The 133,756-nt window shown below is 39.9% G+C and overlaps 5 protein-coding genes and 2 long non-coding RNA genes across 8 annotated transcripts in view; 6 read left to right on the top strand and 1 right to left on the bottom strand.

Moving 5' to 3' along the window:
• The window catches only part of LOC145447364 (NACHT, LRR and PYD domains-containing protein 6-like), a 6,317-nt gene extending 5,071 nt beyond the window's left edge, over positions 1 to 1,246 (top strand). The window contains exon 1 of the mRNA XM_080325782.1: positions 1 to 1,246. This exon is cut by the window's left edge and continues 5,071 nt beyond it. Within this exon, the coding sequence (XP_080181908.1) occupies positions 1 to 768 (768 nt within the window). The 3' untranslated portion in view covers positions 769 to 1,246.
• A 14,871-nt stretch (positions 1,247 to 16,117) lies between these two features.
• Positions 16,118 to 26,386, top strand: LOC145446970 (uncharacterized). 2 transcript variants are annotated; one of them, XM_080325375.1, is made up of 6 exons: positions 16,118 to 16,255; positions 16,672 to 16,791; positions 16,858 to 17,019; positions 23,740 to 24,074; positions 25,540 to 25,641; positions 25,717 to 26,386. In XM_080325375.1, exons 1-4 carry the CDS (start codon positions 16,166 to 16,168, stop codon positions 23,884 to 23,886), a joined length of 519 nt encoding a protein of 172 aa, XP_080181501.1. In that variant the 5' UTR covers positions 16,118 to 16,165; the 3' UTR covers positions 23,887 to 24,074; positions 25,540 to 25,641; positions 25,717 to 26,386. The 2 variants fall into 2 exon arrangements, with proteins under 2 accessions (XP_080181501.1, XP_080181500.1); XM_080325374.1 differs by having other exon boundaries at positions 25,540 to 26,386.
• Positions 26,387 to 30,316: 3,930 nt separating this feature from the next.
• Positions 30,317 to 38,857, top strand: LOC145447174 (uncharacterized). Its single transcript, XM_080325585.1, has 6 exons — positions 30,317 to 30,519; positions 30,583 to 30,735; positions 35,603 to 35,755; positions 35,832 to 35,897; positions 36,571 to 36,735; positions 38,513 to 38,857. The coding sequence occupies exons 1-6, from the start codon at positions 30,460 to 30,462 to the stop codon at positions 38,702 to 38,704; spliced, it is 789 nt and encodes a 262-aa protein (XP_080181711.1). The 5' UTR covers positions 30,317 to 30,459; the 3' UTR covers positions 38,705 to 38,857.
• Positions 38,858 to 47,281: 8,424 nt separating this feature from the next.
• Positions 47,282 to 101,220, bottom strand: LOC145446857 (uncharacterized). Its single transcript, XM_080325230.1, has 4 exons — positions 100,500 to 101,220; positions 52,547 to 52,680; positions 51,542 to 51,621; positions 47,282 to 47,800 (listed from the first exon to the last, which is right to left on the bottom strand). Exons 1-4 carry the CDS (start codon positions 100,585 to 100,587, stop codon positions 47,617 to 47,619), a joined length of 486 nt encoding a protein of 161 aa, XP_080181356.1. The 5' UTR covers positions 100,588 to 101,220; the 3' UTR covers positions 47,282 to 47,616.
• On the top strand, positions 83,584 to 84,991 carry LOC145447178 (uncharacterized). The gene is made up of 3 exons (XR_013917484.1): positions 83,584 to 83,661; positions 84,045 to 84,163; positions 84,704 to 84,991. It is a non-coding gene; the product is annotated as an uncharacterized LOC145447178 (long non-coding RNA).
• Positions 85,385 to 86,237, top strand: LOC145447179 (uncharacterized). The gene is made up of 2 exons (XR_013917485.1): positions 85,385 to 85,554; positions 85,923 to 86,237. It is a non-coding gene; the product is annotated as an uncharacterized LOC145447179 (long non-coding RNA).
• A 991-nt stretch (positions 101,221 to 102,211) lies between the features above and the next one.
• On the top strand, positions 102,212 to 118,827 carry LOC145447006 (zinc metalloproteinase nas-13-like). The gene is made up of 9 exons (XM_080325431.1): positions 102,212 to 102,353; positions 105,341 to 105,490; positions 107,509 to 107,703; positions 108,940 to 109,106; positions 109,169 to 109,304; positions 109,774 to 109,931; positions 112,455 to 112,512; positions 116,310 to 116,600; positions 118,412 to 118,827. Exons 1-9 carry the CDS (start codon positions 102,314 to 102,316, stop codon positions 118,597 to 118,599), a joined length of 1,383 nt encoding a protein of 460 aa, XP_080181557.1. The 5' UTR covers positions 102,212 to 102,313; the 3' UTR covers positions 118,600 to 118,827.
• Positions 118,828 to 133,756: the final 14,929 nt, after the last annotated feature.

Here is a 133,756-nt window from a genome sequence, read left to right as displayed (position 1 = left end):
GCTAAAATATTTGCAAACATCATGACGGGTCATCTTCTCCCAGATGTTCCTATCGTGATATCATCAAGGGAACATTCTGTTGCTCTCTTATCTCAAGACCTGAGACCGTCATTTGTTGCCGCCTTGGTGGGCTTCAGCGAGAAAGATGGAAGAAGTATGTATAGTCAGGTAATGGGTGAAAACTCTGAACAGGAATGGAACCAAATTCGCAAATGTAATCCCGGGTTGCACTACATGTGTCTCACCCCATTATTCATGATCTTCTATATGCTGATAAAGAAGGTTGATCCCGATAACACTCCGGATTGCGCCACAGGAGTGATGATCAGATTGATTGCTATTCTTGTAGAAAGTGAGCATACACGACGGATTGTCAGGATGGCCGATGTGCAGGAATTCATAAAAAACCTGAAAAAGATGGCTTTTCATGGTATGAAGGAACAACGCGTCGTGTTTACCAAAGAAGACCTTGACAATTTCAATATTAGCTACATCAATGTCAGCGACATTATAATCAAAGTTCCTAGAATCTCGATTGTAGGTCAGAAAGTGCTTGAGGGAGCTCACAAATTTTTCTTCAGTCACCAAACGTTTCAGGAAGTTTTGGCTGCTCTATACGCGGCTGAAATGGACCTCGAAAACTTCAAAGTTCTCGTTGACAACGAATTCAAACTGCCTTATTGGTCAGTGGTTCGTAGTTTCACGACTGGAATTTTAAATAACAATCAGATCGACATCAGCTCTTTAATCCTTGAACCAGGTCAGTAACCTTTTAGTTTGAATGCAAATTAATGATTTTCTTTAATTTGTTAATTTACAGACAGAAAGCGGGAGAAGGGTGAATATCTTATCAAGAGATTAGAAATGCAACTCCAGTCGGAGCTTACTCCTGCAGGAAAACTAGATATATTTGTTGCTCTTAAGGAAGCGAATGTTTTAAAAGCGTATCAACCGCGTACGTCGGATTTCGACTTTTCAAACTCACCTCTTACTTCTGCAAACGTGAATATTCTGTGTTCTGTTCTGAAACATTTCGACAATGTCAAAAATCTTTCAATGGTCAACTGCGGCTTGGATGACGAGCTTTTAGAAGAGTTTGCAAATAACACAGACGATCTTGGACTAAAAGTATGATATTGCTTATTCCCAATGGCACTGAAATGTACTTTTTCGGTCGTTTTACAAATCGGTAGGATTGTGTAATAAATCGATTGTGTATCGTAGCTATGATGTGCGTATTTCCAGTATTATGTTAAATTGAAATTAATTTCGAGCGAATTATTTAAATCCCGTTTTTATGATATCGTTTTAGATGATAATGTTATTTAAAGTTGAATTTTCGAAGATTTTGCATATTTCATTTCAAAGATTCAAAATATGGACGTACGAGGCAACTGCAACTGGAACACCGTTGAATATTGGGAAAGAATATTCGAAAATATCAGAATATCTCACTGCAGTATCGAAATACCTTCTGACGAAGAGGTGAAATCAGCATATTTACTGATTTTAGGAAATATTGGCTATGATATTGTAAATGGTCAACTCGTACATACTATTTGGTATTATTGTAAGCTACTTATCACAATAACCGCAATGTAGATTAGGATAAAGTGCTTTCATTTTACGACGAGAGCTTTAAAATCTCTACTTGCACGAATCCTATTTACTGGATTTACATCACTGTTCTTTTGTTGACTTGACTAGGCTCGACTCGATTCACCGCCCTAAAATGACTTGAGTTGTACTTGACATGAATGACAGCCGACGTTGAGCAAATTTTCAAGTCTTCAAATATTCGGCTTCGCGTAGTATTCTGAATCTCGCAGTTGGACTCGGACTTGCCTCCACAGAACGTACCTCACCGTGTACAGTAAAACGTCAGTATGTGCTATCTCGGGCACAAATGATCTAACCCACAGTTTGCTGGTCAACAATTCTACATTATATACGCATTGAACCAATGTGTCAAATTCTGGAACTGACAATAATGTATGAATTGTGAAGTTGCGACGGCGAACGTACAGTGCAGAACATACGATATCTCTTACTAATGTTACTGCTTGGTAGTCTTTATGTAATCGCAGTCAATGTCGACCCAACGGTTCCATGTATTTTCCGAAGCTGCCATCAATTGTGAATATGCATTGCGTTCAGTCTAATAAGCATACAGATGAGATATGGAAATTGCATAAACTACCCTTTGTGGATTATATGTTTGTATATCTGATTCTGCAAGCATCAGTGCCGCACCAACCATGAAACACCACACGTCACCGCCATCAAAACATCATTATAGCCAGCATGCATATATTTATTCAATTAGTATCGATGTATGTAACTAGCTACGGGTGCGGGATGTTGAATATCTGTGTAACACACGTCTGAATCCATTTACCGCGACATGCGAATGGCAAATAACTAAATTGCGATTTGTTTTGACTATGGAAGTACTTTGATAAATCGTTGTATTAGATTTCACACCGAAAACCCGTGTGTTTCGATAGATTACATAAAATCACCAAGGTACAAATACTCTGTTGAGCTGTTGCTGATTAGAAAGTTTTATTTACCTAGAACTAAACATTATTTTTCAAACATTATTTTGTCACTGCACATATGTGTTCGGAGCTTCGTATATAACCTTTATACATCATTTTAGTCAGCAAACGTCGCTTACATTCAATTTTATAGTCGTATAGTGTTAATCAAGTATGCAGTGAGAAGCACTTTCAGCGACTTACTTAAACTCATATAGTCGTATTGTTTAAAATGTCATGGAACAAAGTTGGGCGAGGTCTGGGCATAACGCACAGACATTTCCGTCTGCGCATGAACGAAACGACAAAAACGAAGTTGGTTAATGACTTTAAATAGGCCCAAAATCGGCAATTTTGAATTCAACTGATTTCTGACTCTAGTCACTTGAAAAATTTATATGTGACTTGACTTGAAATATGATGACTTGACTCAACGCGAGTCCAAAATTCTGGCGACTCGAAATGATATGTGCCTAGAAGGTACTGACTATTTCCTAAGGCAGATCAGTAAATATGCGATGAGATGTTTTTCCGAGATCTTGGCTTTAGAATAAAATTGAACCTGTCCTAGCCGCCTTACCAAATGCGTTATTTATTTCGCTATTATCACGGGATGCCTCGACATAGAAGAGGACATGGGTTCTATATTATGTACCATGAGTACCATAATGGCCGATAAATTATGGGTTTTCGGCTTTAAAAGGCACTATGTGACGCAATGAAAAGATGGATCAGTCTATCATTGTAAGCATTTCAACATATCTATTGGTAATATTATGACCCGACATCACTATTACATTGCTGGTCTTCATGATTTCTGTCCTTAGATCCCAGAATCCCGAATTGCCAAACCGCGAAATTCGGGATAGAAAAACGGTCACTACTCTCGGCATGTTTCCAGCCATGATGACTACTATTATAAGCCCATCAACACTAACCTCACCCACGAAATCAGTCGTACTCTGCACGTGGACCTTTGACGAATAAGGTTGGAAGAGAATATCAAAAAATGAGCATATATCTCCTGATTGTTGCGTATTGATAAACAGAAAGTCATAACTTCATTCAATTAAAATATTATTCTATCCTAAGGTGACTTTGTAAATTAGTATGAATATTTCCTGGCTATTTGCGGCTTTTACAAATACCCAGTCACGTTAATGATTCAAAAAGCAGTCTCGAGCTCAAATCTTTCGATCCACCGTTGATTATAAAGTTGCATGTGCTCTTGACACCTTATAGCCATTGCGTGATGCTGGTTGCAGTTCTGATTGACAACCCCAAAACTCAATGAGTCAGCTTTCAGGATTGGATGGCGTGTTTCTGCACAGATGCCGTGTGATTTATTTTAACTTATATTGCGTCTTGAAAGTAGCTAATCTTGATTGGAAGGAAAGTCACGGCAATAATTCTACTGGAGAAAACCCAATGACTTCTTTGATCTGCTGTCCTATGGTTTCCTAACGAACAGCATTTCCCAGACGATACCTGCGACCATTGCTATACTAAAATACTAATAGGACTAGGCTACTATTGATAGTGATATGCATTCGATTTAGAACGGAACGGATTCGTATCTGTTCATGGAGACTGTGCGGGCGGCGAAACAAAATGAAATAACCTTGCATGTGGAGAAAGTAGGGATGATAAGTTTAGATATCGAGGAAATTTCGGACCTCCAAGTTTATGACTGTCGATGTGAGGTAAGCAGTGGCGGCTCGTGACAATATCGGGTGGTGGGGCAAGGGCTGCAAGCGACTTTTTATTAAGATGACGTCACAATGGCGTTTTCCAACGTAAACAAGTAACTTGGTGGTACGGTAACACGAACTTCCCGACAACAGTGATTTTAACGTATGTGCCGCGAGAGGTCTGCCGGTCAACTCTGACTTGAAGTGTGGTAACTGCGTAAACGGCGTACGGAACAAAGATTCGACACGGTTCATGTTCGCACTATAGCTGACTAATTATATGCAGAAATGGAAATGACTATAACTCGAGAGATTGCGTAAGCCTAACTGGAAAGGTCAACGAGTTCGGACACATACGCAATTGTTATCTCATAGATTGGGCTTGTCATGTTGAATCCAAAACATCATTCTGAAGAACTACGGATAGCAGCCTCGGAAATTCGGTCCCGGTACAGCATAGGAGATTTGGCCTTGAGGCTGGAGACTGTCACACGACACATACGGCTTACGAGTGTCTAACTGTCTATGTGTCTGCTGCAAAATCGCCTTTGGAGAATATATTACCGAATAAATACGTGGATGAAAGCCGAAAACTTGGTACACTGTTACATGAAATCATCGAGAAGTAGCCTCATGACCGTTTTCGGTATGGTACACTGTCAAAATTAATACGAACAGACCAACACCGAATTTTGCGTAAAATTTACTGAGGAATAGGCTGATCAAGCGATCTGCTGTTAGCCGCCATCGAAAACGAAACAGCTATCGCGCTTGACAGGGGTTGTAATTGTGAGCAAATGGCCCGAAGGCCACCATTCCACGGTGAAATTGACATTGGAGAATATAAAATAAAACTAAATATTTGAATGCAAACCGAGGATGTTAGTAAACTGTTTCATGATATCATCATCTCATCACCTATCTCAGTATGGAACACAGATACACCGGCTTTTGCGTGAAATCCGCAATGCGTTAGGTAGGCCAAGTGTCAGATCAGCGCACATCTCTACCATACTCGAACTTAATAACGAAATTGCTGCCCTAATCATTGAGTGTCAACCTTGAGACTTGGCACAGCGTTCGATACTAAAATCAAGACATACCATGTAAAAGTTCATGACGGATCTAGCTAAGGAGCATCGTTAAAATCAATGGAGACCAATACCGGCTTTGCGTGAAATATGTTTGCGATACATGACCGATCAGCACACACTCGACTTTGGAAACGGAATTACTACCCTAAACTTTGAGTAGAAACCCTGAAACTTAGGACAGTGTTAAATACCACCATCACGACATGACATACCAAGTTTCAAGAATTATCATGGTGTGAAACACCATCAAAATCAACCTGTACCAGCAACGGTCGACTCAACGCATATCACGGTATCCGAGTTCAGATATAGATACGATTGTTACATCACACCTTAGGGGCGAGCAAGCATATTTGCCCCGGTTGCTCGGCCATTTTACGAATAGGAGAGAGTAAAGCAACGTTTCTTAATTGTGCGCAGCTTTGAGAGAATAGATAGTGAAAGCTTGTTATGATCGCTACCGGGGCAAGCCCCGGCTAGGCATTCACAAAGCGAAAACACAGAAGAGAATTCGATTTTCGCGGAGACTTCGCTATGTATGGGCATTTGCAAGCGAAAGCACAAGAAGAACGCGGGTTTCGCTGTGATCTCGATATATATTGAGCGCTGTGCGTTTATAAATGGTTAAATTGTTATTGAACAGAATTTTAGGTGGGGCAATGCCCCAGTTGCCCTATAGGACGAGCCGCCACTGGAGGTAAGTATCAGGATAGTATACTTTTGACATTATTTGATCAGGTTCCAATCATAGTTCACGATTAGCTTATTGGCCCATGTCATCGCCAATTTTATTTTGAGAAAAAAAATGATGACCTTTTTTATTTTGAGCTTGATGTCGGCTCCTTTCAGTGAGCGGATTCCAGAAATGTCCATAGTTTTCCTCATGTCGAGTCCACAGCATACTGCAAAATATGCAACTTTTCTCATATTTCTGTCCATAGGAATGCACGCGCTACTCATTAAATATGTTATATACTCAAAGCTCAATTGAATGATTATGGCAAAAGTAAGCTATAGTTATCGCTATAGCCCGGGGTTTTCCTCCATTGTTTGGTTGGACAATGCAATCATGCAATTAAACTTAGGACAAAGACTTGGTGCGAGCTGCAGGATGTAGCAAGAAAAATAAACATGAGGGTTACTATCAGCTATACGACCAATTCCTCATTCAGTAGAGACAGTGCTCCTTCGAAGTATTACGCATTCTACAACTACGTGAATATCGTAGCTGTAGAAGGCCTAATGATGTAGATTTTGAAATTGGAACCGTTTGATGACTGCCAGTATGGAGGTTGAGCGGCTTTGATTGCCGGCCGGGTCAGACAAGGACCTGGTTATATCACTAGTATCCTTAATTCCCTGCTTGGCATTCAGCATTGCAGGAATAGCATGGAGTGGTGGTGCAAGACTTAGAAAGCCTAACAAGGCTATTTCTGCGTCTACATCAGAGGTGGTCAAAGTAGTCAAGAAAGCTACTCAAGTAGAAGTAGAAGTAGCGTTAAAAAATTTACTCAAGTACGAGTAGAAGTACTTCTTCCATATGCAACCTAAAACTACTTGAAGTAGAAGTAGAATTGACCGACTTTAAATCTACTCAAGTAAGTAAGTACTTGTGAAAATGATCCTAATTTGTCCACATGGATTGTCAAAAGGTGCAAATTGAGCTATGCGAAACGTGCCGAGCTCGATTCATATTGATGCATACCAAGAGGTATCCACTTTGCGACAGCATAAGCATTCGTCCGCATTATCGTATGAAAATGATCGTATTGATATTGAAATGCGATACCAATCCTGTGTTTTCTCGAACAACACGTTTTAGAAAATATCACGGTATGGCGCCCTCCCCCATATTAAAAGGCCCGTAGTTTAGTCGAAGAGCAATACGGATAAATTGTATGGGATACGGTGTAAACACTTTGAGCGATTATTATTATTATTATTTATTAATAAAAGCATGTTATGGTGCTTATAACAGCATGGTCTTTTGCACCACGTGACAACATAACTTGCAAATACAGTACATGAAACTCTCAGTCAGAAGTCAAATGTAAATAATTATATACGGCGTCCCGATGATGTTACAAAATCGATTACGTGTTGTAATATATTGGTGTCTGTCAATAAGTTTCCCAAGTCGAATGGTATTCTCTTTCGATGCGCACGGTTTCTTAGTATTTGTCTGCGTTGTTCTAGTGTCGGACAATCCATCAAAAAATGGCGCACGTCTTCGATGACTCCACAATGGGCACACAAAGGTGTCAAAGACACCCCTATTCTGTGGATATGTCCATTTAATCCGCAGTGTCCCGTTCGTAACCGGAATAACGTAGATTCATTTTTTCTCGATGCTTGTCTTGGAATTGTCGTGTCGATTGTCGGCTGGTATTGTCGATACGTTGCTCCCTGGTCAGTACTTTGGTATTGTCCATTCCAGATCGACTTGCAATGGCGGAACATTGACGTTGTCGCGTCTGTTAGTGGTAAATCGTAGGTCGTGATTTCATTTGCGATGTTTGCGGCATCTCTTGCAAGTCGATCTGCAATTTCGTTGCCTCTGACGCCGGAATGTCCGGGTATCCAGGCAATTGTAGTTGACATGCTTCTATTCTTCAAGCGATGTCCTATTTCCACGATTTCATTGATTATGAAGTGTCGAGCTGAACGGAAATTGTGTACGGACTGCAGAGCACTTAGGCAATCTGTTAAAATGATGGAGTCAGTAATGTTGTTTTGGTCAATCCAATTCAAGGCACATTTAATGGCACATAATTCTGCTGTGAATGACGAGAAATTGCGGTGAGCAGCGTGAGCAATTCTCAGGTCAATACTTGGCACATATACCGAGTATCCGGATCCATTCGCGGTCTTCGACCCATCTGTGAATATAGTCACCGAGTTAGTGTAGTAAGCATCTAGAAACTCCCTGACTTCGATGGCTATCATGTAGCAAGGTGACTCGCGGGATAACGATCTCGACAGGGTTGAATCAATTACGGGAGGATGAATAGTCCAAGGGGAAATTAATAACGTCTCGTTTCCTCGGATGGTCGCATTTTGGTCGAGTGTCGAGCTTCTAGTAAAGGAATTGAAAGTTCTGAATCGGTTATTCAATAGCGTGTACATATCTTCCCAGCTGTTCTCTGTCAAGCCGTGGTTTGGATGATCTCGTTGGTGCAATAGATTCAATCGGTATTTTAGGCACAGATACAGGTGCCTTACGTCGAGTGGCATTTCATTGCAGGTTGCCTCAATTGCACATATAGGCGTACTCACCATACCCCCACTGCACAGTCGTAATGCCTTGTTGTTGATTGTCTAGATCTTTTTCAGATACGTCTGCGGAGCGAAAAAGTATGCCTCCATTCCGTAATCAATTACAGATCTAATCAGTGTCCTGTAGAATATTAGTAGAGTGTGAGTTGATGCACCCCAATCCGTCCCTGTTAATAGTTTGAGAAGGTTCATGCGTTTGTCGCATTTGCCTGATATATAGTCAATATGAGATTTGTAGTTGAGTCGTCCGTCAAAAATAACTCCCAGGTACTTGTATGTGCGTTCATAGGAAATCTTGTTTTTTCCTAAAAGTAGATCAGGATAAACTATTTTTCGTTTTCTCGTGAAAAGCAAAGCCACTGTTTTTTCCTTGGAGATGGTAAATCCCCAAGTATCGCACCATCGACTTATTGCGTCTAGTGCCGTTTGTAGTTCAGAGGAAATCTTTTCAATATCCATCCCCGATTCCCATATAGCAATATCATCAGCAAATAATCCAATATTCGTGGACACCATCTGCGGAAGATCGTTAGTCATTATTGTAAAGAGAAGAGGGCTCAAAACGCTCCCCTGTTGAATACCATTTTGCAATTCTAATTTGTCGGACAAAGCTGCTCCAATGCGTACTTGAAATGTTCGATCATTTAAGAAATTTTGCAACCAATGCAACATTTTACCCTTGACACCCAGGTTTGACAATTTGTGGATAACCGCTCCTCTCCACACGGTATCGTATGCTTTTTTGATATCAAGGAATACTGCAAACGCTGATCGCCCATTGTGTATTGCTTTGTTGACGGAGTCATGCAAACCCAAAACATGATCAAGTGCACGTCTACCACGGCGAAAGCCGCATTGTGATGTATCAAGAAGTTTCTTACTTTCGAGATGCCAGGATAGTCGACTAGATATCATAGTTTCCATGACCTTGCAGAAATGACTTGTTAGTGCGATTGGGCGATAGGAATTCGGATCACTTGGCTCTTTACAATTCTTTAGTATTGGTACGACAATGGCGTGTTTCCAGGTCTCGGGTATTTGTCCTGATAACCAAGAGAAATTAATTATTTCCAACATTTTGCACTTACTATCGGGATCCAGGTGCTTGAACATGGCGTAGTTCATCATATCGCCACCTGGCGAGGAGTTTTTCTTAGTGGCCAGTGCTACATTGAGTTCTGAAATTGTGAATGGGACATTTATCTCCAGATTATCATATCTATCAGCATTTTCCAACAGTATTGTATTCAGCTGAGGTCTATTAAACATAGCCGCATTCGAATACTGCAATGTACTACTCGCTTGTTGAAACTTAGTAGCTATCACATTTGCTTTGTCGGTATCGTCGGTGATTATGCGATCAGACACCGACAAATTCGGCATTTTGAAGTTGGTATGTTTACCAGACATGGAGTGGACGACATTCCATACTTTTTTCAAGTTCGATCTATGATTCAAAGAGTCGCAGAATGATCTCCAAGATTCTCGTTTTGTAGCTAGGATCGTTTTTCTGCATTCCGATCTTCGACGTTTAAATTCCATGATATCTTCAATGTCGAATGTGTGTTTCATTTTGAGAAATGCAGCTTTCTTTCTCCTTACAGCGCGTGCACAGTCTTCGTTCCACCAGCGGATCGCATTCTTTGCGTGATTTCGTTTCATAGGTATTGCTCTGCTTGCAGCGTTTATAACACACTGGTTAAATTCGTTGAATACGTCATTTATATCTCCTTCGACTACAGTGCCATCTAATGACATACCTGCAGATCGTGCAAATTCAGTCCAATCGGCTGTATTAAGATTCCATCGCAGCGGGAGTTCTCCTGATGTCCTCGGGACTTGATTGTTACAGTGCGTGAAGATGACGGTGTGATCACTGCCTAGTAGATCCATCGTCACTTGCGTAGAGCATTTCGACGCGATGTCTGCCGAAGCTATTGAGTGATCAATCAAGGACCATCTTGTTACTGCGTTACTAGAAATATTCAAGTGGGTAGGATGAGTTAAATTCAAAGATACCAAGTGAAATCTGTCCATAACATCATGCAATCGTAGTCCTCTTCCATTCGTCGTGTTGGCTCCCCAAGCCCAGTGGTGAGCGTTGAGGTCACCTAAGATCACCGCTTTACTCCGCAGATTCCCTATGAAATCAAAGTAATTTGGAGTGATAGTAGAATCTGGGTGGCAGTAAATATTACAGATGGTAATTTCTCCCACTTTAACGCATAACGTTTCGACACCCGATGGGCTATCAAGTTTTATCTCTCTGTACGATAGTTTATCACTAATTATCACTGCCAGTCCTCCACTGCGAACTGTGTTGTCTCGTCTGATTACACGATAACTATTAAATTTTGGTACGTATTCGGGTATTAGATGAGTCTCTTGAAGTAGCATAATGTCTGGTTGCTTCCGAAGTTTTGATAAATAGTGCTTGAACTCTGGAATTTTCCGATAAATACCGCGACAGTTCCATTGTAATATACACAGTCCTTTATTGACTGCCATCGCTAACAACGTTAATGAAGGATGTCAGCGATTCACTGTCAATTGGTAAGCCGAGCCATTTTTGAGCCGCACATGAAATTAAATGAGATATGTCGATCTCCTCTTTGGATTGGCAAGATATAATTGTAACTCTGATTATCTCAGATATGAATGCAAGCATTACCAATGGGTGGAGGGAAGTCATCAGTGATAATATCGATTCTTCTGGGATCTGCGATCCATTGCTAGGCGGGACAGTACTTTTTTCGGCTTGCGTTAAATTGCATGCGTTTGGAATTGGATAGGTGGGCGGTTTAGGTTTCAGAGCATTCGGTTTTGGGGATAGGTCTTGGACCGTATTTGGCACTGGAGTTATATCGCTGTACAAAGGACTTTCAGGGGTAGTAGTGGGTCTACTGTCGACTTGTACTTTGGCTCTCGCTGTTTCGTAATCAATTTTCTCTCTTTCTTTCAGTTTCTGTATCTGCCGTTCTCTTTCGTATGCTGGACATCCACTATATGCAGAACTATGATTACCTGAACAGTTGACACATTTCATATCTCGCGTGCAGTTTAAATATTCGTGATCTCGCCCACCACATCTCGAACAGGTGGTTTTGGAACCGCAATTCTTTTTTGTGTGTCCGAATCGGTTGCAATTGTGGCATCTCAATGGTTGGGGATTATATGGTCTTGTCTTGAATTTCAAATAGCCGATTGCTACAGCATCTGGGGGAGATTCTACGTTAAACCCAAGCAGTACGGTGAGACTTTCTACGTATCCATCATCTGTTTTATGCTTAAGACGTTTTGCAAATGTCACTCCATAATTTGATAACGCTTGGACGACTTCATATTCAGACAGATCAGTTGGAACGCCGTTAAGAACGGCTCTGGAAGCATGCGTCCTATTTAGGTAGCGTGAAACTTTCACAGGGATGCGGGTTTTCGACTCTTTAGTAATTATCTCGTCAGTATCAAGAAGAATCTTTACCTGCTTTTCGTTGTGGCATTTGATCATAATATCACCTGATGGCAAAACCTTGATGTCCTTATAGTCGCCTACTATAGATACAATCCCATCATGAACTGCAATCGGATTCCAGTGCTTCATTTTGCGTGTGGTACCAGTAATGATAACTTTATGTTCGCTTACGGAGTTACTTCTGGACATACCTTTTCGAGTATTTAGTTCTTGATTCATGCAGAGTCTACTCTTCGGCGGTGGTTTGGTTGCCGTATCCTCATCTTCGTCAGTTGATAGAGATAGTTTGCGTTTTGCCGTATCCTCAATAGCAACCATGTCTTCCGAGTCGTTTTCCGCCATTGCGCGAAGGCAAAGGGCGTATTCCAGTCTCTTTCTTGATTACCACTGATCACTGCAATCTAGATGCGTCCGCACTCGACGTCCTATCGAAATGCTATGGCGACTTTGAGCGATTAGTAAACGTAATTAAAAGATATGGTGGACCGTAAAAATGCCATATTGCGTAGCTTTGTTTCTGGAAATTAAAGGTATTGCTACACTTGCTTTTATACTTCAACACGTATGTTATCCAGACTAAAGAACTGATATTAATTAGAACTCAAACTATATATGATGCTGGGAATTGAAAGTGCAATATAAATACTACTTCTAAAAGCGGAACATGTATTTCATGTCTATAGTCCAGAAGGTTTTAAAGGTGGTATGCTGAAACAGCTCCAAAACTAAAAAAAGTCAGAGTCCACTTTTTCCAGATTAGGACACGCCATGGACATGGACATTAGGGCTGTTCAAAAATAACCTTTTTTCCTGAATCTTCCTGGTTACTTGATTAAATCGTTAGGTTGCCTTAAAAAACGACGCACACCAAATTTTAATTCATTCCAACCAATATTCGCGGGTTTCGTAGAGTTTGAAAATTTTGAATTTGCCTAAAAATGCAAAAAAATTTTTTTTCAAATTTTTCTGCCAACCCCATGAAATTGTTGCGCTGTCTTCAAAACCGATGCAAAACAAATTTGACTCAATTCGAAGCCGTAGAAGTGGAGTTATTTCAGTTTTTCTTTGATAATTTTGGGATTATCCTTGATTGGTGGATCATCCCAGAATTATCATCAAAAAACTTGAATAACTCCGCTTCTGCAGCTTGGAATTGAGTCAAATTTGTTTTCCATCGTTTTTCAAGACAGCGCAACAATTTCATAGGGTTGGAAGGAAAATTTGAAAAAAATTTTTTTTTGCATTTTTAGACAAATTCAAAATTTTCAAACTCTACGAAATCCGCGAATATTGGTTGGAATGAATTCAAATTTGATGTGCGTCGTTTTTTAAGGCAACCTAACGATTTAATCAAGTAACCAGCAAGATTCATGAAAAAAGGTTATTTTTGAAGAGCCCTAATGGACATGCTAGATTACGTTATGATAAGTAAATGCTAGATTGCTAGTTTCAAACGCTGTGATGAGCCATATATACTGTAATGAAATATTTCATATTTCAACCGAACCACGCCTACCCGCAACCTAAATACTTTCTGTTATCATACCGGTCACTCCGTATCCACTGCGCGCGAAGCGCGACGAAAATTCTGAGCTTTACTCAACTTTTATGAAAAATAAATGTTAATACTCCGTGAAAACAGCCCCGAAATTCCTCAGGCTATCTCCGTGATTGGAGGATTGAGGTACTTCTACTTGACAAACTGAAAATAGCGAAAAGTAAGTAAGTAGATCACAAAATATTACGAAGTAGAATTAGAAGTACTGAAAATCAGATCTACTTGAGTAAGTACCAGAAGTAGATGAAAACTACTTGGGTACTTCGAAAAAGTGGAAGTACTTCGTTACCGACCAGTGACCACCTCTGACCTTGTCCACTGGCATTCGCTCAGCACAACATGGGTAGGCTATATAATTACGTAGGCCGCAAAACATCAAGGACACGGGGCTGCAGCAATTGCACATTCAGTTGTTCTTAGTGACGCGATTACGAAAACAAGACCATTGCTGTCTAGCACCACGAGAACCCCTGTACAGACATAGACATTGCACATCAACCGCGATATCATATTCATCATATGTGTCAACTTGTCAACATCATGTTTACATCATGCTGAAGATAATTTGAAGAGTTCAATCGGAAGGATGTATTGCTGTCGTCGACAGCATATTATCAATGATGTTGTATTAACGTACTTAAGGTCGGTGCACTTTGGATCAAGCCCGACCCGAACGTCTTTAGCGCCGATGCGTGGAAGTGGATATTCGGAATAATGCCAATTTCAGTGAATTGTTGTTTCGTCGAGCCCCCACTATCAGCAGCGGTAGGTGCACTATTAATCTGTATTTTTTTCTTTCTGAAAATTCTTCGACCAAAAATGCCTGTTTTCAAATAAGGGACACGTCGACCTTCTAATATGGACCAGAGTTGGATCAATTGTAATTTGTAATTGTAATTGAATGTAATTAATTACATTTTTCAATGTAATTGTAATGTAATTGTAATTGAAGCATTTTTATTTTGTGTAATTGTAATTGTAATTGTAATTTGACAAAAATTTTGCTCAATTACAATTTCAATTACATTAAATTGCTATTATGACCTGACAAGCACAACATAAAACAATTGACTTATAATGCATTCTCTTTAAATGTCGAGAAGGAATTTGGTGGATCCATTCGCGGAAGCCCTTGACTGCGCCCTTGCGGGCGAAGTTTTTTTAAATTTTTACCGCTATGCTGGCCTCGGCTGCCATTGTATACAATTTTTAGATTACTAACCAACGGATGGATTCGCAACACGTGACTCACGATTGAATACGCCGAGAAGCGAACTGCTGAGCCGGCTAAAAGCAGCAGAATTGATATTCCCATAGCTGGCGATCCAAGCGTCGAAATTTGATATGTATGGTCCTAATCGAAAGCTAGTGTCGCACTGATTCCGCAATAAAAGTATATTTCGAGGCAATGGTACCATCCCAATATAGTCGTGAAAGTCTGGGAATCGGCATTGTTCTGAACAATCGCTGGTCGTAATTGGTATAATTGTTGTGGTCATGCTGCTGCAGCGCTCTCACTTTTCAGAACAGTCGGCCTTAAACGGCTATTTTGGGGCAGTTACATTGCCCTGACGAGATTTCATTTTGTATTTTCGGAATTAGTACATCAATAGCTTACGATAAATACCAGATGCATCAAATTTGGACGCATGGATCGCCAGCTCTAGGACTACAAAGTTTGCGGCTTTTAGCCGGCTCTGCAGTATGTTTGTAGTTGCATTCATCCGTGACTCACATCTTGCGCATCTATCAGTGGGTTGGCAATCTACCATACGATTTCAGATCACGATGCTGCATCGTTATTTCGTCTGGCTAACTAACCAGACCACTGGATATTATATAACGTCTTATCTGACAAAGCACGGTTTTGTTTTCACTCCTCATCCTAATTCCTACGTCCCTCGATAAAAATAATATTATTACTTTAATTATATACTATAGACGCAAATCCAACACGTGCATATATTATAATACTTTTTCAACGACATACTGCACCCTATCCTTAATCCTAACCCATAGGAGATTAGGTAAATAACATTTTACATTTCCAATTACGTGAGCCATAATTACCGAGCATTCAAAACACGCTTATATTACGCCACAATGACATCTCACATAGCATACTATGTACTTGTACGCACATGAACGCATTTATTACTACACAATCTGAACTAGACTTGAATTGTTGTTAAATACGACGCTACGGTTGTCAAGGAGCACGGTTGAATTTATGATTATTAAATTATATGTTCAACAGCAGCAATTGTAATTGTAATTGCAATGTAATTGAAGCATGCAAGGAGTAATTGTAATTGTAATTGTAATGTAATTGAAGCATGCAAGGAGTAATTGTAATTGTAATTGTAATTTGATATTTTTAGCTTGGAGTAATTGTAATTGTAATGTAATTGAAACATTCATGAAAGTAATTGTAATTGTAATGTAATTGAACTGAAAATAATGTAATTGATCCAACTCTGATATGGACAAAGGCAGCACACTACTCGAAATCGAAAAACGTTAAAGACACAATAATGCGTTATAGAAAGAACCATCCGATAAAAGCTCGGTCCGACGACATCGGAGATATAAAATTGCTGAACACGTTAAAATTTGATGGAGAGGTAAATCCTGTTACATCGCTGTCCCAATGATAGGTGTAAAGTAACATTGTGCACTTTCATATTTGATATCGACAATAGCCAATAGGCATATACGTCACAAATATTGCTCCCAGATTTATACACGTTCTAGATGTGTGAATCTTGAGCGGTGATTCGGTAAACGGTATGTTATCAATTTTCCACCCTTAACTTGAGGTTTGCATTTTGTTGTTCGTGTAAGTGGATTCTGATGATCTATAATTGGGAGACGTATTTCAAATGCGACAGTTTCCAACCCCCCGCTTTTGTTTTGCGAATATCATTTCGCTCCTTTCTCCATTTTTTTCCTGAAATGGGTATATAGGACACAGGAAGTATAATTACGAATTTGGTAAATGCTATCAATATATTAATCACTTTCGATTGTTGTCCTTTAGATCGATGAACTTTGGATTAAGCCTGACTCGAAATCGTTTGATGCCGATAAGTGGAAGCAGATTTTTGAAGTGATGTCAATTTCATTAAACTGTTGTTTTATCGAGCCCCCAATATCAGCAGTAGGTGTACTTTTATTTGAATTTTCCCAAAATTCATCGATCGAGCAATAGCTGTTTTCCATAAAGGGGCACATCGACTTACGTGTCTGGACAAAAGCAGCAGACCACTCTAAATCGAAGAACGTCAAGGAAAGATCAATCCGTTGTTGGAAGGACGATCCAATAAACGATCTGAACGTCGACATCCATGATATTAAATTGATGACTGGCCTAGGATTTCGTGGACGGGTATAACTTGCTTGTTACCTAGATGTACTTCCTAGCCTAGCGATACACACCGAACACTTCCATAACTGTTGTCGTCAATCTCAATAAAGGCGAAGAAGAAATTTCCCCTGATGTATTGACACTTTTACCTGTGCAAATGTTTAGGGTCGCGTCTTGTTATGTCATTAACTTCAAATCCTTGCCTTGAGGTTTCTATTTTTGCGTTCGTTTTACCAAGTTTGCTGATGATCTCGAAATGGGTGAGATATTTCGAATATAATGGTCCGCATCCCTGCTTCCCTCTATTCTGAGCCTTTCGACTTACGGAAGGGAAATAACCGGGACCTTAACACTAGTGCGGTAATATAGTTTTCAGTTAATCAATAACTAATTCGAGACTGTTACTGCTTAGGGTGATTTGTTTTATGTCATTCACTATAGTCTGTTTACTTGCATGTTAATGATTACACGTTAAGGCCGTAAGGTACTGCTAAACTAACAACATTTTCCAAATCTTTTTTATTGCAGAATCCTAAAGTATGAAACTAGTTCTTTTCAAAAATGTATTGCTCTTGTCTGATTTCGAATTAGAAGTATGTTAAAATACGATTTGAAATCACCCATTTTCGTAGAAATTCACCCCCCATACAAGTTCATTTATTTAAACTCACTCAAAACTGTCTATAATCCCTCTGCCGTGCTGATATTATACAATGAATAGACGAGCCATATCTGTAATCGATGAAGCGTGACTTTCAAAACATTCAGCAGGCCAGCAGCCGTTCGTTCACCTGGGAATAGATGAAAGCTGTCAATATTATGAATGTTGTTTATCATATTGTGTATTTTTCAAGATTTCCTTGGTATATTTTGATAGCTAATGGTTTAATTGACCAGTGGGACAAAGACATACACTACGAATGCATTTGGCGATAGTAAAAGATAGAACCATGGTAGAAAGGTATACCAATGGTTCCTGAACAGCTGAACTGAACAATCTAAGAAATCTTTTGAGAAAGATTAGAGCTTTCACCGCATTCAACATCTGAAAATGGTGGTTTGGATTAGGGGGAATCATTTTCCTCACAATTTCTACATGTTTGATGCAGTCGTTCGAAAGATTGTGAATTATCTGACTGTGGCTCACCTGGCAAAGGATATTGGAACTGCATACAGGCTACTGCATAAGGGTTATGCTACTCAAATTCGTATTGGAGTGTCATGATGAAATTGATGCTAAAAATTGTATGTTTGAAAGGTCTCGGGGGGAAATATGGATGTAGTATCTTCACCCATACCACCTGAAATGGGTATTTTGACAATGTCGCAGTATTCTTGATATGTTGTTTCATCTTTACAACATCTAACTGATGTCCAATTCAAGGTTTGCAAATTTTTCGAATATGGTATAGCAGTTTTGAGTAAAAAATCATCAAATCACTCATACTTTATATGACTGATTTTGCACTTGGGCACATTCAATCGTCTTCAAATTTGGCTATGTACTGAATACAGCATGCCTGCACCATTTAAAAGCAACAGATTTCAAATACCTTCTCAACTTTTTCACAAAAATATTTTTCAATTTTCAAAGTGGATTTTCTCCCAGTTCTAGTTTTTGGTAATATGGTGTCACGGGGACAAGAAATTTTGATATCAGAATACCTTCAATCCTGATAAAACTTGGCTCAGTACAAGCAGTAGGACTGTTCTACCTGCTAAGACTATTGCTTTTGCTATAGGAGTTATGGTGTACTTACTATGGTACTTATTATCTGAATTTTATGAAAAAATATCGAAAATTCGGCACCGTACTAGTACCAAACAAATATTTCGTAAAATTTTTCTTAAAATCGGAAGTTTCACACATTTCAGCAGGTACTTAGAGGCCTCAGGACACTTTATAAAGCATTGCTTAGAATCTCTTAGCATCCATAAATGAGACAGGCGTTTCCTCGTGCCAACCGTCCGATTCACCAATCTCCCCCCCAATTTGGGCCCAAGGAATCAATGTTAAATGCTGAAATTTATACAGCATATGAAGTTGAGTATGAATAGCTTACACGCCAATTTTTGGGAATCTAGCATTTACTGTTTATAAAATATCGCAATTTGAAAATTTTGTGAGTCTAGCAGTACCTTACGGCCTTAAATTCAAAAGTCCTAACATCTATGTTCCGTATTTGGTCATATACAGAGGTAGCTTGCTAACAATATTCAGCCGAAAACCTTGAAGTAGAATACATTTGTCCGTACGGATATATTGCAAGCTTCACAGCCGAAACATGACTGTGACCAGGGTGGCATTTCAAACACTTTGCTTAAAACATGTTTTGAACAGTATTTAAAACAAAGACCTTCAAAAATAATTGTGTTTTGTAAGTTGTAAAATTATGCTATAATTGTGTATATACTTACTAAAAAACATGATGTATGAGCCGACGGACAAGATTCACCCGGTTTTATCCGACGTGGGATGGTTGCAACTCTCAAAATAGTCGGTTCAACAGTTATAGTACAGATATTTCGTCAAAGGAGCTATATTTCCATCCATTATGACGTAACAATTGTATATTCATGACGTCGTGGCTTCAAAAAAAGCAGCAAAAAAATGTGATTTAAATGCGACCGTAACTGTGACGTACTGGTTATGCGCTAGCAGAGGTCTCAAACTCAAATGTGCTCGCGGGCCAGTTCTCCCGTTTTGACGACGCTGCGGGCCGCAGCACTTATAGGGGTTTGTTTATTTGTTTTTTGGGGTATTCATGGTGTTTGTCGACTACTATGGTCATTTGCACCAGGACAATATTCTTCTTATTTTCCGTAACTGCCGACATATAGCATGGCCCACCTCTAGGCTTTAATAAGACACCACTGACGCGGATGCTCTTATAGGGGTATTATATGTCTTTCCAAGTAGACCGTATTTGGCGGGAATGAATTGTCCTATTGAAAGTGAGCCGATCCAGCAGACTAACAGTAAACACACATCGTCAAAATGTGATTTGCTCTTGTCTCAATTTAGGCCTGGCACGAAAAGAATCATCACATTTATAACTATTTGAATAGAATTGTTGTTGTACTGGATATATATTAATTATAAGATATAGACACCATATGGGCGGACAAATGTATGATGTCATCATAAAAGCTATCGGGTTATAATTTTGCAGCTTCTATGAATATTTTGAATTTAACAGATTGATAATAGAGACTGATTTGATATCGAAACATTTTTGGGTTGAGCATTGTAATTCCAATCCAGGATTCGGGTGTTCTTCTGATATGTAGGCTATTAATCTCATCGCCAAATATCTTCAATTAATGGAGCAGAAAAAAAATATAAATATGATATAAATATATTATTGAATGTGTCTTAGTGGTTGAAATGTCGGAACGCCGAACGGCCCATTGTTGTTACATCGCTGGAGCGTACCATTACGGTACTCGGTACCTTGAAGTGGCCTTAATAACATGGTTTAGCGACCAAAGATTTAACTAACAGATTGCCCATGGTTGCCATAACTACTTGCTTGGTTAGCGAAGTACCGAGCTGCAACCTGCGATCTATTACTATTCCCCTGATACGCGATTAGTTTGTTGCGTCCATGATTCTAACAAATTCACGGCATTCCGAGACACTCCGAGTCAACTCGAGTCATTTTCATTTTGCCATCGAGTTAGCCCGAGTCTAAGTAATTCTAAGAAAGGTCGCGTTCAATTCCAACTCACAAATTTCAGTCACGAATCGTTTAAGGGTCAGGTTTTGTCATCAGGAATTGGAAATGAGGCGAAATAGTGAATCTTCCCCTGCATGGTAGCGTTTGCAATGAATGTGATAGTGAAGTTTGACGAATAGTTTCAGGCTTTCGGAACAATTTAAGAGGGGATTTTGACTTTTTAACCTGAAAAGATTTATGTGACACGTATATATTGTCAAATTATTAAAAATGTAAAATGTCGTCGCGGGCTGCACAAAATGCTCTGGCGGGCCGCGTGTTTGAGACCTCTGCGCTAATGGACATTGGTTGAAAGATAGTCATGAAATGTACATTATGCCTTCTAGTGATATTTCGTAATGCTTTGAATATTAACCCCAAGTACAAAAGGCTTCCTGTTGGCTGACTGATAAAAACCGTGTGTTCCAGACATGGGGTAATCGCGATTAGTAATCGTAATCGATTACGACGATTACAGCATTTTCAAGTAATCGTAATCATAATCGATTACATTCGAAAAAAATCCAAAGTAATCGTAATCGTAATCGACAACTTCGCATATCTAATCGATTTCTTTGTGAAAGAACGATTACTTTTTATTTGTACTATGAAAATGACATAACCGAACATTCGCGAACAAGAAAGAGATATTATACCAGGTTATTGAGAGCGCAAGCGGTTGATTTTCAAACGCCACTGCTCATTATTACGTCAGAAATATTAGCTTTGCTCGTCCTTGTGTAAGACGTATCCACACGAAGTAAATATATATTCGATGTACAGTGTAGGCCTACATTGTTGTGTGATTGTTAGAGCAGTGTAAGCCATGCTGTATATCAGGTTATCAATACACTCCAGACGCCACTACCTCGCAGCAAGATAATAATCAGCACTCTGCCTAGTTTCAAATAGCAACTTATGTATTGATGTTTGGTTATGCTTTTAGTTAAACGCAGTTTGACCGTTGCTGATTGGCGAGCAGTAGGCCTATCTATGTAGTATACGTATGTATTGTACGTAAACCGGACAAAGATTTGAAGTTTTGTACTCGTCAAATAAAACGTTACGATGGTTTAAATCAACAGCTGCGTTTATCTATCATAACCGAGCCGTTCTTTGCCGTTTCTCGTAACGGCATAACGGCAGCTTGCAGTATCTGTATATGTAAAGGTAGAATTTTAAGTTCACTTTTTCATTTTCTCATACGACTACTTAAAACGGGCGCCAATCGTTATTTCACAATTCTTCACTCGACATTTATACCTGTCGTCATAGCCATCCGCTTATACACCATGTTAACGTGAGTTGTAGGTACAATCAGGACCAAAACAGCAATTCGTCCCACACTCCAAACGATGGTATTGGTAAGGTTGTAACCAAGTTACAATGTTCCGAGTCGCAAGTCAATCTCACTTTTATAGTTTTGACTCGAGTCAAGTCGATTCATTTTCAATTCACCCTCGAGTCAAGTCCGAGTCCAAGTCAGCTAGTATAGGGTCGAGTCATATTTTTGGACTCGATTACGAGTCCAAGTCATAATGTTCACAGATCAGTTTTCTGATCAATCCGGTTCAACCCACTTTTTTCAACTCTGCTCGAGTGATATAGAATGGCTCGTATTAATAATATAGTAATTTTCATCAGTTTTCGGCCCCATTTCCAAGTATCAGGACTGATAGACGAAATACAAATAATGTGGTAACTTTACTATTCTTCGAAGTTACATGGTCTTTGCCGTTCTAGTCTCGAGTCATATGACTTGGTTCGAGTCATGCAAAATGAATCCAGTACAAGTCGAGTCAATACAAAAAATGACTCGAGTCAAGTCTAGTCACCAAAAAATCGCGACTCGAATCGAGTGATGACTCGACTCATTACAACCCTGGGTATTGGGGCCCCATAGGGTGGTCAGTTTTCAAGTTGATGACTATATTTCGTCAATAATATTGGTAATTGCATTATCTTGCTATTCATTCAGATTTACCGGTAGAGCTGGGGGCAAGTAATTCATCATTATAGCATCTAGTATGTTGTTGTAATTTCATTATTGTATGTTGTTAATTCGTGACCTCCCGCCTTTTATATAATCAAAAGATACTGTAGTCGCCCAAACGTAGTAGACTAAAAGAAAAACTTTCGCGAGACGCACACACAAATTGCCATGTCTTCATTCCTCTGTGAGTGCCCCGGGTTGTTAGGGCTCACATTGGAAGGACCTGACTATTCGTCACGCCCACAGAGCGCGGCTACTGACAATGAACACATACCCAACTTTTTGGCCAAAGTCATTCTTTGGTAGCACACTTTGTGGAGTTGCATGTTGGCCGAAATTGCATACGTCTTTTGGTGTGTCGTGGCGGGGTAATGACCGCCACCGAAATGCCTATTCCTATAAATTATGCATGCTTTTTTTCTTGAGGGGGAGATGTATGCATTTCAAAATCAAGTTATTTAGAGACATTAAATCCCGAAGCTCGGAGAAAATTTTCAAGTTAATTAACTCTCTAGAAAATATGTTGATTTACGAAATACTTTGGAGTCCCCTTAGAGCTCGCTCCCGGTCCTAGTGGGGAGTTTGGGGTGTGGCAGTTACGGACCTGGCAAGAATGCAAATCGTTGGGTGCGACGAATAGTCCTGCATAGCGGTGGGCTATGGGTGCATTATGACGTAACAAGCAAATGACGTATGATTTATAAAGAAAGTTGTTATCTCATTAGACCTTTTCATCGCAAGCCATATTTATATTGTCTTCCAATATCTCTTCTGAAATTAGTTCTAAGAAGCAAAACAAATGTAATCGTGAGTAATCGTGATTACTTTTGAAAAGTAATCGTAATCGCAATCGACTACTTCCTGATTTGGCTGTAATCGTAATCGTAATCGCGGGATTCACAAGTAATCGTAATCGCAATCGATTACATTCGTGAAGTAATCACCCCATGTCTGGTGTGTTCTCCCTTTTTATTTCATTGGTATTTAGAGAATCATGCGATATTTCATTTGACATTGCATGTTTGCTAGATAAAACATCTCAAAGTCAAGTCAGTATCGTTATCATTTGAAAGTAACAGATGGCGAACAGTTTTCGAACAACTGTCATTTACCGTCGACCAGTGTAAAATTGAGCCGCCACAAAACGAGGCAAGTATAGGCACACAATTATCGTGACTAACATATGAACCCTACCATATTTCATTTTGATTGTTAAGGAATACGTTGATTCAAAGATGTGGGTTGATGTGGCGAATAAAGCGCATGTCAAGAGCGTGAGTCAAGTATTGCTGCATTCAACAGAGCCCATTTGCATGGAGTTGGAAGGCATCAAAATTCTGAATGCATCGAGATTATCGGGACATGTAGACATAAGAACTGTGTATGCGCCGATTCCAACATGAAATAAGCTTGCTTCCACAAGCTTAAAACATGCTCCGAGTAAATAAACTGTTGCAGAGCATGATATCGCCTACAAATACAATTAGCATTGTAATCTGACCATGGTATTTAGGCATGGTGCAAACGTTCTATTCCCGTTTGCAAACCAAGTTTGGTTTGTGCAGTGCCATCATGAAGCTGAATAATATCTTCCGATCATGAATTGTTTATATCCGTCAATCGATGTTTAATCAATGAGCTGTTCTTATTCTGCTGAAAGACCGCATGGATGATTCATTGCATTGAAATGGACGACCAGCCGATCCAAAATTGTTACCAGAAAATCCTAGGGAGAAATGATGCAGTGCAAGCTGAATTGCAAAAAATGCAGTCAGGATTTGTCCTAATGACATAATTTGCTTCATCGTCGAGGACATATATATACATAATTTATCAACTACATCAAATATATCAGATACATTGATATCAAATTTAATATATAATAAAGTAATATAAATTGATATCAAATATATCAGATATTCCTAAGTCGTATATGGTTCTTTGGTTGCGTTATTTTAAATATTTATTCCGGTAAAACTGATTACATGAGCAGAGAGGACAAGAATTTGATAGCAATATTTATCCAATTCTCAATCTTATTGACCGATTTTATCATGAATTATGGAAAAAAGCGCTGGCTCACTAAACAGTGCAACAGTAATTTCGTGACAAAAGCGAACAACGTGATGGATGGGGGGTCGGTTTATCACCCTATGCGAGCCCAAGACGCAACTTTGTTTTAGGCCTGACGAAGTGCTGTTTTGTTCTTGCCAACGGGTATACACCCGGAGCTGTTTAATTGTTATTGAGGGGTCCTATCTTTTTAAACACACCTCGCTCATCTCTACCGGTTAATCAGATTACGTGAGCAGAGAGAGGATAAAAATTAATAGCAATAAATGTACAATTCCCGATCATATTGACCGATTCAGTCATGGATTATGGAAATTTCGCGCGCTTAAGCTAGAAAAGCCGACTCACTAAACGGACGCGCGCCACGTAGATGATGAGTAGCGGTAAGAGCGTATAGCCTGAGGGGGTCTGGGGGGGGCGAAGCCCCCAAGAAGTTAGAATTATCACCGTATGGGGGGGGGGCGAGATCAACGTTTTGGGGGGGAGCTGACGAAGTACTGTTAAGGCCCCTGGATATAGGTTGCATACCTTACTGACCTTCATTCTATCTGAAATGAGATTACAAGAATGGTCCTGTATAGGATATGCATAAGTCCTATTGGAGACGTTAAAGTTCTTTTGGCAGAGTAAATGAATACAAAATTCAATGGTTCCAATTTGACTGATCATCTGCTTTTACTAGTTGGTATATTATACATACTGAACTTTACCACGTAGCATTGGAATGCATAGTGTAAACTATTACCGACACTTCAGATCGACAAACTTACTATTAAAGCCGAAACAAAACTTCATTGGCAGCGCGCTTTCCAGCATTTATCGTTGAAAATTCATCGTTGTCTAAAAGAGCCACCAAAGGTTTGTATTTTGTGAATATATAGTATGAAGCGTAGCCTACTCAGTAATACTACCGCGGCAACCGTTACAACGTAGGAGACGGTCGACACGAATGTTTGGATTTCGGCGGCACAATATGCCAGCGTGAAAAATGTGAACGAAGTGATGATGAATGTCGATAGACGGTCACCACTAAATATTCTGGACATGCTATCTCTGAATAGGCATTTATTTCAAGGAGAGGTAAGAAAACCCTATTATATAAAGTGGTCTTTCTATGATGATATTTTGCCCGTTCGTGACTATATTTACATTGCTTCCAATCCGATATAGCCATGGTACATATCATATGTAGCCGACATTTAAGTATTGAATAGTATATTTTTATTTATATTGTAATGGATCCGGCTTACAGCTTTCGGCTTACACGTGTCAGGGGTAATCGTCAGCAACTATTAGAGAATCAAAAGATATTACGTCACCGGCATGAAATTTCGAACAAGGAAGCGTTCAATGTACTATTATAGGTGGTGCACGAACTCCATTTGTTGACACAGCCTTCGTTGGCGTATTTTCATAGAAGTCGACTCAAAGGCACACAAATGAAAGTGTAAACGGCCCCTTCCGACTACGCGAAATCTGTCGCGTCGATAATTTTTCGCACTAACTGGATTATCCAGCAAATGTTTGCGACTGCTACTGGGATTGTGTCTACGAGAGGAGATGGTCAGAACGTTCTCAGGAACGCATAAAACAGCATGTCGTTAGAATTAGGTGAAAAGCGCACCCTTGAATCACCCATTCCCCATGCAGAGCAGTCAAAGGCCATAAACTCTGCCATTAGCAAACATTTGCTGGATAATCCTGTTTCTGCGAAAAATTATCGATACGACAGACCGGAGCCGTTCACACTTTCAATTGCGTGCCTCGGTCTTGGTGTCGACTTTTATCAAAATACGCCAATCAAGGCTGTATCAACAAAAGGCGTTCAGGTACAATCTAAAACAGAGGTCTCAAACTGAAATGTGCTTGCGGGGCAATTTCCTACGTTTTGATGGCGCCGCGGACCGCAACACCAATAATAGAGGAATTCAATGTATTTCAAAGTAGGTCTTATTTGACGGGAACTTGCATACTGACATTCCTCACGCACCGTGAAAAAGTTTTTTACTATTGTTAATTCACGCCTGTCACGAACAAAACATATTTTAATATATTCAAATAACATTGTTGCTGTATTTCGCATAGTTGCTGCATATTTAGTTGTAGACACCAATAAACAGTACAAATGCATCAGGATATCTTAAAAGCTGTCGTGTTAAAATGTTGCAGTTAGCGGACATTTGTCGTGTCACAATTATAGGTAGAATATTTTAGAATCCTACAAAGATTATTCAATTTTATATCAGGGCATTGGAGCAGTACAGTTTCGGTCCTGCATGCTCCTGATAACTAGGCTATTGATCGTGTTATTAGCAAAGTCAAATTAGATCAGCGTTAGATTTACCTGCGAATATTGGAACAGATCTATAACGACTTGAATAAAAATGATTACTGTGCCATATAGCAATAGAAATGTCAAGAAGAATCCATTGGTGTTACAGCTGTGAAGCGTAGGCTACGATTAATTTATAATACTCACCTCATTTAATTGGCGATGTGACAAGGATATAGATACCCTAGCCAGATGACCGAGGATGTACCTAACTAAACATCAAGAGGACAACATAATTCCAATGGTTACCATACCGAGCTGATTAGATATCTAAATAAGCTACGCAACACAAGCCAACACCTTTTGATATATTACCATTCCCCATACCATGCAGTTTCATAGTTTGTTGTATGCCTGGTTGCACCAAGTGACGGCGTTCCGAGTCACAATAAGACCTTCTCTGATTGTAACATCTGACGCGACTCAACTCGCGTCATTTTTATCTTATCAGGCAATGAGTCTGAGTTCGAATAATTCTACAAAAAGTTGCGCCGAAGTCCAAATAAAAATGTTCAGTCACCAATCATCATCGGGTCATGTTTTACCATCATAAACAAGTAATGGGACGTAATAGCTGATCTTCCACTGCGTGGTAAATTTTGAAATTGATGTAATAGTGAAGTTTGATGAGTAGTTTCAGGCTTATGCAGTAGTTTCCAGTTCTCAAATAATAAAAAAGATATTTGGGGGTTAAATATTGCCAAATACTTCGAAATCCAAAATACCGTCGCGGGCCGCACAAAATGGTCTCGAGGTCGACATCTGAATTCCGGTACCTAAGTGTTGGAGGTTTACCTAGGCTCCTCCTCGCGACCTCATCCGCGTAAGCGGTGTCGTACAAAAAGCCTAGAGGTGGGCCGTGCTATAAGTCGGCAGTTACGGAAAATAAGAAGAACATCGGCCTGGTGTAAATGATCATAGTAGTCGACAAACACCCTGAATACCGCAAAAAAATGAGCTCGCTACCTTATGATACGTTGCTCCAACTTCTGTCCCATGAGTATATGAGAAGAGCAAATAAACCCACGATACTGTGTGTTCTGCTCTTTAGCTCAATCTAACTTGTGACTTCATAACAGTTCAATAACGGAAAAGCAGCTTTTAGACTACCACCAAAATTTGGGTTTTTGTCGCATCTCGCGACCAGAGCCTCACCTGTGAAAAGGAATCCATTTTAAATATAACAGCTGTATGCGTATGTTACGATTTTACGGACATGTATGACATACAGAACGCGCACACAACATTCCTACCCAACACAGCTCTGCAAAACAGGTCTGACGCATGCGATTTCAAATTAGGGCAAAATAAATTCCTTTGCGTGTCGCAGTTGTACTACTACAGTAGTTCCCAAACGGTGGGGAATTCAATCGTTTCTGGTGAGGAATAGCCCCATTTGATAACATCACATACAGACCTATTTACGGAGACACATGGGCAATTACCGTTACCGGTTAACTGCTCTGGAATGTATTTATCGAAAATTATATTGCGTGTTGTTCACAAGAACTAATTTGTAACTCCGGATAACCAATGATGGCGTCACACACACATCCAGCACGACCAGTATGACGTGAAATACCGCTTTCGCTAAATTTTCAGGGTTACCGGTATCGGTTCACAATGCGTTTTATGTATAGATAACTATAACCTACGTATGGATACGCGATTCCCGTCGTCACGCTTGCTTGCCCAGATTAATTCACTGATGGTCGATCTAAAAGCAATATAATCGATAATCCTGTAACTAGCGACCCGAGCGTTCAAATGAAATAAATATGATCTTATTCGAAAGCTACTGTCGCGCAGATTGCAAAAATATACATTAAAGTAGGATCAGGGCAATGAACCACCCCAAAATAGCCGATAAAGTATGAATCTTATCATGAATTATCACGATAAAGCCGCATGTTCTGCGTGTCACGCGCTTACTGGCCAAAATACCCAACACAGTGATCTTGGATATCGCAGGATTTTCTGCAATAAATTCAACAAATATCACATACATATCAACAGATAGCTCTGTCACCGTGTCTACCCAATATCATACCCTTTGCGGTCCATACTTTAATAACCCTTGAAGAGGTAAAAATTTGCGTTACAGTAACCTGCAAATGTGAGTCTGTACCAATGGTATTTACTACTATCCTCGCGCCTCGCGCCAATCGAACAGTTATTACGAAAATATGATGATTCTTTAGCGAAAGAAATCAGAAAGTCAATTTGACCTCATTTTACCAGACTGTCACAGGCTCAGACGAGTGATATACTGTATGTCTGCCAATACACCAGCTTCCAAACCAGCAGGCTTCTGGTTACGCAATATTTATAGTGCTAAAATATTAATTGCCTACGCCTTGTGAAAGCTACGATTCGTGGTGCGTAGTAAGTACAAGTTTTTACAATTGCGTCGCCACTACAAAAGTTACACTGACCGTAAATTTACTATCAGGTTTCTTTGAAGTATTCCAAGTCCAAAAAATAAACATATATTTACGCAGGGTTGTAATTTCGGATGACTCGACTCGACTCGAGTCATTTTCTCAAAATACGGAAATGACGCGACTAGACTCGAGTCAATCTGTGTATTGACTCGACTTGGACTCGAGTCATTGCGCATGACTCGAAGCAAGTCATTGACTTGAGATTCAGACGGCCAAGACCTACATTTCATTGTAATTTCGAAGCCAACACATTATTGGGATTTCGTTTGTTGGTACTGGTGCTTGAAAATGCGACCAGAAACTGCTAAAAGCGAGGAAAATTGATATATTAAAAATGCGAACCATTCAATATCACCAAACTTAGGTAAAAAGTGGGTTTAAGAAGACTTTAACTGGAAACTGAGCAGTCAACACAATGACTTGGACTCGGACTCGAGTCATTATACCATGACCCGGACTCGATCCTCTGTTCGCTGACTTGGACTCGGACTCGGTGGGAATTGAAAATGACTCGACTTGACTCGAGTCAAAATATAAAAGTGAGATTGACTTGTGACTCGAAGCCTTGTGACTTGGTTACAACCCTGTATTTACGAGTTTTCTTTCGCACTATTCGCACCACCTTCGCACTGCTATATTTTTCATTCGAACAAGTGCGATCCGTCACACAGGTTGAAAAGCACTGGCCTGTGTTTTGGTTCACACATTGGTACTCAAAATTAGGTTTTATATTTCAAATTCCAGGCTACTTTTCGCGGGCCAGTCAGAATCGCATCGCCGACCACATCTGGCCCGCGGGCCGCACTTTGCCCGCGTCTGATCAAGATCCAAGATTTTTACATAAGACCGTCATCAGCGTATACTCATTCCGACGAGACTTGGCGCCGGGCATTCGACAATATGACATATTCCGTTGACCGTTGCTGGATTGTGCCTCCACGATCATCAAGATCATCAACGGTAGGTCAATATCACATTCGTTTTTACTAATTTTATTATACTCTATCGAATATGTAATGTTAGAACGTTGCTGATATCGATACATGGCTGGAAGCGGCTGGGCAAGCAAAGCGACACTCGTCAAAAGTTGGAATAGTACTTTTGAGCTCGCATCATAAGATCCCACTTTCGATGGATGGTGTCAAGATGTTGAACGAAAGCGGCTTTATCGGAAGAGTAATTCAAATATATAAAGTTTTTTTTATCATAGTTATGGCGTCATAGATTTTAGTTCTATAGGCCGTTCCTTTTATACACTCCCAATAATTACTATTTTGTACTGTATCGTACTTATACCACATACCAAAATTATATTATTCATTCATAGTAAAACTGGTAAAGACACACATAATCCGGGGAGCATCCTCCCCCTAAGCAAAATGGCGTTACTGAAGTAAAATTTTATTCAAATTTACATTCCTATGCAGTACATGAAGAGATCAGATTACAGAATTGCGGCAAGGCAATTCTGTAATCTGACCTCTTATGTATTGCATAGGAATAACAATTTGAATCTAGTACTGAAATTGAAGAAAATTTCAATTAAATTAACTTAATAATTATGTATAATAACAGCGGGCAGGGTGGCGCTCATAACTTCTAAGCTTGTGAACGCGGACCGAGATATTGCAACGCGAACGCACAGGCATAGCGTACAGCGCTGAAATTGCCGGCGTCGAATAGTCCTTTTCGTTCAATCTGAGCCCTGCGGTAGAAATGCGACCTGTAGATGAAAATATGCAATGTAAATTGGGGATGTCATGCGTCTCACCAAATGAGTTTTCCGTTGAGTTTGGGTTTGACCGATTGGTATATTTAGGTTAGTGACAGTCTTTACAATAAATGTCACGAAATAACAGTATACTCCAACAAAGTAACTAATCCACGATAAACTCATGAATAGGCCCAACTTAATCAGGACCGAAGATCAATAATGACGTTACCTGAATTATAAAAAACACTCGAGTAGCCTATGTTCCATATACTTATAATGCATGCTGAATATTACTTTTATAAGTGAAATTGGTATAACACGGGTCGAAATTACTCCTGTGTGATGCCAAGCGAATATATCTCAACCGGATTCCTACCTTTTTGGATCGGGCCGTATCCGGATCGGAACCGGTTATGCACATTTTATACTGCAGGAGTATTAGGGAGTAGTGTACAGGATTTGGATATAGCTATTTATTTAGCTAACTTTGAAAAATAAGTACACAGGCCTTTATTCATTAATATATAGGATTTTGTTGCCTCAAGCAAAATCAACCAAAACAAATCTATCTTACGTTCACCGTTACCTCATCGGCCTCGTTCGTGGATAGCAATACCGGACTTATTTCGTTACGAAACACGTGTGTGAGTGTGTGTGTCTGTCAATGAATTTTATATAACGATGAAATGTAAGGCGGAAGCCCTCAGAAGCTGTGCTGATCATACAACGGGACCCCAAGACCGTCGTTCTCATTTATTTTATTCATTTTTCAAATTTTTATGTCTTGTAGGGTTGGTTTCCCAGAAAAAACAATAAGCTACACCACTGCGTGATCAGTAGGGCCATTTAAAGTCATTAAAATCTTTTTTTTTTCTATGCATCAGTAAGTCGTGAAATCAATTTTAACGCAAAAACCGCATCCCTATGAGGTATATTAAGAAAGTTATAAAGTCATATAAAGTCATATTTCGTCAACCCACATCAGCGTATTCGGAGCGCTTATTTTCCTTACTAAAGTCATTTTTACGTCCAAATCGTAACTACAAAGACTAACATTCCACACTACATGAATATGTACTACAACAGTGGTTTAAAATATAGAAATTTATATGTAGTACTTTTATGATGCGTATGTTTTACTCTTTAGTTCCGTGAGTGACGTTGTTCGCATGTAAAAATACACGATTTTCATATAAAGTCATATTTTCCAAAAAACAAAGTCATATCATTGATTTTTAAGGTCATATAAAAATGGCCCTAGTGATCAGGCATTTACAATATGTAATGAAAATGGCACACTACCTAGGAGTATTGGGACAAAGTCACCACCTTCGAGTCACAAGTCCCCTCGAGTCATTTCCCATTTTGACTCCAGTCAAGTGAGGTCGATCGATATTCGAAGGTGACACAATTCAAGCCTGCTACTTTTGACGTGTAATATAAACACATAAACTATGTTCGATTTAAATCATGGAAGAGGGTTGATTGTGTGACCAATCAATAGAACAGAGATGCATTGGTATTAGATCAATTTACCAGGGTACGACAACATAAGCTGTGAGCTATGATCACTTCGATTGCGGTCACTTTATTTGTGATAATCGTGCTTCAGTTTAATGGACCATCATTGAAAGGCCGGTGTTCTAACAGGTCACAACAATGATCGCTTACGATCCGAACAGATTTAAGATACAGAGATTTAGTCAATACTGATTACCTGATGGCTTAAAATTGACTCGAGTCAAGTCATTAATCCAGTCATCTCAGCACTGCTACATAGGTGTTTGAAACACTGTAAATAAGTACTATATGGTTCTACCCTCGATCAAATATATTCAACTACATATTGTGAGTTTCAGCTGATTGGTAACTAGACAATACACATCGATGTATTTATTCTTCGCTTCTACTGCATGGCGTCGTAAGAACTCTCTTTTTTATATCGGTAGGTTAGTATCACTGCATCGACGACATTGTTAATGCATCTTTATTCCGCACAACGCTATTTGCTGATGATACTCACCTCTTCATAACCTCCAACACTGTCGATGATTTGCATGCATCTGTGAATAGGGAACTCCCAAAAGTGTCGAGATGGCTGCAAGCAAACAAACTAAGTTTGAATGCAGATAAGACCGAGATGCTCGTTTTAAATAATGCCAGTCATAATTTCACTGTGAACATCAATCATAAACAAATCTCAATATGTGACTCAGCAAAATATCTCGGCGTCACCATTGATTCCAAATTGTCTTGGAAGCAGCATATTGAATGCACAATATCAAAACTAGCTCGGTGTGTGGGAATAATGACCCGTCTCCAATCTTTGGTTTCCAAATCAGTACTACGAACCATCTACTTCTCTCTTTTCCACTCGCATCTGCAATATGGAATCGTAGTATGGGGAAATGCATGTACAACATTTTTGTGCAGAATTCGAACCCTGCAAAACCGTGCGATACGGCTGATCTCATCTGTACCTTTACGTACCAATTTATCGCCTTACTACCGTAAGCATCGAATTTTGCGAGTTGATGAACTATATCGCTTCGAAGTATCAAAAGTTGTTCACAAATATTTTTCCAATAGTCTCCCTCCTGTGTTTGATGACTTTTTCATACCTGCTAAACATGTCCATTCCCATTACACGAGATCTTCGTCTAAAGGAAACGTCTACTTACCCCAACCCAATAGCAACCTAACTAAGAGATCTATCGACTACTCGGGACCTATCATCTGGAATGCATTACCATCACATATCCGTGAATTGCCTTATAATAGATTCAAAAAAGCCCTACTTGATCACCTCTTGTCGTTACACTAACACTGTTGCCCTACCTCGCCCAGACATTGCTTCATTGATCATTTGCTACCATTGTTTAATTTTTTTTCTATTTTCCTTTCGTAACTAAACATTTTTTTACAGCCAGACTGTTCTGAGTCAAGTGTACCTGTTTGATGCTGGTGTGATCAGACTAGATGACCTTCACGGTCTTATCGATCATTCCTATCTAATACCGAATACTGTGCACGCATATTTTCTGTACCACCATCACTGCCGTTTGTTATGTATTTTGGTTCGATGAAAATAAAGACTCTCTCTCTCTCTCTCTCTCATCTGATCTATGGTTCGGATTGAAATTTAGTCTAGAAGGCGTCCTTCTTAACCACACACAAATTGAGTTTCTAGACATTGTTTCCATTTCAGTCTTTCGTGGAAGTTCGTTTTAATAGTCGTAGTTTTTGTATGTGCTCTAAGTAGTTTCGCTGCTCTTTGCGTACCTTTGAAGATTATCAAATAATCTTTTTACTTAAGCTCGCTTATTTGACGAAAATATATCGACTTTCGTCCTACAAGATTCATTCATTGCAGTTAGATCACAAGAAGAGGTAGCTACTCAAGAATGTTTCATCTGCTTACAATACTTACTGCATATTATTTTTTGAGTGAAATTGTTATAGCACGGGTCGAAATCACTCCTGTATGATGGCAAGTGAATATATTTGAACCAGATTCATAATTTTCCCGATCAGGCCGTATCCGGATCGGAACCGGTTATGTACATTTTTATAATGTCGGAGTAGGCGTACTATAGGAAGTAGTGTACAGAATTTTGCAAGATCTGCGTGAATATTGGCAGGTTTTTGTATATTGCGACGGGGCCGGATTTATACTTTTTCTCATACGTCTGGATACGGATCGGGGCCGGCTTGCATTTTGAAGAAACAGGATCGCAGTCGTACTAGGGAAGTTGTTGATTTACCCCGAGCTACTACAAACGCTGTCTATTTTGACAAGCACATGTGTGCACATTAGGGCTGTTCAAAAATAACTTTTTTCCCGGATTCCATCCATTAAATCCATTAAATTGTCAGTGCACCCTAAAAACGCTGCACACCAAATTTGGTTCAATTCTAGCAGGTATAGAACTCCACAGATCCAATGACAATTTTGAATTTATTAGGGACAATTAAAAAAAATTCAATTTTTTCTGTCAACCCCATGAAATTGTTTAGCTGTCTTAAGAGACGATGCAAAACAAATTTGACTCAATTCTAACCGGTAGAAGCGGAGATATTTCAGTTTTTTGTTGATAATTCAACAATAGTCAACCGCATCAAATTACACGACGCCAAATAGTGATATGGTGTGACAGGATAAACGAGTATCCACGTACGTAACGTTCTGGTATTAATCGTTACGGGTTACCTCTGAAAAGTTTACGAAGGAGAGTTATGCTCACGGGGTCAGTGAGTACAGAACTTCTCCCTTAGTTTAAATAATTGAACGCTTTAGTGACTTAGTTATTAGACATATGTTAAACTCAGATTGACACCGCAAAGATCACAGATGGCCAAGGAAATTGGAAAGATATCGGGCTCATGATTCGCAAGTTCAACGTAAACAACTTACGACAATCAACTCAATCGCGGCTTCCAGACCTTGCCGCACTGCAAGGAGGTTATGGTGATGGCTTGAAGGTCAGAAAAGTACATGCCACAATGCACGTTAATTGGACGTTTTGATCGAACTATATGGTAATTACCACTTTTCCAGATACAGCGTCTTAGGATTGGCAATCGTTTTCGTCTGCACTTTCATCATTCGACCACACCCGGATGTGTAAGTTTATCTCATAAGCTGGCATATAAAGACAAATTGCTCAAAATCCAGCTATAGATTCGTGTCCAAAAGAACTTGTGAAGATGAAATGGTATATTCGATCACGGTTCACACTCAATAATTTCCTGGTAATGAACTTCCACAAATTCACAAAATCCTGAGAGATGTGCCATTGTGTATTAACGGTAAGATTGTCAATAGACAGTTCGCAGAAATTTAAATATGTATATATAATATCATGACATCTTATATAGATAAGAAAACAATGTAGGTCTCTCGAACTTTTATCTACGTGTAATAACTTCTCGCTCAATGGGAATACCTTGATTTCTGCAAATAAAAATATGTTACAAGGGAAGATTTGCGTTCAATAGCATTTTCAAAATTCAAACATTCTTTTCTTCAAATTCATCAAATTTAGGATTTCAAAATACGCAAATATCCCTGTATATATTCGAGATTCATGGGACGAGATAGGCCCAGCAAATTGTATTCATTTGCTATGAATATGTCGCAATGGTGAAGAATTAAATATTTCAATACTGAATAATAAGTGGTAGCGAAAACATGGTCACAGAATCAGCACGTATTCGAGTTTGCTTAGCCTGGTATATATAAGTTACATAAATTAAAATACATTTCCTAGATGTTAAACCGCGATAACTTCCTTCAGGACGACCAACTGGAAGTACGGCTCGACAAAAAATTTCTACGTCAGCACCCACGTTCTGTAGGACTTTTCATCGAAAAGTATAAATTCGAAGAAGTGGTGTATGATCAGAAGTCATATGAGAATGTGGACTTTTTTCAGTTTGAAAAGGGACTGGCCGGGCACAAGGTAAGCGTGACGCCGATGCAATGGCCTGGCCTTGATATACACACACCACCAAAGTGTAATATATATATACCGTTTGGAGTGCAGTTGTATTACTGTGTGCTGGCATTGGAAACATTTTGTGGCCATATGATACATGACAAATACTACAAAATGAAATGCCTAAATGAAATTCCATTACGTGAGCGAGTCGGGATAGTCATTTCAAGAGGTGGCAAAAGTAGTCACCGCGGTTACCCGAGTAGAAGTAGACGTAACACCGTCAATTTGTACTCTCATAAACAAAAGTGGCGATTTCCAAAGACATGTCAAAAGTAGGGTACTTCAAGTGAAGGTAGGAAATAAATTCAAATTTTAAAGACTATTCCTGTAAATAGTTTGAAAGTAAATTTGGCCGAGGGTTGCAAACTTTTTGTAGCAAAATAGACGCTGCTACGTACGAAATTGCAAGATGTACCTTGGCTATTAACGCAAAATCGCTGGAATGTTCGGAATATATATGGTTACTGCGATGCACGGAAAATTTCGTCAAGTTGTTATGGCAGTTTAAATCGCATTACTCATGACAACATGTCATTATCACTAATTACTTTCCGATAACTATATACTATGCTTTACGAATGTACTTGCACTTACAATCACCATACTATAATTGGTATCATCATTGAGATCAATTATGAGAAAAACTATATGCGAATAAAATTTCTAATGTCTTTGTTCAAGTAAAATCATCTTATTTGCAAAATTTATAAATACCCCGAGTAATCCACAAATGTGGGCAGTTAAATATCACTGCATGTATATGTTACGATGAGCATTTACGTTTTAAGGGGTCTAGCAAGTCAAAAACCTAACTTGCGGATGGCCATCCCATCACCATGAAATTTTCACAGTCGCATGTCGCTATGCAATATATAAAAAATGGTTCTACTCCGCATATTGTGGTATATTGTGGATTTGAAGGAGAAAAAATGCACTGATACCGGGAATCCAAAATCTTTAGATTGTGAAGTCTTTTTCCGATCCAAAACCTTCTTTAGGAAGTACTAGGAGAGTGCTGTGCTGTGCTAAAATTTGAAGTATTATGTGCAACCCATCTCGGAGAAATTTCATTTCGAAAATAATAAATTCAAACGTTCGTCCTTAATTTTCTGTGAAGTTCTGTAACTCTTAGCTTCGTAGACCCTGACCTATGTAAAAAAAACCTTCTATCATAGCACAGGGTTGAATGTCATATTTCCGAAAAACCTTTAGTGAATCATTTAGGACAAATATTTCATACGAATTTTGGGTTTACCGTGATACGACGTTACAAAATTTTATAACTGAGAAAAACGAACGTTTGTTACCAATGTAATGATAAGAATGAGTGCCAGAATGCTTGAATGACAACAATCTAAACCCGGAAATAATATAGATAGATATATTTTCTAACGGTCAAGCCATATATTTCATAGAGTTATCGGACGAAACCTGAGATCTTTTTGTTAGACGTTGAAATAAAGCACCCCCTCCCTATTGTCAAAAAATATATAATTGAAATTTTGCAGTTTTATTTATAGTTTGGGTTAAATAAGGCCGTGAGTTGCGAAGAGCAAAGATACAATGTTAATATTTCCTACCAGAATTTTTTTTTTTTGATTTTTTTGATTTTTTTAAACTTGCTATTCCTCTTAAAATGCAATGTGTACTGCGTAGCTTATCAATTTTATACTACTACAAAATAGATTTTTATGAATCTAATTTCGCAATTCATATCGAAATCAATTATTTTCATCAGGTTGACCGAATGGCTGTGCTTGAGCTGACGCTTCAACTGCTCCGAATTGCGATGTGCTTTCAAGTGAGAAATCTTTATGTTCGGGACTATGTAGAACCGGGACTGTTACAGAATGTGGTACCAAGATACAACCGACCACCGAAAGTGGGAAAAATTCCCCGAGAGGAATGGAATGAACGATTTTTGAAATAAATATTACTGATATATTGGAATATTCAATTATAGATAACGGAAAATGTTTTAGCTGTTGTTGGTAGATGTGGTAGCGATAGATCAAAAATTCGAAAATGATCTCTGGTCACAAAATGTTCAGCCGATAACAGCAGATTTTTTTGCTAGCTCAACACTTTGATACAAGCTCTACCTGTTGCGCATATATACATGAATATCCGTATTTTCAAATAATATTTATGAACGTTTAGAATTTGTTGCTCGAACGTATCATCGATCCCCGCCCGGTGGGTCCAAAAGCACACGACCCGGGGAGCTATGAGACACACTCTTAAAAACTCGGATGTTACAACTTTTCTTGCTGTGTAATATAATATAATCTAAGCTACAGCAAGCCAAAGGAGAATGTTTGCTCGCAACCGTCAAAAAATATAATTAATAATAACTCAAACGTTGCCATAAAATCATGTTTCGATTTACGCTCGAACTTAAAAATTTGAGGGTATGTATACATATTGCCCGTAAATCGACATTGTGACTTCCACATACCTTGTTATAGTGATAAAATATCGCAGGCAATTATTAAATAAAGAGATTCGGTATATAGGCATATTTGAGTTGTTGCATGATTAGTTACTTTGCTTGATTTGGATTTGTATCATCGGTCCCCACCCTATGAATTTTCTAAATGAATCGGAAAAATTCCACTCAAATAAGGTATTGAATATAAGAATATGTGCGATTATATAGCCTGATGCAAGTCCTACAATTCACATTAAAATGATTTCTAGTTTGTTCGTGTTGTAGGTTACAAAGATAAATGTATGCGTCGATCGAAATTTATTTTACACCCCCCAAAACAGAAAACATCTGTCAGAGACTCCATAACTCGCACAAGTCAAATTTTTTTGTATGTGAGGAAATATTCTTCCAGCATGCAACTGTATACAAATTCACGGAGTGTGATCATGAAATTATCATGGAGAATTTTTCAAGTATTTTCGGTCCCAGTGATTCACCGGTACCACATCTCCCCCGGGACGATACAACTCCGTACTCACTTTCTCAATACTTCGTATACGGTCGATAGTTGGCATGCTGCAAATGCTAGATTATGAAAACGTTTGGTTTACAAATGATGATTATCTCGGTTATTCAGCAGAGAGGTTGTTGATAACGAAGCATGTCTGCTTTTTCTGAGTGCTGAAATAGTCTTCCGTATGTCCAGTACCTACTCACGTGGCTATAATTTTATAATACTTCCATTTTGACTTGAAAGTGTTTTGAGCAAAAACGCCTACCTTTCACGATTGAGCTTATGTAAATAGAAAATAATTTAAAAATTGGTTGCATCAGTTTATGATATTAATAATCATAACAAACGAGCAAAACCTCTCCTGTATCCGAGTAATATAACGTCTGTAGGAATGAGTGTCATATGTAGTGTCATCAGTCATTTCGCTCATCATCATTTCATCAGTAGCTAGCCTCTGATTTACTATTACTATTACAGACAGCGATTGTATCTTCAACTAATCTTCAACTAATTTCAGTGGCCTATTTCCAGGCCTTTAATGTTATACTTCCATGCTGGAAGCAGTTTGGGCTTGTATTGAAAATCGGTACACCTATTTGTATTTGAGTAGAAATGTACGGCATGTCTTGTACGTCTATACTGGATCAGCAATGTTTACTACTTCGACCATCTCTTGTAATCAGTACACGTTCGATAGTAAAGATTTGTATGCTGATTTCAATGGTGATTCATGACAAGATCCATAAGTTTTGTCGTATAGCCTAACCACTGTCGCTTCTAATCCGACGTCAAGCGAATCGTAAATTGAGGCTATAAACATAATGCTGCTATTCATGTATGTATGTGTATATGTATGTGTTAGTTGTGAAAGCAATACTCAAGTTTAGTACCGCCAACCATATTTTCAAGTATATGCTACGTGTTTATGCATATATATTATATATGTATGTTACGGGTTTGATGTGATTTTAACTATAGCATTCCGGTGGTTGCGCTGACTTACATAATAGAGAGTGTAATTGAAAGAATCCCAATGTGATATCTACCCAGTAGCCATTTCATTGAAACGTGCAGTCAAGGGAGGCAGGTAAGAAAGTCAGTACCTCAGCTGTCTTCAGGTAAAAGTAAACTGTGAAAATCCTAAATGATTTAGTATTAACATGACTGAAACAGTACTTTGTCACGCCCACCACAAAAACGTTGGTTTTGAGTCCCAGCATTGCTTCATCAACCAGATTTTTGGGGCTCTACCCCTCCCGAACCCATATCTCCTGCTTTCATCAGTGCTCTTCAGACCAGTTCTTTCCAACCTTTTTCATTTCGTGACCCACTTTTAATGCAAGTTTCATTATGTGAACCAGCATAAAAAAATTGCGTGACAATTCAGGAATACGAGTGTATCAAGCGGACAAGAATACACGCAATACATTATTACAAACTAGAAAGCGCGTATTCAAGCAGAAATTCGTCTTTTAAATACAACACAAAGGGTTTCCGGGCATAGCTTGCATCTCGTCAATTGGTTGCTTATTATAATGACATAAGAGTGCATTTTACGATAAACCTTCGAAAAAACTCTCGAGTAAGGAATTGAATCATATTGGATATCCAAACTATCGCTGTTCGATTTCGCGCTTCAATCAAAATGAAAATATGGCTCATGAATTGGACACATTCCCATCCACCGTCAAACACCAGAGGCCCACAAGTTAAATCTTTTTCCATCACTGAGATACAGGAAAGCGTGTAACAGCGTGTACGCAAAGGTGGTGTGGACAATGGAATAAAAATTATCTTCGTGACGCTTTAATTAGGTAGTCAACATTGTTATTGTCGATTCATCTTCAGGACTGATTCAACGCAAAGTCCGGAATTGGTATATTTTGATTTTGACGATGTTGAATGTCGAGATGGGTGTCAAGAGTTCGTATGGTACATTTCGATTATGTCGTCTGATACTGTACCAAGATGCAAGTTTGCCAATCAATGATTAGGGTAGTAATTTCGCTGTCGAAATCGAGTACGTTATTGTCGATCCGTCCTAAGCGGTGATTTAACGCAAAAGTCAGTATCTGTATGTATAGATTTTAACGATATTTTGAACCGAGATGGTCATCTTGACGATGTTATCGAACACTGTGTCAAGATGCAAGTTTGTCACTCAATGGTTATTGAGGCAAGTTTTTGCATTTTTTACATCTTCCAGTAGCTTCCTAAATACTCAAATTTATATGGTATTATGCAGTAGGGGTTTACAGCTTTTCCGTGTTCACTCTGTGGACGGCGAGAAACATCTCATTGCCGGCCGCCAGCTCACGACCATTTACGCACATCTAGAAGGATTTGTTTAAAACACTGTTTGTTTCAAATTGAACCCCAATGGCCTTTGTATCAAACGATTTTGTAAGTTGCGTAGGCCGATGGTATGTGTAACCGCAATGGATTTGCCGTCACCTGGTGATATTACTGTCATGATCTCCGCTATTCAGGGTGTAAAACAGTTCCAACCGAAATGACACATACGCTAGGGTTACCATATCTCAGCAACCCAAATTCCGGACACTCTTTAGCGCCCACTAATGGACATCAAAATGAGTTATGACGTCACACTAGCCAAGCTTTGCTCATAGACCAGAGGTGGTCACGGTCCGGTTCAGGAGTATGTGGCTGTGTGTTGTGTAACCGGGACCGAAAGCACATGTTTTCAGCCTCCTCCCGCCCAAATAAACAATGATTTTGAGCCCACACTATGGGGTAATCGATGCAACTTCATGGGGGGGGGGTGCTTACTATATGAATCTGGTTTCTATATGCATCTGGTCGTTAAATTATGTGAATAAATTCTGTCAATAATATTGGTCGTTCCATATATTACTATATAGATAAGCCTATACTACTATCCGCCCTCATGATCAGAGTTAGCGGTAGTGCTGGTGGAGGATGATGAGTTCGAAAATACAGGGAGCGTAATTGTACATCGTTAAGTCATGTTAATGTTCTACCTAGAAGATTGTTCATCAGCCTTATGCCGGTGCGCACCACGGAGCTTTATAAACACCGCACATCCACTGGTTTCCAACCTTTATGGTCGCGACTCCATCTCAAATTTGAGAATGTTCCGTGGCCCAGATCAAAATTTTACAAGCTGATTACTAAAAGAAGTCAGCACCTTTGCCCAGACTTACTCACAGGCTATTTTGGAAGCTTATTTGGAAACATATTTGCAAACCCCAGAATAAAGGCAAAAGACCCCGCCTCCGTTTGGAACCACTATCTTTGAATAAAGCATTTGAACGTCCTTAACGATCTCTAGGAATATACCGTTCTCCTATCATTGTGATTACAATTAGGCTTATTCCAGTAAATGAAGATCGTGTCTATTTATATTTTATGGCCGTTTTTGCGAGGGTGGTAGTCTCCATATTAAAATCAATAAATGTGATAGTAAATCGCGCGCAGCGCGAAGAAAAATATCATACATCAGCATAAATATTCCCAAAAAATATTGTTTTTATGCTGATTTAAGAAAAAAATTATGAGCCTACGTCAAAATTCCGGACATTTGGCATATTTTAGAAATTCCTCCCGGACGCTAGTTTGAACAGTGAAATTCCGGACATGTCCGGGAAATTCCGGACGTATGGCAACCCTAACATACGCACCCCCAATCATGCAGGAGATTATATTCTGCGTCCATGTATGCGTCTGCAGTCTACTTATCAATTTGAAGTAACGCAAACGCCCCTAACTTTTTACGATCTCTAAACGGCCTGAACTCCAAATATTTCTGTCAGGTCGCAATCACGAAGAATTTTTATTTGAATGGCGGATAAATTATGCGGTCCATATTCGATACATCGAATTTGATAAACTTGCGTTCACTGGTATCGTTATTTCGTATCGTTCCGTGAACAAATGGTCGCGTAACGGTAACAATTACGCCCCTAATTGTCACAAAACTTCGTCGTAGTCCGTATGGGGTGTTTCATTTTCATATATCCATGGCGCCGATCCAATTTCTTTGTATATACTGCTCTCCGCGTTCAGCTCATACTCTGGGTATGACTATCATAAGTAAGATGGTAACTCATTAATTGAAATAAATTTACATACCAGTGTAAACTCTATCACAAGTATCCTCAGTTTTGTCAGTATTGCAACAAAACACTGGTATTACGTCTCCATAGCATTTTTCTAATGCAGATATATTTATAATTTGACCTTCGCAGTTATTTTTTCTTCTTCGTAAAATAGCAACTAAACTAACGCCCATCGCGTAGACCACTGCGACGCTAGCGACGCAGAATATGAATTCTTTCGACAAAATCGATCGTTCCGTAGGGTCTGGAAGTAAGCCGCAAAATTATATTATTATTTAGTAAAACATATTCTCAACATATTGGCTACCGTGGTTCCCGGTAGCAAGCTCTCATGATTTGTTGCAAGTTGGTAGGGTTTTGATTTAACCGGGACACAGTTTGACTACGGTCGCCTGATTTAAAGTTGAATCAAAGTTTTACAACAAATGGTCGAATAAAACTAACATTAGGACTAGCCCATATGTATATAAGTAGACTGATATGGAAGCCAGTTTCATAAGTAAACAGTGATATGAAGGTTCATACAAGAATTCTATTCGCTGACGATTCCCACATCAGAGCTCAGTATAATTTCCCCATTCACAATGCCCATCGGTGATTTTACCAGGCATAAAGATTTCATATACGCCGACACACAGTGCACAGCTTAGCATTGAATTACCGCCATACATATGTGGTAAATCACGCAGTGTAGAGCAGGGCTCTTCAATCGGGTGTATCGCACATCCTAGGGCAGGGGTCGCCTACTCAAAGGGGGTAGCGGGCCACTTTTTAAAATTCGTGGAGGACGCGGGTCACATGATTTCAATATCGAGATAGATATTGGCAACGCAGTTTAACAACCACGCTGCGTCAGTTCCACGCTGTGCTCTCTAACATGGGCGACGTTACTGGTTACCACAAAAGAACTAATTGTTGTTCTCAAGGTTTTTGTCTTCGCGGACCCCTTTTGGACCGTCTCGAACCCCTCACCTTTTGGTCCAAAGTTAATTCAATTATCCAGTAACCGTAACCTGTCATGTGCAAATATTAACTGTAGGCTAGAAACCAAAAGCAACAAAAGGATTTTTCCTGAAAATATCATAATAATATTTATATAGAAATTGGGTGGACTTTTAATATTTCAAAACGAATGCTGGAACTGCATTTCCTTAAATACGTTGTCGTGTCTTGAAAATTCGCGTCGTCGATTTGATATGAACGAGTGTCTTCCATTCATTTCCACAAATATAGGTGGTGGTGAATGTGATAATAATATTTTGTTATGATCGAAACAAATATGGCATCAAAATTGAGAAACAGAGTTTTTGATGAACATAAAACGTCCAGCCTGGCCATTTTTATCTACCAGCTCATCTTGATGTTATTATCACAATCCTCAACCTTATTATTATTATACTATTTATTCACAGTAAAACTGTGAATACACACATAATCCGGGGAGCTACCTGCCCCCAAAGGAAAATGGCGAGATTTGGGTGAATTTTCGACATTTCAGTAATACAGTCAAATTGGTTTTCCTATGAAATACATGAAGAGGTCAGATTACAGAATTGTGGTAGATGAAGAATTGCAAGAGTTGCAGAGCAGAAGTAGAGATGATTGAAAATGAAGAATCAAAATCACAGAAATTATGCTGTGATTCATGCGCACAAGTGTATTACTAATAATATTATTCGGAGTTTTAAGTGTTGCCTGTTGCCGTTTCCGACCTTGTGCGGCACGGAAATGTGCGATCTAGGATTGAGCTTTTACTGTACGTAAGGTTGCATTTCAAACAAATGGTTGCCTAAAACACGTTGTTTAAAACATGTCTAAAACAGCGTTTTAAACAAAACCCTTTGAAAAAAAAAACAAATTGTGTTTTTTTAATTTGTAAAATTATGCCATATTTGTGTAAATACTTTCCATAAAAACATGTTGTATGAGCCTACAGACAATTACCAGCCTATAGAGCCATTTAGAACGAATGGTTGTTTAAAACACGTTGTTTAAAACATGTGTTTCAAACAAAAGCCTTCTAAAAAACAAATTGTGTTTTTTTAAGTTGTAAAACTATGCCATAGTTGTGTGAATACTTCCCAGAAAACATGTTGTATGACCCTACGGACAATTACCACCCTATATAGCCGTCCTGTAGAGCCGACGTATACGATATGGGATGGTTCGAACCCTCAAAATAGTCGGTTTAACAGCTATAGTACGTAGATATTTTGTCAAATTCGCTGTAGTTACCCTATATTTTCAATTGTCAACTATGACGTCACAATCGAATATTTGCGACGTCATGGCTTGGAAAAAAAATTAAAAACATGTTTTAAACAAGGGCCTTGTTTTAAACTATACGTGTCAAAATTAAAGCAATCTATCACACGATACCACAAACTCGGCAACAAGGGTTAATAGCTCAGATAGGACTAAGAGGTCTTGGACAGTTGAGAAAAAAATGGTCGACGGTTTCGGTGATATTGCAATGATTAGAGCGGAGTATCTGAATATTCTATTTTAAATAAAATAGCTTTAAGCCTGTAGTGACCGGAGCGCAGACGGAACATTATGGCCTTAATCCCCAACAAAACATCTCCAACCAGCAAAATGTTAATATCAGTTGACTATCGACAATTCAGCAATAAAATCAGTTTGCACAGCAGGATATTTCATCTCAGACGACCATTCTGTTGAAGTGAGTCCTGGGGTTTTTACCAGTAATGAAGCGAATCTCCCGCGTGATTTTCATAATTTGAAAAAATACAAATTAGGTAACAGCCATTCAGTAAATTTAGAAGTTTCGTAGAGCCCCTAAAAATGCTTCGCGGACACCCAGCAGTTGAGAACCACTCGCCTGGACAAACTAGGTGACATCAGTGCGTACTCAAAGGTGGTGTAGACATTGCGTAAAATGACGCGCATCGCGCTTCAATTAGGCATTATACCTTGTTATTGTCCGTAAGCAGCACCTATCCATGCAAAAGCCGGTATTGGTCTATGTAAGTGGTTCCCAACGTTTTTCCACCTACGTACCATTTCTAGGTTTTATGCAGTGCTCGCGTACCATCTATACATAATACGCGCGCCAAAGGCAGTCAAACATATTTTTACCGAATGATATCTTTAGTGGTTTCATTTAGAATCCTTGTGGTCAAATATATTAAAACGGAATTTGGTTAGGTAAGAATCCCAATGCTTTACGAATATATCTCTTTCCCGTAGGCCGTCCTTGGTGGGATTGCCCCTACCCACGACAACGACATTACCACGACGACGACGGCTTCAAAGAACTCAAAATCAACCCTACCTGAATTAAAAAACAGAATCTACTCGTGTACCACCTGGAAGACCTTTGGGTACCACTAGTGGTACGCGTACCAGACGTTGGGAACCACTATAGTCTATTTGTCGACAGTTTCTCTGCCGAGATGGTTGAAAAGATTTGGTATGCTTTATCTTGACGATGCCGTCTAACACTGCAGCGCCAAGCTAGAAGTTTGTCAGTCAATGATTAGCGTAGTAATTAAGTTATCCAGCAAATCGAATATGTACAATTGTACATTGTACACGTGTGCGCTAACCTGAAACTAGCCCAACAGACTTTACGAAAAAAGTCGCTATTAATCCGTGTTGATTTTGATAGTGTTCTATACGGAGTTGATGGGAGACGTGATGTCGCATGTTATATCTTGTTGGTGTCATCTGACTATGTGCCTACACGAATAAAAGACATTTACAAAGCGAAACAAGTAAATTCTGTACGGTTTTTGGGTGTGACCGAAAGGGAAAGTTTCGAAAAAACCACGAATTTATCCGATTAAGAACATTTCAACAACATACTCACCCGTAACAGCCACATGTCCAAATGCCACTTCGATAGAGTGGACAGAAGTGTTCACCACTATCATCAAATTAAATCCGCCGATATATTCTATCGACAAGTATTCGAAAAAGCATGTCACCAGTCTGGTATCATTACCAAGATCCTCGACGCTGCAATTATATATAACATGCCTTCAAGCACTAATGGATGTGACTTGAAAATGATCAGAGAGGATCAGAATAACCAGCGTTGCTACTCAAGTAGAACTAGAAGTATCGCGGTAAATTTATAGTCGGTTACTATTAAAAGTTACAATGAAGAGCATACCATATACGTCATGTTTTAAGAAGATTTGTTGAAAAGTGAATGGTCCTCGGAGGACGTTCAAAATGCCCAAATATCCTCTTTTTCGTAATTTGAGCTGGATTCTTATATTTCAAATATGACTTTCGAATATCCATAATATTTCTGTAGCGATGTAACATGCTGAGTTGATGGTTTAATAAAGGTTTTTCACCAAACATCCCGATATTTCTGACTGTTATTGCAAACATTGTTCGGCGTTATCTATAACATCTGAGCCATTTTACCTGCGAGGATCCTTCGCAATTTTTCTGACGAGAGTTTCAACTCAACAGATCGATTGGTTGGATCAGTCTCGAGTATATTGACGGTTTAATATAATTTCAATGATATTTAGTGTAAATACTTTAACGAACTTGTTAAAAATGATCATTATTTTAGCAAAAGATAAGGGAACCGCAAAATATTCATGGGATGAATCTGAAAAATAAATTTGATTTGTGGCTATTATGTCTGCATTTGTAGCTTTTGATTTGCCTTTGCTTGAAACTACTACGGAACTGTAGAACATCATCAAACTCAAACGTAGCAATTCGTTTTACTTGCCGGCTAAATGCCCTATTTTTCGGGGCTGAAAATACGGTCGGCCTACTAGAAATTGAAGATCAAAAAGTAGACAAGTAAGTAGCTCCAAAAGTAAATTTGTTCGATTGATCGCATACTTTCCGCGGTTAGTAAAAATTGACCGTTCTCAAGATTGCGCGATTCATCTTCGTGACTAACGCAAAAGGAACAATGATACTACAAAGAGTTGCAACATTGCTGTTGCCGTGATGCAATGGTTATTTCACAGTTTTCGTGATCATTTCGATTATAAAATTGATGCAGTCATATCCTAAAACAACATCTTTCTACTCTAAATCATCAAAAAGTCGGAGAGTATATGTTGTCTTACCGTACAATTCCCAAGTAAAATTGAGAGTGCTCCAACACGGTAACCACTTGAGCATGGTTACCCTATTTTCGGAATCGGGGAAGAAGGACACTTTAAAACCAGGAAAGTTAGTTTACCGAAATTGAAAATAGCTGATTATGAAATACGCAATTTATTTACTCGGAGATCTTCAACTGACACTCATCGGGAGCGGCAGTAAATACGGAGGTTGCAATTCGAAATATAAAGATGAAATAGGTAGTGTGACGTGAGAATGGTATGAAAACAACTACGAGAGGATTCACAAACCGAAAGCGTTTAGCAAAAATGCAATTAGTGCAATACAAATTGGCGATAATATATAGCCAGAGTCTCAACACTAATGAAATACACGAAGAGAATAGAGCCTGTCCTTTTGTCGACAAAGAATCGGTTGCTCGAGTTTTATTATAGTCGATTCGATAACCTTTAAATTGAACCGAGTGCGTTCGCCAGCAAGAATTGAAAATCCGTTATCGTTATTTTGCACACTCTGGATGCGGAAGAAGGTGCTGACCTATTGCAGAGTTGCATGCCATGGTCTGGTCATAGTCTCGCAAGAAAGGGTTATTTGTCTGCAATTGGCTGTCTGATATAGCATTGACGTCAGGTTTTCTAATCTGCGTTGGCACATGTCGGTCAATTCTTTGTTGCAATCGAAGCAATTGAAGTGATGTACGACCCACTGAGCGAATGTCGCAGCGGCATGTATAAATGAAGCAACACGGTGTGTCACCAGTTATGGCTCTCAACAACTTCTGCTGTTGAACGTTGTTTTTCCATTCTTGACAAGCTACTTGGTGAGGATGAAGGACAGACACTTTCTACCTTGAATGTAGGAAAGTATCTTTCGTTGCACTACAACAAATTTTAATTATTTCTACCATAATGTGTGATGTAACTACTGTGATTCTTCGTAGGTCCAGATTTTGTTGAAATATTTTTTTGTCAGTTTTTAAGTCAAAAAAGTTTTTTCAGACCCAACTACTTCGTAAGGACAGACAGTTCCAACCAGAAATGAAGATAAGTAGTACAATTCTAACATTATGTGCGGAAACACCTAATTTACACACATGAGGTCAAAATTGGCCAAAATTCAGTTTCTTAGGGTCAGAAAATGTCAAAATTTTGATATGTTTTAGGTCAGAAATTTTCGTTTTTAGGTTAAAAAATCCTCCTAGTCATAACTAAGATTCGACTCCCAAATGAGCCACTCGAACGTCCGCATTACCTATTTCCCGTCATTTATGTCGTTTTCAGTGGACTCTGTCGATTAGCCTATAAGCTGTAAAAGCTGTAAAAGGATTACGTATTGCCAAAAAGGGGGAAATTTAGGCGTCCTCGGAGAACGTTTTCAATTTCCTGAAAATAGAGGTCAAATTCTCCTAAAGGAGGACGTATGGTAACACTACACTTTGAGCAAGTACTAAACCACATACTTCAGTATTCGGCGATAGTAGAAGTACCTCTCCACCAATGTTCCCTCTAAGCTGCGCACGTGCGCAAATGCGCAGTGCTGAAAAGGTCTCTGCGCACAGAAAATCTAAGTTGCGCACAAAAAATGCGAAGTGCTGACCTTTTTTTAGTCGTTACGCACTGTTTTCCAAGGGTCTGCGCAGTAAATTGGTGAGTGTGCGCAGTCTTGTCAAAAATTAGAGGGAACATTGCTCTCCACTGACATTCACTGAATATGAAATAATGTTACCCAGAAATGCATATGTTAAAGGCAGAAAGGGTAGAGAGAAAGACCGAGCCTACGACCATCAATTACGAAGTGGCCATTGTGGATAGTAACGAAATTTACGTACGATCGGTTGTGTTGATACTCCATTATGTAAGGGGAGCAAGAGTCTGTGGAACAGTTAGTGCTTCTGTATGTGAGATATCGACACCCAAGACAAAAGTATTTGACGCTGCACAAGCTAACCGGATACAATTGGAATTGAAAAATATTCTCACTGACCCAAAATATTAGATCAGTGGTCTCCAACCTGTTTCGACTTGACTCTCTCGACTTGACAACATTTCTCCGACTTGACTCCAACATCGCCGTTTAACGCGTCATCCCCCCCCCCTCAGACCGCCAAATCGCCTACGTTGGGAACCACTGTATTAAATAATGGAGTTGAATCTGTAATATCGTCGGGAAAATTTTTAAAGCATAGGTAATAGCTGTGTGTAGATATCTATGTACACGTTCGTAGCGGCGACATTAAGGTATCGTAGGTAGTAATGGCCCCTCTGATTTTTCATGAGTCTGCGCGCACTCACTGCGCGGTCCCGTGGACAACAGTGCGTATTGACTAAAAAGGTCATCAATTTGATTGGACTACCGAATTACCCACATTTCCCCCGTTAATATCGTGGTGTTGACTAAAAAAATGTCATCACTTCGGCTTTTTGTGCGCGGGGACCGTGTCCACACTGCACAATTGCGAACGCGTGCAGCTTAGAAGGAACAGTGGTAGGTAGGCTAAATCCATATATCTCATGTATACGTCCATGTCACTAAGACTAAACGATGTCTATATATTTATTTGAATCGAAAATATTTGTTGTAACTAAAAATTCGGTATTTTTCGGTTTTTTGATTTAAAGCGATAATCGGCCGCTGGAATTATATTTAAAGACTTACCTGACATGGAAGTGCGGAAAAGTCCGAATGTCAGACACCGCCGATTCCTCTGTGCAGCCTTGATAGCTGATAGATTCACGCTGAGAAAATTGCCTATATCAGGAGTGTGCATTGCAATAAATTACTTTCTCGATCAAATAATGCTAATAAATGCAACCCACGCCACCTAATACCAGGGCTACTACGGAATAACATGGAAGATTACATTTTAAGAGAGCATTTAAGAGAGCACCGATATTGCAAGAACTGGATTAAGAGATATATTGTGTTGAGATAATGGTCGAATTATAACTTCTACGTTGAATGCATTTCTTGCTATCCTCGAGTCTGTGGCTCGCTTCGTACGTTTCTAATATTTTAGGCAGTGGTTTCCAGCCAGAATCTCCAGATTCCAATATAGTTGATTGCATTCAGAGATGATGGATAAAAATTCCAAAGAGTATCGTTCTCAACCCTTTTATCTTGCAAACCAGTATCATTTCAAAACAAACGTGCTGACCAGTGCACCTCCAGATTTTAAAATTAGCAAAAATTGCAACTACGACAGATCTGTGCAACTCAAAACTAAATATTGGAAACTTCAATTCATCGACCTTCTGCTACAGTTGTGATGTTGCACCTGTGATACTTGGTTTTATTGATGATCCTACAAGGCGAAGTCAAGTAGAAAAGCAGTAACTTGCTGATTTTTTTTTCGGAATTTAGCTGTCTGCTATAGTAAATAGAAATATGCGATACATGAGTCAAAAAGCCGCGGATAACAGCTATCCTTCATCTGTAACACATGAGTTCTCTGCTAATAAACAGAAAGCATTGTTGCTTTTTCATATCAAATGTTCGAATGGCTGATTCTTCAAGTCCTTGTGCCCGATAATATTATTTTCTACATTGTACATTAAGGAAATGGTTGGGAACCACTGATGTGATTGAATCAATAATTTCCACAGCAAAGTTGTGCACTCGTTTCATACAGTACGATTCGGCAGCACTACAATTGTAACCGACCTTGAAGGGCTGCCACTTTGTTAAGGTAATTCTCATGTCTTCGCAGGTAAGCGTGAAATTAGCTACAAATGTTACGTTAGCGCCAATGGAGCGAGGTCCTTCATCAATCTGGTGCATATGGATGGCAGAAGTCTCTGTCAACAATAGTTTGTACGAAACCATGAACGGCGAATTTTGAAATAACCAGATTACCCATCTAAAATTGACATTTTCACTATTTTATTTTGTATCACTACTTTCGCGATTTGAAAAAGTTTTGTAGGACTTTTCCTGACGATACCTTTGCATTCGAGCTCCCATTATTGAGTCAGCATGGATAGACGGACTTGCAATACGGCTAAACCAGGGGTCTGTAACCCCTGGCAAGCGTGTCAGTTGTGGCACGGGAGATGATTTTTCATGGCACGCCAAATGAATTCACACACACGGCATGTTTTATTCATGTTTGTGCCCAAAAGTCATATAGAAATGTTGAAAATGGGATAAGCTCGAATGTGACAAAAATTATTTTGTAAGTCAATTAAAGTAGGGTCATTAGAGAAGGATTCTATATAATATTGTACATTTTCTCCGGGCTTCGTGCGATTAAGTTAGACCTGATTTCATTTTAATGTAGATACCCAAAAAAATACATCAACAAAATGCCAAATATGCTTAATATAAAGAAATGACTCCGAACGTATTAGTAACTGTGAGATAACGGCATGCTAATATCGCATGCGGCCGTTGGGATGCTTGAGTCTAAGGGTGCGCTCTATGCAGCCTGTGGGGTCGCGACTATTAGACAGGGAATGTTACGGTATGGTATGGAAGTATGGTATGGTATGGAACGAAATTTCGGTATGGAATATGAACGAGTGCAAGTAAGGTATGGTATGGAAATTTCCCAAGTATGGTATGGAACGTGTTTTCCATACTTCCATACTTTTCCCATACTTTGACAGTTTTGCCAGAACCATGGCAATAATCCTACTTTCGATATGTCAAATTGATTGCATACCACAGGAAATCGCTCACTTTCTATGTTCATATCTCAAATTGTCATTCGTGACTCACCCATTACGGTCAACATCTATTTCAGTGGTCCCCAACCTTTTTCGACTCATCGCCCCCCTTTGAAGCTCCACACTGATCATCGCCCCCCAAATATTGGGAAAATAAAAACAGCACTTCGTCAGCCCCCCAAACATTGGTATTTGGCCCCATAGGGTGATAAACCAAACCCCAGACCCCCCTCAGCCAGTTGGCCTTCTGTCGCTACATATCAGCTATACCCTATTTCATGTACTGTTTGGTGAGTCACCGTATTTCGCCTAAACGCGCGAAGCGCGACTAATTTAAATAATTCATGTTGGAATCGGTCAATACGGTCGGGAATTGCATATATATTGCTATCAATTTTTTATTCTCTTCTAGCTCGCGTAATCAGATTTACCGGTAGAGCTGAGTGTGGTGTGCTGGAAAAGGTAGGACCCCTAAATAATAATTAAATATCTTAGGGCGGAATCGCTGTTATATTGACTTCGTTACTTGATGCTATTTTGTGACCTCCTATATCTTTTGTGTCAGAAGATATGGAAATCGTCAAAACGTACCAAACTAAAAGACGCACATGATTTCAAATTGGTATTTCTGTACTGGCAAATAATATTTTCCTTGCGGGATGGCATTTGTCCTGTAGGGTTAAGGTCGCCAGAACAGGAACATTCGACGCCAGCCATTGAGGCGCCTATGGACAATTAAAAATATATGTATATATATCGAAATTTTCGGTCAGCACAAGGGCATTCCTTTTCGGCCAAGGCTTTCTCGCTGCTGATCGTTCTGGCACACTTCTCGGAGTCTCATGATACATGGCCTCTAACTTCATATGTGTTGGTGCGTCATGGCGCAGTAATGGCCGACCGACGCCGAAGTCTCGCATTTCCATAAATCATGCGTATTTTTGTTGGGTGACGGGTACCCCAAAATCAAGACATATGATAGTATTAAATCGCGCGCAGCGCGAAAAATTTCTAAAAAAGTTGCATAAATTTCTAAAAGATTACTCTATAATTATTGCTAATTCACGAAATAATTGTGGGCCCCCACCCCCAATCGGGGAGTTTGGGATGCGGTAGTTACGGTCCCGACTCCAATATAGCCGTTTTAACGCGCCATCGCCCCCTATTGCCCCCTGCGTCCATTTTCGCCCCCTATCGCCCCCTTCGTTATTTCCGCCCCCTAGACCGCCAAATCGTCCCCTGGGGGGCGATATGGCCCACGTTGGGAACCATTGATCTATTTGAAAACAACAAAGCTTCGCGATGCCCATATGAATGAAAATAATAATATTATGATAATTATTCCGATTTCAATATCATAAAAATGAATGACATTCGACCGCTATCGCGTTCAATTGCATAAAGCTTATCGTAACTTCCACTACGTAAATAACCAATGTAGTTTTAAAATCGTAGATTCTGAAAATGTAGAGGTAACATGAAAATTTTATTCAATTTGTTGAATTTGGAAGTAATTTTCTTCGCTTGGGAAGGACGACCATCACGCAATATCCATTTGACATAATCATCGTTGTAATTCAAAAATATGTAGCTTGTCTTGGAGCGACGTTACGATATGCCGGCCTATAACACGCATTGTAACTTCATGAAATCTTGTTATTTCTGATATAATGGACAGCGGACACCTTGATGTTGGCTAATAAAGCTAACGAGTGAGACCCACAGATTGGCGGAGAAAATTGACATTTGATATGCTGTCGCAAGCTTATTGTAGTGATGTAAAATTATATTAGATATAATCTATTGCAGGTGTTTCCAACCGGTGGGGAATACCCCAATCGTGGGGAATTTAGGCCCCTCTGGTTGGGAATATACTCACTTGGAAAACATACTCTTTACATTGTTACCTTCGTTTATTATACGTCTGTATGAAATGCCGATCGTATATATCTCTAATATTTCTTCGCTCATTTGCAATTCAGCAATTCGTATTATCACTGCCTCCAATTGGCGAGAATCGATCGATTTGGAGAAATTTCGGAAGAACGCATAGTAAAGTATTTTGAAATGATGAAATTGATTGTAGTTTAAACATATTGTTGTTGTTGTTCAAAGTAAGCCATTCCACTGTGGCCAATATCACTATTCCTCACGAGCTGATTGGCTTCGGCATGGTAATATCATTCCATGGAGGAATAATTTGCTTATATGAATGGGCAAAGGGCACTGCCAAGACTGAGATGTTTAAAAAACGACTTCGGGCTCTCTAAGAGACCATGCTTTGCGAGGATAAGTTTTCCAGCAAGTAGGCCTATAGGCTACCGTGTCTAGCTAACCCCAATATATATTCTTTAATCGAGGGGTGGCCTAGCCAATCTGCGGCAGTAGAAGGGAAATTATGCGGCTGTCAACACTGAATTTAGTAGGATGTGTTGGCGGCCTTCAATATGGAAATTGAATTTACGAATTGCCTCCCTAATTAATGACAGGTTTGATTTATTCTTGAAATTTTTTCCGCACTAGTCAGAATTTAATGCAAGTTGATTTTCGATTTTAATATAGTAGTGACCTTTGTTATCTGAGTCCCGCAGTACAGATGCGAACAGCAGAGGAAAATGATGCATCGCCCCATAACGAAATACAGTGTTATCATCACGAATGAAATATTTTTTCTGATAGGCCTGAGTTTGGGCGAATCAAATATCTCTGCACTATACCGATAAATCTGATGGGAGTGGGAGGTCAAGAAATAACTACATGCAACAAAGGGGACTATAATAAGAATTGTCACTAATAAGAATTGGCACACCCAAAGATGCATCACAGCATTAATAACGTCCCTTACTAAGACACGCCCTGCATCAACACTGCCGGTGAATCTGATCACATGGACCGAGAAATGATAAATACATGATATTAGTATGTGAAACTCTACTTATATTTAATGACGAAATTCACTACTGAACATGTAAAAATTTTCCAACCCTTGCGCGAATACGGAACGAATGCCTGTGACTCTTCATAACATGACTACTCACGATTACGGTGTGCATAGTCAGCCGATATGAGTAAATAGATTATTCCGGAGTGTACACCGGCAATGGACTTGGACAGTTTAACGTGAGTATTTGGCCCCAGTTAGTTCATTACGACTATGCACCGGAATGCGGTCGCAAGCTACATGTGTAATCGAAATGAGGCCGTGAATGGCTAAAAGGTTGGCCAACCCTGTGGTAGTTTCTACCGAGTGTTGTCAGGTATTGTGCGCAGCTCATAGTTCAAAATATAATGAAATTGGTGATCATGATATTTTTTGTTGTAGTTGTGTTTTTTGAATAAAATAATATTTCTTTTGAGGTGACTATGACCGTCGCCAATGTTAGAGAGCACAGCATTGTATTAACGTAGAGTTATCAAACGTGGTTGTTAAAATGCGTGGCCTATTTTAAGCTCGATATTGAAGTCGTGCGGCCCGCGGCCTCTAGGAATTTTGAAAAGTGGCCCGCGACCCATTTTGAGTTGGCGACCCCTGGTGTACAGTGTAATTTATGGTGGCTTATATCTACCATACGCTTAAAAGTTCGTCAACACCAGGAAGTTTATCTGACCCATGCAATCTATTCGCCATTTACACATGCAAATTGATGCTACCTTGGTACATTTGAAAAAATTTCAAACCCTTCCTATTTTGATGTCAGCTTACCTCACATATCCATTTTACGGAGGCGCAACATTGCGTGTACGGTTACCAGTTCACTGCTCATTAATTCTATTGCGTGCTGTTCCACTCTGGGGTCTTAACTTTTGCCAATAGCAAGTCTTTACCAAAGAAAGCCTTACCTAATTTTATTGGAAGGGCAATTCTAAAGTGTATAAAGGCTGGGAACCTATCTTATAATTTGACAATACCTTTGTGTTATGTAATTCTGTAGATGAGGTTACTTCTAGGAGTACGTTACCACAATAGATTTACATGTCGTGAGATTCTGTTGTGATTTCCAAATAATCCCGTGTGTATAGGCCCATATACGTTCCTACATCGATCATGACATATGATAAAAAGAAACTGGGGATATCATTGGTGCATCGGGGCTGTGTACATGGTTAATCCCGGGGTGGGCAAACTTTTGAGCTCGCGGGCCGCATTCAACATTTGAATCCATTCGCGGGCCGCACTATATAGAATTGGGATTATAAACCAAAACGCAATATTGATATTTGATTATATAGTGAGGACATGGAGATAATTTATATGCTTATTTAAAACAAGTCAAACATTGCTTTGATGATATCGTACTCGCGTCAGAAACATATAGTGGCGAGATTTCATAGGCTGGCGGACCTCAATAACCAATTTGTCAAAACTATAGAGATGAAGTCGGTTGGCCCCATTCTTAGAACATGATTGAAATTGAAATTTGTGAGCAGCGATATGTTCATAGATTTAGTAATTCCACTTTTGGTTCAGTTCCAGGACACACAATGCTGACAGCACCATAACCATGTTAGCTTCAAACACGCTTTTACTATATGTAGATAAAATATAAATACCGCAATGCTACCCATACAGACAACAAATCTACCTAAGTCACGCCCGAATCGTTTTTATAAGCACATCACTGAAATAATTAAAAATGGAGTGGCCAATCTGAAATCCCACTCGTGATCCAAATTATGTCAATCTCGTTGCAGCTATCCCGCTGTGATATTAAGTATTTATACCTTAGATCAGGTGTTCTCAGACTTTTTAAGACATGCCCCCCCCCCCTTATGATGGTGAAAGGTTTCGTGCTCCCTTATCGTCATGTCACAAAAGGCGCCCAGGATGCAAGCAAACCTCACGGGTAGTTTGATGGCACGGAAGGTTACGACTGTGGTGGAGAGAATTTTTAACACGTTATTCAGACTAAATACAGAGCAATAACTATGAATTGGATGTAAATCGCGCGGAGCGCGAAAATTATTTCACTTGTGCTCAGCTTCGCGCCCCCTTCAGATGCTTTCACGCCCCCGAGGGGGGGGGGCGCCCATCAGTTTGAGAACCACTGTCTTAGAATTATTATAGTGAAATATACTAAGTAAAAGTTAAAGATTTTTAGTACGCATTTCAATGATATTTTTAAAAAGTTTCTTTAGACTCTCGCGGGCCGCATAGAACGGTGTTGCGGGCCGTATGCGGCCCGCGGGCCGTAGTTTGCCCACCCCTGGGTTAATCTCATCCACAATAATTAGAATGTATACACCGGAACATTTCCACACATCAAAAATAGAATATCCGCTGAGAGATTGGTCAAGTTGCGAAAGTATGGAAAAAGCATCAAATATGGTATGGAAGAATGTTGCTATGGTATGGAAATTTGTCAAGTATGGTATCGAACGATTGGGGGGCGGGTATGGAGTAGGATTGGGACTTCGGGATCAAATTTGAAATCCCGGGATCGGGATTTCCTGGGATTTTCACTTCTCAATCCCTGGATTTCCCGGGATTAGCAAAGTAGTAAAATACGCATACAAGATACACAAACAACCTTTATTCCTGGTAATATTGACGCAAAAACATGCTACCGATACGAATGAAACCCAGCGATCGAAAGCCACCCGGATAATGACCGTTTAAATTCCTCTACTGCTTGTTTCCTGTAGAAGTTGATTCGTCCAACCTCCAACGTGATCGAAAAACATCCATTATTCCGTTTCATTACAATAAGCTCTTCTTCAATACATTTGCGGGTTGTTTGCTGTGCTCGAGGGCCAATTCCCGAACCCCTTTGTCACATATTTGCAAGTCATAGCCGTAAGCCTTGAAGGGCTGACGAATTCACTCACTTTGCGCAATTTGATTAAATGTTAGCACGGCAACAACAGTTAACTAGCTAAGAATTTCGTCGAGACGAAGCTTATGCGATGTATATAGGATTCGATCTTCCTCATCTTTATTCTTGGCGGATTTTTCTTCAAAGTGTCCGATTGAGTCATGCAAGATTTAATTATACTCCCATATGTGTACGGACCTTAAATTCGTTATCATTCCCTTTTTGCTAGACCAACTTATTCGGTCGGCAGGCCTGATATTGGAAAATCAAGTAGCCTGCGTGGCAGGCCGGATTGCAGAGTGGATACATTATAGTCGCTCATTTATCCACCTATATACAAGGAATAAATCGTATTTTATGTAAATTTTAGCTTTAAAGCATAAGAGTCCAAAACAGTAATTAATTTATTAATCCCGTACACTTCAATAGTTGTTGAAGTCAATCAAATATCTGCGGTCGATCAAATTTGTCAGCAAGTTCTTTTTAACGCTAGTTGCATGTCATATGTAGAAACCCGTAGTAAAGAATGCACATGAATATTCAGTTCGATTGGTAACGCAGCTTTGTGTTGTTAATTTGCATGGTCGAAAATGTTTGCTCGCAAATGGTCATGGTCGAAAATGTTTGCTCGCAAATGTACTGTACATGTATGGACCCGAACTCAACAAGTAGTTTCATGACCATCTTTCTCAGGTTGGCAAACTTGGATTCATTCTGTGACGCATAAAATTTGTCAATACTTTCAGATTAGAATTTTACTTTCAGAGTATAGAAACTCTCTGCGGGCCGCTCGAAATCCCGTCGCGGCCGGATCCAGCTCGCGGGCCGTATGTTGCCCGCTCTTGTGCTATACTCTGAAGCTTTCAAAACGTCTTGATGCAAGTTACATTAGGATTTTTCTGTAGATTTACAAAACAAAAAGTTTTGCCACACATCTGATTTTCTCTTCGCACTGACATCTTCGAAGTTCGCAATTATCCCGACCAGTATTTCACCTCCACAGCATCATATATCCAACACTCAGATACTCCAATTCACTCTGCTACGGTACGTAGACTAGACGGGAGTGATTGTATAGCTAATTGTTATGCCATAGTTAGTTTTTTTATCACATAATTGGGAATCGCTTTAGGCCAGTGGTCAGTGGTTTGCTAAATATGTTTTCATAGATGTAGTGGATTATTATAATTCATGTAAAACGGATTGCGCGTACTTTTAGATCGCCAATTTCCAGTTAAAACACTGTCGTCACGCTAGCTAGGGTTATTTTCAATAAAACGTCTCGAATTAGGTATTATATCCCGCCGCGCATATCGTGTGAAAATCGAAAAAGGTAGGCCTATATAACTTTTGAGAGTGAGGGCCCCTTGCACATAGAATAAGTTTTGAAGCTTTGTGCACGAAATGAATAACTAAATATACTTGTATTTGAGAGCTACAAAATTAAATCGTCGGAATATTTCTTCATCGTATCAAAAAGGATGATACTATCTGGTGTTGTGGTTCACAGCCTCACATGAACGTTATATAATATGAGTTGCTTTGTTTGGAATACATTCATGTCAAAATTAATAACTGAGTACAGTACTAAATTCAATGTGAGCAGATACCTGCACACCATTCTCAGTTTACTTAGTTATAGTTACACAAGCACTAAGACAAAGTCCAATACCAATAATTTCCCGGTATTGCCAATCGCAGATGTGAGTTCGGGATGGTTCGAACCACAGTGTATGAGACCCGATTGTTGTTATAACAACCTTGATTTGACCGTGAATATACCACACACAATTATTATATGGTTTATTGTAGTCGAATGGTCCTCGAGCGCGATTAAAGCGCGAAATATTTCTGATATCAAAGTCCCGAAAAGACCGACTGGACTTTGACCTCTTACCAGCACCGAAACTGCTGCAACTCAAACCTCCAATCGGTGAGTTCGAAGGGTGCCCTAAATTATTTCAGTGAATGAACATCAATTACACATCATGTTTTGACGATTCCCCCACGGAAGTATACGCATAATTATAGAAAATAGAAATTGGCCTTTCGGTATCGGCCATTATCACGCCACGATGCACGAAGACATATGAAGTTCTGGTCAATATGGGACTCCGAGAAGTGTGTCAAAAAGATCGTCAGCGAGAAAATCTTAGCCGAAGAGGATTGCCCTTATGTTGACCGTAAACTTCGTTGTATATAAGTCTAATTGTCCTGAATTATCATGTCGTCGCAATCTGAACCCCGCAGGACAAATAACATCGATCAGAGAAAATTATTTGCGAGCGAAGAAGTACCAATTTTGAATTGTGTGCTTACTTTAGTTTAATACGTTTATGCGTTTCAATATCTTTTGACTATATAGCGGACGAGAGGTAACAAAATAACAACATGCAATGAATTAATTGTAGTAACGGGCACGCCCGAAAATGTTCAATTATTAATTACGGGGCCTTCATCAATACAACAGCTCACTCAGCGCTACTGGTAAATCTGATAACGTGGGCTGAGAGGATGTAAAGTTTATAGCGACATATATATGCCAATACCACCTATTCATTCATGCATTATAGAAAATTTTGACTCGTAGGGCGACCAGTTCACACAAACTTTGCTGACCATCGAAATCCCGCGACGGGGTTATTCGGGGTTAATCCCCCGTGGGATGATATCTATATATGTGTGGACGACAGTTTCTATTCACAAATTATAAATTTACACCACCCTATTGCCATTGAACTGACTTGTAACCAGTACAATAATGAAAATTATAGGAACCACACAAGGATCTACAGTGACGGCTCTAAAAGCGACCACGGATGTGGCGCAGGATTCTTTGTCGAGAATGTTAAGTATTCTTTTAATGTCGCTCTCCCACAACAAGTGTCCGTATTTACTGCGGAGCTTGTCGGGATATTAAAGAGTCTTTTATGCGCTGAAAACAATCTTCGCCCACAGTGTGAATTGGCTATTTTTTCAGACAGTCTGAGTGCCATTTGGGACATCGCCAATCGTCAGTACGAGAATTTTTTAATCACTGAAATTATTCTGTCTTGCAGAAATCTGTCGCGAAGCAACATAATTACCATATAATATGGATCCCTGGGCACAGGGGAGTGGGTCAAAACGAGCAGGTTGATCAGCTAGCCAGAAGCGCAGCGTGCCCAACGCCAGCTCGTGAGGTCGAACAAATCTCACTGTCAATCAAGGAAGTACGATCGCAAATCGCCAAACACTGTGAGCAAAGGTGGAATGATGAATTCAAGGAATCAGATGATTATTCGCAATATCGCGAAATATTTGCTTCGCAAACAATCATGCCAAGCTGCAGCATATCCTCACGAAAAGTATCATCAATTCTGATAAGATTGCAAACGGGCCACTGTAGACTAAACTGGCACCTTCGCAGAATTGAATGTCACGAGACGGATTTATGCGATACGTGCGGTATCGACGAGACGGTCGAACACTTTAAGATTGCTGACCATCGAAATCATGCGACGGGGTTCTTGGGGGCGATGCCCTCAAAAGTTTGTTTTATCACGCTATGGTTGCGCAAGAATATCGTTCTTTAGGGGGGCTGACGAATTGCTGTTACGGCCCTCCCTCTTACCCATTGTCTTTAGTACAGTCCTTACAATATGAGGCGGGGGGCGCTGGAGCACGATAAGTTTTGGAAGGGGGCGCTTGAGGGAAAAAGGTTTAGAGCCACTGCTTTAGGCAATCAGTTTTGACACTGCTTTATTACCAAAATAAGAGATATGGCGCTACGTAAGCCTGGGTAAATGTTGTTTACAAATCCCGGGATTTCATTGGGATTAATCCCGGGATAGGGATTGCATCAAATCTCGGGATCCCGGGATTGGGATTTCCCGGGGTCCCAACGCTAGTATGGAGTATGGAAGATTCTTATTCCATGCCATACCATAACATGCCCTGTTATTATGAACTGGCATTTGTACATTGTGTGTGAGTCTTGGGCAGACGAAAATATCATCTGACGATTGTTGATTTTGGAAATGGATGTTTCTAAGCTAGGGGACACCAACACATATAACGCTTCCGGAAACTTGCGACTCCCTTAATTGCACTCCTAAAATGATTGGCGGCGATAAAACCTTTCGATTAAATAACCGGCGCGTGCTGGCCAAAACTTTCGATATTGATATGTCTGGGCGTCGAAATGAGCGTGGACGAGAAGTCCCGTGCCCGCAGTCCGATTCGCACGGTGCAAATGAGACCCACGATAAAAATAACGAGCCCCGCAACAAAATGCGAAATGCGCGTTCGTCTCATGAAAAGAAGTTTTATTCCATAGTTTCGTCTGATACGTGTAAGTGATTCCAATATATTTTGAACAGCGACAGTGTTTACCATGGTCTTCAGAGTTTTGCCGACAAACCTGTGTGTCAAACCGACTTGTATGATACAGCGTGGGTAGATTTTTCATGATCAAGCCATACCGTCCAACAACGTTGATGCGAGTTTCGTTTATTATTGGCTATGGTACCGCACGTAGATACTACAAAAGCAACCACAGTAGATAGCCCTTAACGCGAATAATTTTTCTGCCATAAATTAACCAAAAAATGTGTGTATCACTAAGTGATAGCTCTGGTGCGGTCGCGACCAGAACTCACTATTTGTTTTAGTATTGGCTCAAAAATCGGATAACGGCAGAGCTCTTCCAAGTATTCATATCTCAAGTAACACAGCCCAACATAGCAACGTTCTGTGGGTATAGAGATAGTGAAGTTTGTGGAGTCGTAATGAGTTCAATATGCGATGAAAGTTACAAGTTTCAATAACGGCAATAATGCTAATTATATTGCGATTGTAGATTTCATAGTAGCGTCGTACTATTCACACACCGATGCCTTATTCTAACGGATACCGGACCTAGCGCTGATCAGAAAATGTCTCTGAATCAGGATTAGCTGGTGAATGTGTATAGAGGTGTTAGCTTATGCTTTTATGATCTGTCTGTCAATCATCTGTGCAGAGTTCGTATAGAAAGACTCAAAGTTATGAAGAAATAAGTTCATTTAATATGCCATGTACAATATGCCTTTTGAATCTAAGCAACAAGGATTTAAATCGAAGGGGCCTGGAACGTGGAAGTAAGCCACTCCGAGTACACTCAATCAGGGCACATTTTTTAGAATGCCACTCTTAAAGGGGCACTGCACTCAAAAAATGATGTGGTCTCAAATTGAAGGGCAAAACGAAAAAACATTTTTGGCCGCAGCCGTTTTCTTCAGAACGCCACCGTAATGGAGCTGCAATTTATTGAAATTTCCAGAGTTGCACCCGGCTGCAGCAGTCGCGGCTCCGGGTAATCTCTTAACCCGTTACATGGCAGGATGACTTCATCGTCGCACTTGCTCGACGCGATTACGCAGAGGACGAACTTTAGATAGTTGTCAGTCGATGTTATGAAGGATTCATGTCTTGCACACCAAGGCGGCGCTCAACGTACGGTATTAGGTCAGGAGGATTTGTGTCTGGAGCTTGTCATGACTCTATGGTATTTGCCAGTTGAATGATACTGAGATGCCGTTACAGTTGTATATTGATGCAGATGCAGCTGTCATTTTCAAGATGTATTAATGACTGCACAGTGCACAACCTTTGGAGTAGTGGTCTTGCGGAAGAGACAGACACAGGATATTTTGCATCATTTACCCATGGCATAGCAACAATCTTGATACGGTCCAGTTTATTTGTTCAAGACACAGATGTATAGATAATCAACACGAAAATATCATTATTTCATTCTCATCAAAGTTCCAATATTGTTGTGGAAATTTTTATCGTAACATTGTTGTTCTCAGTTTCACAAACGAATCTTCTGTCTCCATCAGTTCATTCATGCAATTCCTTTGACACGTAGATAACGTAAAATTTGTTAAAATTATTAATGGTATGGAAGAAGATCTTGTTGATGAATTAACTTCTGACGAAGATACAGATGTAGAAGATTTCGATGATATCACGATATTTGGTGAGAGCCTGCCGTATCAATTCGAGCCACAATATTCAGAGGAGGAATTCGCCCATCTTGTTGCAACTCTAGAAGCACAAACTCATGTCTCTGTAAGTATTGTACCTGTGTTTCTTGAATGCAATTTATCAATCTCATTGTATTGGTCAAAGGCATCGTCAGAAAACCAGAGTCAACTTCGGACACTTGACAACAATGAATGGTGCAGTTGCTTGAACTGGGCATCAATGACAAACCAGAATGAGCGCGTCTGCTGCAGGGAAATACAACAAATAATGAAGCTTCTGGGGAATGGAGGGTCGACTTGCATAACAGAACATGACGATTTTCTCCTACATATACATCCCTCTATTCTTGAAACGTTTTTCAAAAGTGAACAGAAAAATTGGAATAATAACAATCAACCACATGGTCCTGGCAGAAGGCTTTCTAACAAGTGGGTTTTTCAGTCCTGAGAAACGGTTAGTAAGGCAAAAGAAGATTCAAATAATAACAGTATTCAGTTACCTTTGCAGACATGCCACACATCAAACTGGTCATTGATTGATGGATATTTAGGACCAAAAGTCAATCCAACATGTCTTAGGGAAAAGCAAATGCAGCCTTACTTGACAAGATTCCTCCAAAGATTGATCTTCCTTCAAAACTATAGTCAATTTGTGATCTGTTACGTTCTTGGTTTTATAGAACTTCTTTGTAAGATCCAACGAAGGTACAGATTTTGTCAATAAGTAAAAAGGAACATTTTATAAATATACACAAGAGTTTGCTAGAGATGATTGCCACCAACCCTTTTTGAGTCGTCGACGCTTGTTATTTCCTTTACGATGACGAATAAAATCGCATTTCTTGAAATGCTCACTGCATACAAAAGTATTTTTCTGCTCTATCTTGGTCGACGAGATTCCTATGGCACTAAACCACTGTCGTCTTAGTGCAGCGCTTCTCAACCGGGGGTCCGTGAAGCATTTTCAGGGGGTCGGCGAAGCCTGAAAATATTTGACAACCTAATTTGTATTTTTTTAACACGGAGAATCACGAATCCGAGTCGCTTCATTACTAGTAAAACTCCAGAGCTCACATCGACAGAATGGCCGTCTTGGACGAAATGTCCTACTGTGCAGACTCATTTTAATTGCTAAATTGCCAATAGCCCACCGATACAAACATTTCGGTGCTGGAAATGTTTTATTGGGGATTGTGGGAAAGAAAAATTGTGAAGGAGTAAGGTCAATCACGGTGACTTCGAAATGTTCACATAAATTCGTTTTCTCCTGTGATAGATAATCAGTTTTTCCATAACTTAAAGATAAGCTAGATAAAAAAAAGACCAGGCTTGTTTGTCAATTTGTTGCGATCGTACCCAAATGTGCCATTGGAAGCGTTTCGCGTTATTATTACATCGTCACTATCTATATTCGTGGAAATGGATTTTTGACACTCGTTCATATCAAATCGAAGGCGCAGATCTTCACGACACGGCCACTTATTTCAAGAAATGCAGTTGCGGAATTCGCTTTGAAATAATAGAAGTCAACCCAATTTCTACTGATTAGTATAGTCTTATTTTTCAAGAAGTCATTTCGATTTGTTCCGTTGTTTATTGTATCTATTATGATGATGGTTCCCTGTTGAGTAGTAAGGTATGACGTTATGTATTACCTAATTGTGCATGACCAATTGACCATATCACTCGTTCTTGACCGCTTTTTCTCTTATCTCATCTCTGGTTGATGGCACAGGGATGCCATAATAAATGTACAGCCAGAAACATTCATCACTAAGACTACAGGTATCATTTGAACAAGTCAGATGAAGATCGCACGATAATTGAGCTAAATTTGAACTAAAACTTCGTGGGGGTCCGCGGGGTCCGTGACGGTCCGCGAAGACAAAAAGGTTGAGAACCACTGTCTTAGTGCAATTTCAGAAGGAATTTTATGAAGAGTATGCGATTCGTCATTCCTTTTGACATCACACGATGTAACAGCACAACTTCTCCATGTCATTGCAGCTTGCTATAATGTCTATGTATATTCTATATACTATTACGAAGACTCTGAGTAGAGCAAGACAATACCGTAGACCAGTGCTTTTCAACTTTTTCGAGCTCCATTCGTACTTTTTTTTAAAAACAATTTAATTCGCACCAGCCAGCTGGAATTTATTACACAAAAAGAAAATGAAAAGCTTATCACTTTTTGTATTTGTAGACCTTCCTGTATGTACAGAGCGTCATTATTTCACATTTAGTGTATCGCATTGCTGATTAATCAAATACTAAAATCACTGCAGTAGAAAAATCACAGATATCACACTTCCGCTGTTCTCAAGGTCTTTGTTGCTTTTTCTGCGGGTATCGTGCAGTGATTTCTTTCGTAGCTTAAAGGGCGAACCCATGACCAATATTCATTCGCAACAATATCACTTTTCCACTAAATCGACGTATTATGTCAACGCTATATGAATGTGTGCCAAAATTCCAATAGTGGATCAAGTAGAATCCTGAAAAATGGTAAATTTTTCAGACTCCGTGGTCGGTCGACTAAAAAAAGAATAACTTTCCAGCTAAACTCCAGAAATACAGTTTTTCTTTCACACTTAACATTGGTTGACTATTTGGTTGAAATTCTTTTCATTCGCACAAGTACGAACCGTCACACAGGTTGAAAAGCACTTTATGCTGTAGCCGTTTTTCAGGGTAACAGTAATTTCTTATCCACAACACGAATACCACCAGTAAGGGTTCCCCATGAACATGACAAAATTCATGACATTCAAAATTGGTGGTTCGGGTACTGTAGGAAATTCATCATCCCTAACCAAAATCTAACGGTACGCAAACCTAACCTGAACCCACAACTCCGCAGCTGACCCTAAAGCATATATATTCATTATATTGTAATCTTACTAATCCCCAAGCCATAATTTTAAGATACTCTCAAACCCTCATCTTATGGTTCTCCTACCTGAATGCGAAACCAATTATGACCGCTCTGAATTTTGAAATGTTCAGAGGGCACACTGATTGGTGATGGTAATGTTTTATACATAACATAAGAATAGGACATGATCTATTCCTGCCCTCAAGAAATAGAATACACTAGGCCCGACTAAGAGAAAATCTACTGACTGAATATCGTCCGTGGAACGCCGTATCTACACCACCTTGGCGTGTAAGACATATTTGCTTCATAACATCGGCTGACAACTATCTGAAGTTCGTCCTCTGCGTGACTGCGTAATCGCGTCGAGCAAGTGCGACGATGAAGTCATCGTGCCATGTAACGGGTTAAGAAATTACCCGGAGCCGCGACTGCTGCAGCCGGGTGCAACTCTGGAAATTTCAATAAATTGCAGCTCCATTACGGTGGCGTTCTGAAGAAAACGGCTGCGGCCAAAAATTTTCTTTCGTTTTGCCCTTCAATTTGAGACCACATCATTTTTTGAGTGCAGTGCCCCTTTAAGATGGAAGCGCCTTTTATGGCACAATAAAAATGATCACTTCAAGGATTCTCTTGTCAAAAACCTGCAACCCGAAGAGAACGATTGCTTGTCCCGTTAAGAAGTGCCAAGTTTGAATGGCGTGCGCCAGTGCCATTTTTTATTTTTTATTTAGCTTATGGTCAGATAAGATTGAACCGGCCAAATCGAAGTCACGAATTAAAAGGGATTAAGCACCAAAATCGCTAAGATATGCCGTATGTTACCATCAGGACAGGAACATTCGGCGCCGGCCATTTAGCGCCTATGGACAAATGTTGAATATATATCGAAGTTTTCGATAGGCATAAAAACAGTCCATTTCGACCGAAGTTTTCTCGCTGCCGATCGTTCTGGCACACTTCTTGGAGTCGTATGTTACACGGCCTGAAACTGCATATGTATTGGTACGTGGTGGCGCGGTAATGGCCATAGTCGACGCCGAAATGCCCATTTCTATGATCATGCGTATGTTGTCTTGGGAAGGGGAGTCACTACTCGGTAATCAAGATGTCGGACAACAATAAATCGCGCACGGCGCGAACATTATTCGACAAAGTTGCGTAAATATCCGGAAAAATACTCCATAATTCATGGTAATCCATGAAATAATTTTGGGCCTCCTTCGAGTTCGCCCCCCCTAATTTGGGGGTTTGGAGCGCGGAAGTTACGGTCCTGGGTACCATTGCAAATGATTATTCTTCACAAAATAATCAACTATCAGTATGTGATACGCTACTCTTCTCCGTGAGTTGTTTTATTTGCAAGTGGGCACCGTGCTCGATTACGACGTTGAAAGTATGGTATATTCGTAGCGACCGGTATGTATTCGTATGCCTTAAATACGTAATTACACCATTTTCACTCGTATTTTGAATAAACGACCAATCGCTTCTCCGTGATTATTCAGTCGTTATCTTTGCAAGTGACACGAGCAGCCCTCTCCCCTATACCCGTCAAAACGAAAGACAGCAGCAACACATTTTTTCGTGCGAAGGTTCGCAATAAGCACATAACAATCACACAGCTTTCTGCAAGAATATAACTGCTTACATGTACATTGTACAATGTACAATGTACACTATACAGCAGTTTTCTAACATGCGATAACAACAGATTGTTATTGTATCGTTCGAAAATATAAAATCCGAGTAATGACCGCTCTCTACGCTCGCTAACTCACCCTGACTATAGTGACTTCATTCTTGCGTCGATTTTATATATTTACTAATGGATGTGCGATTCCAAAATACATATGCAAGATTGATAGATATCAGTCCATAGTGGATCTCAAAGTGGACGATATCGTGAAGCGAATGTTCGCATAATCCCTTTTACTTTTCTTTCTCATTTATTATCATATTGTTACGCCACGCTACAACCTCCAACTAGTGATCTAGGTAATAATCAGAAGTCGTTCATAATGCAGTAACATTTTATTCACGAGACATTCATCAGACACATCATCAACGACTGTTAATTAGAAATAGTAAATGAAATATGTCGAATATGGAATTACGTTTATCTAATTTGACATTCCTGCCACTGGAACAGCCTACGTAAACAATTTCAACAGCGGGTAGTAGCATTACACATTACACATGCAGTCGACAGGAATAACATGCAACAAATCAAGGCAGACCTTATATTGATAACAATAGAGCAGCCAACAAACTGGATAGTATATATCAACGATACAGCGTGACAGTAATCCTAACGCACCACTGCCCTAGGCCTGAGTTTTAACTAAACTGATAGATATTTTTATAACGACTCCATCCTAGCCTGCAGCGACTGTCACAATATACAACGCAATAATGATATACGCCATGATGGGTCATGGGCCACAAAAGCTGGACGGTTTTGAGTACCAACGGTGTAGGTCTAACAGGGGCGGTCAGTCTAACAAGTAATTCCACTTTGTCAGAATATTCAAGTATGGGCAACTCTATAGCCTACCTCCACGAATCCAAGCGTTGATGTTTCGAATTTCCTTCGGGAGTAGAAAAATCTATTCGGGTACCTCCAAGACGTGATAGGCCTATTCCGTCACTGCGTGGTCGCATCCGGTCGAATCGAGGCTATTGATCAGCTCGGTCAACAGGTTCGTCATCACCAGCCCCATCTGCCTCAGCTTCTGTGAATTGAGTGTTAACTGCTTTATTTTCTCCCTTCCGGAGGCCACCTCTTTGGCCAAGTCCCGTGTCATCGACATCAAGGCCGCTATCTGTTCGTCCTGGGCGGCATTGTCGTGATGCAGCTTTTTGTCCTCCGCCCCCACCACATTAGAATGATGCCCGGCCTGTTTCACTGATATCTCCAGAGAGTCAACCCGCGTTTTCAGATTCTTGACTTCGTCTTCAAGGTCGTGAATCTTGGCTTGTTGATCGACCCACTGCTTCAGAGACTGCAATTTTTCGTCATCCAGCTGTTCCAGCGGGGACACGCCTTTGTCGACATGGACCTTCAGCTTCTCGTTGTGGCTTCGGGACGTGTCGTGCATTTCTAGTAACGTTTCAAACTCTTGCTTTTGCTTCGTCGAGTCTCTTTCTTGCATTTCGATCAGGTAAGGCTTGTCTTCGAAATGAACGTGCAGCGATTCGTATTTTATCTCTATCTGCTGCAATTCGGGAATCCCCGCAAACGTCGATTCCGAATTCTCATCGGTTTCTTGTGGACTTTCGTCGCTCGACTGCATTTCGGGATGCAGATGTACGCGTTTTGTCTCCGACTCAGGCGGTATTTGCGTTGATTTCTTCGTCGACTCCTCCATAGTTGCGATTGTCGATATCTGTGTCCATCGATCGCTCGATCCGCTTGAGATAACGTGAGTGATTTTGCGTCGAGCAGTATTCAAGGAGACTGCGTTTGATTTGCAACGATGCTACTTGTTGCTCGTACACGTCGATTGAGATTAAACTAATGATTAGATGTGTGATCTCGATTCTCCGACTGGATCCTCGCGGTCACGTGATGAACAGAACGGACGCGAAGGCGATGTTTGCTCGAATTATTCAGCTTTCAGCTATAGATAGCGACTCTCTGCTGTGAGCTTAATCCCCAATCACACAGCACTTAAACGAAACACACTACATGTCAGTCAGTACCACCACAGTCAGCGAATTAAGCTTATTCCTACTCCACAAATAAGTTATTGAGATCAGCGAAATTGATAAAAAGAATGCATCGCTGTCTAATGTAAAAAGCATAGCACACACAAGCATTCCGCAAGCATTTCGGAGCCGGCCATCTAAGGGCTAGGACACACGACACACCAAAACTTTTATCCCACATCCGACTTCTAGAAATGTCCTCCCAGGAAGAGTAACGGCAATAAAACCTTGTTTGTTCAAAAATATATTTGGCTCTTCAAATTTTACTGGCGATTGGATAAAGTTGTTAGTAGGTTGGCTGAATGCCGCTGCACGACAAATTTGGCTCGATTCCAAGATGTAGAAGCGACGTTAGAGTGGGAATACTTTGAAATGAAAGAACTGACCACTGTGAATGCTATTATTTGAAATCCAAAATTCTGAATATCAATAACTGCGCTTCTACCGATTGGAATAGGGCCAAATTTGATATACGTGGTTGTTCTACAAAACTGAATATACCATGGTGCTGACTGTAACATTTGGAGGGAAAGGAAAGTAGGTCGTTTGCTATTGTGCTTGATGTTTTTGATGCATAGTGCATACTGCACGCACACCAACTCATGGTAGACATACCTACGATCTGTGCATGGGGGTACCATGGGTGCCCGATGTTCATACGCCGCTGGACAAGGACGTTGCAGATATAGCGTTGTAGGGTTTTATAAGTCTTGCACTACCCCTCCACGCTATCCCAGTGATTCATGAGCGCCAAGCAGGGAACACATGAATACCAGTGTTACTAATCAGGTCTTTGGTCTGACCCGACGGGGATCGGACCCACGACCTACCGATCAAAAAGCCGGACACTTCACCATTACATTATCTTGATCAGCATTTGCCATTTGAAGAAAAGAAGCACACACAACAGTATAGATCAGGGGTGGGCAAACTTTTGAGCTCGCGGGCCGCATTCAACATCTGAATCCTTTCGCGAGCCGCACTATATAACATTAGGATTATAAACCAAAACGCTATACTGATATTTGATTATAAAGTGACGACATGGAGATATATAATATATGTGTTTATTTAAAAAAGCCAAACATTGTTTTGATGATATCGTACATGCGTCAGAAACATATAGTGGCGAGATTTCATAGGCTGGCGGACCACAATAACCAATTTGTCAAAACTATACAAATGAAAGTCGGTTGGCCCGATTCTTAAAACAGGATTGAAATTTAAATGTGTGAGCAGCGATCTGTTCATAGATTTACCAATTCCACTTTTAATTCAATCCCGGGACACACAATGCTGACAGCATCATAGCCATGTTAGCTTTTTAAACACGCTTCTACTATGTGTAGATAAAATATAAATACCCCATTCTCTGCATACAGACAACGAATCTACCTAAGGCACGCCCGAATCGTTTTTTATAAGCACATCACTGAAATAATTAAAAATGAAGTGGCCAATCTGAAATCCCACTGGTGATCCAAATTATGTCAATTTTGTTCCAGCTATGCCGCTGTGATATTAAGTATGTGCCTCAGATCAGTGGTTCTCAAACTTTTTAAGACACGCCCCCCCCCCCCCCCCCCCCCCCTTATGATGGTGAAAGATTTCGCGCCCCCTTATCGTAATATCACAAAACGCAACCAGGATGGTAGCAAACCTAACTGGTAGTTTGATGGCATGGAAGGTTACGACTGTAGATGAGAGATGTTTTAATATGTCATTCAGAGTAAATACAGAGCAATAAGAAGCCTATAAAGTGGACATCAATCGCGCCGTGCGCGAAAAATTTTCTTAGTCGAGCTCAGCTTCGCGCGCCTCTTCAGAAGCACTGTCTTAGAATTATCATGGTGAAATACACTAAGAAAAAGTTGATCAAGTCCCTGCATTAATTCGATTTTTAGTACGCATTTTATCAATATTTTTAAAAAGTTTATTTAGACTCTCGCGGGCCGCATGCGGCCCGCGGGCCGTAGTTTGTTCACCCCTGGTATAGATAGTAAATATAATAGGGTTACCATATTTTGGAAATCGGAAAAGAGGACACTTTTTCAGAATTTTCAGACTTGCAAAACCGGAGACGAATTCTCAAAAAAACGGTAAATTTTTCCCACTTTTTGGTCGGTTGACTGAAAAAATAAAAAAAATTAAACTTATCGCCCAGCTTCCGATATACCCGCCGTAGCGTCACTTCGGTGCTGATTTACGGCATAGGCTATCAGTCGCATTTTGCTATAAATATGACCTAAATTATCAAAAAAGAGGCAAAAATCTCAAAAAAGAGGACAGAAGGGCGTCCTCCGAGGACACTTTCAAAAAAGTCAAAGAAGAGGACAAATCCTCTTAAAAGAGGACGTATGGTAAACCTAAGATAGAAGGAATCAACATGCCAATTCTCAAGAATCAGCATGCCCAATTTGCCCGTTCTTAAGTCATGCGCGATTTGCGCACCAATATTCACGACCATCGATCTAATCTACTCAAACTATAATCAACGAGCAATCAATCAGCGGAACGTGACATGCTCGTGGTTGTCGAGATGACAGACGGTCTACGAAATCACGCAAGTCAGTCCTCAAGAATACGGGACCACAATCTGACATATTGATCGCGCCTTCCAACACATGCCGCATTTTTTTCCTCGGTTCCTTTAATGTTATCCTTTCTTATATCCAGTGTGAATGCTTCTTATTTACATTTTAGATGCTATAGGCCAGTGGTTCTCAACCTTGGATTCAGCGACCACGAGGGTGCGATTTGTATTTTGAAGAGGCGGAAACGCTCAGGGGGCATTATGGAGGTGCTTGGCTCGGGGCCGTTGGGTGGCACTGAAGAATAACGATACAATTATATTATAATGATCAATCGCCGGGGTGAATCCATCGTGCTCGAACCAACGTGAAAACGTGATTAAATGTGTAGCAATTCACGCCTGGAACGAACAAGATCACAGTTTTAAATACTCGAGTTGAATATTTTGCACTTGCTTTAAACGTGGGACTCACGAAATGTTCGCAAGTGGTCCGCGCGCCTTAATACAGGATGTGATTAAGAACCACTGTGGTAGGCCGAGGTGGGTGTCTGAAAAGAATCTTTTCATTTTATCGCAATCTTGTGGTGCTTTGATTTATGAAATAAAATTATTAAAATGATCTCAATTAGAAAAAAAAACAAAAGACTAGGTAATACAAGGAAAATAGAAATCTGGTGGAAAAAAACCGGAAGTGGGATTTTGATTGCTTTACTCAATAACATAGACGAGCAATTCAATGGAATAACAATCGAATCGGTTCCGTTTGACCTCGCTACAGCGAAGGAGTATAGCGTATTTTTAGTTCGGTTTATTATCAATTTTTATCAGTTTCAACGGTTTATCGTCTCAACTAACAAGTGAACTTGGCCCGGCGCCGAAGTCAAATTGAGATTTGAAACGGATTTAATACCGTCAAAACCTGGCGACACAGGCCATTCATCGACTGGGCTTAAGCCTAGTATAAATTAGGACAACTGTTGGTGGGTGGGGAACGTGGCCCCTCAATCCTTCACGGTTGGATAATAATTCATCGAGCAAATTGGCGCCAGTTGCGAAACCATAATGGTAACTTTGGTATGGCGAGACCTTGGCATTCAGAAAGTTTTGGTTGTTTGCTGGGATCAAGTGTAGCATTTGACCTTCGATCTATATGTTTCGCAGAACTATACTTCTACATTCTTTGGTAGAAAGTATATCCTGAGATATCATATGTACATCTGCACGTTTGATATAATCTAAACTGGAATCAACTTGATGGAATTACCAGACTCGGCGTTGCCATCGATTTACTGTATTTTGTTGCAGTCAGGGCTATGGAGTCGGAGTCGGGGTCGTCGGAGACGGAGTAGGAGTTTCGCTCATTTTACCTTGATGGAGTCGGAGTCAGACCCATTTTAGCACGCCATGGAGTCGGAGTCGTGAAAAATATACCGAGTGGAGTGGTAGTCGGAGTTTGTGAAAATGCTCTCGACTCCGACTCCAACTTCTTTGTTAATAAAACCAGTGCTTTCAAAGTTCTCTTAAAATTGCTGAAAATACATAAAGTATGGTTTGTATGTAGGCTACTAACAATCACATCTTTTAGCTATTAGTAACTAACTATATTAATAAAAATAAATATTTATTGAAAATTGCAAATCAATTGGTTAGAGGAAAATGTTCAACCAAATCCCGACCAACACAAAATTATAGATGTAGTCACAAATTGGTTCTGTTTTTGGAAATATACCATGATATTATGAAACAGTAAATACATCGTCTGGTTTTGTAAGTGACAACATCACTTTGTAAGATTGATATAAATATAACTTAACAATGCTTCCCACTTTAAAAACTCAAAAATATTTCTATTAAGTAGCTCATCCACATGGGTCGAGCAGATGTTTAAGAAAGGGTGCAATAGTACTAGTCTATGAATACTTGACTAAGTGCGTGTTGACCAGTGATTCTTTTCCGCGGCTCCAAGGTAGCCTTCTTGCGGCTCTGATTGACCTCTAAATATGCCACAAAATATAATAAACGACAGTTGCTGTCTGTTTCTATGAAAAGTTTTAGTCAATTTCTGTATATGAATGCTAAGAGGAGGGATATTAATTATGTCTAAAACCGTCCAAGTCCGCTTCTGAAACAGGAAATGAGAATTCTTGCAGACTAGAGTCAAACACATGGCTGAATGAATACCCGTCAGACAGGGATATATCTTGGGCTCTGCTGGCCATATACCTTTATAAATCGTCTCTGTGTAGACTGATAGTAAATTCCATGAAGATCTTACTGACATCAAAATAACAGCCCATATAGTTTAGTGTAAATTGCAATAAGTCCAACATTAATCCCGCACAAACTTGTGCATTCAGTGCTGGAATGTATGAAGACGAGCTATCATATAACGACATAATAGTATGTTGTAGTAATGATATGCATTTTCAGTTTATTTCAATGTATAGCACTCGCCAATCCGCGTCTACCGATGCTAAAATAACAAAAATACAATCTATAAAAGTCTATGTGCATTGTGCAATGTGCATATGCTTTTGAATTAGCTGGATTAGAGGATTTGTCCTCTTTTTTGAAAGTGTCCTCGGTGAACGCCCTTTTGTCCTCTTTTTTGAGATTTTGTCCTCTTCTTTGATAATTTAGGTCACATTTAGAGCAAAATGCGAGTGATATGCCTAAAATTAGCACAGAAGTGACGCTCCGGCGGGTATTTCGGAGTGAAAAACGGCGATTTGAGCTCTGAGCGAAAGTAGGCCTTTTTTTTAATCATCCACCTAGCAATGTGGTGAAAAAAACGGTATTTTGAGCTCTGAGCGGAAAGTTGACCTTATTTTTAGTCAACCGATGACAAAGTCGGAAAAATTCACCGATTTTTGAGAATTCTTCTCCGGTTTTGCAACTCTCAAATTTCTGAAAAAGTGTCTTCTTTTTAGATTTCCAAAATATGGTAAACCTACATTTCTACGAATAATTAAACAACCCGTAGCATTGTCACAAGGTAAGGTCCAGTACATTGATACGATCTAGGATGAACTAAGTTATCTTTAATATTATCCACAACTGCCATATTTTCTTTGTTGTCGGAAAAGAGCACATATTGAATATTACGCATCATCCATACTCTTGCGTGATATTCGTAGTTACTAATCCAGTGCTTACCAAACGATGGGTCGGAAGCTGTTTCAAGTGGGTAGGAAGTATTTCTAAATATTACAGTGTTCCAATAAATTTGCCAAATATTACCTAACATTTTATTTTCACAATACTAGACGAGCAAATACACGTTCTCCTTCACATAACATTGCGCCATTAGTGCGACAAGCTACGTCCCGTGCTCACAATAATTCGTGAATTTTAGTAACAGTCATTTTGATTGGATAGTGTAATGGTTGTGCGTCCGGCTTCTCGATCGGTAGGTCGTGGGTTCGATCCCCGGCCGGGTCAGACCAAAGACTCAAAAACTGGTATCAGCGGCTATCCTGCTAGGTGCTCAGCAATCACGGATAGCATGGAGGAGAAAAAACCGGGGGTGCAGAGTGCAGACTAGATGACCTTACTATGAAGGCCGTATCGCATCTCCGTCGTCAAAGCATCTCGATGGTGCAGGCGAAAAAGAATACCATCTCAGTAGTTAGTATGATCGGTCGCGAATCGCCATTGGCTCTTATGGGTGCGGCGGTGATGTGCCTGAAAACCCGGGGTGATGATGGTACCCTTTTTGACCCCCCTTGTGGTGGTGATGTGCCATGTGTTCTTATGGATGCGGTGATGATGGTACCCTTTCTGGTATAGGCTGCGGCGATGATGTGCCGTGAAAACTCGTGGTGATGATGGTACCCTTTCAGACCCCCCATGTGGTGATGATGTGCCTATGTGGTGATGATGGTACACTTTCAGATATATGCTGTGGCGATGATGTGCCCGCGGATTCTTGTGTCGTAGTGAACTAACGTTGTGGATATAGGCCGCGGCGATGATGTGCCTGTCATGTATTCTTACGGGATCTTTGGTGATTCGCCATGTGTTCTTATGGGCGTGGCGGTGATTCGTACTTTCGAGTATAGGGATCACTCAACCGGTGCTAGTATAGCCATCTCTAGATCGGTAACCGTTTTCGGTATAGGGATCACTCGACCGGTGCCGCGAAAACTCGTCTTGAACCGGTGACCCTTTTCGGTATATGCATCGCTCAACCGGTGTTGAATATGTATCAAGTAAATAGTCATGTGAATGAATCTTTGTTAATGTGTATATCGCGAAAACTCGTGGTCGTGACTCGCCTTTTTTACTATAGGTGGTGACGGTGATTCGCCTGCCGTGTATTCTTACGGGATCTGTGGTGACTCGCCATGTGTTCTTATGGGTGCGGTCGCATGCGGCTATTGTGTCTTATGGGTGCGGCCGTGAATCGCCATTTCCCTTTCGGTACAGGCATCTCTCGCATGTCGTACTTTCGCATGTCGTGCTTTCGCGTATAGGTTGTGTTGGTGATTCGCCTGTCATGTATTCTTACAGGGTCTCTGCTGATTCACCATGTGTTCTTATGGGTGCGGCGTGAATCGTACTTTTAGGTATAGACATCTCTCGCATATCATACTTTCGGGTATAGGCATCACTAAACAGGAAATTCACTAATCCGCAGTGCATTGCGCGATTTTGAAAACCAGATGTTGGCGGTTGTATTTTGGATCTGTGTGACCCACTAAATACGTCCGTTTTGGAAATTCGGAGCGCGCACTATCGTATCGATTATTCCACTAATCCAGTCGGTGCTATTACATTCAGCAGTATTCAGTATTCAGCAGCGACACGAAAAGCGAGCAACAAATAACCGCGCTCGTAAATTAACACTTCAAAAAGTGTAAAATAGATTGCAAATCCCGCGATCGCTAACAAGATAATGTCTCGGACATAACCATTTTTAGTGACTCGGTGTTAAAGACATACCGATCACTCACAAGGTAATATTTCGGTAATTAGTTTACCACAGAGCCGGCGTAGACGGTGATCCGAAAACCAACAATTTGACACTTTCTGGTGGTCGCTATATGTTTTGACACTTCGAACAGTGGCTGACTTTAGTTGCGCGATAAGAATTATGAGAATAATCAACCAATGTATCAATTTGCCAACTCGAAATGAAACTTACTACACAAACCAAGTTGATTCGTATCTGAATGTGTTAATTCGGTACAATTCTAATTATTTTGAGAAATCTTTTCGTGATCTTTTGACTCGACCATAACCCAAATATTACTGACGCCGACTTTCAGCCACATCGAATTATTCGCACATTCCGAGCCGCTGTTTTCACACTTATAGAATCAATACCAACTATAATTCTACAAGAATCAAGAATCACAAGTATGTGCATTATACAGTTATTATCTTTATCAACATGAAATCAAACTCTTAACAAAAACACGCATCTTATCACTCGTCAACTCTATCATGAAAATCCTCGAGTCCTTATCATCAAAAATGTTATAGCGCGGCGTCGGAATCCATTCGTGGGATGTACTAAAGGTAAATCCAGATAATCCAAAATGAAATAATTGGACTTTGACATAGTCTGAATTGAAATATATTGACAAACATGACTACCAACTTTGATCCAGTCACATTTCAAGATCATACTTTGAAACAATCCTTGAAACCTACAACTCTATTCACGACTGAGTTTTCCGTTTATCAGTTTCAGTAAATACTATCGCGATATTTTAATGTGTTACTACACACAATAGAATCAATCAATGAAATAACACCTGTTGTAAATATTTCTAACTTGACAACCACTTGTGCATACCGCGATCGACTTGTGACGCGATGAGTTAAATCGGAATATTTCAATCTATTTGTCGAAACCTTGAACAAACTATCAGGTTATTTTTTGTTGCAATCGAGTGAACGGAAATAGTATTACGTCTCAACATTTCAACATCTTCCCATACACAAAAGAGTAAAATACAAAAAACCTTGTCAAGTCAATCCGTTTGTAACTTACCCAACCAAAACAAAAAGTATCCTTACGAAAAGTAGACAAGACTACGCAAGTAATCACTACAACCAACAAACATATCAAGTTCGGTTTTAGGCATATACCACCAACTCGTCTTATTGGAATGTCAGCAACTCTTTACGGTCATAGTTACAACCACATAAACTAATTTACCCTGCCCACACGTCATGATCATTCCTGAAATCAACACAAACTCGACCACTGACTTGAGTTAACCACAAAACGGCATCAAGTTTTTAATCCACTTGTAGCTGACAGATTATTCGAATACATCGATGGAGAATATTATTGAACTCGTCGGTATTGTTACTTCAACAAATTACACCGACTGCGAAAGTTAATATCGAATGGTAAGACTTGATCGCGTATTTGTTGAACACAGACATGACAAAGAACATGATCGGGATTTTATAAACTAGTCATATTACTTTTCACATCTATCAATATCAGAATACAAGTCATCAAACTTTTTGTTAAATGTAACATAGCACTTTTGGAATCGGATTCGTTATAGTCATACAAATTGTATTAAACCCAACAACAAAACAAAAGGACTTTCAAGTTCATCGAAATCAAATCATTCGTCTTCGAGTTGCGCTTTATTACACTGTAAATCCGCAAGGTCGTATTGAACACTTCATAACACTTTTTTCTGCGTATAGACACACTTTTTGGGCATATAAACGCATTGGGCCATTATCGTCGCAACGCTTATGCGTATTTCTCCGTTTACATGTAACACTTCGCCACTGCGGCTTATTCTCAAGAAAATTTATACTTAGTAATTTATCATCAATTTCGCATTCATGAACTATCGGTACGTTTGGAGATCACATTAAATCATGGTATATGTAAAATAATATTACTCACTTGACCCAACACTAAGGTTAAGGGTAATATTTCAATATACATATTTCCCTGTGACGCAGAGGGGTCACCACCTTCGTTACGGTAGAGCGCGCTCGATTTCAGTTTGGATTTGAATTGGTGGTTCGTCAGGCTTCAGCTTCAGGCAGAGAGTAGGGTACACGAAAAAACTTGGTGAAATGGATATATTGAAGCAGTTTCTGCTACCTGATGGCGTAAAGGATCATAACATCCATGTACTGTAAGGTATGGAAATGCGGTAAATGTTATTGAATATATGTAATGTGAGAATAGTCATAAAATGAACTCGTTTTGACATTGCAGTAAGGTCGTTTGTTTTAGATGATTTAGTAGGCTACTGATATCCCTTATTCATATGAATGTTCTATAGATCTTTTGTAGTATATGATTCGTCTGATCTTATTGCTGGATGATCGAGCTTCGAATCTGATAATATACCAGGCTGCGACCAGGTCCAGTACTACGGTACTGATGGGAAGCTGCTATAGAAGTAACTTTTTTGACATATGGATAAAGGGATGTTCTCTCTGTCCACACAGAAATATCCCTATGTAGGCGATATTGTGGTCCATTGTGGACAAGTACTGCAACGTCAGCAATCGAATGCCCGTATGACAGTCATGCAACGGTTTTCATTGTTTTTCAACTACAACACATTTTACACTGTACTGTTTATTCCAAGTGGTAAGCTGTTTAAAATGAAGCGATTTTTTTTTGACATGTCAAAATAGGTCAAAATTTTGTCAAAATTGTACCGTTAGGTCAAAAATTGCCAAAATTCTTCACAAAATCAAAATTTTGTGGGCAACTTGCATTTCGTTTGTATCATAGATGATTGCACTGTCGGTGAACTTATCATTTTACAATTTACATCTTGTAGCCTACTTTATAGTCCTACCGTTGCAGGCGGACCATCGTCTGCTCATTGTGAATCATAAACTGTCAAATGAAACAAATACTCAACGTAGCCTATTGCACTATCCTAACTGAAGCAAGACTGCGTGGGCATTGGATCTTCTATTAGAAACCGTATGATGAAAAATTGCGATGTAGACAACTTTGTCATAATGAGAGAGAGAGTGCAGTGTGTGCACAACTTCAGTGTTGCCGGCCAACAACTGCAGCTGGTGAACGTTCTTTCTTCATTCTTGCCAAGCTACTTAGTTAGGACAGACACTTTCTACCCGAAAATGTAGGAAAGTATCTTTCGTTGTACTACAACAAATTTTTAATTATTTCTACCATAATACGAGATGTAACTAATACTAGAATTATTCATGGGTCCAGATGTCGATAAAATAAGTTCTTTTTCATGTAAAAATTTGTCAATTTTCATGCTAAAACATTTTTTTAGGTCAAATTACTTCGGAAGAACAGACAGCTCCATCCAGAAATAAAGATAAGTTCCGGTAATACAATTCTAACACTATGTGCGAAACACCTAATTTAAGTACATGGGGTCAAAATTAAGTTTTTCATCATCAAAATATGTGTGAATTTGAATTTTTTAGTCAAAATCTTACCTTTTTAGGTCCAAAAAATCGCTCCAATAATAGCACAGCCAAACAAACAATCTTTTCAACAAACCATGGATCACAAGGGGTAGTATTTGTTTTGCCCAATCCCCAAATTTGACTTTTCTGAGTATATTGTGATACGATGACTGAACTAAACTCTATTTTGCAGGTAGTATGTATTGAATTTGGCACCTTTTTGAAATGCATTTGCTGTATGGAATACTGGTAAGCATCACGGTGTTTTGTAAGTGAACTGGTATATCCTTAGAGAATGAATTTGATTCTGTTGCAATCGGTTATCTTTGTGATAAAAATTTTTATGAATGTTTGCTGATAAAATTTCACAAAAATTGTTAACAATCCAGGAAGTATACTAACTGTGCCAGAGTAAAATTGGTGGTAACGTCATGTGCAACTTTCCATTCCATTACCTAATTATTCTATGAAAGACACCCTTCTGTCACACACAACTTTTTGCAGAAAAAAAAAACAACTGTATCCAGTATGATATCTGCGTGATTACTAAGCAGTTCATTTGTATTGCGAATTTTGGCAACAAATATTTCTTTTCAATAGTCTTGGATTGATCCTCAAATTCGTTCAACTGATGTCCACTCTTTAAAAAGAGCCCCCTGGGTCTACCGTGCCTGCGCTATCAGACAATGGTAACGGGTTTTGTGCCGGCACAGTCATCTTATGTGATACGGACCTTTGTCTCAAGAACCCATGGATACATGTGATTATGTAAGCGCATTTATTCATTTTATATATCACCATTGATTATGTAATTTGCTGGTTTTTGCAGTCCTACTTTTCTTACGAACTATCTCGCAGAGTAGCTTACGGGCTATTCGACATGAGCTGAAAAAGGCTTCATCTGTGCACACTGTACTGTACAGTCTACCCTGAACTGTGTACACTGAACAGAGATGTAGTTGAACGTAATGAGCTCGTGTAACTTGTACTTTAACTATTGCCTACTGAACTATAATGGGCTAGGTCAGTGGTTCTCAACCTGGGGGGCTGAGCACCTCTCCTGCGCTTCTGTAACCTACCTGTGTGAAATATTTATATTTACTTCTGTATCAAATTTACAATTTTCCTTTGGTATGTGTCGTATTCTCTAGGAGCAGCATTTGGATTTGACCAGTAAAAAAAGAGCCGCCATGGCACGTCACGAATCAGGGACTCATCAAGCCTGGGTTGCGGCTGATGGAAAGAATATAAAAAATGCCCTAATGTGCAGGTAGTATGTATTGCAATTGGCACCTTTTTGAAATGCATTTGTTTAAAATACTGGTAAGCATCACGGTGTTTCGTAAGTAAACTGGTATATCCTTAGATAATGAATTTGATTCTGCTGCATTCGGTTATTTTTATGAATGTTTGCTGGTAAAATTCCACTAAAATGATTAACAATCCAGGAAAGTATGCTACTCGTGCTGGAGTAAAATTGGTGGTAAGGTCACATGCAACTTTCCATTACAATAATTATTTGTTCTATGAAAGACACCCTTTTGTCACATACAAATGTATCCAGTCTGATATCTGCGTAGTACTGAATGCCGGTGACGTCATATTTTGTGAGACGATTTTTGATGTACAACGTTCTTTCGAGTTCTCTACTAGTTGCTGACGAGTCTCAGCCGAAAATATTCGGGCTCATTTCAATATGCATATACTATTCAATTTTATAATGAAGTTTTGCACCTCGAAGAAGCTGTTCGAATATTGAATAGTTCCCTTGTATTGCAAATTTTTGTAACAAGCATTTTCTTTTCAACAGTCTTGAATTGATCTTCAAATTCATCCAACTGGTGTCGACTCTTCGAAAAGACCCCCCGGTTCTACCGTGCCTGTGCTAACAGACAATGTTGATGGTGACGTGAGGAGTCATCTGAACGGATTTTGTGCGGGTGCAGTCATCTTTTGCGATAATACTTTTGCCTCAAGAACCCATGGAAACATGTGCTTATGTAAGTCTATTTATTCATTTAATATATCACCATTGATTATGTAATGTGCTGGTTTTTGCAGTCCTAATTTTCTCAATAACTATCTATATATGCGATATGAGCTGAAGAGAGGCTTGATCCGTGTACATTGAACAAAGGTGTTCTTGTATGTAAAGAGCTGGGGTAACTTCCATTTAAACGACTGCTTACTGAACTATGCTTGGTACATCAAATTGAGATCATTTCCCATGTCGTGCTAATTCCAAATAATTTCGTTAATTAAATTTAATCAGAAAGGAAGGATTTTGAAAGATTGAGAACAATTACAATTACTGCAATGAAGGAAAAGTATTCAACACCTTCGATAAGATGTCACAAAATTTTTTGTACTAAAGACAATCAATGTGTCCTTTGTCTGGTATATTTTCTCGTCTCAATTCAAAGCAGCTACAAAATCTTAGAATCGAAGTTTTATGTAAAGCCTACCGTATGTCAATTATTGTAATGGAAATCCAAACCCATAGGAATAACGATTCTACTATATTTATTTTCGGATCCTGTTTGCAATCAATTACATTTTCAGCAAAACGAGGTTGATGAAGTCAACTGTCTTCTTCTCCAAGCCAGATTGAGAGACAAGCTAATATAATCCAAGACCCAAGCGCATGTCTTATTGAAACAGGTATCGTAATCTTTCTGTTTTGTGGACCATACAAATTTACATAGACCGTTCGTAGACGTACATAGACGTTCTGCTATAAATTTCATTCTGAGTTACAGTTCTGCATTTTCACTGTTGCCTGTGCGTCTGAATGTCAATGTAAATGTCAAAATGGCCGAAATGAAGAAAACGCAGACCTAATTCTAGATATTTTTATTAGTCGTTATGCGAATTTTAGTCCTTCTCAGTGATAGGATTTCACATGTACCCGATCGCCTTTCCTGCGCTTGTGTAACCTGCATGTGTGAAATATTTATATACATTTCTGCATAAAATTTAGAATTTTCATTGACATATTCAAAACTTTAGAATTTAATCACATTTTCAAGGAGCGCAACTTGGAGTCGACCAGTAAAAAGAAGCAAACACTATGGCACGCCACGAATCAGAGATTGACCGATCCTGGATCGCAGCTGATGCCAAGAATATAGAACTGCTTCAGTGAAAATGGAGTATTCAGAAACATTGTTGACGTTTTGAGCTACTATGCATTGGATTGTCATACCCTGAAGGAGTGGTTCTCAAACAGGAGAAAGCATTTGAAGGGGCGTGAAGCCGCTGACAACTAAAATCTTTTTCGCACATGGCAGCTTCTACTTATTTCTCTGTGTATGGTCAGAATTTAATATTTGAATATTCTCTCATCAACAACTATTACCGTCACTGCCATCCAACTATCAGTTGGGATTTCTAGCGTTCTGGTTGCTTTTTTTAATTTCATGATACGACGATAAGGGATGTGTGAAATTTTTTTGCTATCATAACGGGGCGTGTCCAGAAATGCTCAAGAACCAGTGCCCTAATGACTTCCAGATTTCATATTTTGCAGCAGACTGGTAAATAACAACAAAATCTTTTCTGTGAATCTGCAAAATTTGTATGGACTCAAAGAAACGATTTCTTTGTTATTTAAACAAAAGTGATTGGCATTAACCTGATATAAATACTTGTAATGCAAGTCCTAGAATATTTTTGATGCCTGGTTAGCAGGCCCAATTTCATTAAGAGTAGAAAAATACTTATGGTTGGTTATTGTGGTAGTGGTAGTGAAACTGATACATTCATTGTTTGTTTATTTACAATAAAATTAGAAATTTACAAGCCATAATTTGATCAATTTTAAATAAGTTTTATTGATTTGTGTTGATCATGTTTTCCGTTAACGGACGTAACCAATGAATTTGATTCCATGCCATTGTCACGAAAGTTAAAGATACTAAATTATATCACGATCCCTAATTCTCCATGCATTCATTTTCATGATTGAGCGAGTTGCATGATATTTGTAGTGAGTTTGCTCTTGATCATTTGTGATGTTCGTGATTTCATGGACTATTCCGGAAACGGTTTCAACTGCTGATCTGAATTTATGAAACCCTGTCACAGCAGCTATTGGAAATTTCATTGTTTGCACGCATTTAATCACCCAGGTTGGGTATTATAAGCGTCATCTATTCATGAGTCAATAAAATCTGATTTTAATTTGAGCCCTGCGTTCCGGTGACTAGTCAACCAGCCACTTTGAGGCTGAACACTTTTTAGGTAAACACTTTTAATTTAAACACTTCGCAACACTTCTAGGCGTTCAATTTTTGGATCACGTTTCGTGTTCAATTTTCCGGGTTGAGCAACACTTCAAAATTTACAGTGTAGATTGCCCGCGACAATTCGTTTCGAGTGAGTTGTAACCAAAGTCAAGATATCTTTGTGTCCACAGATATGGAAGATGAATATAGCTAACACAATCACGAATCGACGTTTCAGAGTATTTCACGGATGTAATAAACTTGTTAGTGTCACCTATCTAAAAGTACGCACGCGTTCGATTTCCATACCGACTGTTGCGATGTTTAGGATTCACTTACAATAACCACGGGTGAGGATTTAACATCAACGTCGTTACTGGTGGTATTCACAACAGAGAATCTAAACATTACACAGTGTGAAAATATATCTTTGATATCAAAGCATTATCCCAAGTACACGATTAATAGTCAACTCCGTTCACACTTTCTATAGAACGTGCTAATTGTAAAATATCACAAAGTTGCACTCTAAGACTTTGATCATTACAAAAGTAAATTGGAATATGTTTGCTGGATGCATTCAATTCAGCTAGAAATGTCTAGTGCACAACAATCGTAATATCAAGGAAGTACTTGCTATCACTAAACGTGTTTTGTATCGTTGTTCATTTGTAGTATTGATTGAAATTGTTTTTGAACACTCAAATAATAATTCCCGACATGAAACCAAGCCGCTGAAAGTCGTTACCATAACAAAGAAACAATTTGTACGATGTTTGGCAAATGTACCCTATAGTTAGGTGTACTAGGATTATTTGTGTAACACATACACCGACAATGCAATCGAAATTTTTTCCGTTGTCATTCGCTAAAGTAAATGTCATCACAATACTCTGTCACTAAAAGACGTTACTCGGACGTGCTTGAATTCTAGGCATAGTTCTGATTTACCCAACACAAGACCCAAGGACAACCCTAGTTTCAGTCGAACACAGATATCCAAAATATCGCACACTTCGCTATTCCTAAAGCGCAAACACCCGATACAAAATATTACTTGTTGTGTTGTTGCGGCATCATCTTCACAATATCACCCTCAATACAAATGATGTTTATGTGTAACATGCTATTGATTTGAATCACACCCACCTGACGGAAGAGGATTTACTCAATCTTTACAAGATGGATATTGACCAACATCACATCGCCGGATTGTATCTGTTTTGCTGGATACGAGTTATGTTAGTTTAACAGTAAACAAATTTCACCCTCTTGGATTATGAACTCAATGCGTTAGCAGTCATTCAATATTTTGTTTGTGTCAACTAGTTACTTGGTATGTTACTCCACAACTCTTACAAAAGTACGAAGGATATTAACATCACACTAAGTAATTAACTTTACTCGATATTCTCGCATTACGAAACTAAAGAATGGTTGGTTAGACTCTACAAACTGTTTCGATACCTCAAGAACTTTATTGTCTGAATGGTTGGTCACGTATCTTAATAATCAAGTAGTTCAACACAGAACTAGTATAAACAGAAACACCAGAGTTGTTTACACAAAAGTTTGTATGTGTACAGTATGCGAATACCATGTGTAAGTCCAGCACAATTGTGGTATCCATCCGAGTTTAGTTAACACAATTTACGACACCGCGATCGCCTCATCTTTCGTAAGACAACAAACCAAGGCTTCAGGATATGTCCATGTCATAGCAATAAATCAGCTACTCCAACAACAGAGTACATATGTTTTCTAGTTACGGTGCTTACATCTTACACACAAATCAATCTACTTTGCTAACGAAAAGTGCTGAGTCATCACATGGTTGTCCTCACAACAATACAACTAAAACATACTATCATACAAAATGGTCGTTATAGTTTGCACACCAATGGTACATCGTACAAGTAACAAGTCTCGAGAATCCAGTTATTCAAAAAACGTGAAAGTATTTCTACACCAAGTCGTTATGTTGACGAAGGCGTATATTGTAATATCATGATCGATTTGTATTCGTTGACCGCAAAATGTCACTACTCTAAATAATTATTTTTCACTCAATCACAAAAACCTACTTGTCGCCATTCGTTTTCATCAAGCACGAGTTCAAGAAACTTACTTACTACGACATGAATTGTTATTTTATGTTGTGTAAATAGGTAATAATTAATTCAAGTAACGCTATATCAACATCATCGAGCTGTGCGAATAGATTTACATGTGGTCTTGTGGTTTTAATCGAAGTACACAGCACGGTCTAATGTAGAGTCATCTCTATTGTACAGCAACTCGGTAATCGAGATGCATGCATTAACATTTAAACAGCGATCTTGTTTTGTCACGTGGAAAAATATATTCACTATCGCGATACTCTGCACAGGACGTGCAAATCCTTTTCACACTCGTAATAGTATACCAACGGCTACCGGCGACAACGTTTAACAATACCAACGACACTAAACATACGATACCTACTCAAGTAAAATTTCCATTTTCACCTGGAGATCAGCCGTTACCTGAGTAAAAATACCATTATCCTTTGAAAACCTGGCGTTTACCCAGTGTAACAATACATTTTCACATGGGGGTCCATCGTTTCCCAGAGTAACAAATCTTTTTCACTTGGAAATATCTTTTTTCCTCGGGTAACAAACCTTTTTCGCTTGGAAACATATTTTTTTCCCTGGGTAACAAACCTTTTTCACTTGAAAATATATTTTTTCCCAGAGTAAGAAACCTTTTTCACTTGGAAATCTATTTTTTCCCTGGGTAACAAACCTTTTTCACTTGAAAATATATTTTTTCTCAGAGTAAGAAGCCTTTTTCACTTGGAAATCTATTTTTTCCCTGGGTCACAAACCTTTTTCACGTGTAGTAAACACGTGTGAGATAAATCACAAGTAACCCGGAGTTGTTAGCCCGATGGAAACATAAATTCCTCGATTTCCGACCGTCGTTATCTGCGTGCCAAACATTTACCGAAGTCGAGGTGGTGTTTTATTCAGACACTTTGACTCTGGAAAATCCAAAGCACGAACCTAGACATCGCAGAACTATCGAAGCCTATTGTCCAATTTTCCAAAACATGCATTTCGGTGTACAAGAGCATATTGTATGTGGTTAACCGATGATATTGATGTGATACGACCGACGCGGGTATACTCTGAAACCGGTTGTCCGTGTATATTTTCGCCACTGTTCGTTGCAATCAATTTCCAACTGTCGTCAATACAACAAATACCAAATTACCGGGTGTGGTTGACAGATTTCCAAGTGAAAACGGTATTGTTACTCTAGGAAAAGCTGGATGACCAATTGAGAATGTATTGTTACACTGGGTAAACGCCTGATCCCCCAAAGGAAAATGATATTTTCACTCAGGTAAACGACGGACCACCAAGTGAAAAAGGTTTGTAACCCAGGGAAAAATATATTTCCAAGCGAAAAAGGTTTGTTACCCGGGGAAAAAATAGATTTCCAAGTGAAAAAGGTTTCTTACTCTGAGAAAAAATATATTTTCAAGTGAAAAAGGTTTGTTACCCAGGGAAAAAATAGATTTCCAAGTGAAAAAGGTTTCTTACTCTGAGAAAAAATATATTTTCAAGTGAAAAAGGTTTGTTACCCAGGGAAAAAATAGATTTCCAAGTGAAAAAGGTTTCTTACTCTGGAAAAAAATATATTTTCAAGTGAAAAAGGTTTGTTACCCGGGGAAAAAAATATGTTTCCAAGCGAAAAAGGTTTGTTACCCGAGGAAAAAAGATATTTCCAAGTGAAAAAGATTTGTTACTCTGGGAAACGATGGACCCCCATGTGAAAATGTATTGTTACACTGGGTAAACGCCAGGTTTTCAAAGGATAATGGTATTTTTACTCAGGTAACGGCTGATCTCCAGGTGAAAATGGAAATTTTACTTGAGTAGGTATCGTATGTTTAGTGTCGTTGGTATTGTTAAACGTTGTCGCCGGTAGCCGTTGGTATACTATTACGAGTGTGAAAAGGATTTGCACGTCCTGTACAGAGTATCGCGATAGTGAATATATTTTTCCACGTGACAAAACAAGATCGCTGTTTAAATGTTAATGCATGCATCTCAATTACCGAGTTGCTGTACAATAGAGATGACTCTACATTAGACCGTGCTGTGTACTTCGATTAAAACCACAAGACCACATGTAAATCTATTCGCACAGCTCGATGATGTTGATATAGCGTTACTTGAAATAATTATTACCTATTTACACAACATAAAATAACAATTCATGTCGTAGTAAGTAAGTTTCTTGAACTCGTGCTTGATGAAAACGAATGGCGACAAGTAGGTTTTTGTGATTGAGTGAAAAATAATTATTTAGAGTAGTGACATTTTGCGGTCAACGAATACAAATCGATCATGATATTACAATATACGCCTTCGTCAACATAACGACTTGGTGTAGAAATACTTTCACGTTTTTTGAATAACTGGATTCTCGAGACTTGTTACTTGTACGATGTACCATTGGTGTGCAAACTATAACGACCATTTTGTATGATAGTATGTTTTAGTTGTATTGTTGTGAGGACAACCATGTGATGACTCAGCACTTTTCGTTAGCAAAGTAGATTGATTTGTGTGTAAGATGTAAGCACAGTAACTAGAAAACATATGTACTCTGTTGTTGGAGTAGCTGATTTATTGCTATGACATGGACATATCCTGAAGCCTTGGTTTGTTGTCTTACGAAAGATGAGGCGATCGCGGTGTCGTAAATTGTGTTAACTAAACTCGGATGGATACCACAATTGTGCTGGACTTACACATGGTATTCGCATACTGTACACATACAAACTTTTGTGTAAACAACTCTGGTGTTTCTGTTTATACTAGTTCTGTGTTGAACTACTTGATTATTAAGATACGTGACCAACCATTCAGACAATAAAGTTCTTGAGGTATCGAAACAGTTTGTAGAGTCTAACCAACCATTCTTTAGTTTCGTAATGCGAGAATATCGAGTAAAGTTAATTACTTAGTGTGATGTTAATATCCTTCGTACTTTTGTAAGAGTTGTGGAGTAACATACCAAGTAACTAGTTGACACAAACAAAATATTGAATGACTGCTAACGCATTGAGTTCATAATCCAAGAGGGTGAAATTTGTTTACTGTTAAACTAACATAACTCGTATCCAGCAAAACAGATACAATCCGGCGATGTGATGTTGGTCAATATCCATCTTGTAAAGATTGAGTAAATCCTCTTCCGTCAGGTGGGTGTGATTCAAATCAATAGCATGTTACACATAAACATCATTTGTATTGAGGGTGATATTGTGAAGATGATGCCGCAACAACACAACAAGTAATATTTTGTATCGGGTGTTTGCGCTTTAGGAATAGCGAAGTGTGCGATATTTTGGATATCTGTGTTCGACTGAAACTAGGGTTGTCCTTGGGTCTTGTGTTGGGTAAATCAGAACTATGCCTAGAATTCAAGCACGTCCGAGTAACGTCTTTTAGTGACAGAGTATTGTGATGACATTTACTTTAGCGAATGACAACGGAAAAAATTTCGATTGCATTGTCGGTGTATGTGTTACACAAATAATCCTAGTACACCTAACTATAGGGTACATTTGCCAAACATCGTACAAATTGTTTCTTTGTTATGGTAACGACTTTCAGCGGCTTGGTTTCATGTCGGGAATTATTATTTGAGTGTTCAAAAACAATTTCAATCAATACTACAAATGAACAACGATACAAAACACGTTTAGTGATAGCAAGTACTTCCTTGATATTACGATTGTTGTGCACTAGACATTTCTAGCTGAATTGAATGCATCCAGCAAACATATTCCAATTTACTTTTGTAATGATCAAAGTCTTAGAGTGCAACTTTGTGATATTTTACAATTAGCACGTTCTATAGAAAGTGTGAACGGAGTTGACTATTAATCGTGTACTTGGGATAATGCTTTGATATCAAAGATATATTTTCACACTGTGTAATGTTTAGATTCTCTGTTGTGAATACCACCAGTAACGACGTTGATGTTAAATCCTCACCCGTGGTTATTGTAAGTGAATCCTAAACATCGCAACAGTCGGTATGGAAATCGAACGCGTGCGTACTTTTAGATAGGTGACACTAACAAGTTTATTACATCCGTGAAATACTCTGAAACGTCGATTCGTGATTGTGTTAGCTATATTCATCTTCCATATCTGTGGACACAAAGATATCTTGACTTTGGTTACAACTCACTCGAAACGAATTGTAGCGGGCAATCTAATAAAGCGCAACTCGAAGACGAATGATTTGATTTCGATGAACTTTAAAGTCCTTTTGTTTTGGTGTTGGGTTTAATACAATTTGTATGACTATAACGAATCCGATTCCAAAAGTGCTATGTTACATTTAACAAAAAGTTTGATGACTTGTATTCTGATATTGATAGATGTGAAAAGTAATATGACTAGTTTATAAAATCCCGATCATGTTCTTTGTCATGTCTGTGTTCAACAAATACGCGATCAAGTCTTACCATTCGATATTAACTTTCGCAGTCGGTGTAATTTGTTGAAGTAACAATACCGACGAGTTCAATAATATTCTCCATCGATGTATTCGAATAATCTGTCAGCTACAAGTGGATTAAAAACTTGATGCCGTTTTGTGGTTAACTCAAGTCAGTGGTCGAGTTTGTGTTGATTTCAGGAATGATCATGACGTGTGGGCAGGGTAAATTAGTTTATGTGGTTGTAACTATGACCGTAAAGAGTTGCTGACATTCCAATAAGACGAGTTGGTGGTATATGCCTAAAACCGAACTTGATATGTTTGTTGGTTGTAGTGATTACTTGCGTAGTCTTGTCTACTTTTCGTAAGGATACTTTTTGTTTTGGTTGGGTAAGTTACAAACGGATTGACTTGACAAGGTTTTTTGTATTTTACTCTTTTGTGTATGGGAAGATGTTGAAATGTTGAGACGTAATACTATTTCCGTTCACTCGATTGCAACAAAAAATAACCTGATAGTTTGTTCAAGGTTTCGACAAATAGATTGAAATATTCCGATTTAACTCATCGCGTCACAAGTCGATCGCGGTATGCACAAGTGGTTGTCAAGTTAGAAATATTTACAACAGGTGTTATTTCATTGATTGATTCTATTGTGTGTAGTAACACATTAAAATATCGCGATAGTATTTACTGAAACTGATAAACGGAAAACTCAGTCGTGAATAGAGTTGTAGGTTTCAAGGATTGTTTCAAAGTATGATCTTGAAATGTGACTGGATCAAAGTTGGTAGTCATGTTTGTCAATATATTTCAATTCAGACTATGTCAAAGTCCAATTATTTCATTTTGGATTATCTGGATTTACCTTTAGTACATCCCACGAATGGATTCCGACGCCGCGCTATAACATTTTTGATGATAAGGACTCGAGGATTTTCATGATAGAGTTGACGAGTGATAAGATGCGTGTTTTTGTTAAGAGTTTGATTTCATGTTGATAAAGATAATAACTGTATAATGCACATACTTGTGATTCTTGATTCTTGTAGAATTATAGTTGGTATTGATTCTATAAGTGTGAAAACAGCGGCTCGGAATGTGCGAATAATTCGATGTGGCTGAAAGTCGGCGTCAGTAATATTTGGGTTATGGTCGAGTCAAAAGATCACGAAAAGATTTCTCAAAATAATTAGAATTGTACCGAATTAACACATTCAGATACGAATCAACTTGGTTTGTGTAGTAAGTTTCATTTCGAGTTGGCAAATTGATACATTGGTTGAATATTCTCATAATTCTTATCGCGCAACTAAAGTCAGCCACTGTTCGAAGTGTCAAAACATATAGCGACCACCAGAAAGTGTCAAATTGTTGGTTTTCGGATCACCGTCTACGCCGGCTCTGTGGTAAACTAATTACCGAAATATTACCTTGTGAGTGATCGGTATGTCTTTAACACCGAGTCACTAAAAATGGTTATGTCCGAGACATTATCTTGTTAGCGATCGCGGGATTTGCAATCTATTTTACACTTTTTGAAGTGTTAATTTACGAGCGCGGTTATTTGTTGCTCGCTTTTCGTGTCGCTGCTGAATACTGAATACTGCTGAATGTAATAGCACCGACTGGATTAGTGGAATAATCGATACGATAGTGCGCGCTCCGAATTTCCAAAACGGACGTATTTAGTGGGTCACACAGATCCAAAATACAACCGCCAACATCTGGTTTTCAAAATCGCGCAATGCACTGCGGATTAGTGAATTTCCTGTTTAGTGATGCCTATACCCGAAAGTATGATATGCGAGAGATGTCTATACCTAAAAGTACGATTCACGCCGCACCCATAAGAACACATGGTGAATCAGCAGAGACCCTGTAAGAATACATGACAGGCGAATCACCAACACAACCTATACGCGAAAGCACGACATGCGAAAGTACGACGTGCGAGAGATGCCTGTACCGAAAGGGAAATGGCGATTCACGGCCGCACCCATAAGACACAATAGCCGCATGCGACCGCACCCATAAGAACACATGGCGAGTCACCACAGATCCCGTAAGAATACACGGCAGGCGAATCACCGTCACCACCTATAGTAAAAAAGGCGAGTCACGACCACGAGTTTTCGCGATATACACATTAACAAAGATTCATTCACATGACTATTTACTTGATACATATTCAACACCGGTTGAGCGATGCATATACCGAAAAGGGTCACCGGTTCAAGACGAGTTTTCGCGGCACCGGTCGAGTGATCCCTATACCGAAAACGGTTACCGATCGAGAGATGGCTATACTAGCACCGGTTGAGTGATCCCTATACTCGAAAGTACGAATCACCGCCACGCCCATAAGAACACATGGCGAATCACCAAAGATCCCGTAAGAATACATGACAGGCACATCATCGCCGCGGCCTATATCCACAACGTTAGTTCACTACGACACAAGAATCCGCGGGCACATCATCGCCACAGCATATATCTGAAAGTGTACCATCATCACCACATAGGCACATCATCACCACATGGGGGGTCTGAAAGGGTACCATCATCACCACGAGTTTTCACGGCACATCATCGCCGCAGCCTATACCAGAAAGGGTACCATCATCACCGCATCCATAAGAACACATGGCACATCACCACCACAAGGGGGGTCAAAAAGGGTACCATCATCACCCCGGGTTTTCAGGCACATCACCGCCGCACCCATAAGAGCCAATGGCGATTCGCGACCGATCATACTAACTACTCATCTCTCTCTCTCTCTCTCTCTCTCTCTCTGGAGCGTGACAGTGTTATTGTGTATAGCTGAGAATTGGAACTGGCGGCAATCCAGCCCGATTTGTCGTTATAATTAGCAAACAATTGCTGCGACGCAAGCTATTTACAACCACATCGACTAAAATGTTCATTTACACCAGATAGACATTCTTTGCTATGATTTCGCATCTGATGACTTGGATCACGGCCAACTTCCAGGCTTCTTTAAGAAACCTCTTACGCATATTGGATGGCAAGGAGGATCCTATATAGACCCCCCTATTTTATAATCATCTGTTACATGCGTAACCGTCACTGACCCACCCAAAAACCCCAATAAGGGGGGGGGGCTCGAATGGGGTGAAATTATCTCATGAATGAACATAAATTATGGACCGTTTGTTTGGAGAGTCATTCCACCTTTTTTAAATTTTCTTCGCCTCTGGCGCTATTTAAGATCGTTAGATGTGTACACCTCTACCGAATAAAAAATACGCATAATTCATAGAAATAGGCATTTCGGTATCAGCCATTATCACGCCACGACACCCCAAAACATATGAAATTTACCGCAAGTAATATCTCACAACGGGGCGCCCGAAGATGTAATTTTTAATAAATTATTTGCCTGAAATCTTCAAAGACACCACCTCCTCACCTAGTTCTACTGTTAAAGCTTATCACCTGGGCTAAAAGAGGACAAAACATTTATAGTAATGTATGCAATTGCCAATATCATTGACCGAATTCAATCATGAATTCCAGAAAATGTTGATGATAGGCGCGACAAGATAACTATAACACACTGACAACATTGAAACTGAACCCAACGAGTGATGGTTAAAACGTTAGTCGCAAGACGGAGTCTGGCGAGTCGCCCCAAGGAAAATTGAGTGAAAACTGGGTCGCGAAATCAAAAAGGTTGAGAAGCACTTCTCTACTAGACGCAAAGTCCAGCCCTAGTAACCACTGGAACAGTTGGACGTACGAATTTGTTTGTTGGTTCGTATGGTTTTTTATTGGTGCTCGGCTACTGTGGCCTTGTGGACCAGATCAAAAGTTTGATTAGAACAAGTTTTTTCGTGTAACACGTTCAAATAACTCCACTCCAGCATGTCACTCGCCAGCAGCATGCAATTAAATCACATCAAAATTCCATTTCTGACAAATCGACCACATGAACCTTAAGCAATATTATATAATTTCAATCTACTTTATTGTTGCTTTGCTAATATTCAGCATTCATATCCCTATATACTCAACCGTAGTCAGTGAGTGCAATTAGACTGGAAACTTGTAATGAAACTATCATGAACAATTGAACAACTAAAAGAGTAGTTGTGCAATAGCGAATGATATTTGTACACTTAAAAGTTTAGATGCTCCCCCATGATATTGCTACACATGCAGTAGGGTGGAGTGAAAAATGAAAATTTTTGAATTTCAAAAAAGGGTATTAATATGTGGTGCCAAATAGTGAACAAATAAATTCTATGATAATTTTGGGTTCGTACACCCTCTAGTGGTCGTGCAATTTCACCGAACGAGCCAAAAACCGCTAATTTCGCCATATCTTGATCATCACTTACACTAGAAAGTCAGTTTTGGGCTTAAAAGATGCAGAAGCAACATGTTTCTATCTCACTTCCATAGAACTTACTCTCAAAAATGAACAGAAAATAAGTTACAAGCAAATTTCTGATTTTATAAGTAAAATTAAGCACTGAAGCAGTGGGTAGGATGTCAAAAGCGTGTAGTGATTGATCTTATGACTGAGCAACATACGCTATCAATTAGAACCACTTTTCAAAACTTGCTCAAACAAATGAAACCCCCTCCAAGCATAAATAGGGCTCGGGAATCGAATATAGACTGCTAAAACTGTATTTAAAACAGCGTCCATTGGTAGTGCAGCGTCACGATATCGGTAAGTTTATAACAACGGCCCTCATGAGATTTCTTACCAAAATGCTGTAGTAGGGTTTGTATCATATTTGTCACAAAGCTCCTGAATGAAAGCACAAAAATTGAAAATACACATTCAAAACACAAACATCAATTCTATACTGGAAACAGAAAATTTTTGTAGCAGTATCATATGAGTATCAGTGTGCACAAACATTAAAATCATGTTTAGTATTGAAAGATTTCATCTGATTTCAAGTCTTCAGTTTTCGTCTGATGAGGCTATCTCTACGTTTAAATCCTGAAACATGGGTAGATGCTTCAGTAACCAAATTTTAATGTCTTTTCGCTACCTGGTTGTGGCAAGGATGACTGAGCCTTAATGGTGATGATCTTAGGTTTTCCACCTCGACATCTGACAAGGTCTTGATTGCAGGCGGCTGTTCAATATCTTTGTGGTTTAAGTTGACAGTTTGGTGGAAAGATTAAGCCTTGATGTTGATAACTGGAATTTGGAAGAAACTGATGCTCAATGTCGCTGGTTTTAGGTTTGGTGTCATTTTTATATTTTCCTTTAAATTCATAATTGGAATTTGGTATGGTGTGGTTGTTCTGCGCATAGCTGTAATCTTGTTAACTGTAAATCTTCGGACATTTCCCTCCACGTCACCAAAGCATTTCCAGCAAAATATTTTCTGGATGTTCAAAATGAGCACTTCTTCGTAGCAAAGATAGTGCGAGGGAGTGATTTCGTGTATCAGTCAGCTTTGTGACACAGGAAACTATATTGTGGAAATTTTTAGCACCATCTACAATGGAATTGTGCATTTTTATTTCAAACCATAACGGAAAATAGACCTTCATGCTGAATTGAGCAAGACAGTTCAGATTTCTCGATAGACGACTCTGTCCCACATAGTACTTTGAAATTTGAGATGCGAGAGTCAACCATATTGAATGAACAACGGGCCCAGCCTCTAAATATTGCAGATCTGGTTCCAATTTACGACTTTGAAGGAGGATATATAAATGAAACCAAACCCTAAAGCAGCAACATTGACACCAGCATCAGATTCTTCCAAATTCCAGTTATCAACATCAAGGCTTAATCTTTCCACCAAATTGTCAATCTAAATATTGAACAGCCGCCTGCATCGCAATCAAGACCTTGTCTGATCACGAGCTGGGAAACCTATGATCATCACCATTAAGGGTCAGTTATCCTTGCCACAACCGGGCAGTGGAAAGACATGTGACAGTGGTGACATAAGCATCTGCTCAATGTTTCAAGATTTAAACGTAGAGATAGCCTCATCAGACAAAAACTGAAGTCTTGAAAGCAGATGAAATCTTTCAATACTAAACATGATTTTAATGTTTGTGCACACTGATACTCATATGATACTGCTACAAAAATTTTCTGTTTCCAGTATAGAATTGATGTTTGTGTTTTGAATGTGTATTTTCAATTTTTGCACTTTCATTCAGGGGCTTTGTGACAAATATGATACAGACCCTACGACAGCATTTTGGTCAGAAATCTCATGAGGGCCGTTGTTATAAACTTACCGATATCGTGACGCTGCACTACCAATGGACGCTGTTTTAAATACAGTTTTAGCAGTCTCTATTCGATGCTCGAGCCCTATATATGCTTGGAGGGGGTTTCATTTGTTTGAGCAAGTTTTGAAAAGTGGTTCTAATTGATAGGGTATGTTGCTCAGTCATAAGATCAATCACTACACGATTTTGACATCCCACCAACTGCTCCAGTGCTTAATTTTACCTATAAAATCAGAAATTTGCTTGTAACTTTTTTCTGTTCATTTTTAAGAGTAAGTTCTATGGAAGTGAGATAGAAACATGTTGCTTCTGCATCTTTTAAGCCCAAAACTGACTTTCTAGTGTAAGTGATGATCAAGATATGGCGAAATTAGCTGTTTTTGGCTCGTTCGATGAAATTGCATGACCACTAGAGGGTGTACGAACCCAAAATTATGACAGAATTTATTTGTTTACTATTTGGCACCTCATATCAAGACACTTTTTTGAAATTCAAAAATTTTCATTTTTCACTCCACCCTAACATGCAGGGGTGCATCCATTGACTACGAACATGTGAATAATTCCGTGCTTAGATGTTTCACTTTTTAGGATAAAATATAAATTAATTTTATACTTTACCAAGTACATCCCCTCCAGCATGCCCAGATATCCCCGTCAGTGCCACAAAAACAAGCCAAACGTCCCAGTATGCTGCGTACGTTCCCATTTGCCGAATTAGTAATATCAAAGCCACGGGCGACGTTTACTGTTGTAACGAATTAATGTGCGATAGCCCTAATTTAAAATTAACGTGGTTATACTACATTACCTAAGTACGTGATTCATTCTTTATGCATCCGATGCAACGGATCGTCGAGAATGGCGAATAACGAAGACGGTTAATTAGCAGAATAGTACAATATTGGTATTATCAGGAAATAAAAACAATATACTTTTTAATCTGCCAGTCGTAACGTGACGCAATACGAGACATAACAGGAAGGCATTGGCGTAAACTGAAATGATACACGATGCCAATTATGCATTACAACGATATATAGCCGGATATCGGATCTGAAACTCTAATGATATCGTTAATAAGGCTTTACATGACAGTGATATTACTGTACAATTTGACCTATTTGTTCACTGTATGCACTACGATGTAGTTTAGACTCGCACCTGCAACAATCAGCATATACCCTGTAAAAGTGAAGCCAGAGAATCATACACTGCGTGCTGCGAGAATGACCTTTGTCGCATCCGTCATATGATACTGGTCTTGGTACTAAGCAATTGTTTGCATCTTCTACAGAAATATGCATTGCTTGCATTTGGCAATAGTCCAAAACGGGCAATCAAATACGCATAACAGTTTACGTCGGAATAGTCGCAACAGCGTGTAAGCTAATTCCGAAATATCAATTGGGATCGTGGTAGTTATAGAGGCTATTTATTTACCTAGTGCCCGGGTGGAAACACACATCGATGCATAGAGAGTTATTAGAAACGTTTCGTGATGAAGTCCTTGCAACGGATCTACATTCTCATCAATTATTTGGATACTAAGCTTCACGGGAACATTTTCACTTTTATAATAGGCTGAATTGGGAGGTTGCAATTTGAGAAATTACGGATAATGCAACATCCCAATGTCCAGTTCATTATTGACCAGTGAATATATAGTTAAAACATGATGAGAAGAATGATGTCCGAAACTCGGTATACATCGCATAACAATACTAATTAATAAACCGTCGATCACGCTGATATTTGCAGCGACATAAAAGAAAATGATTGACCTTTTCAGTAACAATAAGCAATACTCACACATTACTGTGGCGGGTTGTTGCGGCCGATATCAACTAAGTGCAAATGAACAAGAAAAAGTCCTGTCATTATATTGTTTATGTTAAAAAGCCATATTACGAGACCAGTCCGACTTGATGGAGGATGCTTATGGTTGGAACATGTTGTTTAACGCAGTGCTGGTGGGTAGTTCCATCATCGTAGCTACAATCACAGTGACACTTAAATGACCATACTGCATCATACGTTGTTGCGATGGAACATTTAACGTACTTCGGCGACGCGTTCGAAATATGCTGTATGGGAAAGTCACCTACGGAGATATTGCAGTTGATATCTCGTGACTTACCATATCTATAGAATTAGCCAATCGTAATCAGCGTTCTAATGCTTATGATTTACGAGTTGAAATACAGGGATTTCATTGCTTAACCATAAGAATCTCAATACCGTGTGTTTAGAAAACTCACGCTGCAGCATCACGTCATATATGAGCAGGGTCTTTAAATTTAATTTTCAGCCGCATTATTAGAAGATACGTATGTGTCACAAACTTTTATCGCCTTCTAGGTTGTATCTCTGTCCTCTTATCTTACAGTTCCAGATGGAAATCAACGCGGTGCGCACAGAGGATATTTAGGTGTATGTCTATGTCTGACGCCTTCGCCGGAAAGATGCAATCTCGTAAGTAGACGAAACGGCGCATATAGTAATGCGTACTTGATCGAATGATGTATATATCTAAGTCTGATCAATGACTGTCGCTTGTACGACCATAGTGCACGTTTTCATAAATTATCAGGCACCATGACTATGGCTGGGGAAAATGCTTCTAGTATTCGTATCTGAATCATGTATTAATTATGATGATTCGAGTAGTGAGAAACGACATTTCGAGCACTGGAATCATACGTTAATTGACAAAGAGTCAATTTATTAATGATAATTTTAGTTGCAATACTTTTCTTCACTGTGGAAGGCTGTGAAACTATTAGTAGTATCGCGGCATACGAAACACATGGTACAGAGCTACGCACGTTGGTGCAAATGACATATCCGCGACGTCGTGAGCATCTGAGCAACTGACAGTATTGCCACAAAGCTAAGTGAAATAGATATGGTTAGAAAATACATAATAATCTTTTATGTGATGCAGAACGGGCATTATATTCATTGCGTTCGCCTAATCAGGCACACGCTTAAATTTCCCCATAATTCATGCTCGACTCTAAACCTGATAGCCGATTCAAAATCACTCGGATACTCGCTGTTGCCCAGTGCTAATCGTCAGTATATCAATATAACGAAAAAGTGAAATCCACTTTCTTATTTTTTTACATCTATGTTGATAGTATTGTAAATAATGTGCTGTGAGTTTTTTGTTTGTTGTTCGAAGCATATCGTGAGTTCATTTTACGTAGGCCTATTTGTAAGGCAATCACCATGTAGTCTAATACCATAATGGAACCATTGCATGTACTGGAAACTGGTCCGCTTTGCATTTGTCAGTCGCTGTGGTTTATGATGGGAAGGAATCAGCTGCCTCTGATATAGTAGTATGAGTTTGAGTACTAAGTGGAATTTAATGCACGGTATATTAGGTACGCTGTGTGAATCTGCAATAGTTGGGAAGACATTTGACCGTGCCAAAAAAGAGGCAGAGTCAACAGCATTTTGAAGGCAACATAATTTCATTATCGCTGAATCCCTGGATGTGATAATAGTACTCATCGTCGGTACCCAAGTGCAAGTAGAACGAGCACCGTAAGTTTCAATTCAAGTAGAAGTAGAGGTAACGATTTACAAGTAAATACAAAGGGGTATAAGTATTCTATGCCTAATTTTGGCTGGACCATAGTGAACTGTCATGTATAAGTAGAAGTATTCTAAAATCATAACCACATGAGCAAGTATAGTGCAAGCTGGAAATATACATGAATTAGTAATGACTCGACTCATGACTCGGTTTGGGTAGGACTCGTGGCATAATTTTTCGTTGACTAGACTTGACTTGAGTAACTTTGTGTATTGACTCGACTTGTACTCGATCATTCGCTAACTGCCTTGGATTCGGACTTGACTCGGTTGTGAGCTGAAAACGAGTCGAGTCGAAACTATAAAACTAATATTGACTTGTGACTCGGAACCCTGTACCTTGGTTATAACCAGGCCGTGTTATTTTTGGCATATGCCAAAACTGCCAAAAATAACTTATTTTTGGCATTTTTCGATTTTTATTTTTGGCAGTTTTGGCATCGTCCTCTAAATAGATAGTTTCAGCCTCGAATTAGTCACAAAAACGCTTTATTTGGGCTAGTTTGTCAAAAGACACCACAAAATATGCAACATCCACGTATAATCAGTGCCAACAAACAATAAGAAGAAGAAAAAACCTAACGATTTCATAGGTTAATAATATCAAACGAGACCACAAAATGTGCAGTAGCCATCGGTCTCGGTGCCAATAAGCAAAAAGAAGAAAAAGAAAGAAAAGCCTAACAAACACGCTCAACAGCTGATTGTTACAGCTGTTGAATAGACTTAAATCGTTTGCACTGTAACAGTGCTTCCAAATTCAGGTCAGCTAAGTTTCTCCTAAATTCATTTCTCGCCCAGCGAATCTGGGAAATATCGGCTTCAACAGTAGCCGGGAAAGAATGTTGCCAGTCATCCACAAAAGGTTTTCAGAGCTTCAAAATCTTTGGAGGGCCGAACCGGCTTCCATGCATCATGAAATAAGATCACTTCGCCAGTGCCATCGATCTCATCGTGGAAAGAATTTTCTTCCCGATCCTTTTCCAGGAGTTTCCTGTGTTGTCTCTCAACACATTCTATTTAGTAGCCCGACTATCATTTCTCCTTCAGTCTACCGATATATTTTCGGAGGACTTTTGTCACTTTAGGTGGCTTTAATATTACCAACTCGCATGGAAGAGTTTTGGGAAGGTTAGCTTGTTTAAGAACATTGACGCAACAAGACTGTCTGGCAAAACGAGACTATGCGGCTCAGAAATAGCCAGACAGTTTGTTGCGTCACAATGTTCAACTCGATCACAATGCAAAAATTGATTTTGTGGGTTCCAGCTCCATGAGCAGAATATAATTTATATTTTAATAATCAGTACTGCGGCAGCTTCTCATTGATACCCGTTTTATCAAATTTAGTGCTCGACAAGCCGGTCAAAAATGGTCGTAAAATCGCCTTTGGACAAATGGAAAGTATGACGTAAATCAAATGCAGTCAGCCGTTCAATCACGCTGTGCCCACACCATTTAGGACACCATGCTTTCACCCCTAATGGGTGGGCTGGACCCAGATTAAGAAACCTGCCTTTCACAAACGCTCTTCTCGCTTGTAACGCGGTCCTGTTAACACAACACCATGAACGAAATACACTATTTGGCAGGCCGTGTTATTTTTGGCATATGCCAAAAATTGCTTATTTTTGGCATTTTCAAATTTTTATTTTTGGCAGTTTTGGCATCTGGCTCCTGAAATGCCAAAAATAACACGGCCTGGTTATAACTCTAATTTTCTGTATGGTTCTAGATCTGACGACAATATTTCGTCTCTACCGTATTAGTGTTTAATAATGATTTATTTTTAAATTATGACAAAATTTGTTCTAAGCCATAGCCGCGTCCATGAAAATCTTGGGGTTATTTTGCAGGAACCACGATTTTCATACCGATGGCTTGTTTATACGCCATCGTAAACAGCATCCCTACCTGCCCATCGCTCGATAATTGCCAGAAGACATGCCTCGGGTTTCTAAGGGATAGCAACAACTGTGGTATCTGCGAATGCGATGAAAACGCAGGTGATTGTCATTTCTTCCGCAGTATTATAAGGATATTCGTGATCACAGATATCGACTAATAAATGTATGAGCAAGTTTTTGCAACTTTTGCAACTTTTTTACTGCCTCCGACATCTTCCTAAATACTCAGAAGTTATGTAGTATGGAATGTTAAGCCGTTGGGGTAAGCTTATATTGCAATTTTTGCAGCTTTTCTCCCTTTTTTCGGGCAAATTTTTGAGACTTTTTTCGATTTTTCATGCAACTTTTTACTGGAAATATTTGGCACGGTATGTCAATAGATCGCTTGATTAATTCACTGTCGTTTAAATTTGAGGATCTTTCTGATTTGACGTACATTCAGGCTAGACCGCCGAAAATTAAATTTTTACCGGGTCCATTTTTTGTGGCTATTGATTTTATGGAAGTCACTAACACTGAGTTTTGCCCCCCCAGCCCCCTCTGGCACAAATACACACTGATCTTGGGCCCATAGCAGGGCAATCGATGCAACTTCTGGGACCTACTTTATACATCTGGTTTCTATATGCCTCTGTTCGTTAAATGATTTGAATGAACTATGTCAATAATATTGATTCTTTCGTGTATTACTATATAATTTGATTCTCTCTCCTCCCACATGATCAGAGTTAGCGGTAGAGCTTTTGGAGGATGACGACTTCAAAAATGCAAGGAGCGTTATTGTACATCGTTAAGTCAAGTTCATGTCACACCGATAAGATTATTCATCAGCCTAATGTTGGTGCGCACTGCACCACCGAGCTATACAAGACCGCACATCCGATGATTTCCAACTTTTATGGTCATGACTTCATTTCCAATTTGAAAATGTTCCGTGGCCCAGCTCAAAATTTGAGAAGCTGATTACTAATTAAACGGTCGTCACATTTGCCCAGACTTACTCACGGCAATTACGTTCAACAGACGTTCAACGTTCAACCCCAGAATAAAGGCAAACTACCCCCATGTTTAGAACCCCTTTTTTGAAACAGCATCCAAACGGCCTAAACCGACTTTACAAATATACCGCTATTCTCTAATTGCGATTACAATTATTTATGTAAATGAATGTTATTTTTCTTTATTTTTGAACGCAGTTTTTGCGAGGGTGGTTGTCTCCAAACCAAAATATGGGATACTAAATCGCGCGCACCGCGAAGAAAAATTTCACATAGCATAAATCTGCCCAAAAATAATATTGTTTATGTTGATTTAGAAAATGATTATCAGCTTGGAAATTCCTACCGAACGCAGTTTCAACGGTGAAATTCCGGACATGTCCGGGAAATTGCTGACACATGGCAACCCTAAACTATTGTGAAAAATAAATACAACTTGTGTGAGAAATAAGTACAACTTTCCACGTGTTTTACTTCAACAAAAACTTACCCTAATGCTGATCCGTTAGTCTTGAACATTATTGTTTGCCGGTAATTAGGCACGATAAGCAGAAAAATTTTGTCTGTTGCGGTGGTAGGTCGTGTGCTGCGGCGTACGCAAATGAGGTAGGGGTCTGCAATAGAATTCCCGTTCTTCCGTAAGTTCGTTTGTCCCTTTAATATCCATAAGCTAATTTGTAAATGATGCAATTCCTGTCACGCTGCTGCCTTTTGACCGAACTGTACGAAAAAACATTCCACGAAATTCTGATTTGGTGCCTGAAAATGAACAGGAGAAGTCGCTCTAATTTGCAACAAATATTCATCATAATGTTTTCTTTTTGTCTGAAAATTATATTCGAAATCTCTATCGATGCACTGTTCATTTTATGCACCAGTAATCTATAGTGATGCATGGGCATTGTGGTACACTTTTGTTTTTAAGATTTACATTTTCGTAAGTGTTCCGTGGGCTCATAAAGGTTAAGAATCACTGGTGTAGAGTGGTGCAGAATTACGTTTCATTATTCCATCATATACTTTGACTGCCTTTTATTACACCGCGATCAATGTCTACAATACCTTAATGATATACATTACATCCCGCTACTTGGTATTTTACATTTCCCTGCCTCACAGAAATGATAGATGATATGAAACTGTCACCGGGAACGAGGGGATACTTGCGCTCTCAATTTCAAACCGAAAGCTACAAGAAATTGCTGAAAGCTGGCATTCAATTCGACGCTTCCACTGAGACGATACCCAAATGGAACACCTATCCACTGAGGAATGGAATGTGGAAAATTCCTTATGTCATTGATGCAAGCATCGGTAATAGCTCTTTACTGGTATATACATCTTATATTTGTGTTTCAATGTGACTTTTTATATATTGCTGTAACTCGTCATAACACGTCGTCACTGCACAGAAACTGAAATCAATGATATTCAGATGTCAAACGCACAGTTGAGAACTGACCCCTTCACCAATGCTAATCATTTTCGAAGTGTTCGAATGTTCTTCGAATCGGCATACTGTGAGCAATGTGATGATCATACGCGTAGTTGGGAAACATCGAATTCATACCAGCATATTCGCATTTATTCATGTTTTTCGAACGTAAAATGTCATCCAAACGTCAATGGAAATTTCACAGCCAAGCAAAAATACAAACATGAACGATAGAGTCTATATGTTTTGTCCAGCGCATCGGTTCCCAGCCTTTTTATGGTGGCGACGCCTAATTTCGATTTGAAAATGTTTCGCGACCCCACTCTCAATTTGAGGTGATGCTGATTACTAAAAGCTGGTCAGCCCCTTCGACCAAACCTACTTACATCTCATGTGGAAAGCTGGCGACCGCGTCGAGCGTTTGTGTATATCTGTTTACACATATCACTATCGTATCTTGTACTTTTATTTTGGAAGGAGAAATTCTCGTCCTATTGATTGTTATGCGCTGGAACCATAATCTTCATAGTGTTGCCCCGACAACGACCGTGCGATATAGCAAGTGGTGCTCTATAACGATGGTTTGAGTTATTTGATACGTTGTTTCCTGCGCACGCATTCCTCTTAGGGTCGTTGTTACACTATTTTTCCAAATTTACTGAAATTTTCAGAAATGAGCCGCCGATAACATCCGGGTAGTTGGCATTCTTGTAATAGTCATTAATAGATAATTTTCGTTTTCACGACCCCTAGGAGGTTGGAGGTCCGTGGTGTAGCGTAATGGCAAGCGCATGCCCCACCCCCTTTCAGACTAGCTCATTTTTCGTCACGCGATAATGGATCTTTATTGTCACGATTTTTATAATTTTATTTTCGCCTCTAAGTCTTGAACGATCAACGTTACCAAGTTTATATGCTGCCTCCGCTTATTGTGATATTTTTAATTAATGTTTTTAACCAAAGGTCTGAGTATACCAAGAGAAATGAGGTAATGATTTGTTTGTCCATATGTGTGACACGGCTATTTTCGGCCTGTCACTTCCAATATCTATTTTATTTCCATATTGTGACTTCCGACTATCTTGGAACCATTAGTATTCTTTCTATTCATACAGATGAAAAAGCTAAAAATGCGATCCAGGATGCGATCAAAGACTTCGAACGATTGATATGTTTTAAGTTCGTGAAAAGAAGGAATGAGAGAAATTATCTGTTTTTCCAAAACGATGGACAAGGCGGATGCTGGTCTTACGTGGGAAGACTGAAGAATAAGAAAAACCCGGTTTGCGTCATGCTACGCGTTCCAAGGGTGTCCTGCTAGGAGTTTTAATTGAATGATTACAGGTGCAAATCGGAAATGGATGCGGTTGGAAAGGTACCGTCATTCACGAGATCATGCATGCCCTCGGATTTTTCCACGAGCAGCAAAGGCCTGATAGAGACGATTACGTGACGATTCAGTGGGAAAACATTACACCATGTTAGTACTGCCGATTCGCCCACCACAAAGCCAAAATCATCGTTACTCCGGTCACACTTTACTAAGGCATATCTACAGCTGACACGCCGATAGTAATTGATGTTAAAGCGGCTAAACCAAATCTACTGCAACGTTATAATATTAATATATAATATAATATACATACAGACAACAGACAATTACCACACTTAATTTTACATTCCGCCACGGTCTCCTTAGGGTTGCATTTAAAGCAAACGGTGTTTTGCTGCCTCACAGCTTCAATATTCAGCCGTCGCAAACTGTTACAATTGGGCCTATGGATGAGTCTGAAGTGATAACTGATACTTTATGGTTTCGGTCTTGGGTTACCTTCCATCGGAAGAGACCTGCTAGAATGGGCATAGAACATTAAAACGTTTCCCGATCTAAATAAATGGGAATGAAAAATATACCGTGAAAAAATATACGTTTAAAATTGTGTGTTCAGTATATCGCAATAACTTTAACAAAAAAAGCAAGGCGGACGTCGATTCTCTCGGATCGCCATACGATATCTATTCCATCATGCACTATAGAGACGATGATTTTAGCAGAAATGGGAAGAAAACGATCACGACGAAAGACGGACGCGGTTTCAATGCTCAGGTTAGATGTCGTGGATTATTTATAATACAATGTAATAGTGTGGTAACGAGTACATCATTTTTCTTTAACGTCGAGAGAATAAAATTGGGACAAATGATCTGCAAACCTTCTCCATGATATCAAATCACTGGATGAAGTCGTTTAAAAATTATTTGGCGTAAATTGTTCAGTATCAGGGTTCAATATTACTTTTGAATAACCACAGCTAGCAGACACACATATATATTCTGCATTTGTTCGTATCAATGTCTTCAACAAAGGCTTTTATAAAAAAAGATTATTTTTTTCAAAAGTTGCATAATTATGCCGTAATTGTGTCAATACTTTCAACAAAACATGTAGCATGAGCATACACGCGATTTGCACCCGATATAGTCAACGTATATAGCCTACATATGGAATGGTTATAGAACCACCGGAACCGTCGTCGGTTCAACAGTTATAGCATGTATATATACATCATTGATACGATGTCGTCCTGGCTACAGACATTTTGTCCGTTTGTGAGACGGGTCGGGAGCCGTTTTCGTCAACTGCACCATGTTTACCCTATATTTTCAATTGTAAATGACGATCCACAATTAAAGACTCATGACGCCATGACATAAAAAAACATGTTTTAAAAAAGGGCCATGTCTTAAACATATTTGCTTTAAATTGATTTTTGTTTCGAATGGAACCCTACTTACGATGCATGATGAATGGATATGCTGTAAATCAGTGGTGGGCAATTATTTTTCTCCGCGGGCCAAATGAGAAGCAGAAATATTTTGGCGGCCCGAGTCAGAAATTTTAGAATATCCATCGTATTGATTCTATTTCTAAATTGGAAGCATTGAATTGTACGAATTGGTGCTCAGTGGATGTGTTGATATTGAGGAATGACAAAGCGACAGTTAATTACCCAAAAGAATATCTACTTGCCGTCATAATTTGAACAATGTTAAACATGATACATTTTAAACTCTCTTTGAACCCCTATCCACGTTTTTCTATCAATAGCAGCCCTCATCGAGATGCACGATGCACGAGATATACATTAATTAGCAACGTCTGCGCCCTAATCGCGCGAAGAGCGGAATTTTTTTCATGATTCAATCGGTCAATAATATTGGTAATTGCAAAAATATTGCTATATTTTTTTACCTCTCTCAGCCCACCTAGTGGCCCACTCAATTTTACCGCTAGAGCTGAATGAGGTACTGTCTTGGAAATATTCGGGAGGGCCCGTTGGTATAATTACTTCGTTACATGTTGTTATTTCGTGACCTCCCGTCTGCTATGTGAAAAGATATTGAAATCGCCGAAGCGTACCAAACTTAAAAGACGACCCCGATTCCCGATTGGTAGTTTTTCACTGGCAAATATTGCCAATGGACAATTGGACTTTAAGGTTTTCAGTCAACATAACGGCAGTCCTTTTCGGCCAAGGTTTTCTCGCTGTCGAGCTTTATTCCCTTTACTTAGTTAATTTGATCAGCAGTTGCAATTGCAGTGCCTTCTCGGAATCCCGTGTTGGCCTAAAGTTCATTTATCTTGATGCGTCGTGGCGCGGTAATGGCTAACGCCGAATGCCCATTCTAAAAACCATTGAATGAAGTTGCATAAATTTAAAAAAAATACCCTATAATTTATGTTTACTCATGAAATAATTTTGGGCGCCCGTCGAGCTCACCACACAATTGGGGGATTTGAGGTGCGGGAGTTACGGTCCTAAGGATAATATGTAGCTTATTGTGTTGGTAGCTGGTTTCAGAGAAGTGTGCAGCTTGCCGAAATGGCCTTGTTGATTAGCGAAGGTTGTAGTTATCAACCATTTTCTGAATTTCAACTTTCGGCTTTCTTTTTTTTTGCATCCTTTATGGTTGGTGATATATTCATAGAAAGCATGGTCAATGATTCACTTGTTTCGTGAATTATGGATTTGGAAACACATCACGTAACAATTTGAAACGCAGACCGTGTAATGCATAATGTGACAATGGCACCAAAGAAGGTTTGGTGACTTCTTGTGACTTTCATTCTAACGGCATAACTTGCTACATTGACTTTAGTTTTAATCTGGATTAGGCATGTGCGGTACGCATAGGCTGCGTAATCACGGTATGTTAATGAACAGGTTTGATAGTAAACGAATTTCCGGTCCAGTTTATACATCGTATGGTTTTAGTCCACGCAGCCATATTAAAAAGTAGATTTGATATGTTAAATTTCAAACAGCCTTTCGCGGGCCGCACAGAATCGCTCGGCGGGCCGCATTTGGCCCGCGGGCCGCACTTTGCCCAGGCCTGCATTAAATTGTGCTCACTCTTACTCGATTCAAAGAAACAATCCCTGACAATCCTAATCCAAGACTTCGTATTGACTGCTTAACTGTTAGATTCCGCACATGTACCAGTATGTAATCGCGATTTATTCTTTATATGGATTGATATCAATAAGCAATGAATCGCTGTCGAACAAATTTTCGAACGATCTAATATAATTACATACCTACTAATGACAAACTCAACGGTTCTACAGAGAGAGAGAATGGCCGACACTGACATTGACCAGCTGCGCTTGATGTACAAATGCCCAGGTAAATTTTGGTGTACAGACACTCACACTAAGTATGTGCAGACTTTGCACTAAAAATCATTTAGTCTGCACCTTCGTTTTTTCTCCTCCACACTATCCGTGGATGCTGAGCGCCTAGCAGGATAGCTGAGGATACCAGTTTTCGAGTCTTCGGGTCTGACGCGCCCGGCGATCGAACCCACGACCTACCGAGCATAGTTGTAAAATCTGTTGTTAACATGACTTCAACTCGAAACTGGGTAGTCAACATAATGACTTGGACTGGGAAACGAACCTTTTCATCTGGACCTGCACTCGGATTTGACTTGGCGGTGAATTGAAAATGACTCGTTTTGACTCGAGTCAGAATTTAAAAAGTGAGATTGTGACCTTGTGACTTAGTTATAATCCTGGTGCGAAGCCCTGAAAGCTTCTACGGTTGGCGTGACTACAATCTCTCACAATACATTCTCAGTGGACGCGAACGTGAATATGAACCCCAGGAGTCAAAATGGTTATTTCAATCATTGTACGCGGTGTCTATGTTTAGATTGACAGTTCTTACAGATTTAACCCCCCCCCCACACACACACACACTCTTCGGTTATCGGAAATAGTAATAGTAGTGGAAGATTTTAATATTTGTTTGACTGGAATGGCGTTGGAAAGCACCTCTATGCCCAGGCACCTAAGATATTGCCGAAGTAGTAGTAATTATTCATAGTAATTATTGAACATAGTACATTCTTGGTAGTAAGACGTGGCGAATAGCTGGGTGAATCGTAACGTCTTTCCACTGGATAATTCAACAGCGATATGACAAATCTCGAAAACACCCAAGAGAGTTTGTGCGAGTAACGATCCACATTCGCATCCAGCATTGTAAGGATGAGAATATAATTGCACAAACTACTGGATTTTCAAAATTTGCAACTAGAACTACTCACTTTTCAAAAGTCGCAGCTAGAACTAGAACGAAAAATATTAATTTAACGGATTCAAATCGACTTTCCACATGAACATCACTTCAGGTTTGATATAGGAGCGCCCCTGGCTACGCCATTGCTAGGAGTTATGATTCTGATCTAGCCATGGCAGCGATAACATCGCGCAGCAGAGCACAGGTATCACGAGTCACGCCAAAGGATGGCACCTGCATGTGGTTGTCAGGCAACTACTTCTTTAAATCTGCAACTATAGAACTAGAACTACTCGCATATCAAAATCCGCAACTAGCACTATAAGTAGAATACCTACTCCAAAAACCGGTAACTAGCTGACTGTGAACTAACTAGGGTTTGAGGTTTGTCTAGGCTCCTCCTCGCCATCTCATTTGTGCATGCGGCGTCTTATAAATGCCTAGAAGTGGCCCGTGCTACAATTTGGCATCTACGGAACAAAAATGAAGAAAATTGGCCTGGTGTAAATAACCATAGCTGTCCACAAACACCGTGAATACCACCAACAAACAAACTTACTGGATTATTAGTTTCTACAAACTTTTGGTAAGGTGGCCGAGTTACTATATTTCTTTTCAATCCGATCCCAGGAGAATTTCCGGAACGCCAGGAACTATTCTGAACCAAAGACCAAAATGTAGCAAATACATCATACAAAATATATTATATAACTCGGCCACCACCCGGGAACCTAGGTGAAGCGTGTAACAGTGACGGAAGCGAGTCATTTCATTATTAACGTCTAAAACAGTCTGATACGTCCACCAGAATTCTGATAAATGAGTGCAAATCAGGGACGGGCAACATACGGCCCGCAGACGGTTTCTGATCTTACATGATAATGTGGCGCGTGGCCCGGGTATACATGCATCTGAGAGCAAACATTTTCAACTATGAACATTTACATGACAAATCGGCGTTCCAATCCCACTGATGTTCGCGTGAAGTCTTTACTAAGGGTTTGTACATCCGACATGCAGCCATAGAACTTTTGAAAACTTTGATCGACCACAGATATCTCATTGACTTCAACAGCTATTGAAGCACGCGGTGATAAATTCATTGATTGTTTTAGTCTCTATGCTTTAAACTCGAAGTTTACAATAAATGTGATTTATCCTTTGTATAGATGAATATGAATTCATACGCGATTAATGTAACAATTCAAGAATCCGGTCCGCCGAGTAGGCCTACTTCATTTTCCCCTTTCCGGCCCGCCGACTGGGAAAGTTTCCCGCCCTTGATGTAAATACAGGATTGTAACTAAGTCACAAGGCTCCAAGTCTCAAGTCAATCTCACCTTTATAGTTTTGACTCGAGTCAAGTCGAGTCATTTTCAATTCACCACCGAGTCAAGTCCGAGTCCAAATCATCGAGCAGAGGGTCGAGTCCGAGTGCTCAGTTTCCAGTTAAAGTGTTGTTAAACCCACTTTTAATAACTGTTTCGTGATATCGAATGATATTCCTCACGTTTAGCAGCTTCAGTCACATTTGGAAGTACCAGTACCAATAGACGGAATGCCAATAAGGTTGTTACTTTACTATTCTTCGAAATTACAATGAAATGTCGGACTTGGCCGTCGGAGTCTCGAGTCATATGACTTGGTTCGAGTGATGTGCAATGACTGGAGTCCAAGTCGAGTCAATACACAGATTGACTCGAGTCGAGTCGAGTCATTTTCGTATTTTCAGAAAATGACTCGAGTCAAGTCGAGTCATCAGAAAATCGGGTCTGGAGTCGAACTCGTGTCGAGTCATGACTCGAGCCATTACAACCCTGTATAAATCATGACGTTACAAGTTTTGTTTTGGATTCGCTTTCTCATTCACATTGTGATGAAATGAATGATATGAAATTGAACTCCAATCATACATGTTAGGATTACTTCAAAACACAGGTATTTCATTAAAATCGTCTCCGTAGAAAACCTACTGCGGTTCGCTGTCCACGCCAATATCTGAATAAGCCAGCTTCGCAATCAGCGCCCGAACGTAAATCTACCGCTCGGAACATTCCTAGATGGTATGAAAACAATATTCGTTTATATCATGGGGTTCATGAACTTTTCTGATCGCGCACCTCTTCGGATTTTAGGGGTTGTTGCGCGTACCCTCAAATTTTCGAAGCAGGTGTCTCGTAAGTCCTCACTCCAAGGTCCTCTCTATTTAAGCTATTTATTGCCGAAATATGATAACTAATGACTAGACGAGCTAGTGACAGTCCCCCTCTCAGGGTCATTCCAAAGTGGTAATCTGTTTTCTTTTTTTTTAAAGTTTTGTGATGACGATTGCCCTATCACGGACCCCCAAGGGGTTCGTGGACCTCAGTTTAAGAACGTCTCTTGCATGATAGCTCGGTGGCAGTTGCTTTCGAATTCGTACTATATCTCACTTGACCATTATAAATGATTTTCTGAAGTTATCATTAGAACCAGATCAGGTGGGGAGTTACTGCGAGTGGCAGTGAAAGACCGGTATGGAGTGGTCTTCGGTACCTTCAATATCCCTTGCACAACGAGTGTACTAGGCTAAATCCTTATATTACATGGTCTGATGTGCTATCTAACTGTACCATATCTCTAGCAGTTGGTATCTCTAGTAATCAACTCGTCTGAATGCCCTTTTCTGAATCTGTTTGCGTTGTGTAGACCGTGGCGCAAACGATATCGTCAGGCAATAAGTTCCACACTCCACGTTCCATAATATTATTCTTTATCTTCACCAATATCTGTCTAGCCGAGTGTGACCCCTGCATCGTGAAGATGACATGAGATTCCCGCATAACAAGGAAAAGATTTATTAAAATAATCGTGTTCATAAGTCGACAGTTTGAGAATGTTCATATCTTACTTTTTCGCAGGAGCCATAACCACTAAACCACCCAAGTCCACGACGTTGAGGCCGACTACTACGACTACTCCCACTACTACTACTACTACGACTACGACAACTACCGCCGCAACAACCACAACTACTGATGATGAAACTACGGCGCTTGTCGACGAGGAGACAACGCCTGAGCCCACCGACAACGGACTTTGCGAAGATTTGGTTCCAGATTGTGAACACTTGGCAGCTCATGGCCTTTGCACGGACACATTTTATTTTTCACAGGCCAAGGCAGAGTGCGAAAAAACTTGCGGATTCTGCTGTAAGTGGAGTAAATCTATTACGAGACTCGGCAATCGCTAAACATTAACATCCTGTCCACATTTTCTTGACCCGATACTACAATTGAGCATACTTGGACAACTAGCAACTCCAAGAATTATCTAGGTAAATAGTTAGACTAATTTGAGTGACATGCCGTTAATCTAATTATAATCAATTTTGATAAATGTTTCTCGGTGCTTCGATTCCAATTCTAACTCCTGGTTTTCGTGACAATACTACACAGGAGAACTATATAGCGGGAAAAGAGCCAAGCTTGGCGTATAGACACATATACCATCATCATGCTTATAAGTATGAACTCGGTGTTGATGTAAACTGAACTTGATTTTTTTCTATTTTGGACTTTAATTCGATTTCCACATTTTTCTAATTCCAATCTAATTTGTAATAGCTGAAAATGTAGTACAACTCTGTATGGGAGTATAGCTAGCTACCTGCTACTGGTCATCATGTCTATTCTTACGATGAGAACTTAGCGACATACGTGACCTTTGCAACAAATGTTAATGGTGGATTGATGAATAATACATGCAGTCTGTATATCTTGAATTGCTTTTTGGAGAAACCAAATCGAAATTTATCCATGTAATTATACTTAGTGGTATTTGTGTGCGACAGTCCAAGTAGCTCGGTGGCGTCGGCCCGGGGGCTAATCCATTATACGACTGTTACTCTACGATCCAGCCGCTGACAATTGAAAGCCATTTCAGTGTCGGTCCGAAGCGAACATAAATGATTAGGGTAATTGTCGGCCAATATTCAAGTATAAATTGCAATTTGCCCAATATTACGTACATCCTTCTGCAAGCTTGTGCACATGTATGCATGACGAGCTATCTCAAAACGTCATATATAACGTTGAAATAATGATATACATTTGCAGTTTGTTTCGATGAATGGCACTCGCCAATCTGCGTCTCTCAATGCTATAATAACCGATCTAGAATCTATAGAAGCCTATGGCACTCTTTTGAATTATCCAAATGGAGGAGTTATGAAATATATGCTTTAAAAATTTTCGTTATAATTACCAGGGTGTTTTTCGAGCGGCTCAATACATACTCTGAAGTTTCGAATTCGGCCTCGACACCAAAACGGTTGAGAATCACCGAGGTCATTGTCAATAGAAAAAGAATCACAGGCTCTCTCTGTATGCCGATTGTGATAACCATATCGACCAGCAATAATGTTTCACAAGTGTATCCAACGTTGACAGCTCAAACCCGAAAGAACACATGAAAATGTAGTATGATTGAGCAATATCCTAATGATATTTTGCAATGCTTGCAAACCATACAAAAAACACTTGTCGGTCTATCTATGATTGAGTTATGGCAACCTCGTCTGGTAATCATTTAAAGTCTTTTATATCGGTATCGGTGTTTCTTCCTCATATACCTAGTTTCGGAACTTTTATGCATTTCTATCCGAAGTACAATTTTTATGGATATTTGTAGGCACCAATTCATGAATTAAAAACATGTTATACACTTCCTTATCATAGTGGAAGTGAATTACAACGTGCGTCCTAGCTCCTGGAGGATGCATGCACTCTTGGCGAACCACCGTGATTTAAGAGTGTGAATATGCACCTGTGGTACACAAAACCAGAATATACATCGGACTTACACAACGGTATAAATCAACAGACAACATTTAAGCTAAACAGGCTCGGACGTAGGAACATAGGAGAGTATGCATGTAGGCACGTAAGACTATATCCGCATATCATTTTGAGATTCCACTCATTCAAAACTATATATTAACGTTACCTTTGTCTTTCTGCAGCATGTTGGGATTTGGATTCTTGTCTTTCTGCATCATGTCAGGACTTGGATTCTGGCTGTGCAAGAGCGGCCGAGTTAGGTTACTGCTACGACTTAGAAACCATGTATTACATGTCGGAACACTGCGCAAAGTCCTGTAACTTTTGCATCCAGATATACGTTGAGGATGAGTGGTTTCGAAAAAAATAACACGTAAGAAGAATGTTTCGTTACAGGAAGAGCGGATATGCATCAAGCAATCATCCTTTTGATCCTTGCGAATTTTGAATTTCTATAACCCGCAGTAATTTGTTTGTATATGTGTAGTGGAAATTGTTTCCGCGATAAAAAAAAATAGCAGTATGAACCTTAATCGCTGGCGATTACGCCGTATCAATTGATTGGTCCGATTTGTGAAATACATTGCCCTCAACATAATATTGTGCTAATTCCGACTTGCAGTAGAGTATAAGAACTATTTTCATGATCATCAACATCTCACGCAGTGCAACGGTGTTGCCTACCATCCCTTCAGCATTGTGCGCCACGTGAAAGATGGCTTTTACCCGTGCCATGTATCGATGTTGATATCCTGTGAAAGCACGACCTCTGATTTCTAGGTCAAATTAGGACCGTTCACAACAGCAGGCCATTTGCGCCGAACAAAATCAGATGAACAATCGAGTTTATTTGTGACGAGGATATGTTAGAACGTTGCTATATAATAATATACAATCTCGTTAAAGTTCGCGAAACATCGAAACTGCCTGCCGTATCATTTAGGTGCGGTGTCGGCAAGTTCTGATAACTGTATGCAAATTGTTACACCCCATATCATTTTCCATGATTCGTCAAACGATTTTACATGCACCTTGCCGGTTTTACTGGCGAGCCGATTTTCAAATCTGCCAGAGCAACCCCAAAGAGTACGGTCGTAGCGTATAGGTTGTAGTAATAAATTTATTGCAACGCCTTTTCTCCTTTTTGTAGGTAATTGGTCAAATTTAATGCGGGAAGCCGTATAGCTACGGTTGCCACATTTCGAATAAGGAGATTATGTGGTTACTTGATAGAACACGGGTTATTAAAATAAGGGTCGCTAAGGGTGAAAAGTTGAGTCGCGACCGCCCGAAGCGATTGCCAAATTTCTTGCAACATAATTTCTTAGCGCTCTGCTACACTACAGGGTCACTGTGTTGAGTACTATAGCCGATAAAAGAGGCACTCAGAAGTCGTTACTACAATGGAGGGATCATAAAAATGAGCCGACCTTTAAATTGCACAAATTGGTTTTATGTCATTATAAGATTTGTGTGACATTGGTTTCTCTGGAACGGTCTAACTCGCGCGTGTAATACTCTGACAGGCTAGAGCAGGGGTTCTCAAAGGGCGGGCCACAGAGCATTTTGAGGTGGGCCACGAAGCAATTTCTAAAATTTTAGAATTAGTGAAAGTTTATAGTTATATTTGTTATGGTAAACGCTAGAAATATATTCATAAACTTTTCATCCGACTTTGATGAGACGTAGTGGCACGTGTGGAGCCAGCATGTACAAGTCGAACACGGGAGGGACAAACGGCGGCTTTTTCCACTGGCTATGACAACCTACGGCCAACAACAACTAAAGTAATTTCGAGTATATGATAACTGAAAGGCCATGCTGAAGTAACCAAGTATTCCGGCAGGGTCATATGTCGTATGCCGTTGAAAGGGGGTGCAATAAAGTCGGATTGAAGTGTAATTGATATATAGATTTACTGTACTTCGGTAGGTCGTATTATTGTAAGACAAAAATAGCCATGATTGAAAATTATTTCTGGTGAAGGCATACTGCACACCGCAACGGATCGTAAGGGATTGAGGATTTAGCGGAGCGCATTCCTTAAAGAAGGTTTGAAGCTGGCCCAGAATGAATATATTATTCCCCTCAATAGTGGAACTAAAACCCTAATCACACAGTGGATGCGTGGATTTGGTCATTGTGTTTCGCGACGCGAATGGAGCAGCGGGCGATCATAATATACACAGAAGTTTTAGCCTATGATCTACCAAGGCCGTAACTGCCGCACTGGGAGCTCGAAGGGGCCCAAGAATATTTCGTTGGTCGTTTGTTGGAGGATATTTATTCAAATCGAAAATTTTCGTCGCGCTATGCGCGATTACATGTCCCTGGCGGTCTACATTTTAATATCATCAGTAAGTTAAGAGAACAATGCGCATCCTTTAGATAAATAGGCATATCGGCGCCGTGGACTACCACGCATTGAACAGGATTATAACTCTAAGATAAGAGGTGGGCCACGGCCAAGAAAGGGCTGAGAACCATAGTTCCCCAAGTGACCGCTGGCGACGAAATAAGCGATTTGGGGCGTTGAGAGCAAATGGGGGTAATGGAGGTTTCGAGGGCACCTGCAGCGTAGTGTTGAAATGATTGATGAATAAAACAGCAAAATATGCAATAGAAACTGCAAAATCTGTTATATCAAGGCAATTTATGGTCGATCCAGGCGTCGGTCCGTTCAAACGGTGGTACCGTAAAATTCGATAGTTGCAATATATATCCTGCCCATCAATGGACTGATTCAGCAGTCGACAGAATCACCAGAAAGCGTGATATATTGTGTGTTGAGAACTACGATGTATCTGAAAATCTATATTGATGCAAAATTATGTGTGATGGCTTTGGCCCTGACGAAAACTGCCTTCAGCGATTTTACCCACTGTTCCAAACTGTCGTGAAATTTTCACACTGATGCAACCCTGTCCCAAAATAGTTCTGGTTGCGAGAAAAGATATCGGTTATAATTAACGGACATAAGCTATTCATCAAGATTCATGAGTCGAATTTTTTCTTTTTTGGTAATGATAAAATCTGATCAAGGTGTAAATGGCGCTGTCTGTATTCGGTAATAAGCCCGTGATAGATCAGAGAGATTTACTCAGACGTGAACTTGTCCAAATCTCAAGCTTGCCTAGACTTGATAACGGTTCTGCTTGCATCTGTCTATCTAATTTTGATGTAGAAGCATACAGCATTAATGTCGAAAAACTGCACAAGGATATATGGTAATTTGATTTCAGGATACATTCCAATCAGAAGCTCGATACTGGATAATCAGTACATTTTGTGGAATTTCCGAGAATGAAATGATTTAAGAGCCGACTACATTGCAGAACAAATTTTAGCTCACACCAAAATTCAATGTCTCTTCTGAGCTAGAGGGAAGGAAAGAGCGCGGCTGTAACTGCCGCACCCGATTTCCTTTGAATACGCATGATTTACAGAATTAAATCAAATTTATTCGCAATTGTGAAAGCGCAGAATATTCTTGGTATATCGCTTAACGCCCCCGGAGATTGTTGAACACGGCCACGAAAATTGAAACAGTTGAGTTTTTAGCGTATGTCACATCGGTCCCCAGGTCCTGTGCCCTATTATATGACAATAGGGTGGAGACCGATGATACGATTGAGCTACAAATTTTCAAACATTCATCAATACTTTTTGAAAAGGCGGATGCTCATGTATATATCCGCGGTATGTAGAACTTGGACCAGTGGTCACCAACGTGGGGCCCGCTAGCCCGCGAGAACCAATTAAGTGGCTCGCGGTCGAAGTATCAAATATTCAGATGAGAGATTTGAAAGTCGAAGCGGAGAAGGGTGTATATGAGCAGCACTTGAACATGGGTCAGTCGACCATAAGAAGCATATGAGCAGCAGTTGAACATTGGCCAGTCGACCCTAAGGAACACACCAATGCAGTTTTCGACCCGGGCGCTGCTAGTCTTCGTCTAGAAACGCTGGTACGAGTCACGATGAGTGAGAGTTTTCTGTTCGTAAGGTAAGTGTTATGTTCTTAACCCTAGACTGCTCAGGTTGGGGTCTAAACGACCCCAGGCGAACAAAAATGTGAGCCATATTTTTATGTGCGGTCGGATTGTTCTTGCCAGACATGTAATCCTCAATGGTGGTATACACTATCATTCAGAATAAAGCATTAGCTGATTATCGCTAATACCTCGGCGCAATGATTTTGCAGGTACAGTGGACAGACTAAGTAATTATCTCCTCATTGTGATCGGATGGATTTCGACATTTTGTTGCTGCATTGTTTCTGTCACGTGCAGTCAACGAGGCATGACGGCATGCTTTCAGACCTCTTTGTTGGTCAGAGGCAGTCAGTTTTATCTGGATTGAGTGTGGAAATAATGCGCTGGTTGACGGGAGAAGAGGTGTTAGCTGAACTTACCGAAATTACAATATCGTCCGGTAGTGAAAAAGACGAAGAAGAGTATATTCCTGGCCCTGCAATTTCTGAGAGCTCTTCAGATGAAGAGCAAGATGATCAAGAAAATCCCGAAGAAGGTGAAACTGGCAGTGATGGTTGGTTAGGAAAAGACGCCACCACGTTTTGGAGAAAGACTGTTCCGACTGCTAGTCGAAGAAGTGCAGCGAATATGATAAAGTTTTCACCGGGTCTCACTGGGCCTGCCCTAGAAGCTGATAACTGCATTGATTATTGGAAGCTCTTCTTAACACCACAAGTGATAGATTTACTTGTTGAATTTACAAACAAGAAGATACCTGAAGAAACCCAAAACTACAAAGAGAAGTACAGGGTAGGGAAGGTCACCGCGCGAAGAAACAAACACACAGAGAATTTATAGTGGAAATTGCACTGGCCCTAACAAAGAAAAATGCAGTGTCCAGGCAATCAAATACTCACTTGCGCGTCCGCACAAGACTCGCGTCTAAAAGAATTTTTCCGGGAGAAGACAGTAAAATGCCACCAGCAAAGCTCTCCAAAGCTGCACGTGGCAGATGCTGTCTTTGCGGTAGAGCACAAGACCGGAAAACAATCGAGAAATGTGGAAAATGTGGGGAATTGGTCTGCAAGGCACACTCTGTAAAAATAGTGACATGTCAAGAGTGCATGGAGCCGTAGGATTCGGATTGAATCTACTTTGTTGTTGTCGTTGTTACTCTGTTGTATTGCTGTAGGCTATTGTCTTGTTGTTATTTCTTTGTTATTATAATTAATTGGTGGGGGGTGTTTGACCCCATATCGCCATTTGCTTATTGGTGTTACGCCAGAGCGGGAACTTTTAAATGGGTAGACAGTAGGGTTCAAAAAGGGAAGATGCATCGTTATAACGTCATGCAAGAGGTTATTAGACAGCTGTATAGCAAAATTGGTAAGACAAAAAGCATATTAACTGATGGGGTCTAATCGACCCCACCAGAGCGATCGTGTAACGATATTCCACCTGAGCAGTCTAGGGTTAATCTTGTTTGAACAATAACTCATACGACGAGGTTGCAATATGAAATCAATATATTATCAGCAAAACAACTTCAAGACAGGCGACACGATCCAGAGTGCAGTTAAACGAAAGACCCGTATACAACAGAACACAGGGTATAAATACAAAGCATGACACACGAGGAAATAATGATTGGTGGTAAATACTAATCCTAGACAAATAAGAGACAAACGATACCAACGTAAAATGCACGATCATAACAGTCCTACACTGTAAGTTAAAGGGTACAAGGTAATTTACGTTGGCCGATAGAGCTCCGTTTGTTTTCTAGTTCTAAGCGGATAACGTCTGCCCGACGTTCCAGCAGGACTAGCTGAAGGACGTTGTGCCCTATTCCTGACCAATGGTTGCTCAACTTGTGATTGCTGAGGCTGAGCAACTTCCTGTGTGGCTGTATTATTGCCAGCTGAAATCAAGCGTGGTTGGAGTTGGTTTTTGTGCCTTCTCCAATACCCATGATCTGTTTTACCAATGTGCACAACGCGTCCCAGTATTTCAGTCACCACGCCAGCAACCCACTTTGGTCCGCGTCGGTCACTGCGAGCGTAAACTGAGGAACCAATCTCGAAATGAGTGACGGCTTGTCTAGGCGTAACGGGTTTCGATTTGTCGAAGGGCGAGCACAAACTTAACAAATTGCGCGGCTGCCGACTATGTAAAATCTCAGCAGGCGTTTTCCAGTCTATGCCCGGGTGCGGTGCACATCGGTACGTAGCGAGAAGTGTTTGGAGCGCGAAGTTAATATCTTTTTCCCCGTGGCAATTTTTTATCAGTCCAGCTTTTAGAGTCTGGACGAAACGCTCCGCTTCCCCGTTCGAGGCAGGGTGAAAAGACTGTGATACGATATGGCTGATTGCCAAATTCGAACAAAACGTATCGAATTCATTCGATGTGAATTGTGGCCCGCCATCCGTGACAATTGTTATGGGCAAGCCTTCGATAGAAAAGACTTCGTTCAAAGCGTCGACTACACACAAGGTTGTGGTATATCCGACATTCATTACTTTAACGAAAGGATATTCCGAATGCGCATCGACGATGACAAGAAACATTTTATTGTTTATTGGACCTGCGAAGTCCAAGTGAATTCGATCAAAGCTTTCGAAGTTTTTGGGCCATTCGCGATATTGACGATCAGGCGCTTTCATTACTTTGCGGCAAGCGTCGCAACTCTTTACGAGATTTTCGATGTCGCGATTAATAGAAGGCCATGCGATGTAACGGCGAGCCATCTGTTTCATTTTCGCGATACCCGAATGTCCTTCGTGCAACAATGATAAGGCTCGCGAGCGAAGTGACTACGGAATTACTACGCGCCAAAAACCATCAATATTGAGCATGACTATGTCTTCGTGCAGAGAGAGAGCGAATGTTTGCGAGTCGAAAACCAAGAAAAATCATCAATGTGCGTCTTTGGATTCCAATTACCATGAGTGACAGATAATTTTACTAGTTTCATGGTTTTGTCCTTCAGCGTCGCGTCGCGAATTTCATTGCGAGTTAACGGTAAGCCATCGAATGCCATAATAATAGCGTGAACGATCTCCGCGTTTTCACGAGTCTCCAGTTCGTCAAACTCAGGGTCTCGACCCTTTGGTAAGCGAGATAAACCGTCGGCGTTTCCATGCTGATTAGTCGGTTTATAGTGAATGTCATATTGATAAGCCATGAGCATTAGTGCCCATCGCTGTAATCACGGGAATTTTCTTGTCTGGCGAGAAAATAGCTAAAAGTTTGTGGTACGTTACGAGCGTAACTTTTCTACCATACAAGAATTGACGAAATTTGGTGACGCCGTAGATCAAGGGTCGGCAACCTACGGCCCGCGGGCCGGATCCGGCCCGCCAAGCGAAATCGTCCGGCCCGCGACATAATAATTATAGTTATTACAAGAATACTGCCCGCCGTTTCACAATGAGTTTCAATCTGCAGTGCAGCACTGCATGAAAAACATGCGGCATTGTTACGATATAATAGTAGCCTACATCGTATTAGTTTATTGTTACGCCATAAAACGAAGGTGGTTGAAGTAGGAGATGGAGATAGACTAGACTGGATCAGTGCTTATCAATCGGGTGTATCTCGCAACCGAAGGTGTTCCATACTTTTTTAAAGGGTTTACCACTCTAATGGGGTGTGACAATAAAGGTGTCCTTCCTTTGCTTCAAAAACGCTTGGAACATCTCAGACGCAACGACGGAATCTCAAACTGTTCAATTACAGATAACTAGCCTCCGTATGTTAGTTAGCCTATCTATAGTTTAATTTTTAAGACGGCATTGTGTGCCAAGACAACAAACCTGAATAGTGTTTTGGCCACAATGATGAAAACTGTTAATATGATTTTTGTCTCATTAACTGAATCAGTTACGCCGGATATTACTACAAGCAGAGAATCAATATGGCGATGTCATGTAGGCCTATATCTGTCATGTTCGCGCATTAAGTCGAGCAGCTATGCTTACACGAGTGTATGAACTGAGAAAAGAAATAGCAGCTTTCCTCGAAAACACAAATATCGCCGACTCATAATCTTGTAATCGAAAATGGGTATCTCATCTTGCTTTCCTGGTACATTTAACGTCACATCTGAACAAATTGAATTTGCAACTTCAGGGGGAAAACTACTAAATACATGAGATGTTGAGGCGCATTCAAAACAAATCTGTGACTGTGGAAATGTCAACAGTACAAAGAAAATTATACTCACTTTCCTATACTGGAGGAGAGAAAACCTAGTACCAACACTTCATTTGTAACTGTGATACGAAATTGAGGTACTGAATATTCACCCGCTTTTCCCACATTCCTTCTCTACAAAATGAACTCTGACTATTCAGTACTCCGTTTAATGTGGACGCCAATAACATTGCCTGAAAATTTCAAATGGGCCTTTCTGAAATGCGATGCAGTTGAATTGAATGACAACTCTCATACAAAGAGCATATCACTGCATGACTTTAACAAAGAGTACGTTCTTGAAATTGGCCTTTATCCCAGCTTGACCAACAATGCAAAGAAACTGCATCGATTTTTGGAAGGACGTACGCATGTGAACAATAGTTTTGAACAATGAAATTCACGAAGAGCAAGCTAAGATCACGTATTTCGGATGTCAATTTTGAATAGGGTCTGATTATTGTTTCATCTGACTTGTTACCAGAAGTTGAAAACCTTTCACAAAGCAAGCTGCGTCAATTGTCACATTTATTCTGTGTTGTTGTAGTGTAAATACATGTATCTTCTGATTGGTATGATTGAGATTGCAGCAATGTAGGATAATATACCGAAGTGAGCGTAAAATATAGTACTAAGAAAAATTCCGGCCCGCCAAGAAGTTGTACACCCGAAATTTGGCCCGCGACTAGCAAAAGGTTGCCGACCCCTGCCGTAGATGATTGACAGAGCTTCCTTCTTTATTTGAGAGTAGGATTTTTGCTAATAGGAAAGCGTTTTCGATGCGTGCGCGATCGGTCTCTCTTCGCCATTGCGCTCGATTGAGAGAACAGCGCCTATTCCGTATTGAGAAGCGTCCGTTGACAAAATAATATGCTTGTTCACATCATGATGAGCTAACTGCGTAGCGTCGATTACGTGGTTTTTGAGAATGCGTAAAGCTGCGTCACAGTCCCTATCCCAAATGAATCTCGCGTCTTTTTGAAGAAGGCGATATAACGGAGCGGCTTTATTCGTAAAATTAGGAATAAACGCGCGATAATAATTGACTTTGCCCAGGAATGCCTGTAGCTGGCGAACATCCCGAGGTTTAGGCAACTGTTTAATTGCTTCAACGGATTTGTTAGACGGGCGTTAGCCGTCCTTGTCAATTATGTGACCAAGATACTCGATACTACTTTTGAAAAATTCAATTTAAGCGAAGTTGTTGGTGAAACCGTATTCGGTGAGGCGTTCAAAGAGTAGCGATAAGTTGCGAAAATGATTGTGTTCATCAGTGTCAGTAACGATTATGTCATCGATAAAACTAGCAACACCGGGTAAGCCGGCGATCATGGCATCAATACAGCGTTGAAAAGTTGCGGGACTAGATGCGACTCCGCAACACATGCGTTGATAACGGAGAAGACCGAATTGCGATTTGATGACACACAAATTCTTCGCATCATCGTCTAATTCTAGAGGAAAATAGGCATCGGCAAGATCAATTTTCGTGAAAATGCAACCACCCTGTAACTTGTGGAGAATTTCATCGAAGGAGGGCAAGGGATGTTGATCTATCTGAATTTGTTGATTCCGTGCTTTGAAGTCACCACAAATGCGTACTGATCCGTTAAATTTAGTGACGGCAACAATTGGTGCTGCCCAATCACTGTAATTGATTGGTTCGAGAATACCTTGATTGACTAATCTATTCAATCCGGCTTGAACAGCGATTTGCCTTGCGAAGGGCCAAGGACGTGGCTTGTTAACCCTAGACTGATCAGGTGGGATATCGTTACACGATCGGTGTGGCGGGGTCAATTTTGCCGCATCAGTTAATATGCTTTTTGTCTTACCAATTTCGCTATACAGCTGTCTAATAACCGGTATAACACCATTTAGGATTACATGTCTGGCAAGAACAATCCGACCGCCCATAAAAATATGGCTCACATTTTTGCTCGCCTGGGGTCAATTTGACCTCACCTAAGCAGTCTATATACACTATACCTGCAAAATCGGACCCATGCGCAATCAATAGCTCATTGCGGTGAGGTATTAGCGATAATCAGCTAATGCTTTATTCCGAATGATAGTGTATAACACCATTTAGGATTACATGTCTGGCAAGAACAATCCGACCGCACATAAAAATATGGCTCAAATTTTGGCTCGTTTGCGGTCAATTTGACCCCACCGGCTCAGTCTAGGGTTAAGCACGGGCTTGGCATTAGGTTTCAAGTGAATTTTCTCCTTTGTCTTGGTGCATCGTCCTAATGCATTAGAGAAAACGGAGGGAAATTTGGACTGAAAAGATACCAATTTGTCGTTCGAATCAGAAATGTCAATAGTATTACATGATTGCGATTTGACCATCTGCGAGGAAATTGCATCCAAAGCAGACGTTCCCTTAGCGGTCATGGAGAAAGCATCGCTCCAATCGAGACCAAAAATGTTTTGCCCACGGTGTCCGTCAGGAACTACCAATTTTAAGCCAACTCGAACTTCGGAACTCACCTGCACGGTTACAGCGCAAATACCTTTCACTTTCAGTGGCTTGTCGCCGTACGCTACGAAAGAGCAATGGTATGCTGATCCCCCAAGACCCCCCTCCGACTATACGCTGTTTACTACATTAGCTATACGTTGTTTCTTCATTAGCGGTCCATTTAGTGAGTCTGCTTTGCTTGCCTAATCGCGCGAGGCGCGGGAAAATTGTATAATTCATAACTGAATCGGTCAATATGACGCTGTTTATAAATTGGGTGTCCGTTTAGTGAGTCAGCTTTGCTTGCTTAATCGCGCGAAGCGCGAGAAATTTCTATAATTCATGACTGAATCGGTCAATATGATCGGTATGGCTTGTATATTGCTAACAAGTTTAATCCTCTCTCTCTGCTCCCGTAATCTGATTTACCGGTAGAGCTGAGTAAGGTGTACTTGAAAAGGTAGGACCTCTCAATAATAATTGAACATCTCCGGGTGTATCCGTTGGCAGGAACGAAACAGCACTTCGTCAGGCTCCCCAAAAACCTTGAGTCTTGGGCCCCCATAGGATGATAAACCGACTCCCCCCACCAATCACGTTGTTCGCTTTTGTCTCGAAATTACAGATGTACTGTTCAGTTGGCCAGCGCTAAGCGCGACATTTTTTGATAATTCATCATAAAATCGGTCAATAAGATCGGGAATTGCATATATATTGCTATCAATTTCTTGTCCTCTCTATTCAGCAGTGGAGCTGAGTGAGGTGTCTCTGAAACTGTAGAGCCCGTAAATAATAATTAAACATCTTCTGACGGACGGACTTTTTGGTATGACATCGTTACATGATGTTATTTCGTGACCTTCTGTCTGCTACATCAAAAAATATAGAATCGCCCAAACGTACTTAACTAAAAGATCACACGATTTCAAATTGGTATTTCTTCACTGGCATATAATTTTTCCCTGCGGGTTGGTATTTGTCTTGTGAGGTTCAGATTACCAAGACAGGAACATTCGGCGCCAGTCATTTAGGCGCCTATGGACAAATAAACCTATATGTATTTCGTATATATAAAGAAGTCTTCAGTCACCATAAGGGCAGTCCTTTTCGGCCAAGGTTTCTCGTTGCCGATCGCTCTGGTACACTTCTTGGAGTCGCTGTTACATGGCCTAAAACTGTATATGTCTTGGTGCGTTGTGGCGCGGTAATGGCCAACGCCGATAAGCCCATTTCTATAAATTTTGCGTATTTTTTCCTTGGGGGAAGAGTAGCCTACCCAATAATCACAACATTTGGCAAGTTGAAATCTCGCCCAGCGCGAAAATTTTTGGAAAAAGTTGCATAAAGTTTCAGAAAATACTCTATAATTTATGCTAATTCACCAAAAAATTTGGGGCCCCCTTCGAGCTCGTCCCCCCCTAATTGGGGGGTTTGGGGTGTGGCAGTTACGGCCCTGATTGCGACCTACCAGCGGAAGTGGCGGGTAATTACGTCTATACTTTAGCAAGTACCCAAATCCCGTGAGCAACGGAAGCGAGGGACCGAGGAACAGACACAACCACCGCCATTGTGATTCTGTCATGTGAATATGCTTCAGTACTTTGACAGCAAAGGGTTGTTCTTGAATGTTATTTTGTGAACCTGTCTTGCTGTACAGGACATGTCGAGCGAAGGCGCCGCTTGCTGCACTTTCGTCAGTGTAGGCGTCGCTTCCATCGCTATCAACTGCGACAGCGAACTACTATCGCTGTCACCAGAGGTGGTCAAAGTAGCCAAAAAAGCTACTCAAGTAGAAGTAGAAGTAGCGACGGAAAAATCTACTCAAGTACGAGTAGAAGTACTTCTTCCATAAGCAAACTTAAACTACTTGAAGTAGAAGTAGAATTTACTGACTTTAAATCTACTCAAGTAAGTAAGTAGTTTTGAAAACAGTCCTTATTCGTTCGCATGGACTGTCAAAAGCTGCAAAATAAGCTATCAGGAAGGTGCAGAGAGCTTGATTCGTATTGATGCATGCCAGGAGGTATCAATTTTCGACAGAATAAGAATTCGTCCGCATCATGGGATGCAAATTATAATTGATATGAAAATGCGATACTATCCCTTTGCTTACCAGAAGACCCCGTTTTAGAGACTATCATGGCATGGCGCCCTACCTCATATTATAACGCTTCAAATTTGGACGAAGAGCAATACCGACAAATTGTATTGGATACGGTTTCAACACTTTGCATGATTAGTATACGTTAAAAACAAATATTGTGGATCGTTACTTACAAATATTGTGGATTTATACTTAGTGTAACTTTATTTTCGGAAATAGAGGCATTACTACACTTGCCTTTATGCTTCAACATGTATGTTCTGCAGACAAAAGAAATGAAAGTTATTAGAACTCAATGTATATGTATGATACTCGGGATTGAAAGTGATATACAAATACCACTTCTAAAAATCGGAAAATATATTTCATGTCTTTTGTCCATAAAGCTTCAAAGGTAATCGGCTAAAATAGATGTAAAGATTAAAAAGCCGCATTTTCCAGATTAGCAGGACACGTCATGGGCTGCTAGATTAGGATATGAGAGGTAATTGCTAGATTGCGAAACGGTAGTTTCAAACTTTATGGTGAGCCATATTTAATTTGATGAAATATTTGATACGGGCGACAATGCTGTGTGAGCGGAACCAAGCAATCCAGTACCTAAATCATATTCACCAATACTTTCGTGGAAACATATTTGTAACTCCATAACTACTGTGCGCGAAGCGCAACAAAATTTCTCGGCTTTACTTGACTTTTATGAATCAATAAATGTTGGTACTCCGTGAACACAGCCCCGAAATTCCTCAGGCTATCTTTCGTATTGGGGGATTAAACTACTTCTACTTGACAAACTGAAAATAGCGAACAGTAAGTAAGTAGATGACAAAATATTACGAAGTAAAAGTAGAGAAAATCAGATCTACTTGAGTAAGTACCAGAAGTACAGGAAAACTATTTGAGTACTTTTAAGAAGTAGAAGTACTTCGTTACTGACCACCTCTGCTGTCAACTGCGACAGCCAACTATAATACGTGCGTTCGCCGGTAACGCGCTGACACGCCTTCCTAAGGCATCCTACGATATGAGCCAACCATCTCCAATTTGACGCTCAACCACTGGGTGCGGCGGCGGTCTATCATCGTCGCCGACGACCGGGTTCTGACTCGGGCCCTCTTAGTGGTTTAGTCCGTCGGCTTCCGGTGCACTCTGTGGAGCCAGTTCTTTAGGAGAAGTTGGAATGTAAAGGGAAAAATCGTAAGCACTTTTTCCTACAAAGGTATGCAAGTAAATGCAATGACAAGGCATCGCACGCACAGAAGCGTTTCTGCTCAACTACGATCACCAAAAAATTCGCACTCCGAAATAACGGAAATGCAGGCGGTAATTCACAGTTTCAACGCGCTCAATAAAAGCGCAGCTATGTTTACACACCTGATCAGCAAAGAGTAATCACCTTGCTTTAATATTTTTGCAACTTTCCGGTCGCTTGTGCACAAGACCGGCGGCCTCGTCGGACGACGAGTCGTAGTTGAGCCTTCGGGCGTCGACGCGACAACTATAAACGGAAAGTCATACGCGATGTACGTACGGAAGTCTTGATAGTGACGCAATGACAAGACTCAGCGACGAGTAGAGAAAACGTCATCGTAGCGCGCGAGCACTGACCTGGGATTTTTCGGCCTCAACGGCTCCTTTTGGAAATCAGAGTCCGACGAGTCCAGGGGTGGGCAACCTGAGGCCGTAGAAGGCAATTGGTGCGGCCGTGACACGTAATTTAATTAGTATATGTTGGCGGCCGTCGACAGGCAAATTGAATTTTTGATTAATTGAATATGAAATATTCTCGAAATTTTCTTCGCGGTGTGCGCGATTCAATGCTATCCTTCATAGTAGCGCCCTTTGCAATCTGAGCCCCACAGTACAGACGCGAACAGCAGATAAAAAGGATGTGCTCCATGCAGGAATACTAACTTAGAAGAGTGTGGTTCTCACGAAATAAATTTGTTTCTGGTACGTTTAGGCCGGTGATTCCCAACCGCGGCTCTCAGAGTCACATGTGGTTTCAAGGTAGCCTTCTTGCGGATCTGATTGACCTCTAAATATGCTACAAGAGTATAATAGACGACAATTGTTGTTTGTTTCTATGAATAGCTATTGGCAATTTCTGTATATGAATGCTAAAATGAGGGATATTAGTTATGTCTAAAGCCGTCCAAGGCCGCTTCTGAAACCAGGGAAGGAGAATTCTTGCAGAATGGTGTCAAACGCATGGATGAATACCCGTCAGACAAGGATTTATCTGGAGTCCTGCTGGTCATAGACCTCTATATATCGTCTCTGTGAAGAGTAAATTTCGACACAATTGTAGTAACATCAAAAAGGTTGGGAACCTCTGGTTCAGGAGATTTCAATATTTTTCCGCTAAGCCTACCGAAAATCCTGATGGAAGGTCAAGAAATAATAGCATGCGACAAAGTGACCAATAACAATTGATTGGTCCACCCGAAGATGCATCATCATGTGCAACTTGCTCTGAATTTCCGAGGACACTACCTCCATCAACTCCACCAGTGAATATCATCACATTTGAGCTGTAAAGGATACATATTTGATTGCAATATGTGAATATACTAATAATAATGACGCAATTCATCTGCGAATCTGAAAATAAATTCGCGCGTGGCGCCCACCATAACGTTTAACAGTATTTATTATCCAAAATATTGCCACTCGCGATATCTGTGTGTACAGAATGCCGATATGAGAAAGTAGATTATTCCGGAGTTCAACGGAAATAGACATATTAACATGGGTATTTGAAGCCCAGTTAGTTGATGACGGCGTAT

The sequence above is a fragment of the Botryllus schlosseri genome, chromosome 9 (assembly GCF_051294905.1).
Source record: "Botryllus schlosseri isolate E-star chromosome 9, Bs_hap1, whole genome shotgun sequence".
NCBI classification, from domain to species: domain Eukaryota; kingdom Metazoa; phylum Chordata; class Ascidiacea; order Stolidobranchia; family Styelidae; genus Botryllus; species Botryllus schlosseri.
The sequence above is the reverse complement of the archived record's forward strand: the minus strand, read 5'-3'. Positions and strand labels throughout refer to the sequence as shown.

Coding starts and splice junctions, on each gene's coding strand:
- LOC145447006 (XM_080325431.1), top strand. CDS start 102,314: ATGTCTATGTCTGACGCCTTCGCCGGAAAGATGCAATCTC. Junction 109,932..112,454: donor GACGCGGTTTCAATGCTCAG/GTTAGATGTCGT, acceptor ACGGTTCTACAG/AGAGAGAGAATGGCCGACAC. Junction 112,513..116,309: donor CTTGATGTACAAATGCCCAG/GTAAATTTTGGT, acceptor ACTTTTTCGCAG/GAGCCATAACCACTAAACCA.
- LOC145446970 (XM_080325375.1), top strand. CDS start 16,166: ATGCGTTATAGAAAGAACCATCCGATAAAAGCTCGGTCCGACGACATC. Junction 16,256..16,671: donor CGTTAAAATTTGATGGAGAG/GTAAATCCTGTT, acceptor GTTGTCCTTTAG/ATCGATGAACTTTGGATTAA. Junction 17,020..23,739: donor GCCTAGGATTTCGTGGACGG/GTATAACTTGCT, acceptor CATGTTTGCTAG/ATAAAACATCTCAAAGTCAA.
- LOC145447174 (XM_080325585.1), top strand. CDS start 30,460: ATGACATATTCCGTTGACCGTTGCTGGATTGTGCCTCCACGATCATCA. Junction 30,520..30,582: donor GATCATCAAGATCATCAACG/GTAGGTCAATAT, acceptor ATGTAATGTTAG/AACGTTGCTGATATCGATAC. Junction 35,898..36,570: donor ATTCGACCACACCCGGATGT/GTAAGTTTATCT, acceptor AACTTCCTTCAG/GACGACCAACTGGAAGTACG.
- LOC145446857 (XM_080325230.1), bottom strand. CDS start 100,587: ATGGGAACGTACGCAGCATACTGGGACGTTTGGCTTGTTTTTGTGGCA. Junction 52,681..100,499: donor TGCTGGAGGGGATGTACTTG/GTAAAGTATAAA, acceptor TATTGTTGACAG/AGACTTCTGCCATCCATATG. Junction 47,801..51,541: donor TTTCCGCACTTCCATGTCAG/GTAAGTCTTTAA, acceptor ATATAATTGCAG/CGTCGAGGATCTTGGTAATG.